This window comes from Gobio gobio (genome assembly GCF_949357685.1).
Source record: "Gobio gobio genome assembly, chromosome: 25".
In the NCBI taxonomy this organism is placed as follows: domain Eukaryota; kingdom Metazoa; phylum Chordata; class Actinopteri; order Cypriniformes; family Gobionidae; genus Gobio; species Gobio gobio.
The window spans coordinates 28,366,378-28,488,273 of record NC_137121.1 but is presented as its reverse complement, the minus strand read 5'-3'; the positions used below and the strand labels follow the sequence as shown (position 1 = coordinate 28,488,273).

Below are 121,896 nucleotides of genomic sequence, written 5' to 3'. Positions count from 1 at the left end.
ATCAGCGTTCACAAAAACATGCCTGTTATATTGAAGCAATGGTTCATTTAGGTGTGTATTTGAAATAGAAATCAAAAGCAACTATATTTTAAATATTAATTCAGGAGCTAAAATGAAACTGATTTTTCTTTTTTCAAGGTGAGAAATGTGGGTGGCTTGCTATTTTTTATTATACTTTATTATAAGGTGACTCAGTTACCGTGTAGCCTATATGCACTTACATAGGCCTACTGAGTAATATTAACTAAAAACATGTACTTACTAAAGGGTTAGGAATAGGGTTTAGTTTAGGGTTAGTTGGATGTAATACTTTATTTTAAGGTGACATTGCTCCAGCACCAGCCCCAGTGGACAAGCAGACTGCCTTTGTTATCTTCAAGCAATAACGTTTGTTTGTTTCTGTACCTGCCTTTGCGCTTGGGTCCTTTGTTTCTCCTGACAGATACATCAGATTCCTATTTTCCAGTGGGTAGGTACATTAAGTTGTCTGTGCCAAGTATTAATCTATATAACCTATATAATATTTTTTCGAAGGTAAAATAACTTTAATCTGAGTCACAAAAAAAAAGATGGTTGAAGTGTATTATAATTAATATTTATTGCATTTTAAATTACCTTCTTTACATGTAAATAATGAATTAATTCACCTTCAGTGCTATCAAATTTAGAAAGTAAATCTTTGAAGGAAATACATTTTTGTAAGTATATAAATTTGAAGAAAAATCTATCACAGAAGCAGGAACTTATAAAATAATAATAAAACTGTACCATATATAAGGTGTGGATCCCCTGACATACAGGAAAAAATTTAACTAATTAGTTCCCTTGATTTGCTAAATCGTGCACACAATTTATAAATCAAGGTAATGAATTAGTAAATCGTGCCCACGATTTAGCAAAACGAGGGGACAAAATAGTAAATTGTGCGCACAATTAACTTTTTTCCCCTTCTATGTCATGTTCGGGGCTCCGTAATAATGTATGTTCTTTTAAATAATCTAAAAGCAATACATTTAAAAAAAAAAAAAAACATCTTATCCCTATCAGCTTATACAATCATGCCAGTAGTAAAATGATCAAAATTGTCAACATATGTCAAATTATACAAATATAACCATTGGAAAAGTAATTAATATATACCGGTATATAACATTTGACATTATAACATAACATTTAAAATATAATTATGTAAATGTAAAAATTACTCAACAAATGTTCTGAATATTGTGCAAGAAATAAATGACTTCCAACTATATGTAAAGAGTTAATTTCAATATTTTGAAATCAAGTTTAAAATACGCTTTATATAATCATACATTTCTTTGATAGTTTGAGGTATGACAGTTGAGGGCCATTTTGAGACCATCTATGGTTACTGTTTAAGATTTTCATTCTCATAGATCGGGGATGCTGCTGTGTTCTGGTCCACTTTGGTTCCAGTTCTTGATCGAATGATGTCATACGCACACTGGTGAAGGTAAACATACTGCTCCTATTGCAGAAAACAGAAAGAAAAAAGAAAACATAAAATTGTGTGATCATGTGCATCTTGAAAATTCTTACATGTTTGGAACAACTTGAAGGTGAGTAAATGATGACAGAAACTTAAAATTACTATAAAAATGAATATTTAACTGATTTTTAACTAAATTAAATTTGTACAAAATAGGCTTCACAATCCTGCTTTCAAATCCTTTAAAAATGCCCATTTACTTCCATTGTAATTGTCTCACCATAACCTCCATTAATTCCCATTTTTGTTTTTAAATGAGGAGCAAGTCAAAAGAATCTTTTAATTTGATCAACTTTATGCACAAATGTGGTCAATTGAGCTCCTCTTTAGTCCCTTACCTCAGTCTGCACCATGAGAGGCCTGTGCATATGCATATCAATAACGATTCCAGAGACGTCCACCATACTGTCTCTTTCAATCTGAAAGATCAGGTGGTCAATGGCAATGAAGGTCCCTGTTCTTCCCACGCCAGCACTGAAAAAAATCCACATTTGATGCATGTATTTTTGCAATGTAATTTTCATGTGGAATCTGTTCAAAGAACTCATATTTTGAAGTAATCCCAGAATATTTTCATTTCATGTGTCAGTTTGAATGTTAATTTCTTGTGTTCATTTCTGTCAATCAATCAATCAATCAATCAATCAATCAATCAATCAATCAATCAATCAATCAATCAATCAATCAATCAATCAATCAATCAATCAATCAATCAATCAATCAATCAATCAATCAATCAATCAATCAATCAATCAATCAGTTAATTTAGGACTCTGTGTTTACTGGTTAAAGGGTTAGTTCACCCAAAAAATTCTGTCATTAATTACTCACCCTCATGTCGTTCGACACCCGTCAGACCTCCGTTCATATTCGGAACACAAATGAAGATATTTTTGTCGAAAGCTGATGGCTGAGAAAGGCTTCAGATAGGCCTCCATTGGCATTCAGTACATTTATACTCCCAAGACCCATAAAAGGCACTTAAAATGTTGTTACAAAGTCCATCTCACCATAGTGGCTCTACAATAATCTTACGATGCAGCGACAATAGTTTTTGTGCGCAAAAAAAAATCAAAATAACACCTTTATCCAACTTGTTATTGTCTTCCGTGTGTGCCTCCACGACGCATGCGCGAGAATATGACGCGCCAGCGTTCGGGAATCCATGAAATGCACACTTAAGCCCCATTTTGAGAACTACGCCGAGACCTAAAGCACGATCAATGTAGAATCCAACAGCTTAGACACGCGCGTCTTCCTCTGCTTGTAAACAAATCGCTTCTGGGTCATGTGTCCGAACGCCGGATCTGCGTCATATTCTTGCGCATGCGTCGTGGAGGCACACACGGAAGACAAGAACAAGTTGGATAAAGGTGTTATTTTGATTTTTTTTGGCGCACAAAAACTATTGTCGTCACATCGTAAAATTATTGTAGAGTCACTGTGGTGAGATGGACTTTGTAACGGCATTTTAAGTGCCTTTTAAGCGTCTTGGGAGTGTAAATGTACTGAATGCCAATGGAGGCCTATCTGAAGCCTTTCTCAGCCATCAGCTTTCAACAAAAATATCTTCATTTGTGTTCCGAATATGAACGGAGGTCTTACGGGTGTCGAGCGACATGAGGGTGAGTAATTAATAACAGAATTTTCATTTTTGGTTGAACTAACCCTTTAATTCTCTGTGTATCAGATCTTATTTAAATGTAGTCTGTGTTTACCACCAGCCTGTTAAACTTATACATTTGCATTATCTTCTTCTTGTTGTTGTTCCACTTCACTGTGTTACCTACTCACCTTACTAATAAAAGCTGCACTAAGATCCTAACCACATCTTCTGACCCCCCAAAAAGTGGATCTAGCAGTTGTAAAACTCATCTGCCTCACCCAGGTTGATCGTTCCCATGAAGACCACAAGAGTTTTTACATCTGGGAAACTCAGTGCACTTTGATGATAATTCCCTTCTTCCATTTTTCAAGCAAGCTTAAACTAGCCTCTCAAGTCACATCTGCTCATGGATGGTCCTCAAGAGAATGGATTCTCCTTCACGGTGGGAAAGGTGGAAGAGGACCTCAATCCCACCAATCTAGTTTCCCTAGAATATGGGTGCCAAATCCTGGTCCTGGAGATCTACCTTGCTGCAAAGTTCAGCTCAACCCTGATCAAACACAACTAAACCAGCTAATTAACATCTTTAGGAGCACTTGATTCTTACAGACAGGTGTGTTGGATCAGGGTTTGAATCTGAACTCTGCAGGGTAGGTAGATCTCTGAACAGGATTGGGCACCCCTGCCTTAGAAACTTCAGAGTTTTTCTAGTCCTTCTGGAACCCATTCCAAGATTTTCTGGACCTCGTTCCAGAACCCTCTTCAGCTCCAGGCCCACTCCAGAGTCTGCTCCAGTCCTTCTGCAGTGTCGCTCCAGTTTCCCAGAGCACCCTCCAGAATCTGTTCTAATTCCCTTGAGCCCACTACAGAGTCCGCTTAAGTTTCCTGGATCCCACTCTAGGGTCAGTCCATGGCCATAATTCCTCATCCTATGGATCCAACCAGGTATTCAAACTGGGTATTCTGGCTCCATCTTGACGCTCCGATCCCCCTGGCTTCACCATGGCTCTCCAATCTTCTGGCTCCACCTTGGGTCTCCGATCCTCTAGCTCTGCTTAGTGTTTCTGATCCTCAGGCTTCATCTTATGGTGCGTTCACACCAGACGCGAATGAAGCGTTTTGCGCGAGTGATTTACATGTTAAGTCAATGCAAAGACGCAAATAGACATTCTGCGGTGCGATTCACGTGAATGAGGCGGCGCAAATGACACAGCACGAATTGAGTGTTTGACACGTAATTCGTGCGAGTTGAAAAATCTGAACTTTGGCGGATATTCGCGCCGTGTTAACCAGGAGCTTGCTCTAGTAGTGACAACAATGAGGACAAAATCCTATGTGGATACCCGGAGCTGTATGATACATCTTCATACTTTATAGAAATAGGAATAAAAAGGATTTTGCTTGGAAGAAAGTGAGTGAGAAAGGGTGATTTCAGGGTGATTGGGACACGTTTTGCCATTGAGATGACTTGGAAAAAATGTCCCAACCAACCTGAATTCACCCTATTGAGATTACTAGCTAGTTAAAGCCGGCCAATTGATCTTATTCGCCGTACTTTAAAACAATCCATGTCAGACATTTCATAACGAGACGAGCCGGCTGGAAGAAGCCCCTCTCATGAAGCAAATTTGCGTCTTTTGTGAAATGCGAAAGAAGCGAATTTCACGCGCGTGAATAGCACGATTTATTTGCTTCATTCGCATCTGGTGTGAACGCACCATTAGTCTCCGTCACTCTGCTCTGGCCTTTTCTTTTTCCCACTGGCTCCACTTGGTCCTCCATCCGACTGGTTCCACCTTGGTCCTCTGGTCCTCCGGCTCCACATTGGTTCTCCGACCTGCAGCGCAATTTCCAGTTCCTCCATCTCCCCCTTTGTCTTAACTGCCCTGAAGACAGGATCTGTTTTCTACCCATGGACCTGGCCCTCCCCACCTTCCTTGACACCACTGCCCTCTACAGGCAACAGACATCTGAACTCTTGATTTCCTGTGACACCATTTAAAGCAGGGGTTCTCAACCCTGGTCCTCGAGGGCCACTGTCCTGCAGAGTTTAGGTCCAACCTTGATCAAACTCACCTGCCTGTAGCTTTTCAGTAATCCTGAAAGGCTTAATTAGCTGGTTCAGGTGTTTTTGTTTAGGGTTAGAGCTAAACTCTGCAGGACAGTGGCCCTCGAGGACCAGGGTTGAGAATGCCTGATTTAAAGGGTAGTAAACACAAACAGTTTTTGCCAATCTCATGTTAATCTTGAGTACCCATAGAGTAGTATTGCATGCTTTTGTATCTCAGAAGAGTCTTTAGTTCTATCAGATTTATAAAAGACAGATGTACCGCTTCTTTCCGAAAACAGTCGAGCTCCTGGAGGCGTGCCGTGGGCGGAGCTAAAGATTCACTATACGTTTGTGTTGTTTATATTGTTTGAACTTGCGTGCCCGAATGGCAACAAAAAACAGACATTTGATGCAGTTTTACTTACCACCTGCGGTTCTGACTCATGACTGGGATATTTTATCGCTGGGACCGCTCCATTTTTTCGTTTCAAATACTGAATGACACATTTTTTTTTCGAGCAAGTCCTGTGCACCACTGCCGACAAATTCCATAACCCGAACGAAGCATGTTGATGGGCGTGCTCTCGCTCTGGTTGACGTGTGCGCATGCTCTTCTGGGAAAAGTGCCCATACAAGCAATTCTGCCCTTTATGACGTCATACAGGGCCAAAAAAAAAAAACCTTTCCAAAACATATACAAACCCTGAAAGAGTGTATTTGGCACAGAAATATGCAGTTATACATCCAAATGTCCAATTTTTTTAAATTTTTACTTTGGCCATGTTTAGCATGAGAATCCTAACTGTAAATAAGTCAGAATGCATGAAATAGCATGAGGCATCCCCTTTTAGCATTTGCCTTGGGTTGTATTCTTGTTGTTCTTCTTATTGATTCCTGTGTTACCTACTCTTTTTACGGAAAAAAAAGCTGCACTTAAATCTTTTCCACGTCTCCTACTCCTGCAACCATGACAGTAATATAAATTCATGAACGCTATTTAAAAAAAAAAAACGTTTACCTGCAATGCACCACAGTTGGAGAGTGCCGTGAATACTGGTCCATGTGTTCTCTCACCAGGTGTCTGAAATCAATGAGGACTTCAGTGGTCTTTGGAACTCCATGATCCAGCCACGCTGTGAAGTGGAACTGACGTACGTTACGAGTGTCTTCTGTCTTCCCCTACAATATTGCCAATCATATTATTGTATATTGATTTAAAAACACCACCACCAACAACAACAAAAATACTCCTTGGGGCTACAGAAAGAACAAAAGGAGACATAAGATGCAGGAACTATTACTTTACATTTTTGATTCTGAAGTCTCTTATGGTCCAGTTCTCCTGTGACATCTCTGAGGTGGTCGTCACTGAGATGTTATGATAATGATTAGTCCCAGATGGCCAGTACACCTGGAGAAAATGACATGAGTGCTGGTTAGCTTTACTTTGTGTTTACATTTTCACTTTTCACCACTTTTCAATTTGACTATTACTATTTCAGTACTAGTTTGTACTCACTTCTCCCTTCTCTTTGTATTTGGTCAGCATTACTATGGTGTAGACGTTCTTCTCCCAGATCATTCTCCAGAATTCATTTACTGTGACTGGCAAAGGACCCTGAGCAGCTATAAACTCTTCTCTTGACTTGTAGCCCTGACCACAAATGTTTTAAGTGAAAAACATGCATGTAAGCATCATACTTAATTTCCTCTCTGTATAAGTACTCACTGGGATATAGCTGGCATTGATGTAGTCATCAAAGAGATTGCCACACATTGTTAACTTCACTCTTGAAGCGTCATCTGAAGAAGGCAAACAGAATGCAATTAGTATCAGACAGTACAGTTCTTATTCAGTAAAAAATAAACATCTGATTTGGTATAAAGGCACGTTGTAGCTTATTCTGGGCAAACAATTCCCAATTATACTGTTTAAGCAATACCTGTTCACTTCTTAATAAGACTTTTAGGGATGGGGAAATATGAAATACATGATATTACAATAAGTCTAAATTCACACTGGAGTTGAATATGGCCATGATCAGATTTTTTTTCCACATGTGCCAAAAAGCTTTGTTGGATGAAAGTCCAACCACCACATTAAGTGGAAATTAACTGGAAATGTATTTATTTTGCAATGGGACTACAGTGTAAATATTCTTGGTACAATTCATGTAATTTGATATTCTTGTCTTTTTTATGTCAACCCAAATTCCCTTATAATTCTGCAAATATACATTAAAAATAAAATGTAATATTGTAACATTTAAATGTTACAAATTGTGTCATTCTACTACCCACCGTTAGGGGTCACTATTGTTCCTTTGTGTTAAGTTTAAATGCAGGCAAGGTTGTGAAAGATGATGGAGCCCTTACATTTAATAATAACTAATGTGTAACATTTATATAGCGCTCTTCTGGGTGCTTTACATGTGGAAGGGGGAATCTCCTCAGCCACCACCAATTTATAGTGTGCGAATTGTATTTAATGATGTCCTGATTGAGAAACATATTGTTTTATGCTCATTCAAAGTAAGGTCTTTTAGTGTGGTTGTATAAATTGTATTTCTTTGTTTTTGAAGTTGAATAATATTGTGTTTGTAGAAGGACTCGTTTTACCTACTCTCTTACGTGTACCACATGGTGCATTTACTATCGCGTGGTACATGTTGGAAGTAGAAAGGACTTATTACCTGCATTATACACTATATTGCAAAAAAGGATTGAGACACCTCTCCAAATCATTGAATTTGGGTGTTCCAATCACTTCATCAAGCACATAGGCATGCTTCTACAAACATTTGTGAAAGAATGAATCGCTCTCAGGTGCTCAGTGAATTCAAGCGTGGTACCGTGATAGGTTGACACCTGTGCAAAGTCCATTCGTGAAATTTCCCTCAAGGATTATGGGTGTAAGTAGTCTATGATAGAATGACTGTCCGGGTTGGAGTGCCCTCTGGTGGTGATCAGGGGCACTCACACTGGTGAATCATTACATCTACATTGTCTACAAGGTTTCTTCCCCGATGGATTGTGTCATAACAAAGCATCACCAAATTCATTGTATTAACCTTTCAGGCCCATACCATAACTATTTATTTTGTATTGGGTATATAAGATTTTGTTGTAGGTCAATTGTACAATTGGTTTACAGTATGTTACTTAGAGTTGGATTTAGGCCTACTATTGTGCATTTAACTGTTGTTGTCCCCCCGAGAAACTGCAACACGCAATATGGCGGAATATGGCTCGCCTTCTAAGTAAATAGCCAATTGCTAATTGGTAAAGCAATCCCGTTATTGCAGCTGTGGTTAAGCTCTGGTTCCAATAGAAACCTGAGACTCACACTTAAATGCGCAAATGTGCATTTGCTAACCTAGCCTGAAAAATACGCTATTTGAGCATAAGAAACAATATGGGACAGTTCACGTCAGATTTTGTTGCTGATTTAAAATATGTTATTTAATTGTGAGTTTGGCAAGCAGATTTCAGGATTCCCCCATTCAAATAGATAGGACTTTGTCTTTGATGCCCAAAATGCCCGGAGGCATTGCAAATATGGCCACAGAGTGAACAGACTTTGCTTTAAAGTGACTTTGATTACAGCCAACATATCAGATTAAAGCTTGCAATTTTTTAAAAGTTCATGCCACATTTATGTGCAATATGCATCAGTTGGTCTGCTTACATGGTAACACATTGGTGTAACGGTTCTTTGTCTTGTTTTCAAAAGCCAGGGCGTCTTTCTTTGACTGTTCTGTTCCAACAGATTTCAACTCCTGCAATAACACAGCACTTATTTAGACCTAGACATTAATAACACTATTATGTAAGCACAGTTTAAAAATATTTTCAGTCTCATCATTTTCCAATAGCTATATATATAGTTATGTTTTTAGTTAGGTATTTAATAGGTATTAAGAGGTATATATAGTTTCCAATCTGTACCTCATACTCTTTAACAAAACAACCACAGTTGGAATCCACATGATTCATCTTAAAGTGATCTTCATAATTTTCTGTTCTAAAAGCCATCTTCCTGTGTGCCATGAAATGAATCCATTATGTAAAAACATGTAAAACATAGAAAAAAGAATCATGAACAACATTATATGATGAAAATGTTATTAGCATTTATCTCTGGAATCAGGAAAAAAGGTAATTACCAAATAAGTATTTAACTAGTCATAAAAATGTACCTAATAATGTGTAAAGGGAACTCAGGACATTGTTCCTTTATTTGTCTGGAACAGAGAGTAATAAAGAAATATTAATGGAATTAATTTGGATAAATTCTGAATCTAGAGCTCTATCTTATAATCATATTGGCAACTCACCTTCTGGAATAGATGAAAATAAGAGAGATGATGATGATGATGAAGAGAAAACCAATCACCGCCACAACTATGCCAACAATCAGCCAAAAATTAGGCCCACTGTTGTTCCAAGATGATTCTACATGAGAATATTGTCAAATTATTAAATGTATAGTTAATTATTAAACATATGTCTGTATGTGTGTGCATTTTTGTTTGTTTCTTTCGGTCATGACAACTCTCAGAGTGTTGACAATGACAATGTTGATACGTGGTCTTGGAGGAATAGATCTGCTACGCTGCTGCTGCTGCTTTTATTGCTGCTGCTGCTGCTGAAGAGCAAGTACGAGACTTGCTACTGCCAATACATACACAACACGCTGATGTGAGCAAGTAAGACATGCTGCTGCTGTACAATAGAGTGTACATGAATTACAGAGCAGGTGACATGAAATTTGAACAATACAAGCCAAGTGTACTGTACGTCAGAAAACCCCCTCCATCACGCAGGAGGCAAGAAGACGATTCAACCCCCCACCCCGAAGCAGATCTTCCGCCAAAATATATATACCGCTCCTGATCCGAAGAACCATAGGAAGCATACCGTGTGTATGTTATGTGTGCCTGGCCCTTTGGTTTTGAGTAGGGATGGAACGATTACCAGTTTCACGATAAACCACGATAAAATGTAGGCTACTGACGGTTTGTAATATCGTTTAAAATGTAATTATCATTAAAACCGCATTTGATTATCATGATTTTGAAAACTCGTGCTAAATCCTGTGACAGCACAGGGAGATTTTTCAGCCTTCTAAAAGGACCAAAATCTGAGGTGTGGTCGTCTTTTGGCTTTTACAAAAGTCCTGAGGGAAACTTAATCGAAGATGGTCACCCTGTCTGCAGAACATACAAGAAGAAAGTCACTGTAATAGGGGAAACACTTCAAGTCTGCAAACGCAAGGCAAGTGGACTTTGACCTCAATACTTAAAATATGTCTGGGAAATAATAACGTGAAGCTTAAACCAAAGATGAACGAACAAGTTCAGACAAGACTAGGGTGACATTTAAGGAATAATAATGTAAATTCGTTGTACACTTAATACAGATTTTCTTTACCACATAAATTAATTAACATATCCAATTAAAACGGGCATTATTTGTGGGTTTTAACAAATGATAGTATGATGATTTAGCATCATTTGATAATCGTCATTGTCAAAAGCCTCTTGTATTTTACTCCTACATCGAATGCAAGACTGTAAACACCATTTTAAAACTAATAAGGTATTGTTTGATATTTCCTAGATTAAAAGAAAAGGTTTATGTTTAGATGTGAATGCCCAGCCGGTTCCGGAATCTGGAAATTTCCCAGAATTTGGTAAGGGTGCTTTAATGCAGATGCTGTGTAAGTAACATCTCCACCATATGAATAGCAATGTACTATGAAACCTTTAGATTTACGAGTCATTAATTTAACGATATTTGGAATAGAACTCTATTTAGAGTGAAATTCTAGATGGTGCAGGCTGATGGGTCCTTTACATGCAATCTTCTAGCAATCACATAACTTACTACATGGCTTCTGCTGATTCTCCAGTCATGAGATTGCTTGCTTAACATATAAATGGTTTGGTTCAGAGTTCACTGAATGCTGTTGCAACTCGCTATTAGAGTTCCTCTGAACTCCTCCACCTCCACTTGTCTAGATCTGCTAGAGGATTTTTGTATGCCTATTTATGCAGCAGCAGCAAATCCTACATTCTCACAACTGCGTGTCTGCTATTGACAGTAGAAGCATGTGTGTGTAACAAAACTAGTCCGCCAAGACCAATTACATTAACATTCTCATACCCATTAACATTTTAAAACTTTTCAGAGAGTAGTCATGATTGAAACAAGTGTTATGAAGATTTGAGGAACTTTTAAGCAAGAGTTCAGTGAGTCTGTGAGCATAAAATGTAGGCTATGTGAAAAAATTCTATCCAAACAGAGGACTTACTGGTATACAGTGAAATCTGATTGGATCTCCCCTTGGTCACATGATCAGCCGCAACTGCAAGCACTTTGAATGTGTACTGTGCTCCAGAAATCAGATCACTTATGTTGATGGAGGTGTTCTCAGTAGTCACAGTCTTATCTTGATATTCCACACGGTAACAGGAGCTTTGACCGTTTGGTTTAGTCCAGTTGAGTAAAACAGAGGATGTTGTAATATCATCAGCTGTGAGGTTCATTATGACGTCAGGCTCTGTGAGTGTAAAATGAAAAACATTTTGTTAGCCTCATAGCATAATTGCCTAAGTCGCCTGATCTGGGCAGTTATGCTATGAGGCTAACGATTTGGATATTAACATTTGAATTTTTTTGAAGCATTATACATAGAAAATGCATTATCAGTGATAAGAATATTAGGGTGTGTTTACTTTAGATCAACCGTCCTTTACAAAACAAATAATGTACAAATATGTCTTTCACAATATAATAATAAAACAATTCACATAAAAAAACAATGGTTTAAATTGCAATGCTATACGATTTGAGGGCACACCAGACACAAATGAATCTTCCAGAGGATTTGTTTAAACATAATTCCACAGAAAAATCAAACAAATTTAACAATTTATGGCCTTAATTGAAGTGGCCGCCAGTCAGTCTGCACCATGCTAACAAAACCACCACTTAATGGCCTGACAAACGTTGAACCACACCAAGATAACAGCAGAGGTTTTTTGATCACAAAGACAAAGAGTCAAAGCAGATCCTTGTGTCTCAATGACCTTTAAATTAAAAATCCACAGAGACTGTTGATACATATAACTGCTATATAACTAAAACTACATATTAAACCACATATAAAACTTACATTCAAACAGCCTTCTACTGAATAATACTGTAGTAAAACGTTGTTTGTACGGGAAGAAGGAGGCGGGAACCGGCGAACAATCAAAGTATTTAATAAAACATAAACACAAAATAAAATGGCGGCGACAGCCCCTCACGGTCGACTGCCGCCTACACACACACACAAACACAAAATGAAAACAAAAAGGCTGCAGCCCCTCGCGGACGACTGCAGCGTGCACATAACAAAAACGTCCAGGCCTGGTCCTCTCTCTTCCCTCACTGTCGTCGCTCCTCCTTTATAGTCCCTCACTCCTCCGCGAGGGCCGAGATCGCTGCGGCGCGCAGCTGGCGCTCATCCTCCCTGATGAGCGCCGCCTCGTCCCGCCCTCACGGTCCCTCGGCCTCGCTGTTCGCCACAAATACTATATCATGTCTATAACCAATACACGTGACCATTATGCATACATATCACTCACAATTTGTGTAGGCCTAATTGTATAACTATTGAATGATTGATTGAAAGCTTGCTTGGTATCATTATGATTTTATGCTCATAATTCAGATAATGGCTTGATTGAAATCTGTATAGAATGTATCGTGTTCGTATAATAAGAAATCATGTCTAGCTGTACTATGCTTAAGAGCGGGAAGTTAGGAGACCAGAGATTTATGGTGAGGGGTGGGGAAGCAGTCACTTCTGAACCAGAGATGATACCTAATTGGTCAGAACCCATCCAGGAGGATGGGCAGACATTTGAGTTTAAAATCACAGAACACGAACAAAGAACAAAGTTCAGACAAAAGACAGAGACAACATGACGAAAAGATGATCGGACGAAGACGATCAAGGCAGACCAAGATCAGAGAACATGGGTCAACAATTTCTATCAAGCCATCTAAATACTCTCATCTCACTCTCCTTTCTTTTACTTAGTTCTTATTAGTTTTAGAGTAATCAATAAAGTTTTGTTTATATTTAAAGATAAGTGTTCTTGTGTTATGTGCTTAAGAATATAATGTCTTAAACTGCTGATCTATGTTATCTGGCTATTGCAGTGTTTCACTATTGTGTAATATCAGCTAAAGAGTTGATAGTTACGGCCCGTTCAAATGAACGCTGGATGAGTTATTTGTTCGGCTGTAAAATAAGTGACTCTTTCAAAATTCCCTATGAATTAATTAATATTATCCCTTAATATAATACAATTTCCCTTGTACAGAGTCCCTACAAAGCAAAAAGGTTCCCTTTCGAGGGAACTCGCACTGCATCGGGACGACGCTTTGGGGATGCTCCCTTAGCATCAGCGAATCTGAAACCAGAATGCCAACTAGGCCAATCCGATTGGCGTGCGTGATGACGTCATTGTGACGGCATACCCGGAAGTATAAAAGGGGAGCTGGAACGTAATGGCGGTAGTTATTGCTCTTCAGCAAGCGCTATCTGTCAAACTGTCTGTCTATTTACTGTTGTATGTCAGTGAAAGTGTGTGATTGAAATGAAGTGTGAAAAAGTGAGAGAGTTCAAGCAGTGTGTGCATCCTTGCCCTCGCTACATGTCGGGCTCGGATACACACCTGCTGTGTGTGCACTGCCTGGGCGTTCAGCATGCTCGAGCGGCTCTCGAGGGAGCCGCTTGTGAGCATTATGAAAGCTGACGCTCAGAGTGCTCCGCTCTCGGCGTGAGCCCCGTGGATCGGTCCCGCATCCGCCGAGGCGGTGCGGCGAGGCTGGTCATGGGGCTCACGGATGGACTGTCAGCGGGACTGGGACTGCTGAGGCATTTTCCCAGTCTTTATCTGACAGTTCAGATGTTCTCCTTCCCCGTGTGGAAGCCCGCGCTGCGGCTTCTTCCCCCGGGGCGGAGGACGCGATGTGTGAGAGGTCTGATTCTGAGGAATTAGACGTACTCAGCATCGAGGCAGTCAAAGTCATAAGCACTTCTTAAATATGCAAGATTCCATCCACGCGATTGCTGGAAAAAAGAAAAAAAAGGCAGCGCGCAGGTTATGGGTCTGCAATTAATGTGAACACACGCGATCGGTGTGCATGAGATACTGGTTGGCTTAACGGACGAGTCCGTATAGTAAAATAAATCAGTATTTGTCTGATATGGCTGCATTTAAGTCTGAGGATTTAAATGAGATATTATCTGACTCTGAGGAGTTAGATATTCAGTCATTTCAGACCATGTTTCACTGTATTGTGTGACACTGTTTGGCTTTTTTTCTCGAGGGATGAAAGCCAATTGTATTATGACGGCTTGAACCACGTTGCTGAGGCAACGCGGGGTCTATGAGTCCGTATAAATACAAATAAAACAGTGTCGTCTGATTAATTACGGCTACATTTATTTTAAGGAATTAAAATTAAATATAATCTAACTTTGAGGAGTTAGATATTCAGCCTATCATTCAGACTATGTTTCACCTTATTGTGGCTGCATTTAATTCTGAGGAATTAAATTAAAATATTATCTGACTTTGAGGAGTTAGATATATTTTTTATTCAGCCTGTTATTCAGATCAGGTTGCACGGGTTTGGTGATTATGATGGCATTTAATTCCGAGGAATTGAGTGTCATGTTATCCGACTTTGATAAGTTGGATACTTTAAATTCTGTCACCCAAGCGTGTTTAACTTGTGAACTGGATATTCATCTAAGATGGAGCCCTCCTGAAGTTGATGTCGTTCTCGCCGCCTTGTGGCCTGCGGGACACATCAGTTTCAGGCAATTGCTAATCGCAGTGTCCGCTCTAGGGTTGTGGCCCTGTTGAGCTGCTCCCTTAGATGAGGCCCCCTGCTGGCCAGCCCCCTCTCCCGGGTAGGAGCGATCGAGGTCGCCTCCCCTGTGGAGTTTTCGGGAATCGACGCTGTGTTCCCGCCGTCTAGTACGCTTCGGGCCACATCGTTTCCCCGTGCACGCGTGCTGCACCAGCCGCCTCTAGCAAGACTTGCGGTGGTCCAGCAAACGCGTACGCACACCGAAAATCTTCCTCGATTTCGCCCTGCCGGTAAGCCGCTTCAGGGGGTCGGGGAGGAGGCTCGGTTGACACCCAAGACCGGCCTCGAGACGCTGGTTCCCTTAGCAGATTATCTCGGCGCATGGTTATGCCTCCGAATATATCAGCTTGGGGCCTGCGACTGTAGGAAGGGGCATACAGACTGCAGTCCGGTTACCTTCCCCTGAAGTTCAGTGGGGTGGTCTGGACGGCAGTGGTCCCTGGGCAGGTTCGGGTAATGGAACAGGAAGTTCACTCCCTGTTGGTAAGGAGGCCACAGAATGTGCTCCTCCGCCAGACAGGGAGTCCGGGTTCTACAGCCAGTACTTCATAGTTCCTAAGAGGGATGGCGAGTTGCATCCAACTTTAGACCGGAGGTACTTGAATCGTTCTCTGAGGAGATTCAGATTCAAGATGCTTAGCATTTCCTCCATTGTGATTCAGATCCAGTCTGAGGACTGGTCTGTCACGATGGGTCTGAAGAGGACGCATACTTCCCTGTATCCATCCTTCTGTGTCACAGGAAGTTCCTGAGGTTCGCTTTTTGGGGCAAAGCGTACCAATATCGGGTTCTTCCAGGCGGCCTGGTCTCTAAAATGAAGCTAGGCCACAGCATCACTGTGAAGCAGTTTAAGGTCTGCTGGGGCTCATTGCGGCTGCGTCCAACAGAATATCTCTTGGCCTGCTGCATGAGACCCTTACAGTGGTAGCTGGGAATCAAGGGGTTTTCCTTGAGGGGAAATCCATTCTGTATGATCAGGGTAACGCGCAGTGGCCTTCGTTCCCTAGTCATATGGAAGAAACCTTGGTTTCTGTCCCAAGGGCCAGTGTTGGGAGCGTCCTGTTGCCGGAAATCCGTTTCAACAGACGCCTCCCTCACTGGCTGGGGCGCGGTCATGGACGGCCGCTTTGCGAGGGGCCCATGGGAGGGCCGTCATTCCTCCTGGCACATAAATTGCCTGGAGATGATGGCGGTCTACAAAGCTCTCAGGAGCTTTCTCCCGCACCTCCGCGGCCAGCATGTCCTGGTACGGACAGACAATACGTCTGTCGTAGCGTACATCAACCGCCAGGGGGGACTGAGGTCGCGCTTTCTGTACAGGATAGCACGCCGAGTCCTCCTGTGGACCCAAGGGAAACTGTTGTCCATCAGGGCAATGTATGTCCCGGGGGTCCAAAATCAGGGAGCAGACATCCTGTCGAGGCAGGGGCTGAGGCCCGGGGAGTGGCGACTCCACCCAGAGGTGGTGGAGGCCATATGCAAGAGGTTCGGCCCAGTGGAAGTGGATCTGTTTGCGTCTCGAGAGACGTCCCACTGTCCACTGTGGTTTTCCCTCACGCATCCAGCTCCGCTGGGGCTGGATGCCATGGTGCAGACGTGGCCGAGGCTGCGTCTGTACGCATTTCCCCCGATTGCTCTGCTCCCGGGAGTCCTGGAAAGGGTCCGTCGACAGGGGGTCAGTCTACTTCTGGTAGCACCCCGTTGGCCGACTCGAGTTTGGTTCTCGGATATCATAGCTCTGCTAGCAGGTCAGCCGTGGGAGATTCCTCTGAGGAGGGATCTCCTATCTCAGGCGGCGGGTACGATATTTTACCCCCGCCCGGAGATTTGGAACCTGTGGGTCTGGCCCCTGAGGGGACCAGGTTCATAGAGGCTGGCCTATCGGCAGACGTGATAGAGACCTTACTCAGCTCCAGGGCTCCGTCTACGAGGAGACTGTACAGCTTCAAGTGGAATGTATTTTCCACTTGGTGCAGAGAACGTGAGGTGGACCCAGTTAACTGCCCAGTGGCTTCAGTGCTGGAGTTCCTCCAAGATCGTTTCTCTGCAGGGCTTACCCCGTCCACACTCAAGGTGTACGTGGCTGCCATTGCGGCTTTCCACACTCCTTTGGGTGATGGGCCTCTGGGTAGGCACCAGCTGGTTGTACAATTCCTCCGTGGGGCTCGGAGGATGAGGCCTGCGGCTCGGTCCAGAGTTCCAACCTGGGACCTGGCAGTGGTTCTCGAAGGATTGGCTGAGGCCCCCTTCGAACCATTGGAGTCGGCTGGACCAAAGGATCTGACCCTTAAGGTGGCTTTTCTCCTTGCCATTACCTCTCTCAGGAGAGTGGGAGATCTCCAGGCCTTGGCGGTAACGCCGACCTGCCTGGAGTTTGCCCCGGGAGGAGTAAAAGCCATCTTACACCCTAGGCCGGGCTACGTGCCTAAGGTGCCATCAAGGGTGGTCAGGTCATTGGTCCTGCAGGCATTTCATCCTCCGCCTCATGTGACGGCGGAAGAGGGGAGACTTCACCTACTCTGCCCGGTTAGGGCGCTCAGAGTTTATTTGGCGAAGTCTGCACAGTGGAGGAGATCACAACAACTGTTGGTGTGTTTTGGCTCACCTAAGAAGGGATTGCCTGCGTCTACTCAGACAATCAGTAATTGGATTGTCCAGGCGATTACCATGGCCTATCAGGTGCGCAGTTTGCCTTCACCTGTGGCCGTGAGGGCTCATTCCACCAGAGGCATGGCCTCTTCGGTGGCCCTTCTTTCTGGGGTCCCCTTGCAGGATATCTGCGAGGCGGCCGGGTGGGCTACCCCACACACTTTTATCAGGTTTTATAGCCTGGATCTCCCTACGACGCCTGGTGCTAGGGTGCTCCAGTCCTAGCTGTGCCCGGTTTCCGGCTTCACACTAGGGCAGGCGCTACCCTTCGGTGTGGCCTAGTGGGTACTCGTTCCCCAAAGCGTCGTCCCGATGCAGTGCGAGTTCCCTCGAAAGGGAACTGCTCGGGTTATGTATATAACCCTTGTTCCCTGAGAAGGGGAACGAGCACTGCATCCCGACGCCACACCTCGGCGCGCCTGGAGCGCATGCTTCAGAGCAATTACTACCGCCATTACGTTCCAGCTCCCCTTTTATACTTCCGGGTATGCCGTCACAATGACGTCATCACGCACGCCAATCGGATTGGCCTAGTTGGCATTCTGGTTTCAGATTCGCTGATGCTAAGGGAGCATCCCCAAAGCGTCGTCCCGATGCAGTGCTCGTTCCCCTTCTCAGGGAACAAGGGTTATATACATAACCCGAGCAGTTTTATGGTCATAAAATAGACTTTTACATTTTTTAATTGATTAATGATATATTTTTAATTAAGTTTGCTTTGTAACATTTAAAAAAAGAATCAAAGACAATCAAAGACAGTCTCTATTATAAAATATATGACATGCAAATAGGTTCACCTTAAAATCAGTTTTGGTTGTGTTTTTGATTCTGTCACATGTTCCTTTGTCTTAGTTTCCCGCCACTTGTCTGTTTCCTTGGTTACCCTCATTAATCTAGTTCTGTTCAGCTGTGTCTTGTTAATTATCTTGCTACACTGTGTGATATTTCCCCCCATCTAGCGGTGAAAAGGTATCCTCTCAATTCCGATTTCGTTTTAACTCCTACGGTGGCCGATTTAGTACAAGATTAACATGGCTTCCAGTTTGACCTCGTCCACATTCGACACGGTGCCATCGAGTGTTAAAACGCGAAAGGCGAAGCTTGAATTTACGGGTATGTCCCTCTTTGGCTAATGTACTTTCAAGATGGAGGGGCAACATGGCGACCCGCCATTCAAACCCCTCACCCGTATGTATTTCCAATGGCATATTATAAACTTACGAGAATACTTTATTACTTGAAAGAAGTAAATATACATTAATGAGCACATATATTTTTTAAATAACTAAGTGTTTTTAGCTAAGAATAAACGAAAAAGTTACACAGTGTAGCTTTAAGTTCCTCCCTGTTCATTCACTCCTTGTCTGGTCACAGTTATGCAAAGCATGTATGTGTTTATTACTTGTATTGTGAATACTTCCCCAGTAAAGTTCCTTTCAGTACATATTTACCTGTCCTTGCCTTCCTGCCTGACCAACCTGTGACACACATCATCTATTTTATGGAAGTTATATTAATATTCACAGTTATTCTAATATTTACTCTAATATCTAATATTTAATCAAATATTTACTTTACAAAAAGAAGGGAGTAAATGAATGGTACTGGACATAGGAAAAGTTTATACTTTAAACTACTAAAAAAAACATTGCTGTGTCAGAAATCAGTTAATTTAAACATGTACTATGTAGGAAAAACAACAGATATTTTATAATTCTACATACTGGTATATTGTGAGATGCAGAAAGTGTCTCCTTCTGTTGATCTATCCGCTGCCACAGCACTGATGCAGAATGTGTAATTGACTCCAGCAGTCAGATCAGTGATATTATAGGATGTGTCACTAGATTTTGTGTCATTTCTGTTTGTTTTATCATCAGTCCATTGAAGTTTAAAGAAAGATCTATTTCCAATTGGTTCATTCCATGTCAGACACACAGATGATGATGTGAGGTTGGTTACTGTGAGATTCCTGATCATATTTGGCACTGTGTGTGGGAGAGAAAAGTAAATGATAAATAACTTCTGTACAGCATTTTCAGATACACCAGCGCTCAGTGAGTCTGTGAGCATAAGATGTTGCTGTACAGTGTTTTGCTCAAAGCAAAGGGGTGAGACTTGATCCCCTTTGAAGGACATTAAGAAAACATGTAGAGGAAGTCGTAGAAGACCCTCAGTCAAAGGCCCTTTCTGTCCAAGAAAAAGAACTCTGGGCTTTTATCTCCACCCAAAAGCCCTGCTTGGCACAAACACCACTATCATTATCCCAGCTAAAGAAGACATTTCTCCTGATCCTCTGCTGGTTCTGTCCAGCATGATAGACTCCATGGTTCCACCCAGATTCATAACTCCTCATCGTCCTCTGGTTCCATCTTGTATTCAACCTCTCATGAGTCTTTATTCTTCTCTGGCAGTGCACGCCGGTCCTTCTGCTTTGCCAGCTCACCAAGAAACTTCCCATCTCACTGGCTTGCTCACAGTCTCTCGGCCTACCAGTCACTATGGTTCTGTTGTGTTGCCTCAGCCAAAGAGTTCTGATTCTCTGGCTCTGCTCCTGTCCCCTAATCCCAAGGCTCAACACTTTCTCTCCAATTCCTTGGCTCTACTGTTGTCCTCCATTCTTACAGCTTCACCCATCCTTTTTTTTTTTTTTACATACGTTCACAGACTCTCGGTTGTATTTCTGCTTCCTGTTGTACATTTTCTGTTTATCATGGTTATTTTTGTTACTAATCATTCGCACTTATTTCTAGCTTAGCTTCTATCTGTTTTGTATTCATAACCTTCGCCCTTCTCAGTTCTCAACTCTGTATGATTTAGTTTTTGAAATTGGAGGTTTTTCTGCTCTTCATGGATTCTATTTCCTATATTCCTGAGTTTTGGATTTCATTATTGAAGCCAGCAATTAGATCCACACCTCGACTACTCCCCTTCTGCTTCAATACCCCATTACAGATGGAGGTCACATTAATTGTCAAATCATTATTTAAATATTTACTTCACAACAGGAACTTTAGATGGTGATTTGTACGAAAAAAGAACGGAAAATGTGTACAGGGTGGACATGAGAACAGGGAACAGTTCGATATAATTTATGAATTAGTAGAATAATTGTTCTTATGTCATAAATCAATTCGTTTGAGCAAGTATGATGCAGCAAAAAATTATAATATTTTAAAATTCTACCTACCGGTATATCTTGAGATGCAAAAAGGTTCACTTCCTGTTAAGGTTTTTGCAGTAACAGCAGTGACACAAAATGTGTAACTGACTCCAGCAGTCAGATCAGTGATGAGATGGGAAGTGTTACTAGTTTGCATTGCATTTCCATTTCTTTTATCATCAGTCCATTTTACTTTAAAGAACAATCTACTTCCAATTGGTTCATTCCATGTCAGAAACACAGATGATGTTGTGATGTTAGACACTGTGAGATTTCTGATCACATCTGGCTCTGTGTGAGGGAGAGAGAGATCGTAAATGTTGATTTAAAAAAACATCACAGGACACAAGTAGAAATACATAAAGGACAAAATGTGAATTGGTTGGCTAAATTAAGACAAGGGGAAAGGCATTTTTCTGATATGTACTCTATAATGGGAGCTTTGGATGGAGATTTGTACTAAAATGAATGAAGACAGCAAATGAGTGGTGTTGATGGTGTTACTTCTAATGGATTTACAAACTACTAGAAGTCTATTGGTGGGTTAGAAGTAAATAATTTAAACAAAAATATATTCTATAAATCTACATACTGGTATATTGTGAGAAGCAGAAACCGTCTCCTTCTGTTGATCTATCCGCTGCCACAGCACTGATGCAGAATGTGTAATTGACTCCAGCAGTCAGATCAGTGATATTATAGGAAGTGTCACTAGTTTTTGTGTAATTTCTGTTTGTTTTATCATCAGTCCATTGAAGTTTAAAGAAAGATCTATTTCCAATTGGTTCATGCCATGTCAGAAACACAGATGATGTTGTGATGTTAGACACTGTGAGATTTCTGATCACATTTGGCTCTGCGTGAGGAGAAAAGAGCAATTCACAAATGTTGATTAAAAAAAACAGCAACAGACAAGCATAATATTAATTCATATAGGAGGAAATGTGAACTGGTCGGCAAAATTATTGAATAATTGACTGACAAGGGAGAAGGCATTATTCTGATATTTATTCTTTAACGGAATATTTAGAGATTTGCAAAAAAAAAAAAAAGGGAGCAAAAGAGTCTTGGTGAACATGGGAAGAGTTCTAGTGCTTTTACAATTTACTAGAAAAAAATATTGATGGTCAGTATGTACTATGTAGCAAGCAACAGATATTTTAAATTGTACACACTGGTATATTGTGAGATGCAGAAAGCGTTGCCTTCTGTTGATCTATCCGCTGCCACAGCACTGATGCAGAATTTGTAATTGACTCCAGCAGTCAGATCAGTGATGAGATGGGAAGTGTTACTAGTTTGCATTGCATTTCCATTTCTTTTATCATCAGTCCATTTTACTTTAAAGAATGATCTATTTCCAGTTGGTTCATTCCATGTCAGAAACACAGATGATGTTGTGATGTTAGATACTACGAGATTTCTGATCACATCTGGCTCTGTGTGAGGGAGAGAGAGATCGTAAATGTTGATTTAAAAAAAAGATCACACAGGACACGAGTAGAAATACATAAAGGACAAAACGTGAATTGGTTGGCCAAATTAAGACAAGGGGAAAAGCATTTTTCTGATATGTACTCTATAATGGGAGCTTTGGATGGAGATTTGTACTAAAAAGAATGAAGACAGCACATGAGTGGTGTTGATGGTGTTACTTCTAATGGATTTACAAATTACTAGAAGTGTATTGGTGGGTTAAAAGTAAATAATTTAAACAAACTGTGCAGGAAACAAAACAGATATTTTAAATTCTACATACTGGTATATTGTAAGATGCAGAAAGTTTCGCCTTCTGTTGATCTATCCGCTGCCACAGCACTGATGCAGAATGTGTAATTGACTCCAGCAGTCAGATCAGTGATATTATAGGAAATGTTAGGAATTACTGTTACATTTCCAATTGTTTTATCATCAGTCCAATGAAGTTTGAAGAAATATCTATATCCAACTGGTTTACTCCATGTCAGAAACACAGATGATGTTGTGATGTTAGACACTGTGAGATTTCTGATCACATCTGGCTCTGTGTGAGGAAGAGAGAGATTGTAAATGTTGATATAAAAAAACATCACACAGGACACAAGTAGAAATACATAAAGGACAAAATGTGAATTGGTTGGCCAAATTAAGACAAGGGGAAAGGCATTTTTCTGATATGTACTCTATAATGGGAGCTTTGGATGTAGATTTGTACTAAAAGAATGAAGACAGCAAATGAGTGGTGTTGATGGTGTTACTTCTAATGGATTTACAAATTACTAGAAGTCTATTGGTGGGTTAGAAGTAAATAATTTAAACAAAAATATATTCTATAAATCTACATACTGGTATATTGTGAGAAGCAGAAACCGTCTCCTTCTGTTGATCTATCCGCTGCCACAGCACTGATGCAGAATGTGTAATTGACTCCAGCAGTCAGATCAGTAATATTATAGGAAGTGTCACTACTTTTTGTGTAATTTCTGTTTGTTTTATCATCAGTCCATTGAAGTTTAAAGAAAGATCTATATCCAATTGGTTCATTCCATGTCAGAAACACAGATGATGTTGTGACGTTAGAAACTTTGAGATTTCTGATCACATTTGGCTCTGTGTGAGGGAGAGAGAGACACATCATAAATGGTGATATTAAAAAACATCACACAGGACACAAGGCATTTTTTCTGATATGTACTCTATAATGTGAGCTTTGGAATTATATTTGTACTAAAATGAATGAAGACAGCACATGAGTGGTACTGAACATGGGTATAGTTCCCTTTCGAGAGGTCTCTCATATTGCGCATGGGAAAAGCTCCTTTTCTCGAGAATATGAAGCAAAACTTTTATTCATATAAGTATCTATGCAAAACGCAGTGCCGCTGCACAGCAGAACAACAGAGCGAGCTACGCGCTGATTGGCTGTGCTGCGGCAACTGCAGGAACCTATGGCGAGGCGGCTGAGTGAGCGAGCCTATTAGGGTCGCCAGAAAAACCAGCCGAAAAGAGTCACTTGAATTAGCATACTGAGACTATAAAAGACAGCCGTAGGATTCAGATTTTATCTCCTTCAGCGATACCTTTGCTGACCTCTGGAATTAGCAACCGCTGTCGAAACGCAACCAGCGGAACTTCCCTGCAGCCCTGAGGACACCAGGACACATTCCCACCTGGTCTCCGCCTTTAGCCGCCTGCTGTTCCAGCTGCGCCATCCGGCGTTAAATATTTTTTATTCTGTTTGTCTATGTGTGTGTGTGTGTTGCTGCTGCAACGCCACTTCAAAAGAGCATACAAGGCTTTGTTCAAATGCCTTGTCCTTCTCAACCCCGAGGACTCGGCTCCAGTTTTGATGCGTGCTTTGCCCTCAGGAACTCTCTCTTCCTCTTCTCTCGCTCCCGCCGTGCTGAAGAAACGCCGCAGACAGACGGAGCTCTCCTCATTCTTCCTCTTCTCTCGTTCCCGCCACGCTGAAGAAGCGCCGTGGACAGAGAATGCTAAAGTAGACGAGTGAACTCAAGCCGGAGCTCTCCTCACTCTTCCTCTTCTCTCGTTCCCGCCGCGCTGAAGAAGTGCCGCGGACAGACGGAGCTCTCCTCACTCTGCCTCTTCTCTCGTTCCCGCCGTGCTGAAGAAGTGCCGCGGACAGACGGAGCTCTCCTCACTCTGCCTCTTCTCTCGTTCCCGCCGCGCTGAAGAAGTGCTGCGGACTGAGAATGCTAGAGTAGATGAGCGAACTCAAGCCGAAGCTCTCCTCTCTCTGTCTCTTCTATCGTTCCTGCCGCACTGAAGAAGTGAATGCTAGAGTAAGTTAGACGAGCGAACTCAGATGGATATGCCGAGAACGCGGCTTACGTCACAGCCTTTCTCACTGCAGCACGCTGCCAAGGGAGTTGTAAAATGGCTGCCTTGTTATGACAGTGTGTGCGTTCGCTGACTAGAGTGCGACTTACGTCATAGCACGTGTTCACTGTCTAGAGCATATCGGCATCGTAATATGGCTGCCAAGCCCTGCTCCTTTTTCACTATATCACTTCTCCCAGTCCCCTCTCTTCAGGTGGCTGGAGAGGTTCAACACTGTAGGCAATGTGTCCACTACACAGTGTGCACCCCTGCATAAGCACTGTTAATTCAGCGCCAAAAACTCATAAATCCCGCCGCGGCCGGATTACCACCATGGACTTCCTTATATTCTCCCAGTTCCCTTGGTTCAGGTGGCTGGAGATGTAAATATTGTAGTCAACTAGCCTGTGGTCAAACACGCTCGTCTGCACACTAACGCTGTTGCGCATTTACCCCTGTGTACTCAATCACTGGCTTGCGCCGTGAGTACTCTAAAAGCAAGTTTGCGCCCACTACACAGTGCGCGCCACTGCACATTATTTACAATGAATCACAAAGAGAGCTTTTTCTATGTAGGAAATGTGCCCACTTTACAGTCAGCACCCCTGCACCCAAGCACTTTTCACATAGTGCACTCGCCCCATGCGCGCCCACTGCAAAGCCTGCGCCGCCAAACATAAATACTATCCCCACAGTGTTACAAGCTCAGTGTTACAGCACAAAGCAACCGGGTTACCGGGTCCCTATTACGAAGTAGCCCACCCCTGAATCGAATTCAACCCCTGGCTTCACGAGCCCAGGCCTGCCAGGCCAGTCTTGGTATTTAAAATTGGGTGTTGAACATAATAAAACGAGGTTACTCGCTACAGTTCGCTTGCAAACCCCCCGCGTTTTCGTGCCGTGGTCGAGACCTCAGTGAGAAGCAGAGTGAGTCACGTGCTGCTAGCTCACTGTTAGAGAAGGGAGCGGTGGAATCCGTGCACCCGACTCTAAGCGAGTTAGGCTTTTACAGTCGCTACTTCCTCGTCCCGAAAAAGGATTGTGGCCTCAGGCCCATACCTTAGACATATGAACAAAGTGCTTATGATGCACTCATTCAAGATACTGACGGTGAAAAAACTGGCAAGCCAGTCTCTGGCCTGATGGGCAGAATCAGAGAAAAGGCTGCAGACGAGAGCGGTTATTCTATCGCTTGGAGCTTTCCTTCCGTACATAAAGGGTCACCACGTCTTGGTCCGAACGGACAACATGTCAGTGGTATCCTATACAAATCGCCAGGGCTGTCAGAAATCAGACGCTCTACACATGATGAAACATCTCCTTTTATGGGCAGAGCGCAACCTGAGTGCCAGGTATCCTGAATCAGGGTCCGGATATGTTATCCAGACGTGACATTCCCCCAGGGGAATGGTCCTTTCACCCGCAAACAATTCAGTTGACTTGGAGAACCTTCGGCAAAGCGAAAGTAGATATTTTTGCCTCGGAAGACAATGGTCACTGCCCAATATTTTTCTCCAAACGCAAGGATGCGCTGGCCCATGTCTGGCCCAGACACCCTCTGTATGTTTTTCATCCGATCGTGATGTTGCCACAGGCCATCAGAAAGATCAGGGAAACCGAATCCACAGTGCTATTAATAGCTCCGCTGTGGAAAAAACGAATATGGGTCTCCGAACTGACTCAGATGTCAGACACAGCCCCATGGCCGATTCCGCCGAGGAGGTCTCTAACTGGTGTACAGCACGAAACCTCGATGCACACTCGTGCGAGGTGGCAGAAGTGCTCGCCTTCCTTCAAGAGCTAATGGACGCGGGTCAATTTCTCCTCCATGGTCAAAGTATACGTTGCCGCCATAGCAGCTTATCATGCTCATGTCGCGGGACAATCACTGGGGAAGAGCGAGCTTATTGTACACTTTCTTAAAGGGGCAGGAGGCCGTCCACTTTTATCAGATTCTTTAAATTGGAGGCTCCTGCTTTACAGGCTGGGATTTTCTCCATTTGATAAGCTCTATCAACCATTCTATGGGCCTGAATTACTTCCTATCGTGTCCCATTCTTCATTACAAATTGTTTTCACAAACATGTGTTACATTATACCATAAGCCCCGACTAATTTATTAATTAATTTAGTTCTTGTATTTTGTGATTTAATTTGAAGCCTATACAATTGTTTTCCTTTGTATTGTTTATTTTCTTCCCTTTTTTGGTTGTTATAATTTTCCTCTTGCCACTCCATGGGCGGTATCGGTTCATATGCTCGTCGTGAACCTAACTAAATCTCTGCCTGATTCCTGTGGCCAGTGGGCCTTTTGTTGCAAGAATTTATTTTCATATAATTTGTCTTTGTTTAATGTGTTTAAGTGTGTTCTTATATTTTGTTTCTTTTTGTTTATTCAGGAGCTGAAGGCCCCCAGTGAGGGAAGCTAGCTGCTTTTGCCCTGTGGTGGTGGTGTTTCTCACAGAGTGTTTGCCATTTTGACCCCTGCGTCTTCCTCACTTAGTGTGTGTGCAGTGTGAGTGGTTGTGTGGAGCATGAGTGAGTGGTGTGTCGTAAGATGCTCACTGTCCAGCTAGCTGCCCACTGGTAAGCCTCTGCCTGAAGGTTCTTTTTGTTTTTCTTTTATTATTATTTTCTTTTTTTTTGGTCAACAGTTTTCTACATTTTATGTGAAATAAAATCATTTTTGTATTTATATTTACGTCTCTTGTCGTTCGTGGTGACGAACCTGTGTGCCCTATATTGGGTTTGAATTTCCCCGGTTATAGAATCAGGGTGGCGTAGTCGTGCATTAGTGTAAACGTTTTTTTTTGCTTCCTTCGCCATACTCTGGCGTAGTCATACTTCTGTTAAATTTGTGTCTGCCCATCGCAGCCCCGCCACACAAATTATTAGAAAATATCTATTTATGGGTCAGAAGTGAATTAGTTTAACTTGTTCTATTTACAGTAGCAAGAAACATATATTTTAAATTCTACATACTGGTATATTGTGAGATGCAGAAAGTTTCGCCTTCTGTTGATCTATCCGCTGCCACAGCACTGATGCAGAATGTGTAATTGACTCCAGCAGTCAGATCAGTGATATTATAGGAAGTGTCTCTAGTTTGTGTGTCATTTCTGTTTGTTTTATCATCAGTCCATTGAAGTTTAAAGAAAGATCTATTTCCAATTGGTTCATGCCATGTCAGAAACACAGATGATGTTGTGATGTTAGACACTGTGATATTTCTGATCACATTTGGCTCTGTGTGAGGAGAAAAGAGCAATTCACAAATGTTGATTAAAAAAAACAGCAACAGACAAGCATACTATTAATTAATATAGGAGGAAATGTGAACTGGTCTGCAAAATTATTGAATAATTGACTGACAAGGGAGAAGGCATTATTCTGATATTTATTCTTTAACGGAATATTTAGAGATTTGCACAAAAAAAAAGGGAGCAAAAGAGTCTTGGTGAACATGGGAATAGTTCTAGTACTTTTACAATTTACTAGAAAAAAATATTTATGGTCAGTATGTACTATGTAGCAAGCAACAGATATTTTAAATTGTACACACTGGTATATTGTGAGATGCAGAAAGCGTTGCCTTCTGTTGATCTATCCGCTGCCACAGCAGTGATGCAGAATTTGTAATTGACTCCAGCAGTCAGATCAGTGATGAGATGGGAAGTGTTACTAGTTTGCATTGCATTTCCATTTCTTTTATCATCAGTCCATTTTACTTCAAAGAATGATCTATTTCCAGTTGGTTCATTCCATGTCAGAAACACAGATGATGTTGTGATGTTAGACACTGTGAGATTTCTGATCACATCTGGCTCTGTGTGAGGGAGAGAGAGATCATAAATGTTGATATAAAAAAACATCACACAGGACACAAGTAGAAATACATAAAGGACAAAATGTGAATTGGTTGGCCAAATTAAGACAAGGGGAAAGGCATTTTTCTGATATGTACTCTATAATGGGAGCTTTGGATGGAGATTTGTACTAAAAAGAATGAAGACAGCAAATGAGTGGTGTTGATGGTGTTACTTCTAATGGATTTACAAATTACTAGAAGTCTATTGGTGGGTTAGAAGTAAATAATTTAAACAAAAATATATTCTATAAATCTACATACTGGTATATTGTGAGAAGCAGAAACCGTCTCCTTCTGTTGATCTATCCGCTGCCACAGCACTGATGCAGAATGTGTAATTGACTCCAGCAGTCAGATCAGTGATATTATAGGAAGTGTCACTAGTTTTTGTGTAATTTCTGTTTGTTTTATCATCAGTCCATTGAAGTTTAAAGAAAGATCTATATCCAATTGGTTCATTCCATGTCAGAAACACAGATGATGTTGTGACGTTAGAAACTTTGAGATTTGTGATCACATCTGGCTCTGTGTGAGGGAGAGAGAGACACATCATAAATGGTGATATTAAAAAACATCACACAGGACACAAGGCATTTTTTCTGATATGTACTCTATAATGTGAGCTTTGGAATTATATTTGTACTAAAATGAATGAAGACAGCACATGAGTGGTACTGAACATGGGTATAGTTCCCTTTCGAGAGGTCTCTCATATTGCGTATGGCAAAAGCTCCTTTTCTCGAGAATATGAAGCAAAACTTTTATTCATATAAGTATCTATGCAAAACGCAGTGCCGCTGCACAGCAGAACAACAGAGCGAGCTACGCGCTGATTGGCTGTGCTGCGGCAACTGCAGGAACCTATGGCGAGGCGGCTGAGTGAGCGAGCCTATTAGGGTCGCCAGAAAAACCAGCCGAAAAGAGTCACTTGAATTAGCATACTGAGACTATAAAAGACAGTGTTTCGCCGTAGGATTCAGATTTTATCTCCTTCAGCGATACCTTTTCTGACCTCCGGAATTAGCAACCGCTGTCGAAACGCAACCAGCGGAACTTCCCTGCAGCCCTGAGGACACCAGGACACATTCCCACCTGGTCTCCGCCTTTAGCCGCCTGCTGTTCCAGCTGCGCCATCCGGCGTTAAATATTTTTTATTCTGTTTGTCTATGTGTGTGTGTGTGTTGCTGCTGCAACGCCACTTCAAAAGAGCATACAAGGCTTTGTTCAAATGCCTTGTCCTTCTCAACCCTGAGGACTCGGCTCCAATTTTGATGCGTGCTTTGCCCTCAGGAACTCTCTCTTCCTCTTCTCTCGCTCCCGCCGTGCTGAAGAAACGCCGCAGACAGACGGAGCTCTCCTCATTCTTCCTCTTCTCTCGTTCCCGCCACGCTGAAGAAGCGCCGTGGACAGAGAATGCTAAAGTAGACGAGTGAACTCAAGCCGAAGCTCTCCTCACTCTTCCTCTTCTCTCGTTCCCGCCGCGCTGAAGAAGTGCCGCGGACAGACGGAGCTCTCCTCACTCTGCCTCTTCTCTCGTTCCCGCAGCGCTGAAGAATTGCCGCGGACAGACGGAGCTCTCCTCACTCTGCCTCTTCTCTCGTTCCCGCCGCGCTGAAGAAGTGCCGCGGACTGAGAATGCTAGAGTAGATGAGCGAACTCAAGCCGAAGCTCTCCTCACTCTGCCTCTTCTATCGTTCCTGCCGCACTGAAGAAGTGAATGCTAGAGTAAGTTAGACGAGCGAACTCAGATGGATATGCCGAGAACGCGGCTTACGTCACAGCCGTTCTCACTGCAGCACGCTGCCAAGGGAGTTGTAAAATGGCTGCCTTGTTATGACAGCGCGTGCGTTCGCTGACTAGAGTGCGACTTACGTCATAGCACGTGTTCACTGTCTAGAGCATATCGGCATCGTAATATGGCTGCCAAGCCCTGCGCCTTTTTCACTCTATCACTATGGACAGAAAGAGACCTGAAATCCTGCTCTTCGTTGTCTTTTGATCAGAAAGATTCAACAGTGCTGCAAAATGAATCTGCTGATACGTCTGAGGTTCTGTCCACTCCTGAGAAAACAAATGTTGATCTCTCTGCTGTTGATGACTGTTCTCTAACTTCTTTGTTACAGATCTCTCGAGAGGATTTAATTAGAGCTCAACAGAGCGATGACACTCTTGGACCTTTATTTTCTGCAGCTGGGTCTAAGAAGTGTTCTGGTCCTCTGTCCTCTTCGTACTTTCTTGATGATGGTCTGCTTTGTCGGACAGTGGTCCTGCATAAAGATGTTTCTCTGGAACCTAAAACTCAGATTGTGCTTCCTTTTACAGTGAGAGACTCTGTGTTGCATTTGGCTCATCAAGGACTTGCTGGTCATACCGGAGTTCGTAAAACGTATGATCGAGTTTTGCGACAGTTCTATTGGCCTAAGGTAAAACGAGATGTGGCAAAACATATTCGATCTTGTCATACATGCCAGATCACCGGTAAGCCAAATCAAAAAGTACCTGTTGCTCCATTGCAGCCTATTTCTGTCGTCTCCACACCTTTCGAGCATTTGATAGTTGACTGTGTTGGTCCTTTGCCCCGTTCTAAGACTGGTCACCAATACCTTTTAACCGTCATGTGCCAGACTACTCGTTATCCTTCTGCTTATCCGCTAAGGTCCATCACTACTAAATCTGTCTTGAAGGCCCTCACTAATTTCATGTCGACCTTTGGGATTCCCAAAGTTATTCAGTCCGATCAGGGTTCGAACTTCATGTCAAAACAGTTCTCAAAAGCCCTGCGTCAACTTCGAGTAAACCACAATATTTCCAGTGCCTATCATCCGCAGAGTCAAGGAGTTCTTGAGAGGTTTCACCAAACTCTGAAGTCCCTTTTGAGGTCATATTGTGTGGAACTCGATGCGGATTGGGAAGAAGGTCTGCCATGGATGTTATTAGCGATACGTGAGGTAATCCAAGAAAGTCTTGGGTTTAGCCCAAATGAATTAGTGTTCGGACATGTAGTGCGAGGACCTACGGCTGTGTTAGCTGATGAGTGGCGAACGTCTAAACCTTCTGAAAATATTTCAGATTATGTGAGTGGATTCCGGCGTAGATTGTATGAGGCACGAGCTCTCGCTAAAAAGAAGTTGAGTAAATCTCAAATAAAAATGCAACAACATTTTGACAGAAAAGCTAAGCTGAGGGAGTTTCAGGTGGGTGATCAAGTATTGGCTTTGCTGCCTCTACCTGCCAACCCATTTCAGGCTAAATTTACAGGCCCCTACAGTGTAGCTAAACGTCTTTCCGATAATAACTATCTGTTGAATACTCCTGACCGGAGAAAAAAAGTACAAGTTTGTCACAGTAACCTGTTGAAATTGTATATAGCTCCTGTTCGTTCCGTTACTGTTAATGTGGTAAACTCTTGTGACTCTTTTTCAGAATCGTCTCCTCTCTTTCACAGCACGAGTGGGGATTCTTTAGAGAATGCTGATGAGGATGAGAGTTTCCTTTCTCGAGAAAAGGTCGACGGGCGACTTAAAAACTCTGAGATTCTTCTTAACCTGTCCTCTCATCTTTCTTATTTGACTGAGAAAGAGAGAAGTGATGTCACTGAGTTGGTGATGTCATTTCCCTCTCTTTTCCTTGACGTTCCCGGTCGCACTTCTGTCATCGAACATGATATCGATGTAGGAACCTCATGTCCATTTAAACAGAACGCCTATCGAGTCAATCCTTTCAAAAGAAATTTGCTGAAACAAGAGGTGAACTATCTGCTTGCTCATAATCTGGCTGAATCTAGTTTCAGTTCATGGAGTTCCCCTTGTGTTTTAGTAAATAAACCTGATGGCTCATATCGATTCTGCACAGATTATCGAAAACTTAACTCCGTGACAAAGCCGGACTGTTTCCCTTTACCTCGAATTGATGACTGCGTCGATCATGTTGGCTCTGCCCGATACGTCAGCAAATTCGACCTCTTAAAGGGGTATTGGCAGGTGCCTTTGACCAGTCTCAGGAAAAGATAACGTTATCGCTGACACACTTTCTAGAGCGTAACATTTCTGCGTTGCCTGTTCCTTTTTCTTTGCATCTCTAGGGCCCAGAGGTGTTGAAGATTGAAAAGACGACGTTTCTCTGGATCCCCAGAACTTTTCTTTGTATTTGTTCTTGGAAGTGTTTTAACTGTCTTTTCTTTGTTGTTTAGATTCGTGGTCGAATCTTTTTTGAGGAGGGAGGTGTTACGACCCTGCGTTCCACTTGTTCGCCTGCTGGGGGCGCTATGTTAATGAGAGCGCAGGAGAGTGTACACACCTGTTCCCTATTTTCCACCTAATGAAGGAGAGGATAAAGCCTTGGCCTTCACCATTCTACTTTGCTTCGTCCAGGGGATTGACACCCTCTGGAGAAGTCATTTTTGGAGATACCTTTTGTTTACAACCCATACCCACCTTTTCTCTTCCCCATTTGGATTATGATTTTTCCCCTTTGATTTTGAACCCTAGACTTTGTTATATTAATTTATCTGAATATTGAAGAGTAATAAAAACTTGCAAGTCATTCAGTGTACTTGTATCCTTTATGTACGGTCGAAAACGAGCTGGCCATAACATAAATTGGGTTTTTAAATTTGGGTTCCAATTTATGTCACGGCCAGCTCGTTCTCGACCGTTACATAAAGAGGATCACACATGCAAAATGAATAGTTTGACTTACAAGATTATTTATTAAGCACAAATAGTGATCCATTACAGAAATATAACAAAGTCTAGGGATTTTAACAATACAGGGGAAAAATAATAATCCAATTGGTGAGGAATGTTGAGAAATGATAACTAAAACAGACAACAACAAAGTGGAGCAAAATGACTTCTCTGGAGATGTTCCCCCAGAGGAAGTAGTGATGAGCAGGTGGATACAGCTTTTATACCCTCCGCCCATAAATTAATCAATTAAGTATGATTGTCTGCAGCCAATCACACCCTCAGAACACAATAGGAGACAGGGTCGTAACACCTCCCTCCTCAAAAAGATTCTGCAAAGAATCCAAAAAGAAAAATTAATGTCAATCAACTCATGAGAACAAGGACAATCATCAAGGTAGTAATCGATCATGAAGCATCTACCACTCCACTCCATCTTCCAACACTTCTGGGCCCTAGAAATGCAAAAAGAGAGAGACGAGAGAAACATGCAACAGAAATCATGACGTTACACTCTAGAAAGTGACTCCATCGCATCAGACTTATTTACGTCAGTTTTAAAGCTGACTGAACTGAATGTCCCACGATGGGTTAACACAAATTCATCAGCCATGAGAGCAGCTTCAGAAAGTTTATTCACCTTGTGTTCAGTGAGATATGTAGCTACAGCATGAGGAACACAGTGCTTAAACTCCTCCAAAAGCATCAATTCTCTTAACTGCTCTTTAGTTGTGACTTTCATAGAATTACACCATCGATCAAACAAATTTTCCTTTTCTCTTGCAAATTCAATATAAGTACATTCGTCAGTTTTACTAAAATTTCTAAATTTTTGGCGATACGCCTCAGGCACGAGTTCATATGCGTGTAACACAGCAGATTTCACCACATCATAATCACCACTCTGTTCTAGGGTGAGAGCAGAATACACTTCCTGTGCTTTACCTGTGAAAACACACTGCAACAGCAAAGTCCAAAACTGTTTCGGCCATTTTAAGGATAGAGCAACACGTTCAAAGTGATAAAAATATTTCTCTATTTCCTTTTCATAAAATGGCGGAACTAATCTCACATTCCGGTGAACGTCAAACACAGGTGATTCAACCGGCCGCGGTACAACAAGAGGCACGTCAACTCGCGCAGCGTCTGCCTCTTTAACTGACAACTCTAACTCCAACTTCCTTAACTGAAACGCTCGATCATCCCGTTCTCTCTCCAACTCAAGTTCCAGTTTTCGCACAACGAATTCTCGCTCTACCGCTCTCTCTTTCATAGCGCGATCCTCACGCTCAGCGCGGATCTTCGCAGAGTCTAAATATAGCTGTTTCTCTTGCAGGGACAAATCGAGAAATTTTGATTCACTTTCAATGTCAACCTCACAAGGAGAAAACACAAAAGACTCACTAGGAGCAATAAACTCAGGGTTTACCTCCAAAACTCCCCTCTCTACGAGTGATCGCCTCAACGTAGACACAAGTGTTTCCTTCAGTCGCTTATCATGAGTAGTGAGATCGATACTGAAGCGTTCAGCAATTTGTAACAACTGCTCCTTTGTACACTTCTCAAATAAAGTTTCTGAGGGACAAGCAAAGAAATCCTCGAGCACCGAAGACATTTCGCTTGTACGTACACTTATACTACAAAAACAAAACAACCCGCTCACACACGTGAGATGGTCGTGTTAACGAGAACTACAACTCCCATAAGCCACTGCTTAGAAGCGGAACTACTTCCGTCTATTTCGTCACCTACTCATTCACAAAATGACTTACCACAAGTCACACACATTGTAGGTACGAAGGAAAGAGAATAACGCCCTATAAACACGTGCGAAATTACTCACAAATTTTGTAGAATAGGTTCACCTCTATAATCTGAGAAACTCCAGCTCCTATCTGCCAGAAAACACTAACTAATGCCTACCTAGTCTTCGAAGGTGTACCGGGCTCGGGGCGGCATTAAACGCTGAACTCAGTGACGATCAGTCAGACTGAAAGTCCGAAAGCGTACCCCCGACAGAGAGTTAGATCTCCACCCAGGATAACCCTCAAAAACAAGAAAGTAAAATAATAAACAAAACAACAAACAGTGTTCCGTCGGAAGGATTGCATACACAACCCAGCTGGAAACACTCTAACTAACCGGAGTTCTCATTATCCCAGCCCCCCCTCTCTTCAGGCGGCTGGAGAGGTTCAACACTGTAGGCAATGTGTCCACTACACAGTGTGCACCCCTGCATAAGCACTGTTAATTCAGCGCCAAAAAATCACTCAAAAATCCCGCCGCGGCCGGATTACCACCATGGACTTCCTTATATTCTCCCAGTTCCCTTGATTCAGGTGGCTGGAGATGTAAATATTGTAGTCAACTAGCCTGTGGTCAAACACGCTCGTCTGCACACTAACGCTGTTGCGCATTTACCCCTGTGGACTCGTTCACTGGCTTGCACCGGGAGTACTCTAAAAGCAAGTTTGCGCCCACTACACAGTGCGCGCCACTGCACATTACTTACAATGAATCACAAAAAGAGCTTTTTCTATGTAGGAAATGTGCCCACTTTACAGTCAGCACCCCTGCACCCAAGCACTTTTCACATAGTGCACTCGCCCCATGCGCGCCCACTGCAAAGCCTGCGCCGCCAAACATAAATACTATCCCCACAGTGTTACAAGCTCACAGTGTTACAGCACAAAGCAACCGGTTACCGGGTCCCTATTACTAAGCAGCCCACCCCTGAATCGAATTCAACCCCTGGCTTCACGAGCCCAGGCCTGCCAGGCCAGTCTTGGTATTTAAAATTGGGTTTTGAACATAATAAAACGAGGTTACTCGCTACAGTTCGCTTGCAAACCCCCCGCGCTTTCGTGCCGTGGTTGAGACCTCAGTGAGAAGCAGAGTGAGTCACGTGCTGCTAGCTCACTGTTAGAGAAGGGAGCGGTGGAATCCGTGCACCCGACTCTAAGCGAGTTAGGCTTTTACAGTCGCTACTTCCTCGTCCCGAAAAAGGATTGTGGCCTCAGGCCCATACCTTAGACATATGAACAAAGTGCTTATGATGCACTCATTCAAGATACTGACGGTGAAAAAACTGGCAAGCCAGTCTCTGGCCTGATGGGCAGAATCAGAGAAAAGGCTGCAGACGAGAGCGGTTATTCTATCGCTTGGAGCTTTCCTTCCGTACATAAAGGGTCACCACGTCTTGGTCCGAACGGACAACATGTCAGTGGTATCCTATACAAATCACCAGGGCTGTCAGAAATCAGACGCTCTACACATGATGAAACATCTCCTTTTATGGACAGAGTACAACCTGAGTGCCAGGTATCCTGAATCAGGGTCCGGATATGTTATCCAGACGTGACATTCCCTCAGGGGAATGGTCCTTTCACCCGCAAACAATTCAGTTGACTTGGAGAACCTTCGGCAAAGCGAAAGTAGATATTTTTGCCTCGGAAGACAATGGTCACTGCCCAATATTTTTCTCCAAACGCAAGGATGCGCTGGCCCATGTCTGGCTCAGACACCCTCTGTATGTTTTTCATCCGATCGTGATGTTGCCACAGGCCATCAGAAAGATCAGGGAAGCAATTTTAATGGACGCCAGCAGCCCGTAACTCCCAGCAACGAACACCGCGACGGACTATGCCGAGCCCGACACTGGTAAACTGCGATGCCGAGTCGGCTTTTGGACTCGAGTGATCGACTGTTGTGATGGCCACGTATCCAGACGAGGATGTTGTGCTGGCAGGCAGGAGAGTTCGTTCTATCTCTCTGCTTTCTGCCTTTCGATTCGTTTCTTGTTGTTGTTCATTTAAAGTTCCAGATGCCATGAACTATCCTTGTAAGCTCACCCATTTTGATTTTGTATTCAGTATGCATATTGAGACCGACTCATGGCTCTTAATATAGTTTCTTGGAATGTCAATGGTTTAAATGGCGCCATTAAGAGAACTAAATGTTTGGATTATCTAAGATCTAAACGTGCTTCCGTTGCATTAATACAAGAATCTCATCTAAAAGCTTGTGACACTCATCGGTTTCAGAATAAGTATTATAAATTAGTTTCTTTTTCTTCATCTGCTAAGAAAACTAAAGGGGTCCTGATCTTGATAGCGCGGCGTCTTCCCTTTTCCATACATTGTTCTAAGAGTGATTCAGATGGGCGTATCACTTGTGTACTTGGCACATGGTCCAATATTAAATGTGCATTTATCTCTGTATATGCCCCCAACGAATATGATTGCGAGTTTTATCAACAGCTTGTCCGTATGATTCTAAGTTTTAATGATTACCACCTTGTGATAGGTGGTGACTTCAATGCTGTGCATAATCCCCAACTTGATAGATCCCAGATATCTCGCTCTGATTTTGCCCCGTCGAAGCTATTCAATGATTTTATAAAACAGGTTAACGTGTGTGACATATGGCGGCTGAGGAATGATAGTGTCAAAGACTATACATTCTTTTCATCCCGCCACAAATCCTATTCGCGCATTGACTATCTGCTTATATCACCAGCTTATATCCCATTTATTGAGAATACGGATATATTACCTCTTCTTCTTTCAGACCACTCCCCAGTAACTTTAAGTCTTCTCCCATTTTCTATTTCCTCTGGGCGTAAACGCTGGAGGTTTAATACATCCCTACTTCATGATCAAGAATTTCTATTACAACTACGCACCTCCTTATTAGAGTTTATTGAGTTAAATAGGGGTTCTACGAATAACCCTCAATCCTTATGGGAGGTAACAAAATGCTTCATTAGAGGAAAATGCATTGGTTTCTCTTCTTTTCGTCAGAAATCTAGGAATAACCGTAAGAACGAATTGGAGAGACAAGTTCAGTCGTTGGAACAGGATCTCAAAAACTCCTATTGTCAAAAGAAGGCCAAAAAACTAAATGCACTTAAATCTGAGCTGAAAGGTTTTCTTTTATACAGAGCTGAATTTATTATGCATCGAACAAGGCAATGTTATTACTTCAACAGCGAGAGACCAAGTAAACTATTAGCATTACGGATCAAACAGATGGAATCTAGAGCAAACATAACCGCTATAAAGAGTGACGGTATTTTATGCACTCAACCTGAAGATGTAAACCAGACTTTTAAAAATTATTATGATCATCTATACACTTCTAATTCCTCTATAAGCTACGAACAATCAAAATCTTTTCTGCAACGGGTTAATCTTCCTAAAATTGATGAACTTCACGAGGAGATGCTTAACTGGCCCATGTCACTTGAAGAATTAAAACTGGCTCTGGACTCCATGCCAAAGAACAAAGCTCCAGGCAGTGACGGAATTCCCGCTGAATTAATTTCGGCTATTTGGGATATAGTATCACCACTTATACTAAATTCATTTAATTTCGCAATTGAACATGGAGCCCTCCATAGGGACCAAAACACAGCTCTCATAACCCTTTTACTTAAGTAGGGTAAGGATCCTTCAGATTGTGCTAGTTACCGACCTATTAGTTTAATTACCACTGATGCCAAACTTTTTGCTAAAACTCTAGCTCTTCGACTGAACAAATGTATAGATAAAGTCATTAACTACGATCAGTCTGGTTTTCTCAAAAAACGATTCGCATCCGATAACATCAGGCGACTATTACACATTATACATAGATCCAATTCTTATCCAGCCTCCTCCGCAGTCATTTCATTAGACGCGGAGAAGGCCTTCGATAGAATAGAATGGAGCTTTCTCTGGTCGGTCCTGGAACATGTAGGGGCTGGACAAGGATTTATTAAAATGATTAAAAAACTTTATAATAACTGCTCAGCCAGGGTTCTTACTGGCTCCTTAGTGTCTCAACCTTTCGCTCTCGGTCGGGGTACCTGCCAAGGATGTCCACTATCGCCCTTGCTTTTTACCCTATCAATTGAGCCGTTGGCTCAAGCTGTACGTCAGTCGCCAACTATACAACCCATTATCTGTGTAAATACTTTGCATAAAATCTCTCTTTATGCTGACGACATTTTGCTCTATATTTCCAATATTTCTGTGTCCGTTCCTGAATGCTTAAAGCTTTTTGAAAAATTTGGTTCTCTCTCTGGTTACAAAATTAATTGGAATAAATCTGCCTTAACACCTCTTAATGACTCAGCGAGACAGGAATCTAATAACCTACCTCCCATGATTCCTATAGTTAAACAGTTTACATATTTGGGTATCACCATATCTCCTTCATTTAATCTAATTTCTAAAGGTAATTATCAAACCCTTCTGAATAAGATCAAAGAAGATGTTTGATCGGTGGTCCCCCTTATGTTTAGCTCTTCATGGAAGAATATCCATTATTAAAATGAACATACTTCCTAGGGTCAATTTTCTGTTCTCTATGTTGCCTTTGGCACCGCCTGAATGTTTTTTCAAGGAGCTCAACACGACTATTTCTAGATTTATCTGGAATAAGAAAAAACCCAGAATTCGACTCAAGACAATGCAGCGTAAGAAACTTGATGGGGGTCTATCATTTCCTGACTTCAAATTATATAACATAGCATTTCAAATAAGACCAATTAAGACCTGGGTTAATCCTGATTCCTTGGTTCCATGGCGAGATTTAGAAGCCAACATTGCCCATCCTATTCGCCTACAAGATCTACCTTTTTCAGGTGTTTCTAAATGTTCTAAGAAAAATTTTGGACCAATTGTCGAATACACCCTTGATGTGTGGAAAAAGGTTGAGAAAATTATGGGAGGCCCCTTCTTATACACCAAGATAACTCCATTATGGAATAATACTTGTTTGCAGACTGGTAACAAACCCTTTGTTTTTAAAGCTTGGTCTGACTTAGGTGTTCACACCCTGAATGACATTTTCAGTGACGGGGGCATCAAATCGTTCCAGGACTTAAGTACAGAATTTTCTTTACCTGGATTCTCTTTCTTCTTATATTTAAGATTAAGGTCAGCCCTGAAAGCTTATGGGGTCCCCTGGGCTACTAGCATCCTGCCGCATCCCCTGTGGGTGTGGCTGGGCCCTGACACCCCCGTCAATGGCTTAGTTTCTGAGGTTTATAATTCTGCTCTTTTAATGCAGTACTCTTATATTCCAGCAGTCTACTCCTGGGAAAAGGAAGGTTTAGCTAAACCTGACTGGGGTGTGGTATGGGCCAGATTTTTCACTGCATCTAAGAACCTGGCACACCAGATGATTCACTACAAATGTATTAATAGAGCCTATATCACTCCTAGTGTGCTGTATAAGATGCATGTCAGAGCTAATCCATACTGTCATTTATATGATTCATCTATAGTAGGCTCTTATTTGCACATGTTTTGGGAATGCCCCACAGTGATTTCTTTGTGGACTTTTGTATGTACTGTGCTTTCGGACATTCTACATTTGGATATACCTCTGGACCCGGTGTTATTTCTACTTTTAGATGATTCCGCTCTCCAGCTTAATGCTCACCAAAGCAGGACCTTATTGGCAGCAAGCACTGCTGCAAAAAAGACTATTCTTAAGCTATGGATAGAACCAGCCACTCCTACAACTTTCCTCTGGTTATCTTATTTTAGAGACATTGTCTTACTAGAAGGTACCACTGCTAAGCTTAATGGCGCAAAAGAAAAAACTATTCAGAGTTGGTCAACTATTGCAAAGTTGCTGTTAGATAAATTGAAATGATGACATTCCATTTTTCCTTTTTCTCTGCATATGTATGCTCATGTATATTTTACTGTTTTTATTCATTAGTTATTGATTTATTATTATTTTAGTTATTGATTTATTGATTTATTTTTTTGCATTGCAGACACTTTTCATGGCATCTGTTTGTACATAGTTCATGGAGACATTGATAAGTTCCTGATTGAGAATAAATTCAAATAAAAATTTTGATAAAAAAAAAGAAAGATCAGGGAAACCGAATCCACAGTGCTATTAATAGCTCCGCTGTGGAAAAAACGAATATGGGTCTCCGAACTGACTCAGATGTCAGACACAGCCCCATGGCCGATTCCGCCGAGGAGGTCTCTAACTGGTGTACAGCACGAAACCTCGATGCACACTCGTGCGAGGTGGCAGAAGTGCTCGCCTTCCTTCAAGAGCTAATGGACGCGGGTCAATCCCTCCTCCATGGTCAAAGTATACATTGCCGCCATAGCAGCTTATCATGCTCATGTCGCGGGACAATCACTGGGGAAAAGCGAGCTTATTGTACACTTTCTTAAAGGGGCAGGAGGCCGTCCACTTTTATCAGATTCTTTAAATTGGAGGCTCCTGCTTTACAGGCTGGGATTTTCTCCATTTGATAAGCTCTATCAACCATTCTATGGGCCTGAATTACTTCCTATCGTGTCCCATTCTTCATTACAAATTGTTTTCACAAACATGTGTTACATTATACCATAAGCCCCGACTATGTCCGGTAAGGTGTTTCATACGGGCCGATCCTATTCTGCCTTTTTCATTCCCTTAAATGAGGCCTACTCTTGTCGGCCTCACCAGGGATTCACGGTTATCCATTTTTAGTGTCTCTGGTTCCTCAGACCTGGTTGGGTCAGTCAGCATGCACAACGTTTTAAATTGGGTTCCCATACGCAATATGAGAGACTTCTCGAAAGGGAAAGTACTCGGTTACTCATGTAACCTTGGTTCCCTGAGAGAGGGAACGAGTATTGCGTTCCGCGCCGTGCTTGTGCTTCTCAGGGTATCGTTTCAGTCGATTTTTAAACCTGAATCCTACGGTCAAACGCGGTCTTATATAGCCTCAGTATGCTAATTCAAAAGACCCTTTTCGGTGGGTTTTTCTGGTGTGCCTTATTGGCTCGCTCTCTCAGCCACCTCGTCATAGGTTCAAAGGCGCGTAGCTCGCTCTGTTGTTCTGCTATGCAGCGGCACTGCGTTTTGTATAGATACTTATATGAATAAAAGTTTTTTCATATTCTCGAGAAAAGGAGCTTTTCCCATACGCAATACTCGTTCCCTCTCTCAGGGAACCGAGGTTAGGTGAGTAACCGAGTACATTATAGTGCATTTACAAATTATTAGAAAATATCTATTTATGGGTCAGAAGTGAATTAGTTTAACTTGTTCTATTTACAGTAGCAAGAAACATATATTTTAAATTCTACATACTGGTATATTGTGAGATGCAGAAAGTTTCGCCTTCTGTTGATCTATCCGCTGCCACAGCAGTGATGCAGAATGTGTAATTGACTCCAGCAGTCAGATCAGTGATATTATAGGAAGTGTCTCTAGTTTTTGTGTCATTTCTGTTTGTTTTATCATCAGTCCATTGAAGTTTAAAGAAAGATCTATTTCCAACTGGTTCATGCCATGTCAGAAACACAGATGATGTTGTGATGTTAGACACTCTGATATTTCTGATCACATCTGGCTCTGTGTGAGGGAGAGAGAGATCGTAAATGGTGATATTAAAAAAAACATCACACAGGACACGAGTAGAAATGCATATAGGACGAGAAATTAACTGGTCACCAAATTAAGGAGTAATAGACTGACAAGGGGGAAGGCATTTTTTCTGATATGTACTCTATAATGTGAGCTTTGGAATGATATTTGTACTAAAATGAATGAAGACAGCGCATGAGTGGGACTGAACATGGGTATAGTTACAGTGCATTTACAAATTATTAGAAAATATCTATTGGTGGGTCAGAAGTCAATTAGTTTAACATGTACTACTTACAGTAGCAAGAAACATATTTTATAATTCTACATACTGGTATATTGTAAGATGCAGAAATGTTCTCCTTCTGTTAATCTATCCGCTGCCACAGCACTGATGCAGAATGTGTAATTGACTCCAGCAGTCAGATCAGTGATATTATAGGAAGTGTTAGAAATTTCTGTTACATTTCCAGTTGTTTTATCACCAGTCCATTGAAGTTTAAAGAAATATCTATTTCCAATTGGTTCATGCCATGTCAGAAACACAGATGATGTTGTGACGTTAGAGACTATGAGATTTCTGATCACATTTGGCTCTGCGTTGGAGAGAAAATAATTATTCACAAATATTGATTAAAAAAATTACAAAAGACAAGCAAAGTATTAATACATAACTTTTCGGCCAAATTAAAGAATAATTGACTGACAAGGGGTAAGGCATTCTTCTGATATTTAGTCTTTAACAGAAGCTTTCGTTAGAGAAGGGAGCAAATAAAACTTCTTGGACATGGAAATAGTTCTCATGCTTTTTACAATTTACAAGAAAAAAATATTTGTGGTCAGAAGTCAGTTTAAATATAGCAACAGATATTATATAATTCTACATACTGGTATATTGTGAGATGCAGAAAGTTTCTCCTTTTATTAAATTATCCGCTGCCACAGCAGTGATGCAGAATGTGTAATTGACTCCAGCAGTCAGATCAGTGATATTATAAGAAGTGTCACTAGTTTTTGTGTTTGTTTTATCATCAGTCCATTGAAGTTTAAAGAAAGATCTATATCCAATTGGTTCACTCCATGTCAGAAACACAGATGATGTTGTGATGTTAGACACTTTGAGATTTCTGATCACATCTGGCTCTGCGTGGGGAGAAAAGAGCAATTCACAAATGTTGATTTAAAAAAAAAACAACAACAACAGACAAGCAAAGTATTAATACATATAGGAGGAAATGTGAACTGGTCAGCCAAATGAGAGAATAATTGACTGACAAGGGAGAATGCATTATTCTGATATTTACTCTTTAACGGAATATTTAGATAGAGATTTGCACACAAAAAATAAGGGAGCAAAAGAGTCTTGGTGGACATGGAAATAGTTCTAGTGCTTTTACAATTTACTAGAAAAAAATATGGATGGTCAGAATGTACTATGTAGCAAGCAACAGATATTTTAAATTCTACATACTGGTATATTGTGAGATGCAGAAATGTTCTCCTTCTGTTGATCTATCCGCTGCCACAGCACTGATGCAGAATGTGTAATTGACTCCAGCAGTCAGATCAGTGATATTATAGGATGTGTTAGTAATTTCTTTTACATTTCCAATTGTTTTATTATCAGTCCGATGAAGTTTGAAGAAAGATCGATTTCCAGTTGGTTCATTCCATGTCAGAAACACAGATGATGTTGTGATGTTAGACACTGTGAGATTTCTGATCACATCTGGCTCTGCGTGAGGGAGAGAGAGACACATCGTAAATGGTGATATTAAAAAAAAACATCACACAGGAGACGAGTAGAAATACATATAGGACGAAACGTTAACTGGTCACCAAATTAAGGAGTAATAGACTGACAAGGGGGAAGGCATTTTTTCTGATATGTACTCTATAATGTGAGCTTTGGAATTATGTTTGTACTAAAATGAATGAAGACAGCACATGAGTGGGACTGAACATGGGTATAGTTATAGTGCATTTATAAATTATTAGAAAATATCTATTGGTGGGTCCGAAGTCAATTAGTTTAACATGTACTATTTACAGTAGCAAGAAACATATTTTATAATTCTACATACTGGTATATTGTGAGATGCAGAAATGTTCTCCTTCTGTTGATCTATCCGCTGCCACAGCACTGATGCAGAATGTGTAATTGACTCCAGCAGTCAGATCAGTGATATTATAGGAAGTATTAGAAATTTCTGTTACATTTCCAGTTGTTTTATCACCAGTCCAATGAAGTTTGAAGAAAGATCTATATCCAACTGGTTCATTCCATGTCAGAAACACAGATGATGTTGTGACGTTAGACACTGTGAGATTTCTGATCACATCTGGCTCTGTGTGGGGAGAAAAGAGCAATTCACAAATGTTGATTTTTAAAAAACTGCAACATATAAGCAAAATATTAATACATTAATACATAGGAGGAAATATGAACTGGTCGGCCAAATGAGTGAATAATTGACTGACACAGTAGAAGGCATTATTCAGATATTTACACTTTAACAGAATATTTAGATAGAGATTTGCACAAAAAATAAGGGAGAAAAAGAGTATTGGTGGACATGGGAATAGTTCTAGTGCTTTTACAATTTACTAGAAACAAATATGGATGGTCAGTATGTACTATGTAGCAAGCAACAGATATTTTACATTCTACATACGGGTATATTGTGAGATGCAGAATTTTTCTCCTTCTGTTGATCTATCCGCTGCCACAGCACTGATGCAGAATGTGTAATTTACTCCAGCAGTCAGATCAGTGATATTATAGGATGTTTTAGTAATTTCTGTTTCATTCTGATATACGTATGTTCTCCTCCCTTGGCTCTGGCCCTCCCTCCCATTACTATGTATCCCATTTATGTAGTGATTGGTACTCGCGTCACCGCTGACGTTGTTTTTTAGATCACACGTCAGTGAAAAACCAGGAGGTCCACCAATTGACCGTTCGCAAAGACCCGCCCCCTTTAGTTACTGTTGCTATGTCCGACAAGCCATGGCGCTCTCACACCACACACGTTCTCACGTAGAGAAAATACATCACGGAGCAAAGAGGACACTGACAACACTCAGACAGACAGGACAGAGCAAGTTACTTTTGATATGAAACAAAGTCTCAAATTTGAAATTGTCATATTTTTAAGAAATTTAAATACAGTTTTGTGGCTCTTTAATGTATCGTGATCGCTGTAGCGCCTCAGTTAAAGCTGCTCGTGAACTGATTATATCTTCCTTATAGTTCATTGATAAGCATGAAATAAACATGAATGAACACTAAAAGAAATGTTGTTTCAACCGCGGAAAGACTTCAGTACACACCGTTTTTCCAAGTTCAAGTCCACCAACGTTAATCTACTAACTCTCCTGACTGCTTTGTCGGACAAACAGCAGATTTGGCGATGTGATTGGTCAGATCGTCTGTCAATCAAACTTCAATACAGTTGAAAAAAAAGGCGAAGGGTGAATTGATCAATTGATCAGCACTAATAGCTGATTGGTGAAACAACCGGTAAGGGGCAAAAATCAATACTGATTAGTTTTTCTGGGTTGCGCCCATTGCTGGAGCGGCTGAGAATGGTCCGCTGTCATCATACAGTATGAGAGCGGCCTCTAGAGGCGAAATCACTGACGCCTTGTGCTGCTTGTTTTGACACATGATGCTGTGCACTGCGCAGAGAGCGCTGACACATCAGGTGCGCATTTAAAGCAAAAATGTGTATACAGCACACTACAGTACATGTTGCCATATCTTTATAAAGAAAAATTTTTGATGACTAGATGCAGCATTAGCAGAGAAAGAACAACAGTATGTTTGTTTGCCGTCGAGGCTGAGAGGACGCTAACATTAGAAGTACCTCAAGCATTTAAAACAATGTGACAAAAATACACAAAAGTCCGACCCAAATGTTTAATTTCACAGTTGTTACCATCTATTTGCATTAGTTTATGTCCAGATGGTCACTTTTATGCATTCATTAGCTGACGTGAGAAAGCAAATTGATATGTTCATGAAGCCGACAGAAACATATACACAAAACAGAAACACATTCGATTTCAGTTTTTTTTTTTTTTTTTATCATAATTTTAATTAGATAATCGTCAACTGTTTGAAATGCCTTTGCGTAGATACACTATATTGCCAAACGTTTTGGGATGTCTGCCTTTACATGCACATGAACTTTAATGATATCCCATTCTTAATCCGTAGGGTTTAATATGGAGTTGGCCCACCCTTTGCAGCTATAACAGCTTCAGCTCTTCTGGGAAGGCTTTCCACAAGGTTTAGGAATGTGTTCATGGGTATTTGTGAACTTTCTTCTAGATTTGTGAGTACAGGCATTTGTAGAATAAGGCCTGTTAAAATTATTTTCTGTAGAATTTGTTCTGTGTAACTTTTGATCCAGTATCCACTTAAAAAATATTGGTTGATAGGTTATCGGTAACTGATAGGTTGATAGGTTATCGGTGTCGGTAAAATTCACCGTCAACCTCTACTTATTATGCATCAAACAAATGAATGAAAGATTATTTATAAACTAGCATCACCTATATTACCTCCAATGAAAATTAGAAAATCATATACTGATAAAATACAACAATGCCAAGGTCTCCAGAAAGAGGTTTGGTTAAGTGATAGTGACTGTTTCCACTGGTTGTGCTGGGTAACAATGCAGCGGGGAAAGGGGCCAGAATCCATTTCAACAGCCTTGAAAATTAAGTTCTGTGGGATGCTGATCTCCAGGAGCATCAAAAGGGTCCTCAAATCTGGAACATGCAGATGAGGCCCTGAAGTGGGTGCAGAAGATCCTTAACAATCTGGAACACGCAGACAAAGGTACATTGAAGTGAAGGTTTGCTCTCCTGAGCTTGACCTTGTTGCAAATGTCTCTGTGTATCTTCTGCCTCTCTGGGCCAGAGACTTGGTGAATCCACTTTTGTCTCTCTTACATGGAGACTTGGAATCTGTTATTGCTTTGCTGGAAGAAGAATCTAAACATCGTCTTTGTAAAGGTCTCTTTCCTCACAGACTGGAGGCTCAAAACATAGTCATATCTGTTGCTGCCTCACAAGCTGTAGATTCAGAGCATGGAACCAGGACGGCATATCTGTTATGTCTCCCCCGATGGGAGACGCAGAACTTGGTTGATCTGTTTCCGTCTATCCCCTTACCGGACAGACACAGAATGGTATATCTGTTATGTCTCACCTGATGGGAGACTTTGAACTTGGTTGATCGGTTTGTGTCTCACCTTTGCAGGCCAGAGACTCAGAACTTGCATCTGTTGCTGCCTTCCTTGTAATGGGCCATAGGCTTACATCAAGGAGTGTCTTTTGAAAGAATACCTAAGATTGCAATTTGGCGCTTCTCCATTCCAGTGCTGCGATTGGCTGCTGGCAACAGTGTGGCCCACGCTTCTTTCTCCTGTTGAACTAATTTTCATAATGCACAAAGTAAGAAGTCTTCAAAATGTATTTTACGAAGTGCATGGATGCGGCTCTCTCCCCTCTGAAACAAATGGGAATCTCCATTCTGAATTATCTTGACGACTGGCTCATTCTAGCCCACTCAGAGACCGAGCTAGATGCACACAGATCCTTGCCTGGAGTGTCTGAGGCTCAGGGTCAATTTTTCACAGTCGCACCAGAGTGCACTCTGAAAATACAATAGCTGTCTGCTTCCTTCGAAACTGGAGCCTCATACCCAGTCAGAACATTTCAGAGGATGCTTGGCCTTATGGCCTCTGCCTCACCAGTACTTCAGCTGGGTCTAATGCGCATGCACCCCCTTCAGTACTGGCTAAAACCTCTAGTTCCAGCCCATGCCTGGCATCACGGACACCTTCGTATCAAGGTGAACCAGGCCTGTGTCATGGCCCTGGCCCCTTGGAGGAACCCTTGTTGGTTCCAGTCTGGCGTGGCCTTGGGAACGGTTTCCAGAAGGAAGGTAGACTTGACAGATGCCTTCAACACAGGTCGGGTAGCTCTGTGCGAAGGCAACCTGACCTTCAGCTTCTGGTCAGTCAAGGAAAGACAGCTGCACATAAACTGCCTTGAAATACGGGCAGTTTTTGTGCCCTGCAGACAATCCTGCCAGATCTAAGGGGACACTACGTCTTGGTCTCCTCAGACAACATGACAGTAGTGTCCTACATACAGTTAAAGGGGCTATATGCAACTTTTTCCCCATAATAAACGTAACAATAGCCTTTTTATTTTACCATTTATGACTCAAACATCTCCTGATGAGCATACTGACACCTTGTCCGCTCACAGTGGGTGCACCTATTAAGCCTGTATCCTATTTTTCCTATTTTCTGGCGGGTCGTCTTTTCCCGCGCTGTCTGCGGATGTGACGTCACCACCGCTGCGAGAGCGAGCAGAAAATGAGAGCAGTTCTGTTTTTTGGCCACAGGTGTCAGTTGCGAGTTTAAATTTCAGAAAAACGCATATAGCCCCTTTAAACCAAAATGTATTCAAATACCTTTAACATTTCTCACATTATCACAGTTTATTCGCTATAGTTTAGAAAATGGTAAAAAAAATAAAAATAAAAAAATTACAAGAACAGAGTTAAACTGTGTCCGAACAAATTAATCTTAGACAAACTTAGATCAAATTAATCAGATAACTTTGATAGAAAGGTATGTAATGGATTACAATCAACCAATCAGCTGTTAAATTTAAGCAAACAATTAGATAATACCAATTTAGGTCAACCAATTACCAAGCAATGCTTAATTTAGTTCCGTCTGTGGTGTAAATCAGGCGAATCAGGGAACACAAACACTCGGTCCTCCTAGTGGCCCCTCTCTGGAGGAACCAACCTTGGTTCCCGGAGTTGATTCAGCAGCCCCATAGCCCATTTCCTTGCGTCAGGACCTACTTTCGCAGGCAAACAGGGCGATTTGGCATCCCCAACCTGAGTTGTGGGCATTGCATCTCTGGCCTCTCAACAAGAGCCTTTGGACCTCCCCGTGAGAATGCTTAATACTATTACCTCATCCACGAGATACCTCTATGCCTTTTAATGGTCTGTCTTCTCCAGCTGGATAGTAGATGCAATTGCCTTAGCCTACTCCTTATTGGGCCTGGATTGCCCCATCAGAGTGAAGGCTCACTCCTCATGGCCTCATCTTGGACATGATCCAGTGGTGTGACCATTGGCAATATCTGTGCAGCGGTCGGCTGGTCCTCGCCGTCCACCTTCGCCAGATTTTACAGCATGGATGTCCCTGCCATGCAGGCACGAGTCCTGTCTGTATAACTACAACCTCACCTCTGTTGAGTTTGGTCCACTAGAACCCACTCTTCTGCCTAGCGCGGACACTTGAGCTGACCTTTAACAAGTTAATCTCACTATGTTTCCCTTGTGACTCTGGTGTATGTCGGAGCCAATGGTTTAGGCATCTGCCTCCCCTTGCCTAAATTGTCTAGGGCCCTCCCCAGTGTGCGCTAAACAATGTAGCCCATAAGAACGATTGTATGTGTGGCCGGGCCTTGACCTTAACCCACTGTGCCCTCGTAGTCTTTACGTTAGGTTACGTTAGCATTGATATGCCACTCGTACTGCGTCACTAGACGCTGGAGGGGAACCCAGTACATCATGCCGTGCTATGGCTGCGAACGACTGTCAATAACCGCCTTAGACTGAGGCACTGAGTTAAGGGCCGGCAGATACTAAGACAATGCGGCACGACTGTCTTAGTATCTGCACTGTCTGAGTACCTGCTGGCCCTTAACTCAGTGCCTCAGTCTAAGGCGGTTATTGACAGTCGTTCCCCACCAGTGTCTAGTGACGCAGTACGAGTGGCATATCAATACTAACGTAACCTCGCTTTCCTGAGACACGGGAACGAGTACTTTGTAGATGGCCATCCTATTATGCTGCACAGCTCAGTGTTCGTTGCTTCAGTCGAATTGATCTGAAATCCTATGGCAGAATGCCCGATTATATAGCCAGATGGCCCCAGCCACTTAGGCGGGCTCTGGCAGGCTTTATCGCCATAGACTCGTGCAGATCTGCTGCCTTGCCATTGGTTCAAACTGCTTTCACTGCACAAACCAAATCTCACAGTGTCTAACATTACACCGTCAGCCGTGTTTGGTCGTGCAATGGTCGTGCAACCAATGGTCTTGCAGTATCACTGCATGATTAAAAAAGGCTTCAGGAAATCAGAGAAATAGAGTTTTCCCCAACAGTACTCATTCCATCTCATGGAACCGAGGTTAAGTTAGTAACCGAGTACATTTTCAATTAAACGATACCTACCTTTTGACTCTCCTTGCTAAAGTTTTGGAGTTATGAGTTTTTACTTTTTTTCAGAAAAAAACAACTCAAAAAATGCCTTTAGGCCTAAAGGGTTAAGAGGCTGAGGGGGTAATGTCACAAATCATTTGTTATTTTAGATTCAAAAACAAATTTTGATATGTTCACAGGCTCTTGGATGTATTTCTGCTTCCGGTCAAATATTTCCTGTTTATCATGGTTACCTGTTTATCATAGTTACTAATCATTATAAGTTGTTTCTAGTTTAGTTTCTATCTGTTGTGTATTCATACCATTTGTCCTCATCAGTTCTTTGTCAAATCTTGTTTAACGCAATCCCTATTCATGTTGACATCTTTAACTCTAATGCTGTAAAGATTTAGACTTTGAAATTGTGTGTTTCCTGGATTCCAGAGTTTTGGATTTCATTATTAAAGCCTGCAATTAGATCCACATCTAGACTCCTTCCCTTCTGCTCCACTACCCCATTACAGATGGAGGTTACATTAAGAGTCAAATCATTATTTGACAACAACTTAGTAGAATAATGATTCAAATAGTTTGAGCATGTACATTGCAGAAAAAATCATATTGTACAAATTCTACCTACCAGTATATTTTGATATGCAAAAATGTTCACTTTCTGTTAGGTTATTTGCAGTAACAGCAGTGACACAAAATGTGTAATTGACTCCAGCAGTCAGATCAGTGATGAGATGGGAAGTGTTACTAGTTTCCATTGCCTTTCCATTTATTTTACCATCAGTCCATTTTACTTTAAAGAAAGATCTATTTCCAGTTGGTTCATTCCATGTCAGAAACACAGATGATGTTGTGATGTTAGACACTACAAGATTTCTGATCACATCTGGCTCTGTGAGAGGGAAAGAGAGACATAGTAAATTTAGATTTTTAAAAATTCATACAGGACACAAATATAAATACATATAGGACAAAACATGAACTGGACGGCCAAATTAAGGAATAATAGTCTTACAAGGAAAACCAGATATTTTATAATTCTACATACTGGTAAATTGTGAGATGCAGAAAATTTCGCCTTCTGTTGATCTATCCGCTGCCACAGCAGTGATGCAGAATGTGTAACTGACTCCAGGAGTCAGATCAGTGATATTATAGGAAGTGTCACTAGTTTTTGTGTCATTGCTGTTTGTTTTATCATCAATCCATTGAAGTTTAAAGAAAGATCTATTTCCCTTTGGTTCATGCCATGTGAGAAACACAGAGGATGTTCTGACATCAGAGACTATGAGATTTCTGATCACATCTGGCTCTGTGTGAGGGAGAGAGAGATCGTAAATGGTGGTATTAAAAAACATCACACAGGACACAAGTAGAAATACATATAGGACGAGACATGAACTGGACAGCCAAATTAAGGAATAATAGTCTGACAAGGAAAAGTCATTTTTCTGATATTTACTCTATAATAGGAGCTTTGGATGGATATTTGTACTAAAATGAATGAAGACAGCAAATCTGTGGTGATGGGCATGGGTATAGTTATAACGCATTTACAAATTACTAGAAAAAAAGTCTATTGGTGGGTCAGAAGTAAATTAATTTAAACAATTAATATGTACCGTAGCAAGAAACAGTTTTTTATCATTTTACATACTGGTATATTGTGAGATGCAGAAATGTTCTCCTTCTGTTGATCTATCCGCTGCCACAGCAGTGATGCAGAATGTGTATTTGACTCCAGCAGTTAGATCAGTGATATCATAGGATGTTTTAATAATTTCTTTTACATTTCTGTTTGTTTCATCACCAATCCATTGAAGTTTAAAGAAAGATCTATTTCCAATTGGTTCATGCCATGTCAGAAACACAGATGATGTTGTGACATTAGACACTGTGAGATTCCTGATCACATCTGGCTCTGTGTGAGGAGAAAAGAACAATTCACAAATGTTGATTTAAAAAAACACAATAACGCACAAGTAAAATATAAATACATATAGGAGGAAACGAGAACTGGTCAGCCAAATTAGTGAATAATTGACTGACAAGGGAGAAGCCGTTATTCTGATATTTAATCTGTAACCAAATCTTTAGATTGAGATTTGTACTAAACAAAAAGAAAGGAGCAAATGAGTGGTGGTGGACATGGGAATAGTTTACAATTTACTAGATACAAATATTGGTAGTCAGATGCCAATTAGTTGAAACATACTATGTAGCAGGCAACAGATATTTTATAATTGTACATACTGGTATATTGTGAGATGCAGAAAAGAGCAATTCACAAATGTTGATTTGTACAAGGGGGAAGGCATGCATTATTCTGATATTTAAAGGCAGGGTAGGTGATTGGTTCCAGAAACATTTTTTATGGTGGTTGAAAGTCTCTTCACATTGTGATAGCAATCACTAACTGGTCTAAATGTTCTTATACACTTGTAATCAAAATTATTCAACCCCCATTGCAAATCAGGTTTATTGGCAAAATGTCAGCTCTTTGCAAAGAAAAAATCTAATAAAAAGTAATTCAAATAGCTCAACACAACAAATGTTCAAGTGGTTTCCCCAAATTTATCTGAAAATGCAACTTGTAATGACTTCTGCAGTCTCAATTATGCAACCTCTTCATGTCAAGCATCTTTAGCACTTAATAGAACATCTTTTTGCTGTTATGTCCTGCTGTTCCTGAGGAATCGTAGCCCATTCCTCATGAGCCTCCAATATTCTTTTGTTTGCATGCTTCAACTGCCTTCTTCAAATCCCAACAGAGATTTTCAAGTCAGGTGAATTCAATTCAATTCAATTCGAATTTATTTGTATAGCGCTTTTCACAATACACATTGTTTCAAAGCAGCTTTACAGAAAGTGCATTTCATAAATGTACATTGAAAAATGTTAGAAAGAGAATGTTAAAGAAAAATGTTAGAATAAGTTAATCAATCATGTATTAATTTAGGCCATAACAACGCTGGTGTTGAGTCGTCTCTTCACAGGCGTCGAGTCGTCTCATCACAGGTGTTGGGGCATCTGAAGTCTCCATTACCCCTTTTCCACCAAAGCAGAGCCAGAGCTAGATCGGAGCCAGAGCCTAGTTTCAAATCGGTTCTTTGTGTTTCCACACCCAAAGCCCCAGCTCCGAGCCAGGAAAAGTGGTTCTTAAGTAGCACCAAAACATTGCTGGGCTAGGACAGGGCTAGAAGTAAGAACCGATTACGTCAGGCGGTGGGGGGCGGGGTCAACAAGACGAACACAAACTGGAGATCCGCCATTGTGAAATAGCAGCTAATGGAATTAACAGCTGCTGCTCGTTTGTAATCTCCGTCTATACAAATTACGGCGAACTGCATGAATGTGTTGGATTCGCTGTGTTTTCGCTGTGTTTTGATGCCGATGTAGGATCGTAAAGCCATGTGAATCAATAGTAACGCAACGTTTGCATTGTTGATGGAAGGCTTGTACACAGCTGTGCAGACCGATCGCAGTATGATAACGAGTCCAGCGAGAGCATATGACTCCTTATGCTTTTGATTCACTCATGCGTTTTTTATCATACGTGTATCGGTGTGCGCAGCGCCGATGCATCTTGAACAAGCCTGGTGTGTTTCCCGCTGCCCAGGGTTGCCAGGTTTTCACAACAAAACCCGCCCAATTGCTACTCAAAACAAGCCCAATCACGTTTCAGGGGGGCTTCCCCGGTAAAAATCACATTTGGGGGTAAAATATGTGTTTTTTTGGCATGGTTGCCTACTAAAATTCGCATTCCCGGGGCTAAATATTACATAATTGGGGTCGCTTCAAGCCGCGGTCATGAAAAAAAGCCTGCGGCATAACCGTAGACTTGGCAACACTGCCGCTGCCTGGCTCTGTTGTGGCTCTCAGCCCGTGGAAAAGCAAACGGTTCTTAGAAGGCTCCTCAGTCGAACCAACTATGAACTGGGACTAGCTCTGGCTCTGAATTAGCTCTAGCACTGCCTTGGTGGAAAAGGGGTACATGAGAGGCCGGATACAAACTGGAGCTGACAAACTAGTTACCTCGGGACTAGTGTCCCGAGATAACAACAGAAAAGCAGATGAGAAATAATTAGCATAGCCGTTGTTCAGAATATTAATGCTTTTGATCCGATTTAACTGTAGTATAAAACGTATTTATAATGTGAATGCTTGGCTAAAGAGATGCGTCTTTAATCTAGTTTTAAACTGGGACAGCGAGTCTGAACCTCGAACAATATCAGGAAGACTTTTCCAGAGTTTAGGAGCTAAATGTGAAAATGCCCTCCCTCCTTTAGTGGATTTAGATATCCTAGGAATGACCAGAAGCCTCGAGTTTAGTGATCTTAAAGAGCGCGATGGATTGTAGGGCGATCGAAGATCCGTTAAATACACTGGAGCTAAACCATTTAGGGCTTTATAGGTCAGCAGCAATACTTTGTAATTGATACGGAACTTAATAGGTAACCAGTGTAGAGATGATCAAATAAAATGTGATGGCCACTGTAGAATCACTGTAGAATCTCAACCAAGCCTTGGTGGAATTTGAGGTATGCTTGGGATCATTGTCCTGAGCGCAGTCCAGTGTCGGCTCCAGCCCCTGAGCGCAGTCCAGTGTCCTGTCCCAGAGCCTGCTTCAGAGGAAGCTGTCCCAGAGCCTGCTTCAGAGGAGGCTGTCCCAGAGCCCCGCTCTCGAGTCAGTCCTCGAGCACTCAAGTGCAGCCCAGGAGGGTGCTCCCGAGTCTGTCCCCGAGCACGCCAGTGCAGCCCAGGTGGTTACTCCCGAGTCTATCCCCGAGCACACCAGTGCAGCCCAGGAGGGCGTTTCCGTGTCTGTCCCTGAAGTCCTGGAGGGCCTTTTAGCAGCCCCCGAGTCAAGTCCTGTGTCTGTCCCTGATGTCTTGAAGAATGTTAAGTCACTTCCTGAGTCTGTTCCCCAAGGATCCACCTTCCCTGCCAATGCAGTCATGGCCCCTGAGTTCTTCCCTAAGTCTTTCCCCAATCAAGAACTTATCCTCAAGACTGTTTCTGACACCATAAGAGCAAACCCATGCTCCCAGTAAGACTCCTAATTTTGTCCCTACTCCTCCCATCTCACCCTCCCTGTTACCTGGTCCTTATGGGTTCCCGAAGTCGGCACCTCCCTGGTCAGCCCCTAACTACTCCCCTGGATTATTTTCCTCCCTTCCAGTTCTGCCCCCCCATGTTTCCTGGCTGCCCTAGAACTCCCAGTTTTGTTCCCCACCCACCCTCCCAATTGGTGCCACCTTTGTTTCCTTTGCCCAGTTTGGACCCCGGAGGCGTCCGTTGGGGGGAGGGTACTGTCAGGATCCTGCCCTAACAGTCTTGTCTGTTGTGTCCTTGTTTAGTGTTTCTTTGCTTGTTTTGTGTTGCGCACATGGCTGTGTCTTTGTTTGTGTGTGCCATTTGTTCTGATTGCTCCGCCTTCTTGTTTGCTGTTTCCATGTCCCCTTGTTTAGTCTGGTCTAGTCCTTGTTTCACTAATTGTGCTCACCTGATCCTCATGTGCTCTGGTCCCTTTATATTGTGCTTTTTTCCCACATGTCCTTGCTGGTTCGTTGCGTTTGTGTGTATTTGTTGTATGCCCCGTGTCTGGCTAAATCACGTCCTAGTGAGAGTATTTGATCTTGCCAAGTTATAGTTCTTTGCTTTATTTTCCCTAGCCTTATTTTTTGGATTTCTCTAGTTTTGATTTTGTTACTCTCTCGTTTAGTGGTCTTATTTTTCTCACTCTAGTTCCCCTTCGAGGGAACTCGCACTGCGTCGTCGAGTGACGACACTCTGGGAATGCCCACAGCGTTACGCATCTGAAGTATGAATGAAATCAAGCCAATCTGATTGGTGGTGCGTCGTGACGTAGTAGATGACGGCATACCCGAAAGATACAAAAAGGAAGCTGATGCAAACACACACTAGCTTTTTTGCTCTTCAGCGAAGCGCTATATGTGAAATTGTCTGTCTATTTGGTGTTGTTTGTCTATATATATATCCAAAAAGATGGCTAGTGAACAACAGTTCACGAGGTGTGTGCACCCGTGTCCGCGATTCCTTTCGGGCACGGACACACACCTTTTGTGTGTGCAATGTCTGGGCGTGCAGCACGCTTGGGCGGCTCTCGAGGCGGCTCAGCGCCGCCGTAGATCATGGGGCTCGCAGCGGGACCTCGTGACAGGAAATGGGACTGCTGAGGGACTTTCCCTATCCTCGTCCGAGGAGTCCGATGTTCTCCCGGCCCGTGTGGAAGCCCGCGACGCGGCTTCTTCCCGCGGGGCGGAGAACCCGAGGTTTCAGCTATCTGGCTCCGAGGAGTCGGATGTGCTGAGCGTCGAGGCGGGTGCGGTGGAGCCTGAGCCATCGCTTCACGCACCCGCTCCAGAGGAGCTAGTGGAGGTTTTGACCCGCGCCGTGGCCAAGTTAAACATCGATTGGCCACAGGAAGAACCGGAAATCCAGCCGCCCAGTAAGCTGGATGAACGGTTCTTCAGGCGCAGGCCTCAACCTCCACGCCGGGGTCTGCCTTTTTTCCCGGACCTACACAATGAGTTGTGTAAGTCCTGGGATAAACCCTATTCGGCCAGACTCACCAGCCCTCCAGTACTCGACTTCGGGAACGTACCGGGGGTCGGCCGAACAGGGTTATGGGACACTGCCGAGGGTAGAGGAAGCTCTCGCGAGCTACCTCTCTCCCGAGGCCGCTTCGTCCCTTGCCCACCAAACCAGCACGCGATACATCAGCGCTGGTAGGTAGGGCATATATGGCGGCTGGGCGGGCTGGTAGTTGCCTGCACACTATGGCGGTGTTGCAGGCCTACCAGGCCGACATCCTCAAGGAGCTCGACGAGGGCAGGGGCCCGTCTCCGGACGATGTCCTCGAGCTTAGGAAGGCCACCGATTTGTCTCTCCGCATCGCCAAGGAGACGGCCCGTTCCATCGGCCGCTCCATGGCGGGCATGGTGTGTGTGGAGAGACATTTGTGGTTAAACCTGTCGAGGATGAAGGAGAGAGAGAAACACTTTCTCCTAGATTCCCCGGTCTCGCCTTCTGGGCTTTTCGGCAGCGCGGTTAACACCGTCGTCGAGAGGTTCCAGGAGGTGAGAAAGCAGGCGGCGGCCTTCCAACAGTATCTCCCTCGTCGATCCAGCTCCTCGGGGAAGGCTGTTTCAAAGGGAAAGCCTCGGCCGTCTACTAGCTCCTCGCACCTGCAGGTGCAGAAAGAGAGCGTTGCTTCTCGCGCCCCTCCTGAGGGAGCTTGGCAAAAGAGGCGGCGCTCTTGTGGCAAGCCTTCCGAGCCTAAGGTCGATCTGAGGACCGTCCTTCAGGCGAAGAAGGCTACCACCAAGTGGTCCTAGCTGCGGCTGGATCGCTGAGAGCTGCCCCCCCCGGGACGGAACGACCGAGGTCGTTTTCCCCCGGGGGCGAAGCGTACCAATATCGGGTTCTTCCCTTCGGCCTGGCACTCTCCCCTCGCACCTTCACCAAGTGTATGGATGCAGCACTGGCTCCGCTGAGACTCCAGGGCATCCGTATACTAAATTACATCGACGACTGGCTCATTCTGGCCAGGTCGCGCGAGGTGGCGGTTCGGCATCGAGATGTCGTTCTGGCCCACATAAGGTGCTTGGGGCTGAGACTCAACACGAAGAAGAGCGTGTTGACGCCCTCCCAGAGGACCACGTTCCTGGGAGTCGTATGGGATTCCACGTCGATGCGGGCACGTATGTCTCCCGCGCGCGTGGAATCCATACTGGCGACGGTCTCCAGAGTGAAGCCAGGCCGCAGCCTCACTGTGAAGCAGTTCCAGAGACTGCTGGGGCTCATGGCAGCAGCGTCCAACGTGATACCTTTTGGCCTGCTGCACATGAGACCCCTACAGTGGTGGCTGAGACCCAGGGGGTTTTCCCCGCAGGGAAATCCATTTCGTATGATCAGGGTAACGCGCAGATGCCTTCGTTCCCTCGTCATATGGCGGAAACCTTGGTTCTTGTCCCAGGGGCCAGTGCTGGGAGCATCATGTTGCCGGAGAGCCGTTTCAACAGATGCCTCCCTCACTGGTTGGGGCGCGGTCATGAAGGCCGCTTTGCGAGAGGTCTGTGGGAGACGCGGCATTCTTCATGGCACATCAACTGCCTGGAGATGTTGGCGGTCTACAAAGCTCTGAGGAGCTTTTACCCGGACCTCCGCGGCCACCATGTCCTGATACGCTCAGACAACTCTTCGGTTGTCGCGTATCTCAATCACCAGGGGGGTTTGAGGTCGCGCCCTCTATGCAGACTGGCGCATCAAATCCTCCTGTGGTCCCAGGGGAAGTTATCGTCCCTCAGGGCGATGTACATTCCCGGGGACCAAAATCAGGGAGCAGACATCCTGTCGAGGCAGGGGCTGAGGCCCGGGGAGTGGCGACTCCACCCAGAGGTGGTGGAGGCCATGTGCGAGAGATTCGGCCCAGTGGAAGTGGACTTGTTCGCGTCTCGAGAGACGTCCCACTGTCCACTGTGGTTCTCTCTCAGGCATCCAGCTCCGTTGGGGCTGGACGTCATGATGCAGACGTGGCCGAGGCTGCGTCTGTATGCATTTCCCCCGATCGCTCTGCTCCCGGGAGTTCTGGAGCGGGTCCGCCGGGAGGGCATCAGCCTGCTCTTAGTAGCACCCCGGTGGCCCACTCGAGTATGGTTCTCGGACATCATAGCTCTCCGTGGCAGGTTCCTCTGAGGAGGGATCTGCTCTCTCAGGCAGGGGGCACAATATTTCACCCCCGGCCAGAGTTATGGAGCCTCTGGGTCTGGCCCCTGAGGGGGCTCGGTACCTAGAGGCGGGCCTGTCAGCAGAGGTGGTCGAGACCTTACTCAGCTCCAGGGCTCCTTCTACCAGGAGACTGTACAGCCTCAAGTGGAATGTATTTTCCACTTGGTGTAGAGAGCGTGAGGTGGATCCAGTTAACTGCCCAGTGGCTTCAGTGCTGGAGTTCCTCCAAGATCGCTTCTCCGCTGGTCTTACCCCGTCCACCCTGAAGGTGTACGTGGCTGCCCTTGGGGCTTTCCACGCACCTCTAGGTGATGGACCTTTGGGGAAGCACCACCTGGTTGTACAGTTCCTCCGTGGGGCACGGAGGATGAGGCCGGTAGCTCGCTCCAGAGTCCCAACCTGGGACCTGGCGGTGGTTCTGGAAGGGCTGGCTGAGGCCCCCTTTGAGCCACTGGAGCTGGCTGAGCCTAAGAACCTGACCCTGAAGGTGGCCTTTCTCCTCGCCATTACCTCTCTGAGGAGAGTGGGAGATCTCCAGGCCTTGGCGGTCACGCCAACCTGCCTGGAGTTTGCCCCCGGCAGAGTAAGGGCTATCCTTCACCCTAGACTGGGTTACATTCCCAAGGTTCCATCTCGGGGAGCCCGGTCTCTGGTTCTTCAGGCTTTCCATCCCCCTCCCCACCTGACGGCGGAAGAGGGGAGACTTCATCTGCTCTGCCCGGTCAGAGCTCTGAGTATTTATCTAGAGAAGTCTTCCCATTGGAGAAGGTCAGACCAATTGTTGGTGTGCTTTGGCTCACCCAAGAAGGGGCTGCCTGCGTCAACTCAGACGATCAGTAACTGGATCGTCCAGGCTATAGCCACGGCTTATAGGGTGCGCAATTTGCCTTCACCCATGGCCGTGAGGGCCCATTCCATCAGGAGCATGGCTTCCTCAGTGGCCCTCCTTTCTGGCGTCTCGCTTCAAGAGGTATGCGAGGCGGCCGGGTGGGCCACCCCGCACACCTTCATACGTTTTTACAGTCTGCACCTCCCGGTTTTTACAGTCTGAACGTTCCCAGAGTGTCGTCACTCGACGACGCAGTGCGAGTTCCCTCGAAGGGGAACGTCTCGTGTTATGACTATCACCCTTGTTCCCCGAGAAGGGAACGAGACACTGCGTCTCGTCGCCACACCTATCACGGCTAGAGCGCTTGCTTCATCGCAAAAGAGCTAGTGTGTGTTTGCATCAGCTTCCTTTTTGTATCTTCTGGGTATGCCGTCATCTACTACGTCACGACGCACCACCAATCAGATTGGCTTGATTTCATTCATACTTCAGATGCGTAACGCTGTTGGCTTTCCCAGAGTGTCGTCACTCGACGCAGCAGTGTCTCGTTCCCTTCTCGGGGAACAAGGGTTATAGTCATAACCCGAGACGTTTCCTTCAAGGTTGCCGTTTTGACCTCCAATTTTTGCTCTTGTCTGTTTATCTCTTGTTGTCTTGTATGGTGTATTCTAGAGGTCGCCCGATAGTGGATTTTATCGATACAGATAACTAGGTTGGACCGCACTTGCCGATAACCGATTAATCAACCGATAGTTTTTAAAATGAATACTGGATAAAAAAATACATAAAACCATAACACTCTAAATAAAACAGTGCTGAAACCATGAAAAAGGGCTAAATGAAATACATATGTAAATATGAATATATTAAAATGAGAAGTTCTAACAGAACAAATTCTAATAATTCTAATAAATGATTTAAACATTAAAATTATATTATAAATAAATGTTTTTTTAGCTATAACCTAGAAACATGTACATTTTATAGGTAACACTTTGCAAGTCCCATTTTCTAACATGGATATATTAGCTAGCTTACATGAACAATATGCATTATGCAATATACATTTTACAGCATGTATTAATATTTTAGCAATACAATTGTACCTTGATCATCCATGTTAGTTCATAGTGCATCAACTAAGTTTAACAGATCAAATTAAAATGTAAACTCAATTTAAAAATGTATACAATACTTTTACAGCCTTTATTAACCTTTGTTAATGTTACTAATGGAATATTATTGTAAAGTGTTATTTCAAATAAATCCAAAGATAAGTCCATAAGTCCAAACAGTCTGCTTTTTTAGAACACTAGGTGATTATCTAATCAAAATAACAAAATATGTATTGAAATTGAATGCATTTCTGATTTGTTTATATTTTTGTCAGCTGCATGACGATACAGTTTGCTTTCTCGAGTTGTTACATTGTTTTAACTGCTTGAGGTAGCCTACTGCTGATATTAGCATCCTCTCATCATCTAGACCAAGTACATACATACTTCTGTTCTTTATCTGATAATGCAGCTTCTAGTCAAGAAATTATTACTTATGATTTGGCAACATGTACTGAAGTGTTCTGTATTCATACCGTTTCACTGTCTGTGTTTTAAACGCGCATCTAATGTGTCAGCGCTCTCTGTGCAGTACTCTCTAGGCAGCGTTTGCTTTCCGTGCAGCTACACGTGTCAATGTAATCAACTTCAGTGCAGTTTCATTTCGCCTCTAGAGGCCGCTCTTGTGCTATATAATACCAGCAGACCCTTCTCAGAGCTCTCGTACTGTGTAATGACAGTGCACCCTTTTCAGCCGCTCCAGCAACAGACGCAACCCGGAAAAACTATCGGTATGGATTTTTGCAGATAACCGATTGTTCCACCAATCAGCTATCGTGCCAATTAATCGGCAAAACCTCTATTGTCTTCTGTCTTGTGTGTTTTTTTGTGGTGGTTCCTGTCCTGCGTCCTGTTCCATCCTGGTCATTGATTCTCCTGGCCTGGCAACTAGTCTGGTTCTACGGCTAGTCTCATCCCCTGCGGTCAAGCCTGGTTCCCTTGTCTCCATCATTGGCCATCACATCTTTGCTATCTCAACCATGACCAGCAAGTTCTCCCATTGTGTTCTGCCCCTATTGTTTGGACTTTGTTCCCGCCTCACTATTTCTTGTGCTGTCTGTTATTGTTAACCCCCTCGAGTCAGCGGTTGCGCCGGCGCGATCGACTCGCTTTTTTTCTTATCAGTGCCAAAGAGACTCAAATAACTCGTTTTTTATCATTCAGGCAAGTGTTATACATCATTATAATCTGTTAAGTTTCTATTTTTTGTGTACAGTCAAAATAAAAACAAAATGTGTTTTTGCAAAATAAAGAAAACAAACATGATGCGCGATCTGCAGCCTCTCTGACAAAGACGTTCGTTCAGATAGTCTTCAGAAAAGGAACTCTAGCTTAGTGAATACTTGTCTCACAAACATGAGACATATGTCTAAAGAAACGTTGAAATGTCAGGTTTTAACACTAGAAGTCCCGGAGATTTTTACCCCTCCTTTAGCCAAGTGGAAGCTAACTGGCTAGTCTTTTGGCTATCATTAGCATCAATTCATGTGTAAATGTGGTCATTACCTGAGCAATCTGCAGGGGGGTTGGGGGTGTGTGTGTGAATGGTTGCTGGTGGCTTGTTTGTATGTGTGGGGGAGGGAGGGCTGCTAACAAGACTCACCACTCGGCAGGCCTTGGAAATTATCCTGAGTGAAGGAAACCCTTGTGACTCAGATGGAGAAGACATAGAACTTCAGCCGGATTCGGACTCAGAGCTGTCTGATCTGTCTTCAGGTTAAGTTTCATTTCATATTATTTCCTATTTCATTTCAAACCAGACAATACAAAAAAGTAAATATTTATGTCACTCCACTCTGCTTTTTTTGTGTTTTTCTCTTAGTCCACTTTTTTGTTTGTACTACTTAGCAGACATTCACTGCCATCTGAAGTGCAAAACATTATTAGTTGTATCTTTTTATTTAGGAAGATATTTCAGACATTATTCCGATACAGAGAAGGAGATACTGGAATTATTATTAGTATCTATGCATGCATTTGTGATATCATTTGACTTTTCCATTGCTCACAATTTGAATTTGTTCACACTGCAGATGAGGAGACTGCTCCTCAACCAAAAAAAGAGAGCCCGTTTGGGGACTAACCTGACAGAGACAGCGAAAGATGGCACAGTGTGGCGTGAAGAACAGGTGGGGACGCGTCTCCCTTTCACCCCAATCAAAGCGTACGCTGCAGATGGAGAGCCAACAGCTAAGGCCAGGAAAAGTATCTTGAGTCGCCTTCAGAGCTTCCTGTGTTTCATCACTCTTGACATGCTTCATAGCACTCAAGAATGGACTATTCAACATGCACAGGAAAGGCAGCATGTTCATTGGTTCATGGCCCTCCCTGAACTAATGGCATTTATTGCAATTGTCATCTTCCGGGGGCTTACCAAGGTTCCATCACTACGTGACTGCTGGTCAGCAAACCTGAGAAACCCACATATCATTGGAACAATGCCGCGAAACCGCTTCCAAGACATCATGCGACACCTACGCTTTGATGACAGGTCCACCCGGAGTGATCGAGCAAAGACTGATAAGTTTGCTGCAATTTCCAGTGTGTGGGGATCATTTGTCACCAATTGCATCACGTCCTACAACCCTGGTCTACATATCACCGTTGATGAACAGCTTTTCCCGTCAAAGACTCGCTGCTGTTTCCTGCAGTATATTGCAACTAAACCTGACAAGTTTGGGATCAAGTTTTGGGTGGCTTGCGACCTAAAATCCAAGTACATTTGTAATGTCCTCCCATATCTTGGCAAGGACCCTAGTCGTCCCAGTGGAGAGAGACTGTCTGAAAATGTAGTGATGAGGCTGATGGAACCATTCCTAGACAAGGGCAGAAATGTTACCACGGACAATTTCTTCACATCGCTGTCACTTGCGCATAAACTTCTTAGCCGGAACACCAAACACCAATGCAAGGACAATCATGCCACTGTGCGATGTGTTCACTGCTACAGATACACATGTGGTAAATGCAGACGGGAGATACCATGGCAGTGCCAGGATTGTGAGTGATTGCTGGAATGTACTCACTCACTTTTTAATATTATTTGTAAATATGTGTACAAATGGTTGGTTTCTTTTTTATTTTATTTTGTACTGTTTTTATCAATAAATCTCAGCAACAAAGGAAAAAAAAACATGTGTGTTGATTTCTCCCTAAGATGGCAAAGTGAAACACAAGTTTCCTTGAAGTGGCTCAGCATGGCCCCACCTTGTTTACATAACAAAAGCAACTGTTCACAGCTGATTAAGGATATTAGCTTAAAGCCTTCCAGCCCATCGGCTGTCCTGCGGGTTTTATAGGTAGAAAAGCCAAATGGCTGCTCCCTGGGACTTCTAGTGTTAAATAATGTAAACCAAAGCGAAATCAAATATCCTGCATTTATGTAATCTGTTTGAAAACAGAGAGATGTCAGTCATTCGTGAGCTTCTTCATTATCCGCTAATGCGACCACACCCACAGAGCGCACGTTCTTTAGAGATTCAAATACTGACGATCCATGCGTCAACGCCCACATCAACTCAAATTAACACATCAAGTACTGCTATAGCCTACTTCAACTACATCGTTTTGAGGCGCATTGAATAATCCTGGAATAACCTCATGAAAAGCTGTTAATTTCTGAAAGCAACGGATTCCGCCGCTGAGTGTAAGGTAGGCTAAGTTTATTCTGTTAGCATCTGTGAATATTAAACGCAAAAACCTGCGTGATTACGAGGACGCACTGAAGCTTTCTTTGTTTAAATTAGCTCAAAATTACTGTCAGATGTAAGTAATTACCTTGACAAACTAAACATCATTAAAAATATCTAAGACTCAAGCTTCTATTTTTTACCTCTGTTTTTTTCTCAAAGTCTTATAGTGACCGTAATTTGTTAATATGTGTCAGGAGTTATGAATATGAAAACTGGCGTCGGTTCCTTTTTGATTGTAATATTTGCGTCAGCTGCTCTCATTCATAAAAAACTCCTCTATGCTCGTCATGAAGACTTGCAACAAAGCAACATCCCTCAGGGCTTTTAGTTCAAAAGTGTGCAGATGAGGAGAAATATTGATAGATTCTCATTTGTCTGTGTAAAATTTCAATATATAGAAGTATTATTTATTCAATCTTAACCCAAAATGCGCAGATTTAATCATTATGAGCGCTGGATACTCTGATGCACTGTGTTTTCAGTACATACTAAAAGCCGGAGGGCGCTCCGTGCACATGTAGTCCATATATGGTACAGATGAAGAAGATATATTCCATGTGACATTACAGGAACTCCCTGACATAAACAAAGCTTCCTGAGATCACTATAACATGCAAATAGACACGTTTGATGACAATAAACACACAATCGCAACAATATATGGCTTATCTGTGTTATGTATACCATGTTGGGTGTATTCATAATAGATTACATTTATAATGCAATGCTATTCGACATAGCTTTTATAATTATGCAGAATATTGTAAAATTATATATTTTCTGTCAGATTTTTGGATCCGAAGCCAAATGAAATCACAGAAGGTTATTTAAAACATTTGACTTGTGATATAAAGTAAGTTTGGAGTAAAAACATGGTTTTAATCTCATAAATTGTTGTGGTTTAATAAATTGGTTTAATAAATCATAAATTATGGTTTAATAAATCATAAATTGTTGTGGCAGATCATTTAGCTTGTTTTAAGCAAAAGCTCACTTCATTTAGATTTTTTCCCTCAGAAAATGTTTACTTATCTAGTAAATTAATCTTGATTTAAGAATTTTAAATATTTGGACTGGAAACAAGAAAAAATACTAAATAAGAAGAGCATTTTTTGCAGTGTAGTCAAATATTTTGATCATTTAAAATATAATAGGCCTTTGTTGACAACATTCTAAATAAACTACAAAAAAATATATTTCCTTTGTCCTGTTGCTTAGCTCCCTCTCAGTCACATACCTGAAGCTCATTCATTATGCAGGTCATTATGCGGCCCATTATGCATTCTTTTGTTCTCTTAGGTGTGATAACCATTATTATTTATGATCTTACACGCCTCCTCGCATACTGGCTTTGTAAAGTAACATTTTTTTAATCAGTGTATTGTTTTATGTGAATGTGTAGGCTCAATGATTAACATCTGAATCCACTCATACAGTTATCACTCTCATCTGAGACAACGTCACACTGAGTGAATCATTTGAGAATGGCTTTAATCCACATCCCTTTCCTTTCACCTGAAACTTCCCCCAAACTCCTACTCCCTCTCCTGCTAAGATCACCTGAAATACACCCAAAATCTATTTGATTTAAATGTCAATTCTTCCTATACAGTATTATAAGTGTTGATATCGTTTGAAATGTCTCAGTGCGACTGGTACAAAGATCTCATCACCACAGAAGTAAACAAGAAGATAATAAGAGTTTTTAGAGTTTAGAGATATTTTGCTTATTACGGTGGGTGTGGCTTTTGGAGCCATTTGGTCTCGTCAATACAGGTCATATGGGTCAGTGATTAAATGTAAATTACCATTGTTAACATGTGTTTCCATTTGAAAGAGATTTCTGTCTTGGTCTGAGCAATATAAGGAAGTGTGACAAAAGGTTCAGGGCTGGATACTGTGATGAGTTCGGCCCGTAACGCGGAATGTCTATTAGACGCTCTGCGTTATGTAATATTCAGAAGTCAGGTATGAATCTTCCACTCTTTAGGCTACTTCAGAGTATTAGATGTTATGTATGGATTATCTTTGAATTGATTATGAAATTGGCATTATACATTTACCTGACTGTTAATAAATTGTTACATCTTGATCAATTCTGACTTACTCTGTAATTATGAATTATCTCTAGTAGATTATGAAATGAGTATAATTTCAACAAAGGGTTAAACATAATGATTAAATGTGTGACTAACTATAGATATAAATGACCAAACAACCAATTGGCATTCTAACCTAAATTCGAGATTATGATAAATGGAGTCAGATAAAAGTTGAATTGGAATTAAATCCCAGCTGAAAAGACCAAAACGCGCAGCGACCTTCAACCGCGATCATTACCTTCATTCAACAAATTTCAGCGGCCTTACAGTTTTTGCAGATTTTAATAAAATTATATTTAATAACAGTAGTCATATAAGCATAATTAAAGTAGCATACGTAACCTATGTGCCTCAGACTTGCGTCGCCAACTCAATCATCAGAATCCTTGGTAATCCTCTACAAACTTCGACAGCTGTTTGAACCAGCTTTTTCGGTTCTTTTTTAGTCAGACGTGCTACTTCGGCTTTTGCGTCTTGCGACATCAACCCGGAACTAAAGTTTGATTCAGTCCGATTAATGAACCGACTCAACTGGTTACTTGCTGAGAACCGGCTCAAAAGAACGATAAGTTCAAGAACCGAACATCACTTGTGTCAAGCCAAGCCAAGCCAAGCCAACTCCAAGTTTTATTTTGTATCTGTTCACATTGGTATTCAATAAACTGCTGTGTTCATCACTTCAACTTGCCTCCAGTGGATTCCGTTACAATACCACATTAAAAATAAACCTTTTAAGTAATATTTTTGTTGCCATTGATTACAAGGACCTTTTTTGCAAACAATCAAATTATATTCTGCAAAATGTTATCAAAATACAAGATTTAGCTGTAAACTGTATGAATACAATTAGTGACCTGAAAAAAAGTACAATTATTATTGCAATATACCACATTAATACTAAAATGAGTAAAATCCAGGAATAATTTCCTAGTAAACATGTTTACTCAATTGTCCATTAATATAAATACTCACTTGTAGAAGCTGAGGTTTCAAAAAAGCGTGTAGTGGCAGCGAGTGCTGAAATATTTAGATGAATGAAGAAATGGAAACATAATTTAATTAATATTTGTTGCTTAAAAAGACATTTTGCATGCAATAAAATATTAATCGAAGAAGATATGACATTGACAGTAAACTGTATTAATGCAGTTTTTCATATTCAAATGTCATACTTGTCAGTCTACTCACCTGTATCAGTGCTCTGTGCATTCAACCCCTGAGGAAAAAGGTGATGTTAGTAAGTAAGAGATTTTAAAGAGATGTAAAATTGAGGTCAGAAAAAATGACTTGCATCTTGCCTTTGGCTCATTAACACTCAACTTCAGACTTTATTTGGACTTAAATCCAGACCTCAGTGAACAACAACAGTCAGTAGCCATATATACCCGAAAAGAATTTCTTCAAAAACCCCCATTTTGTCATGTGCTCCAAGTGCAACACAATGTTAATAAATAATTTTCACAGTATAAAGCCATTAACGACTGGTACAGCACATCAAAAGCAAAAGACCTGTTTTAAACACCTCAATCTGTAATTGTGCTTGTAGCCGCTTGTGCTTTTAGGGGGAACATTTTAACATTTATCTTACAGGTGTAGTTCAACTAAAAATTTAATTTCTGTCATCATTTACCCTCAAAGAGGATATTTTAATTTTGTTCGTATTGTATTCTTTGTTTTTGTTGTTTTATTTTTTCATCCACACAATTGAAGTCAAAGGGCACCAAAACGATTTGGTTCTTCAAAATAACTTATTTTATGTTCAACAGAAAAAGAAAGAAACTGTGATTGAAACTGTTAAAGAAAGAGAGTAAATTATTACAGAATTTTGATGATGACACTTGACGCATACATTTTAACTCTGATCAAATATACAAAATTACTTTATTATTTTACTTTGCTGAACGAAATTCAAAGTCGTCAAATTAAGTCAGTAAAATTGTCTGATGTATCACTGCTGCATATATAAAGTTCCCATTCAGTCGGTCACCGACGAATAGGAATCTCGCTAAAATGGCCAATCTACTTCGAGTGTAACTGAAACAAGCCAATGCACATTTGCATGCAATGATTGCACCAGCTGCTCTGCCTCACAGCGCAGGTATATAATGAGAAGCAGGTGGATTTCAAGATTGGTTTGTATCGATAGACCTCAAGGACGCGTACTTTCGATTCTCCCTTGACAGAGGCCTTTTCTGCGCATTATGTTTGAGGGTTGAGCATATCAGTACAAAGACCTGCCCTCCGGGCTGTCCCTGTCTCTCCACGTCTTCACAAAGTCGGCTTTAGTCAAACACTCTCAAACTGTTAATACAGCTGCCACAACACATTATTCAGTGCGTGGACATTTTACCTTTATTTTTCAATAAGATAAACATGTCTCAAAGTATCTCTGAGGTAAAGAAGTGGATGTCTGAGAACTTTCTTTGCCTAAATAGTGATAAGACCGAAGTCATGCTGATTGGTTCACCACATCAGTTACGTAGAATGGAGCTGCCATCCTTACAGGTGGATGACTCCATTGTACAGTTTAAAGACAAATTAAAAAATCTGGGGGTGATACTTGATCCCAACCTAACGTTCGACTTACAGGTTAGAAACACTATTAAAGTATCTTTCTTTCACCTCAGAAATATCGCCAGATTGCGCCCAATGTTAACTTTTACTGTGGCAGAAAAGCTAATTAACACATTTGTCTTTTCGCGCATTGATTATTGTAACTCCTTGCTGGCTGGAATTTCAAAGACAAATCTCAACAAATTACAGTTGGTACAAAATTCCGCTGCACGCATCTTAACTGGAGCTAGTGTAAGAGAGCATATTACACCTATTCTTAAATCACTGCACTGGCTGCCAGTTAAATTCCGTATTGATTTTAAAGTATTACTTCTGACCTACAAAGCACTAAACAATTTGGCACCAAAATATTTGACTGACCTTTTGACACCATATACCCCAGTTCGAAATCTTAGATCCATCAATGCAGGTCTTTTATCGGTCCCTGTAACTCGCCTAAAATCTATGGGAGATAGGGCTTTTTCGAATCTTGCGCCTAAACTCTGGAATTCCTTGCCTGTAGATTTACGAAATGCAAATTCCTTGCACATTTTTAAATCCAGCTTAAAAACATTCTTGTTTAGGGAAGCGTTTGTGTAATTTTATTTTAAGTTGTTTTTAGTTGTATTATATTTTCTTTTTGTACTATTTATTTTTCATATATATGTGTGTGTTTAGGTATGTATGTGTATGTACATGTATGTGTATGTGTGCATATATATATATATATATATATATATATATATATATATATATATCCACATATTGTTATATTCTGTTGTGATTTTATGTTCTTATGTACAGCGCTTTGAGAAGTTGCCTTTAAAGGCGCTATATAAAATAAATTTATTATTATTATTATTATTATTATTATTATGTGCCATTTTACTATTACTGGACATGAAGAAACTTTTAAAAAGGTATTTCGCCATAACTGATACAGTTTATCCTAACCAGCCTTGTTCATGACAACAGGATCTGAAACTAAAGGGGGCTTGGATCAAAAATAACACCAAAATGAACAAAATGCTTCCACAAAATTAAACTAAATCCATGGCGGGTGTCATGATTAAAGTGAACTTGCATGAAACTGCGATTAGATCCTGATATCCTCTTCCTTTGCCTGACCCGAAACAGTAGACAGATTACAGGAGTTTTGTGAAAGTGCATAATTCATACTCGAATGAAGTCATAGAGTGCTTCAGTGATGGGAAACATTCTTTGATTGTTTTCTGTATAATTTATTCCCAGTTTTAATATATAATGTGTTTTTTTTCATGCAACTAAAATAATCAATGTGAAGTCTTGATTTAATGCGTAAAAAGCAAACAAATTCATAAACATTTCTTAGCTTGTTTTGTCTGTTTAGCCAGAATATGACATGCCATTTCCCCAAACACAAAAGTATTGCATTCTATTCATCTTTAAATATGTAATAATATTTAGTAATAATTATTATTACAATATCAAGAGCAAAAATCTATATTTGTAAAAAATAAATTATGAGTTACTGATTTAAAAAAAAATGTATGAGCCTATTAAATTATACATGACATTGATGCAAGCTTTGAGCAGCATTAATCAGTCTGTGTAAATAATGCCATGTCAGATGCATCTTCTGTTCCACCTTTGTAAAGTAAAGACAGCTTTTGTTGATGTGACTGGTAACAGTCTAAAGTATTCTTATTGATTAAAGCAGTTGCTTAAAATTAAGTATTTGACATAACAGATAACACAGATACATTTTAAGGTCATTATAAAAATACCCCTTACACAAATGCTCTTGGAAATCAATTACAGGAGGGAAATATTGCCTGTTAATGGAAAATGTACATCTGACCATGCAGGAGAAGTTTAATGTACAATGAGCTTCTGAGAGTATTAAATAATTAACATTAAATAAGCAAATATAAAGGAACCAAACACTGATATGATTTGCTCCAAAAATCCCTGGGGAAACTTTAAATGAGTGACTTCAACAATTTCCTAGTCAAAACAAAGAGCCTATTAAATTACTGAAACTCACAGGGGGAAACAAACATTCCAAAAACAAACTTTTCCTGCTATATCCATCAACTATTTACTATACTGTTAAACATGATAATCTATTGCCAGATTTTCTAAAAGCTGCAGACGAGGACATCCTTGACGTTAATGAGATTAACTTGATATAGTTACATTAACATTACAATCAATCAGTTCATCCTGTGAACACTCAATATTGATTATTAATTAATTCTAAGATCTGTTGAAGAGTGTCTCTCTTTAAAGGTCTGGGACAGGTCACACCCCTCAGGATTGACTTGACCAAAAAGGAAGGCCAAATCTTTCAAGCGGGAAGATTCCTCTGTTGGAAATTGTATGGCTCTTTGTTTCAAGCATGTCCCTTTACACGTGCAGCTGAATTGCTTGCAGATGAAGAAACTATTGAAGATTATTGTAATAATGTGCTATCGACACATCATATGCATGTTCTTTTCAATCTTCAAAGAGCAAATTTATAGACACCAACCATACACATGATTTTAGTTAACCATATTATGCAATTCTGAAACATAAATCTAACAGAGATTGAAATAATACATAGACCAAACCCTATAAAATAAAAATCATGAGATGGATATATGTTTATATATTTCTCAAGTGGTTATATATAGCAGTGGTTATCAACCTGTGGGCCGCGGCCTTAGTGATCCTCCAGGCGGCCGCGAGATAACTTAAAATTAATCTTAATATATTAATATTTATACATTAAATAAAAATAGATAAATTATATAAATAAATAAAAAATTACAAAAAAAGAACCACATCTCCTTATACTTATTCTGTGATTGTTTTGGACTCGGAACAGCCCAAGGCATTTTTAATCGCACTGAACGGCTCAAAACACCCAACCGCTTCATGAACACAGGATACGCAAACTACACATTTCAGTTGGATAAAGAAAACCAGTGTTGCTAAAATGTTTTGATGGATAAAGGTAATGAAAGGTAATTTTGTAATGAAGGTAAAGACGATTGCAGTGACATGCAGGAGTCATACAAATAGGCACGCGCGAGTATGTTATTATTGATGGCCAAACTGCTGAAGGAGGGTGCTCCTGTTTTATGGGCGGAGATCACAGTCCTACTGCCGAAGGACGCGAAAGATCCGGTCCCTCCAGCCAATATGAAGACAGGCTTCTACAACCCGTACTTCATTGTAGTCAAGAAAGGTGGTGGGTTACGGCCAATCTTGGACCTGCGGTTCTTGAATCGGTCCCTGCACAGGCTGCCATTCAAGATGCTAATGCAGAAACGCATCTTCGGGTGCATCCATCCCCAAGATTGGTTTGCAGCAATCGACCTGAAGGACGTGTACTTTCATGTCCAATTCTCCCTTGACACTGACCATTCCTGCACTTTGCGTTCGAAGGGCGGGCATATCAGTACAGAGTTCTACCCTTCGGCCAGTTCCTGTCGCCCTGTGTCTTTATGAAGGTCGCAGAGGCGGCCATTGCTCCCATGAGAGAGCGTGGTGTTCATATTCTCAACTACCTCGATGACTGGCTGATTCTGTCCCAGTTGAGAGAGCAGTTGTGCAAACACAGGGACATGGTGCTTAGTCACCTCAGCCAGTTTGGACTTCGGATCAACTGGGAAAAGAGCAAACTCTCCCCCTTGCAGAGGATCTCTTTTCTCGGTATGAAGCTGGATTCTCAATCTGACAGCACGCCTCACAGAAGAGCGTGTCCAGGTGGTGTTGAACTGCTGAACAGTAGTCCCACTAAAACATTTTCAGAGGCTCCTGGGGCATATGGCATCCGCAGTAGCGCCGCTCGGATTGCTTCATATGAGGCCACTTCAACACTGGCTCCACGACTGGGTCCCGAGATGGGCATGGAAGAGCGGTTCATTCCGTGTGTCAGTCACACCGAATTGCCGCCAAACCTTCAACGCGTGGTCGGACCCTTCGTTTCTAAGGGCAGGTGTCCCCTTAGAACTAGTGTCCAGGCATGCTCTGGTCCAGGCATGCTGAGGCCTCTGCCACCGGCTGGGGGGCCACGTACAATGGGCATGCAGTTTTGGGTCTGTGGACAGGACCTCGACTGCATTGGCACAACAACTGCCTCGAGTTGTTAGCAGTATGTCTTGCGCTGGGCCGCCTCTAAAGGCCGTTACAAGGCAAGCACAGCGACTGATGCGTAGATCAAAAAACAGGGTGGTCTACGCTCACAACTCGCCCGCCATCTCCTCCTTTGGAGTCAGAAGCATCTGAGTTTGCTTCGTGCCACTCACATTCCGGGCCTGTTCAATCGTGCAGCCGACAAGCTCTCATGACAGCAAGTGCTGTGGTCCAGCTGATCTGGAGACTCTTCGGGGCCGCACAGGTAGACATGTTTTCTGCCCCGGACACGTCACACTGCCAGTTCTTTGACTCCCTGACTGAGGGGACCCTCGGCACGGATGCACTGGCACACAGCTGGCAAGTAGTAATAATAATACATTTATTTTGTATAGCGCCTTTTAAAAGTTGCTTTCTCAAAGAGCTTTACAACACAAGCAGGCACAACAATATAAAAAAAACACTGAGTAAATAAACAACAAATACATATAAATTAAAAGCAATCCTGAAATAAATTTATTTTTTGAATTCCACAACTTTGGGGCATAAGATGAGAAAGCCCTACCACCCCTAGAGCGGAGGCGAGTTTTAGGAACAACTAAGAGCCCACTCTGAGATGAACGCAGGTATGTTATCATAAGATATGTTATCATAAGAACTTTAAAATCAACACAAAATTTTACTGGTAGCCAATACAATAATGCCATGGTTATATGACCAACTGCCCTAGCCCCGGATAAAATTTTAGCTGCCGAGTTTTGTAATTATTGAAGTTTGATGATACAGGATTTGGAAACTCTGACAAGAAGGGCATTACAATAGTCTATCAACCATTCGACCTAATCAACCTTTTGGCAACAGAAAACAAAGCATAGGACGTAGATGTGCAATATTTCTGAGATGAAAGAATGACAGTCCTTTGCTGCTGCAGCTCTTCTGTTTTCCCAGGTTTTCCCAGGTCTGCAGTGGTCTGTATGGTAAATTCAAATGGTCTATCAAAAGTGGTCCAAGGAAGGAACAGTAGTGAATGGGCGACAGGGTCTTAGGTGGCCAAGGCTCATTAATGCACATGGGGAGCGAAGGTGTGGTCTGATCAAACAGACGAGCTACTGTAGCTCATATTGCTCAAAAAGTTAATGCTGGTTCTGATAGAAAGGTGTCAGAATACCCAGTGCACCGCAGTTTGTTGCATATGGGGCTGCATAGCCGCAGACCGTCAGGATGCCCATGTTGACCCCTGACCACCGTCAAAAGTGCCAACAGTGGGCACTTGAGCATCAGAACTGGACCACGGAGCAATTGAATAAGGTGGCCTGGTCTGGTGAATCATTCTTTTACATCACGTGGATGGCCGGGTGTGTGTGCGTCGCTTACCTGGGGAACACAAGGCACCAGTATGCACTATGGGAAAAAGGCAAGCCGACAGAGGCAGTGTGATGCTTTGGGAAATGTTCTACCGGGAAACCTTGGGTCCTGCATGTGGATGTGCTTTGACACGTACCACCTACCTAAGCTTTGTAGGAGACCATTGTACACCCTTTCATTCCCTGGTGGCTGTAGCCTCTTTCACAGGATAATGAGCCCTGCCACAAAGCAAAAATGGTTCAGGAATGGTTTGAGGAGCACAACAACGAGTTTGAGGTGTTGACTTGGCCTCCAAATTCCCAAGATCTCAATCCAATCGGGCATCTGTGGGATGTGCTGAACAAACAAGTCCGCTCCGTGGAGCCCCACCTCACAACTTACAGGACTTAAAGGATCTGCTGCTAACTTGCCAGAAACCACAGCACACCTTCAGGGGTCTCGTGGAGTCCATGCCTTGACGGGTCAGGGCAGTTTGGCAGCAAAAGTGGGACCAACACAAAATTAAGGAGGTGGTCATAATGTTATGCCTAATCAATGTATATGTAATGAGGAAAGTTGCTTTACAAAATCAAATGTCTCATGATATACTGTTAGACTCCCTGAGTGAAAAACGTAGTGTGATTGCAACTGAGTGTAGTTCATACATTCCAGAAAACAATGGTAGAGGAGTCCAAAATCTAGCTAAAGTTCTGCATGAACAGGTAGCTAAATCTTTAATAAATGTATGTAATCAAATGTTTTCATATTTGATTAGGACGGGGGAATGAATGATCTAAGGATTCTCAGTAGCAACCTATGCGTGTAACTTCAAGATTTGATGTATGATTGTGTGGTTTAAAGGGATGTTTGTCTTCATGAGTAAGTGATAAATGAATGTTTCAATGTTTCAAGATTTTTAACATCACAGGATGCTTTGGGAAACAAAAAAAACACTGGACCCGCTTTATATTAGGTGGCCTTAACTACTATACTAACATTTAAATTAATCATTTGATACATTGCACTTATTGTGTTCATACAGTACATGTTTTTACATTGTACTTACATTTTTAAAAATACCTTCATGTAATTACATCTGTAATTAATTTCTGTAGTTACATTTGTATTTACACTTTTGACACTTTCCTTACACCTAACCCTACCCTTAAACTTACCCATACCACCACACCCATCCCTAACCCTACCCGTATCCCACCTCAATATCAGCAAAAGTGTTTTGCAATACAATATGAACACATTGCACTTATTTTTTGTGTGTAAGTAAATAGTAGTTAAGGCCACCTAATATAAAGTGGGACCAAAACACTTGTTGCATTTGTACTGTTCAGACGAAGTCTGAGCATTGAAACATCTCAACTAAGATTATTCAATAAACTCTGCTTGTTTTACTATCATCACTTTGTCTCCTGCTTCTGCTCTTCCCTGGTTTCCCAGTTAAAGTCTCAGGCTGATAGAAGACTGTTAATAGAGTTTTGAGTACCAGACAAGACTTGCTGTTGACAGGTTTTACTACTTTTGGACACCAGACAAAACATATGTATAACTTTTGAGAGGATCCGGCTATGATTTACATTTACACGACAAACATTTTGTTCATTAAAACAAATACTACTTTTTTATGATTACCTTTTAAATCTACCTTTTAAAGTGTCTAAATACATTTTGGGGTCACTGTATAAAACAGGTAATAACAGGTAAATTAAATATATTTTAACTACAACAATGGAGATTTGGGGAAAAACACGCAAAATATTGACCTGCTAAATATTTAAATAAACCACCATAGACCACAAAAGACTGCAAAGCATATCTTTTTGATCATTGATAAGCATTTTTTTAATCTAAACCATCAACCATCATACAAATACCAATTCATGCTAAATAAAGACATACTCTTACCTGAAGAATGAAGAAGAATATAATTCCTGTGCTTTTGTATTCAGAAAGGCATGCCATCTTGTTGCAATTTTTTTTCAAAGTTGGACTACTCTACATCCTCTTTAGTCACTTTAGTCACTAGTCTTTGTCAAACCACACCGAGTGCTGATGTGAGAGATGTGAGGTGGAGCTGCTGTGACCAAAGTTAAAATTTACTCTTAATGTGAAAATGAGCGCTAATCCATCCCCTGAACCCAAACAGGAAGTTATAATGTTGACTATTTTAAACAGGCAACTTTAGATCCCAATTTTCTTTCTTTTTTTTTTCTTTTTTACTTGCGGTAATATCTAGTAAGACCCTGCGAAATATAAAATATATATTTATATATTTTACATAAATTCTTTTTGAATTCTTGAATTCTTGAATTCTTTCAAACGCAGAACAGTAGTCCCACTAAAACATTTGCAAAAATGGTTCAGGAATGGTTTGAGGAGCACAACAACGAGTTTGAGGTGTTGACTTGCCTCCAAATTCCCAAGATCTCAATCCAATCGGGCATCTGTGGGATGTGCTGAACAAACAAGTCCGCTCCGTGGAGCCCCACGTCACAACTTACAGGACTTAAAGGATCTGCTGCTAACTTGCCAGAAACCACAGCACACCTTCAGGGGTCTCGTGGAGTCCATGCGTCGACGGGTCAGGGCAGTTTGGCAGCAAAAGTGGGACCAACACAATATAAGGGATATAAGGGTGGTCATAATGTTATGCCTAATCAGTGTATATGTAATGAGGAAAGTTGCTTTACAAAATCAAATGTCTCTTGATATACTGTTAGACTCCCTGAGTGTAACACGTAGAGTGATTGCAACTGAGTGTTGTTCATACATTCCAGAAAACAATGGAAGGGGAGTCCAAAATCTAGCTAAAGTTCTGCATGAACAGGTAGCTAGATCTTTAATAAATGTATGTAATCAAATGTTTTCATGATTAGGACGGGGGAATGAATGATCTAAGGATTCTCAGTAGCAACCTATGCATGTAACTTCAAGATTACTGAACTTGAAGTATGATTGTGTGGTTTAAAGGGATGTTTGTCGAGTAAGTGATAAATGAATATTTCAATTTCAAGATTTTTAACATCACAGGATGCTTTGGGGAAAAAACACTGGACCCGCTTTATATTAGGTGGCCTTAACCACTATACTAACATTTAAATGAATAATTTGATACAATGCACTTATTGTGTACATACATGTTTTACATTGTACTTACATTTTTAAAAATACCTTCATGTACCACATTTGTAATTAATTTCTGTAGTTACATTTGTATTTACACTTTTGACCCTTCCCTAACACCTAACCCTACCCTTACACTTACCCATACCACCACACCCATCCCTAACTCTAGCCGTATCCCGCCTCAATATCAGCAAAAGTGTTTTGCAATACAATATGAACACATTGCGCTTATTTTTTGTGTGTAAGTAAATAGTAGTTAAGGCCACCTAATATAAAGTGGGACCAAAACATTTGTTGCATTTGTACTGTTCAGACGAAGTCTGAGCATTGAAACATCTCAACTAAGATTATTCAATAAACTCTGCTTGTTTTACTATCTTCACTTTGTCTCCTGCTTCTGCTCTTCCCTGGTTTCCCAGTTAAAGTCTCAGGCTGATAGAAGACTGTTAATAGAGTTTTGAGTACCAGACAAGACTTGCTGTTGACAGGTTTTACTACTTTTGGACACCAGACAAAACATATGTATAACTTTTGAGAGGATCCGGCTATGATTTACATTTACACGACAAACATTTTGTTCATTAAAACAAATACTACTTTTTTATGAATACCTTTTAAATCTACCTTTTAAAGTGTCTAAAAACATTTTGGGGTCACTGTATAAAACAGGTAATTACAGGTAAATTAAATATATTTTAACTACAACAATGGAGATTTGGGAAAAAACACGCAAAATATTGACCTGCTAAATATTTAAATAAACCACCATAGACCACAAAAGACTGCAAAGCATATCTTTTTGATCATTGATGAGCATTTTTTTAATCTAAACCATCAATCATCATACAAATACCAATTCATGCTAAATAAAGACATACTCTTACCTGAAGAATGAAGAAGAATAGAATTCCTGTGCTTTTGTATTCAGAAAGGCATGCCATCTTGTTGCAATTTTTTTTCAAAGTTGGACTACTCTACATCCTCTTTAGTCACTCTGGTCTTTGTCAAACCACACGAGCACTGATGTGAGAGATGTGAGGTGGAGCTGCTGTGACCTAAGTAAAATTTTACTCTAAATGTGATAATGAGCGCTAATCCATCCCCTCAACCCAAACAGGAAGTTATAATGTTGACTATTTTAAACAGGCAACTTTAGATTCCAATTTTCTTTCTTTTTTTCTTTTTAACTTGTGGTAATATCTAGTGAGACCCTGTGAAATATAAAATATATATTTATATATTTTACATTGTAATATTGAGGAAATATTATGTAGGAAATAATATTTAGTTATTTCCACCTACAGATAGACAGATGAATGGATTTATGACATGTCTGATAAATGTGGGCAAAACTGTTCTCTAAAACTCATCAAATGGTTTTAATCAGATCTCTGTCTTGTAGTAATAATAATTAATTCCTTATTGTCCAGTTGTTATGAAACCATATTTTGTAATGATTCACTGAACAGGGTACTTGTGCAAATATGATGTTGATCTGATTAAATCTCTAGGAGAAGTTTGTTGAAGTACAACTGGAAATGGCAAAGACTGCAAATATTTTGCAGAGAAAATTCCAAATATCTCACTTCCTGTAGGGTTTTCAGATTTTGCAAGACCCAAGGTCTGTTTTGTAAGTATTGGGCTTTTACATGTGTCTACCGAATTTCATACTCCTATGTGAACCGTAGCTCGACCGGCGCTTAGTTGAAATTTTGTAGTATATATATATATATATATATATATATATATATATTAGGGGTGCAACAATACAGTTCCCTTTCGTTCAGTCACTACGACGTAACGTTAGTGACTAACGAATGGGGGTTTCGCTTAGAAGCCTATCAACTTCGAGTTTAGAGAAAACGCCCAATGGCGTGCCAATGCCATGGGCATGCGGAATTTGCATACGTAACTCCGCCTCACTGCGTGAGTATATAAGGAAGTACGAAGCAATATCGCATTATGTTCTGCTTTCGGAGCCAAGAGAACCTTCACTCCTACAGCCTTCTGAGACTCTGTCAGCTTCTTCGAGACGAGCAGCTTTCCGGTCGGTGTTGGTGTGACGGCGCGTTCCAGTGATCGCATACTTCCTGCCTGCTGATCTGCGCAGTGGTCCGTTTGACAGCTGGTGTGTGCTTCCCTGGGCGCTTCGGCATCGACTGCGAGGCTTTCCTCTCACAAAAAGAGCTTGCGCGTGGCACGTCTTTTTCAAGACGGCTCGCCCGTGCACTTCCGGGTGCGATCGATTTTCCGCTGCTGTCTATGGACGCATTCACTGCTCGAGCGTGTTTGGGCTTCAGCACGTTCGGGCAGTGTTTGCGGATGTGTCACATTTCCATTGCGGGGGCGTGACCATCGCGATGTCGCGGTCGAGACTCAATGATCTCCGTGAGGAGAGAGAGTCCCCTCTGCCACACCCCAATCTACCGTCCCCGAGTGAGATGGTACTTGGGATGATGGGGTACTTGGGAGATGGCTGGTGGCCAGGGTGACCTGAGGGCGGTGCTGTGGTATTAAGAACCCCGACGTTCATTCCTCGGGCCACGCCCCCCTCTTATACATCGCTCCCGCGAGTGTTGGATTGAATCTACGGCCCGTCTCTGACGCCCCGTTCGTTCAGTTCACGCTCCGGATAGCAGTGAGATCCCAAGGTGGGCTGGAGTCCTTTGGGGATGACGATTTAGGCTGTGCTCCGCCTCCGGGTGTGTCAGCACTGCCTGATCTGACCTAAAGTTGACAGTCATGTTATCTCGGGCAGCCGCGAGTCTCGCGCTGGTGTGGAACTCCGCCCAGTCGCGGGTGCTCGTGGTTGCGTGATTGGTTTTTGGGGGCGGCACCCGACAGCTGTTGGGCCCCGCCCCCAATGCCTTTTGCTCCCGGGGTGCATGAGGAGATCACGCGGTCCCGGAAGTCCCCGTGCTTCCCGCGACCGTTTGGTGGCCTCCTCCGCCTTCTCTGCCCTTGATGGGGCCGCGGCCTAGGGTACACTGGGGCCCCCTCCCCCCCACTGTTGAACTCTCTGTTGCGCACTACGGTGTCCACAGAGGGCTTTGACGTGGCGTGGTGTGGCTGTCCTAAGCACCCTCCCAAAGCCTGTGGGCTGGTCTACTTCGGTGGCGTGGTCCCGCAGAGCTACGGGCAGGCCGCCGCCCCTTTGCACATGCACAAGGGTGGAGCCGACCCAGGGCTCTTCATTGAGCTGCGTGCCGCAACTGACCCCGCCCCCGGGCGGTGAAGGTGGCCACACGCTCCCTGGGTTGGGCGATGTCCACAGCTGTGGTCCGGGAGAACACCTGGCCTTACCTGGTGATGTGGAGGACGTTGAGCGGGCCCGCCTCCTCAACTCACCCATATCCCAGGCTGGCCTCTTCGGCGGCGCGGCTGAGAACTGCGCCCAACAGTTCTCGGCCGCCCCAGAGCAGACTGAGGCTGCAACACGTACTGCCCCGGCGGCCAGCTGCTGCACCAGCCGCCGGCTCAGTCGCCTCAGTCTGCTCGCCGCCGAGGGCGCCCTCCCTCTTCCCGCCCGGCCCCAGCAGCAGCCTTCACCTGGGCCGCGCCGTGGAGGTGGTTGAGGATGTCGCCCAGTCCGCTCCCCAGACTGGTTAAACGCCAGGCTGGAGGTGGACAACTCAGAGATGGGTTCCAGTTCTTCCCAGGGGATGGTAGCAGGGCCTCTCCTTCCCCCGGTGGAGGGCCGGGGGAAAATCCTTCCGCTGATGGCCCCCGGGCTAGCAGCGCTTGGGAAGAACTCATGTTCCTGTCTCTGAGGACCCAGAGACCGGTGATGACAGTGCGCGCCACCCTCGGGTCTCGCCACTCTCGTCCCTCTCTGTCGCCAGCCCCCTGGCAGAGCAGACCCCAGTGGAACGCGAGTCCTTCCCTGGTCTCCTCTGTCAGGGCGCAGCCGTTAACCGTGCCCCGACCCCGGGACGCCCAACAGCCTCCCCTGTCCGTGCCGGTAACGCTGCCTCGCTGCCCCACCCAGGGTACGTCTGCCGTCCGTATGACCCCGTTGGTGCAGTCTCTGGAAGCCTGGCTTCAGCTTCCGGGGCTGTCCCGCTGGGTTGCCCGGACCGTCAGGCTCGGCTACGCGATTCAGTTTGCGCAGGCTCCTCCCCGTTACAGGGGAGTCCGCTATACCGTGACCGGGGCCCATGCCCCCGTCATGCGTGCGGAGATTGCCACTCTACTGGCGAAGGGTGCGATCGAGCCTGTCCCTCCAGCCGAAATGAGGTCGGGGTTCTACAGCCCCTACTTCATTGTACCCAAGAAAACCGGTGGGTTACGGCCAATCCTGGACCTTCGCATCTTGAACCGATCCCTTCACCGGCTTCCGTTCAAGATGTTGACTGCGAAACGCCTTTTCGAATGCGTTCGTCCTCACGATTGGTTTGCAGCGATCGACCTGAAGGACGCCTACTTCCATGTCTCCATCCTTCCTCGACACAGACCGTTCCTACGGTTTGCTTTCGAGGGGCATGCATACCAGTACGCGGTTCTCCCTTTCGGGCTATCTCTGTTCCCTCGCGTCTTCACGAAGATCGCCGAGGCAGCCCTTGTGCCCCTTCGGCAGCACGGGGTTCGCATCCTGAACTACCTCGACGACTGGCTCATACTGGGCCACTCTCGAGAGCAGGTTTGCGGACACAGAGATCTGGTTCTCCACCGTCAACTGGGAAAAGAGCAAACTTTGCCCCGTGCAGAGGATCTCTTTTCTCGGTATGGAGATCGACTCGGTCGCCATGTACGCGCAGCTTTCGAGCGAGCGCGCGCAGTCTCTGCTGACTTGCCTCCGTCAAATCGAGAGCAAGAGTGCGGTTCCACTGAAACTATTTCAGAGGCTCCTGGGGCATATGGCATCTGCAGCCGCGGTAACGCCGCTCGGATTGCTTCATATGAGACCGCTTCAGCACTGGCTTCACGATCGAGTCCAGAGATGGGCATGGCGGTCTGGCACGCTCCGGGTCCAAGTGACTCGGGCCTGCTTACAGACGCTCACCCCGTGGTCGAACCTCAGTTTTCTCCGGGCCGGTGTGCCCTTAGAACGAGTTTCCAGGCATGTTGTCGTATCGACGGATGCCTCTGCCACGGGCTGGGGTGCCATGTGCAATGGACAAGCAGCCGCGGGCTCCTGGACAGGACCCCAGCGCCTCCTGCATGTCAATTGCCTCGAGTTGCTGGCAGTACGTTTCGCCCTGCACCGCTTCCGAGCGCTGCTGAAGGGCCAACATGTACTTGTCCGGACAGACAACACGGCCGTAGTAGCGTACATCAACCACCAGGGTGGTCTACGCTCCCGCCGTATGTCTCAACTCGCCCACCATCTCGAACTCGAACAGCCTATATTCCACCCGATGCTGATGCCAAGCTTGCTATGAAAGAACTTCACGCAGCCATCAGTAAACAACAGACTGATCACCCGGAAGCTGCGTTTATTGTTGCAGGTGACTTTAATCACTCAAACTTAAAGTCAGTGCTACCCAAGTTTCACCAGCATGTTTCCTGCCACACCAGAGGAAACAAAACCTTAGACCATGTTTACACAAACATGGCCGGAGCTTACGTTGCGACACCCCTCCCCCACCTGGGACAGTCAGATCACCTCTCTTTGTTTCTCAGACCCAAATATTCACCCCTCATCAACCGCGTGAAGCCATCAATGAAAACCATCAAGGTGTGGCCTGCGGGGGCAGACTCCACACTCCAGGAAAGGTTTCTAAACACAGACTGGAGTGTGTTTGCTTCTCAAGCCACCAGTGGCGCTCACACGGACATTGACTCCTACACCTCCTCAGTATTGGATCATATCAATACCACCATCGACAGTGTTACAACCCAGAAACAGATCACCACATACCCAAATCAGAAGCCTTGGATGAACAGGGAAGTACGACTCCTGCTGAAGTCACGCAATACTGCCTTCAGATCAGGAGATGCACAAGCCTACAGCGCATCCAGGGCAAACCTGAAGAGGGGCATCAAAAAGGCCAAGCACTGCTACAAGCTTAAGATTGAGGGTCACTTTTCCAACTCTGACCCTCGACGCATGTGGCAGGGCATCCAGGCCATCAGTGACTACAAACCCCCCCACTCCACCCCCGCAGCCACTGATGTCAACTTCCTGAATGAGCTAAATTACTTTTATGCTCGTTTTGAAAGAGACAACAGAGAAACTGCCACCAAGCTCAAACCCTCAGCTGACCACCCACCAATCACACTCTCCTCCACAGATGTCTGCAAGGCACTGAGCCGGATCAGCGCGCACAAGGCTGCTGGACCAGACAACATCCCTGGACGTGTGCTCAGGGCATGTGCGGAGCAGCTCGCTGGGGTTTTTACAGACATTTTCAACCTGTCTCTCGCCCAAGCAGCTGTACCATCATGCTTTAAACGCACTTCCATTGTGCCAGTGCCGAAACACTCCAGCCCGAGGTGCCCTAATGACTACCGCCCTGTAGCACTCACACCCATGGTTATGAAGTGCTTTGAGCGGCTGGTCCTGGAACACCTAAAAGACTCTATACCATCCACATTGGACTCACACCAGTTTGCCTACCGCAGCAATAGGAGCACAGAGGATGCCGTTTCCATGGCACTGCACTCTGTGCTCACCCATCTGGACAGTAAAAACACTTATGCACGCATGCTGTTTGTTGACTTCAGCTCAGCATTCAACACTGTCATCCCATCCAAGTTAATTGCCAAACTTGGAGACCTGGGCATCAACACTTCAATGTGCAACTGGATTTTGGACTTCCTAACTGACAGACCCCAGAATGTTCGATCAGGATCCACCTGCTCCACATCCATCACTCTTAACACTGGTGTACCACAGGGCTGTGTGCTAAGTCCGTTTCTCTACTCCCTCTTCACCGCCGACTGCAAGCCTGTGTATGGATCTAATTCTATCGTCAAGTTTGCGGACGACACTACGGTGATTGGTCTCATCAGCAACAACGATGAGACTGCCTACAGGGAGGAGATCCAGCACCTGGCCACATGGTGCGCTGATAATAACCTGCTCCTCAACACCACCAAAACGAAGGAGCTCATTGTGGACTTCAGGAAGGAGTCAAGAGGCACACACGACACCATCCACATAAATGGAATGGCTGTTGAACGTGTCTCCAGTTTCAAGTTCCTGGGGACCCACATCTCGGCGGACATGTCGTGGACGACCAACACCTCCAGCCTGGTCAAGAAGGCTCACCAGCGCCTCTTCTTCCTGAGGACACTGAGGAAGAATCAGCTCTCCTCGGCTATCCTGGTGAACTTCTACCGCTGCGCAATAGAAAGCATCCTGACCAACTGTGTGGCAGTATGGTATGGGAGCTGCTCTGTTGCGGAGCGCAAGGCACTGCAGCGGGTGGTGAAAACTGCCCAGCGCATCACAGGGACTCCACTGCCTGCCATCGAACACATCCAGAGGAAACGCTGCCTGCATCGAGCTCGCAGCATCCTCAAGGACTCCTCTCACCCAGCCCACAGACTGTTTTCTCTCCTGCCCTCCGGCAGGCGTTTCAGGATCCACCGGACCAGGACCAGCAGACTAAAGAACAGTTTTTTCCCCAGAGCTGTCTCTTTATTGAACTCAAACCCCCGTTGATCCACTTCCCTCATAAACTGATAACTCTCCTACCTCACATCTGCCTTCACTTTGTTATTTGCACTACCGACTGTTTATTACAGTAACAACTGTTTACTTATGCATTCTGCACCACCATACCGTAACTGGATTATGCTCATCTGCACTGCCGACTGTATTTACAGTAACAATGTTTACATTTGCATTTTGCACCGTACTTCTAACTGGAATATGCAACCACTTTCCACTGCACTTTTACACTTTCTTTCGGATAGCTCTGTCCATAATTTATTGTACTAACTTAATCCACTGCTATATTCCTCATATTAGCCTAACATATTATTGTATACCTCTAATTGTAAAATTCTGTTCAAGTAATAACCGTCTGTATATTTATTCATAGTACATAGTCACCTGTAAATTCTGTTTATAGTAATAGCCATCTGTATATTTATTCATAGTACATATTCACCTGTAAATTCTGTTTATAGTAATAGCCATCTGTATATTTATTCACTGTATATATTCATCTGTAAATTCAGTTCTACTTATAGTAATAACCATCTCTCTACTTATACATATTTATATATATTCAGAACATTTTTATGTCCTGCACTTACGCAACCATTGTATATATCCTGCACTTGCTGCTATTGCACTTCTGGTTAGACCTAAACTGCATTTCGTTGCCTTGTACTTGTACTTGTGTAATGACAATAAAGTTGAATCTAATCTAATCTAATCTAATCTCATTTTATGGAGTCAGAAGCGCCTGAGGTCCCTTCGTGCTGTCCATATTCCGGGAGTCCTGAACCACGCAGCCAACGAGCTCTCGCGGTTTCAGCCCCTCCCGGGAGAATGGAGACTCCATCCCCGGATGCTCGGCACGGATGCACTGGCGCACAGCTGGCCGCGGGGCCTACGCAAATATGCGTTCCCCCCAGTGAGCCTACTCGCACAGCTCCTGTGCAAGATCAGGGAGGACAAGGAGCAGGTCCTTTTGGTCGCCCCGCACTGGCACGGCCGGACCTGGTTCCCCGAACTCGTACTCCTTGCGACAGCCCCTCCCTGGCCTATTCCTCTGAGACCGGACCTCCTTACTCAGAGACGGGGCACCCTTTGGCACCCACGTCCCGACCTCTGGAGCCTCCACGTGTGGCTCCTAGACAGGACGCGGCAGGTTTGAGTGGCCTACCACCTACGGTGGTCGCCACCATCACTTCCGCTAGGGCAGAGTCCACTCGGCATGCCTATGCGTTGAAGTGGAACCTCTTCGTCACCTGGTGCTCTTCCCGCCAAGAAGACCCCTGGAAATGCCCGATCGGGTCCGTGCTTGAGTTTCTCCAAGAGGGGCTGGAGCGAAGGCTGTCTCCCTCCACCCTCAAAGTATATGTGGCTGCAATATCTGCCCACCACGATCTCTTGGAGAACAAAAAGGTAAGTCAGCACGACCTGGTCATCAGGTTCCTGAGGGGAGCCAGGAGACTGAATCCTCCTCGCTCTCCTCTCGTACCCTCTTGGGACCTCGCAGTAGTGTTAACTGCTCTGCAGAGACCTCCCTTTGAGCCTTTGCGGTCGGTTGATATTAAGTTCCTGTCTATGAAGACGGCTCTGCTGACCGCATTGGCCTCAGTTAAGAGGGTCGGGGACCTGCAGGCATTTTCGGTTGACGAAGCGTGCCTGGAATTCGGGCCGGCTAACTCTCACGTGATCCTGAGACCCCGGCCTGGATATGTGCCCAAGGTTCCCACCACTCCGTTTAAGGACCAGGTGGTGAACCTGCAAGCGCTGCCTTTGGAGGAGGCAGACCCAGCCTTGGCATTGCTCTGTCCAGTACGCGCCCTCCGCGCCTACGTAGACATGACGCAGTGTTTCAGGACCTCAGACCAGCTCTTTGTCTGTTATGGTGGAGAGCGGAAGGGAAGTGCTCTCTCAAAGCAAAGGCTGTCTCACTGGATAGTGGACACCATTGCTTTGGCTTACCAGCAGCAAGGCCGACCGTGTCCCCTTGGTGTGAAGGCACACTCCACCCGGAGTGTGGCCTCCTCTTGGGATCTAGCGCATGGCGCCTCGCTAGCAGACATCTGCAGAGCTGCAGGCTGGGCGACACCCAACACATTCGCCAGATTCTACAATCTCCGAGTGGAGCCAGTGTCCGACTATGTACTCGCCCCCCCGAGGGGCCGGTGATGGGCCAGGTTCAGGTGTCTTCGCTTGCTCGCCACTCCACTCCACGGACTGGATACGTGCGATATTTCCTCAGGTGAGCTCCCCGAGAGCCCTGAGCTCCTCCAGCACTGTCGACGCCGACATCAGTTCAGTCTGCCCTTTCGAGCCCAGACCCTCATGTCCGGCCAGGTGCCCCATGTGCATGGTTCCCTCCGGCGACCCCCACATGTGTATTTCACCGTAAGTCGCCGCAGTGAGCGGGTTTCTTCCCTTGGCGTGTCCCCGCCACCCCTAGGGTTAAAAATCCACCTTCGGCTGGTACCCTAGAGATCTTCCATATGCAGCCCCTACCGGCTCATATGTGTCTCTTAAGTCCTCCCCACGGGCAGGCATTTTTGGCATTCCCTCACTGGGATATGCTTCCCAGTGTACCTTGGTATTCCTGTGTTAAGTGGGAGTCCTTCGTCCGTACTAGTCTTACGACAGGGTACTCACACTTACGCAGGGCGCTGGAAGACAGCTGAGTGGCGGGATTATATTGGGACCCCCATTCGTTAGTCACTAACGTTACGTCGTAGTGACTGAACGAAAGGGAACGTCTCGGTTACGGATGTAACCCTCGTTCCCTGAGGAGGGAACGGAGACGTAACGTCCCCTTGCCACATCAGCTGTGCTACCTGGAACGCAGGAGATCAGTCTTGGCTCCTCAAGCAGGTAAAATAATGCGATATTGCTTCGTACTTCCTTATATACTCACGCAGTGAGGCGGAGTTACGTATGCAAATTCCGCATGCCCATGGCATTGGCACGCCATTGGGCGTTTTCTCTAAACTCGAAGTTGATAGGCTTCTAAGCGAAACCCCCATTCGTTAGTCACTAACGTTACGTCTCCGTTCCCTCCTCAGGGAACGAGGGTTACATCCGTAACCGAGACGTTAGTCCACGGTTCAATACATAACTCGGTTTTTAACCACAGTTTTCCGTTCGGTTCGGTTCTGATGGCTTATTTTTTTCTATTCAATTCTTAGGCGATAGGAACAGAAAGAGGTTAAGGAGAATTTATTTTTATTTTTATTGCAATACCCTTTCTTTATTTTACTTAAAAAACCCTTGTACACATTCCTAGTGTGTTGTATAATATAAAATAAATGTATATAAAGATTTATACTGGCAGCTCAGAGCTGTACATTAGCATTTAAGTATGAGATTGAATGAATAAATGTAAAATTAAAACTAGGGCTGTCAAAAGATTAATCGCGATTAATCGCATCCAAAATAAAAGTTTGTGTTTACATAATATATGTGTGTGTACTCTGTTAATTATTAAATGTATACATTCATGTATATATTTAAGAAATATTTGCATGTATATACTGTATATACATTTATATAATCTATAATATATATAAAAATAAATGTTTTATATATAAAAAATAATATTTTTCTTAAATATATACATGCTTGTGTGTGTATTTATATATAAATAATAATTAACAGAGTACACACACATATATTATGTAAACACAAACTTTTATTTTGGATGCGATTAATCGCGATTAATCTTTTGACAGCCCTAATTAAAACACTACATAGACTTCACTATAAAATATTCATTGATTCTCATTAAAGCTACTGTATTCAAGTTTTTCAGTCAAGAGCAGTGAGTGATTTTCTCTTTGTCTTTTGTTGTTTTATTAACATTAAAGGGATAGTTAGTAAAAGCAGTAAAATTATGTCATCTATTATTCGCACTCAAGTTGTTTTAAACATGAATACAGTTCTTTCTTCTGTTGGACATAAAATATATTTTGAAGAATGTTGGAAACCAAACAGTTGCTGGTCCCCATTGTAGGAAATCGTTTCAGGTTACGTATGTAACCTCTGTTCCCTGAGAACAGGGAACGAAACGCTGCGTCAGCTGACGCTACGGGGAATGGCTCCAGCGTGACAGGTGTCTGAAGCTACCATCGAATCACGCCAATCCTATTGACCGGCGACAGCCCATGACGCCATCAATATGCGACCCGGAAGTATATAAGGGCGCCGTGCCAACACATACACATCTTTCTCGTCTGAAGGGACTGTATGGCAGATAGGCCCTGAAGCATGGAAACGAGACGCAGCGTTTCGTTCCCTGTTCTCAGGGAACAGAGGTTACATACGTAACCTGAAACGTTCCCTTTCGAAAGGGAACTCTCGCTGCGTCAGCTGACGCTACGGGGAACGAAATACCAACGCCGCCATGCTGAGGGGAGTGTCTGCCTATTGGCAGTGACAACTGTCAGCACAAGTAATTCACTGAAAAACCTGAGCGACTCCCCCTCAGGTCACACTGGGCTGTCAGCGACAGCACTCCCTACGGTCATAGCCCAAGCTATGCACCTAATTGGAACCCTAACGCAACTGCGTGGGGTTCCATCTAGACAGCTCAAAGGCTGAACCTGCCTGGCGGGTAACCCCCAGCTGTAGGCTAAGCTACCATAGGTTCTACTCATAGAGAACTGGTAACTGAGAAGTGCCTGGACTTGGGAACTTCGCATTCAAGGAGGCCCCGAGGGGCCTACTACCTAATAGCAGTTGAAGCCGACAGTCAGAGCAGTTGGAAAACGGAAACTCGTTTTCTCAGGGAGGCCTACAGAAGGCCTACTACCTGACAGTCAAGCTACATCAGCTAGCCGAGCATCCTGACTCGGGAACTACCCTCAGGGAGGCCTAGTGAGGCCTACTACCTGATAGTAAGTCTTTAGGGAGGCCCGGAAACGGCCTACTACCTGATAGCGAACTATGCTGGCTACCCGAGTATCCTAACTCAGGAACTCGCCCTCGCGGGAGGCCTAGTGAGGCCTACTACCTGATAGTGGGCCTGCAGGGAGGCCCAGTGCGGCCTGCTACCTGCTAGCGTCTCGTGCTAGCTGTTTCTCAAGTGACTGGAGCCCAGGAACATGCCCTTAGGGAGGCCTGGTGAGGCCTACTACCTGTCAGCGATGCATGCTAATCCCGCAGCAGCTGAGGTCACCTCTAGGGACGCCCAGTGCGGGCCTACTGTCAGATAGCAATCCATGCTAACTGTTCACGTGACCACACCTGGGAGCTCACCCTCAGGGAGGCCTATTAAAGCCTTCCACCTGATAACCTGCTAGGCCGCATACCCGGACGCCGTACATCGGTGCTTGCCTTCGGAGAGGCCTGGTTAAGGCCTTCCAACTAACAGCAGGCCTTCAGGGAGGCCTGATGAGGCCTACAACCCGATAGCCGGCAGGCTAGCTGTCCCGATGTGCCGAACATCGGTACTTACCGCCAGTGAGGCCTGGCGAGGCCTTCCAACTGATAACGTGCCTTATCTAGGAGGCCTGGTGAGGCCTTCCACTTGACAGCCGACCCTCAGGGAAGCGAAATGGCCTATAACCTGATAGCCGGCCAGGCTAGCTTTACCTCGATGCCAAACATGGGTACCTGCCTTCAGGGAGGCCTAATGAGGCCTACCACCTGATAGCCTGGCAAGCTAAAATACACCCGATGCCACACATCGGTACTCACCTCCAGGGAGGCCTGACTGAGGCCTTCCACCTGACAGCCGACCCTCAGGGAGGCTTACTGTGGCCTATAACCTGATAGCCAGCCGGGTTAGTTGTTCCGATGCCCTGCATCGATACTTGCCCCCCAGGAGGCCTGGTGAGGCCTACCCCAATAGCAAGTCATGCTAGCTGCCCGAGTATCCTACCCCGGGAGCTCACCTTCAAAAAGAAGCCTGACGAGGCTTTCTATCTGATAGCAAGCCTACTAGGGAGGCCTAATGAGGCTCTTCTCTTTCTCCCCGATGTCCGCCAAGCTCAGCCACAGGTGCCTCTACGTGGCCACCATCGATTGCCCGATCGCGGCAGTGGTTTGTTTAGTGGCCCGGAGAGCCAGGTCTGTGGTGCAGCGCAACTCAGCCACCGCCTCAGGGGACAGCCCCGCCCCCTGGTCGAGGTCTCTCAGCAGATTCGCCTGGTACGCCTGCAACACAGCCATCGTGTGCAGGGTCGCACCAGCCTGACCCGCTGCCGCGTACGCTCTGCCATTCAACCTTGAAGTCGCCTTCAGCGGTCTGGATGGCAGAGTCGGAGCTCTCAGTGTCGATGTACGCCCTGAGACGAGATAGTTCGCGAACGTCTCGTCCATGGGGGGCATCGACACATACCCGTGCTCACCCATCCCCTCAACATCAGCAAAACTAGCTCGCTGATGTCGGTGGATGCGGGCGGAGTACAGGTTCTTCCATGCCGCACGAACCTCATCATGAAGGTCCGGGAGGAATGGAAGGCTCGTCTGAGGTGCTGGCCTGTGACCGGGGAGAAATCGATCGTCGAGCCTGCTGCGCGCGACCTCTCCCCTAGCGCGCCGCCAAGGCAGCCTCAGCCTGCCTGCGACGCGCTCCACAGCATCCAGCAGCTCAGCGTACGCGGGACAGGGTGGCTGAGAGGGTCCAGGCTGATCCTGGTCACTGTAACCACCCTCCTCAGCCATCTCCTGCCCGTCCAGAAGAGCACTCGCTGCAGAGCTACGTGGGGAACTCCCATTCTCCACGTCGACCTGCAGCTCAATCTCGTCAGCCGCTAGATCGTCTGAGAGAACAACGCCTCTCTCCAGACGATCGGCGAGCTCCATCTGGGAGCCCCACGATGTGCGTAGCCGCTCCGCCTCAGCGCGAGCGGGACTCACATCGGTGGCGCCAGACGAAGCGCCCCTTCCCTCGAGAAGAGGGCCAAACTAGAGCGGAGAGTTCTCAGCGGAAACCTCTCACAGTTTGCACAAGCAGAACCCTCAAGAACTGCTTGTGCATGCTCTTCTCCCTGGCAGAAAACGCACAGAGTGTGTGTGTCTTCCGGTGTCAGAAACCTCTGACACGGGTCGGCACACTTTCTGAAGCTCTGCCTCTTCTCTGTGCAAGGCAAGGCAAGGCAAGTTTATTTGTATAGCACATTTCATACACAGTGGCAATTCAAAGTGCTTTACACAGAAATGAAGTTAAAATAGTTATAAGTGAATAAAATAAAAATATATATAGTATAATAGTTATAATAGGAATTAAAAGGAAATTAAAAGGAAATAAAAATAAAGATGAAATCCCCTATCTGGGGTGGAAGAAAATAGAGAGTCAGGTTTACTTTAAAAATATTTGTCAGGTAACTGTGTTTTCAGACAGTACCCTTACAGACAAATCTTCTTGGCCTAACTTGAGGGCATTCTCTAGATGTTTTACCCGTCAGAGCAGATCTAAACGGGTCTTCCTCGCACCAGAGGGAGTACTCAAAAAATATTTGTCAGGTAACTGTGCATTTAAACATTACCCTTACAGACAAATCTTCCTGGACAGGAACACCAGGGCTATCTCTACTTTGTTCGACCGTCAGAGTGCGTTTCATCTCAAGTTTAAAGTCTATTACCAGTATCTGTAGAATTACGCTTCAACAGACAGTCCCTGAAGACGAAAAAGATGTGTATGTGTTGGCACGGCGCCCTTATATACTTCCAGGTCGCATATTGATGGCGTCATGGGCTGTCGCCGGTCAATAGGATTGACGTGATTCGATAGTAGCTTCAGACACCTGTCACGCTGGAGGCGTTCCCCGTAGCGTCAGCTGACGCAGCGAGAGTTCCCTTTCGAAAGGGAAGGTAATATGGATGTCAATGGCTACCATCAACTGTCTGGTATTCAACTATCTGTGTTCAACAGGAGAAATGAATACAGGTTTGGAACAACATTAGAGTGAGTAAATAATGACATTATTTTAGAGGTGAACTGTCCATTTAAGGACAAGCGGCAGCGTTTTCACTACTGCGCTGCTGTCAATTTAAGACATGCAAGCATCTAATATACAGACACACGCCGATTTTACTTTCACTTCAGACATAACCGACTGTGTTTATGTTAACCCTGTGTGTATTTGACAATATTAGCGCAGTAAGACGACTTAGTCCCGTAATCACGTGTTTGACAGGCTTTTAGTGCTCGTGCTCAGCGCATGTTAAAACGAATGAAACGTTTAAACGTTTTGTTGCCTGTGGCTTGGAGTGCTCAGTTGGGGACACTAAATTTTTCAACTAAACATCGAAATAAATCTAATTAATAAACTAAATTAACCATATAAACTAAATTACTGATCTAATTATTGATCTAAAGCCCACACTGTCACTGTATGATAATTGAAATTAACTGATGACATCAGCGTTTTCTCCAGAATGGCTATACAGCTGAATAAAATTATGCTGCATTATTTTCCTGTTTAACACTATAAAGCGCGTATTGAACCGGGAATGCCGTACCGAAAGGTTCAATATTATATTGAGAACTGTGGCATCCCTAATATATATATATATATACACACATACACACATTTTTTTATTAGGGCCCGAGCACCGATGCTGTGAGGAGGAACCTATTGGAATTGCTCAGCCTATTATTATTCTTCTCTTAAATTAATCAAATTTTTGATGGCCTAAGCTTGCTCGAAAACTCATGAAACTTTGCACACGCGTCAGAAGTGCTGAAAATGTATGTCTAATATAGGTTTCAGAATTAGGCATGGCAAAATGGCTCGATAGAGGCACCTACAAAATTTCAATTAAGCGCCAGTCGAGCTACGTTTCACGTTTCACAGCCAAATACCTACAAAAAAAAGTCTCCTGGTCCGAAATCTGAAAACCAACAGGAAGTGAGATATTTAGAATTTTCTTTGCAAAATTGTTTTGCCATTTCCAGATGTTGTACTTTAACAAACTCCTCCTAGAGATTTAATCAGATCAACATCATATTTGGTCAGTCTAATCTAAAGGCCTCAAATTGCAAAGATCTTGATCTTTCGCCATGACACAGGAAGCTGTTGTAAGTCAGACATTCAATGTCCCAAACATGTTTGATAAGAGTCCTGGCCTGAAGACATCTACATGGCTATATTCAGTTATAGTCAAAGCGCCACCTGCTGGCAGAAGGATGTGTGGCACATCAAAATGACTTTGCTGTATATATACCCGCTTTAAATGTATCTTGCTGCTGTTTTCCTGAGGTGGCGGTGGCCCCGGGTGCCCTTTTATCGCTGCTTGTTCATTTTTGTGTTTTGTTAGGTTTTGAACTTAAGTTTAAAAGTTTTGAAAAGAGTATGTAAACGTGCAAATTGACCAGTATATTACATAAAGTTTTGGTGGTGTTTGTGTCTGAGAAAATAATTCATGTAATTTGAAAGATGTCGTCATTGAATGTATTTTGTGCCAAAGCAATAAAAAATTATCCACAATTTAGCTCACATAGACTGATTTGATCACTGTGGGAAGTTTCCAAAAAGTTACCTAATTATTGAATAGGTATTGAAAAAGTGACCTAGGTATCGAAAAAAGTGACCTAAGTATTGAAGAGGTATAGAATAGCTAAGTGCTAGTCTTAGCTGTATGACTAACACTTACCTATTCTATTCTTTTTTTCTTTAAAAAAACAACAACAAAAAAACAGATGTACTTTCCTAGACTAAATGAGACTTGTTACAGCACTTGCATACTGTTGCCCCTTGTTGGTCTGATTGCTTCATTTGCTCTCCTCATTTGTAAGTTGTTTTGGATAAAAGCGTCTGCTAAATGATTAAATGTAAATGTAAATGTATTGAGAAATGGGTCCTAGCGATTGTAAAAAACTGTAAAGGCTATATAGTAAAGCAACGCTATGCTGGTTCTTTTGATTGGTTCTCTTGTTTGAATTTGCAGTGCATCATGTCTGCCAATTGCATAAATACATAGCGTTGAAAGCATAAGGCTACATTCTGTCTGAGAGATGCGACCATGGCAAGTCAAATGCTTTATAATACTGTAAATTAGGAAAGTCATCAAAGTGATCAAATGTAAGCAGTTACATTACTTTAAGTAATTGAAATAATTACTGTACGTATTACATTGTAAATAGGGTAACTTGTACTCTGTAATAGATTACATTTCCAAAGTAACCTTCCCAACACTGGTATTCCCAATTCAACCCATGTAAGGGTTCCACCAATAGTGGACAATCAACCAATGTAAGCAATGATGTAATGTACATCTGAGTCAACGACATGAAAAAGTGAATTGAAACAGCCATTGATTTATGTCCACATGCCCTCAGCTTCTTATTCTTTAACATCAGCAGTTTATGCAACAGGCCACAGACCTATGTTTTCTCAATTTCCCCCCCCAAAATGTCTCTAGGAAAAATTAGTGATACAGAGAGCAACAAGAGTTAACATGACTAAGTCTTAAGTTAATGATGGGACACTAAAATGAACAAAGATCGTAGACCCCATTTTGAAACATTTCACAAACCTAATAAATACACCAACATTTTCAACATTTAGCTCTCCAAACCAGTTAAATATAATTAAAACGGGATGCATTTCCTTGATAGCATGGACACTGGTCAAGTTGCTTTCCAGACTTGAGTTTTATTGTTTTATTAGTCATAGCGCCACCTGCTGGCAACAGGAAATGGCATGCTTTATACTATAATTCACTCCCAGAAACACATTTAAATATGCCATGAAATCCCAAACATGATATAAACACATTAAATCATGCAACACTTGGCTAAGTGCTTATGTATGTGATTTACGCCACGAAACAGGAAGTTGTTGTATACAATGTCCGATCTGCCCCAAATTTCACGTGTTTGATTATAGTCCTGACCTGAAGACATCTACATGCCAATATTCAGTTATACTCAAAGCACCACCTTCTGGCAGCAGGAAATGTGGCACACTGAAGGGACTTTGCCATATTTCTCCTATATTTACCCGCTTAAATGCATGTAGCCCACTATTTGCTGTTTTCCTGAGGCCACCGGGTGGCTATGGTCCCGGGTGCGAGGGCCCTTTCATCACTGCTTGCAGCTTTAATTCCTTTTGTGTTCACTCTTTTCAGCATGTATCAAAATCATCCCAAAGAATGGATCACAATTTTATTAAAATCAAAAAGAGGTAAAGACCCTATATGCAAGTAGCTTCATATATACAGTACATAATACACACACACAAATAATATTTTTTGAATATAAAATATTCATTGATTCTTATTAAAGCTACTGTATTCAAGTTTTTCAGTCAAGAGCAGTGAGTGATTTTCTCTTTGTCTTTTGTTGTTTTATTAACATTAAAGGGATAGTTAGTAAAAGCAGTAAAATTATGTCATCTATTATTCGCACTCAAGTTGTTTTAAACATGAATACAGTTCTTTCTTCTGTTGGACATAAAATATATTTTGAAGAATGTTGGAAACCAAACAGTTGCTGGTCCCCATTGTAGGAAATCGTTTCAGGTTACGTATGTAACCTCTGTTCCCTGAGAACAGGGAACGAAACGCTGCGTCAGCTGACGCTACGGGGAATGGCTCCAGCGTGACAGGTGTCTGAAGCTACCATCGAATCACGCCAATCCTATTGACCGGCGACAGCCCATGACGCCATCAATATGCGACCCGGAAGTATATAAGGGCGCCGTGCCAACACATACACATCTTTCTCGTCTGAAGGGACTGTATGGCAGATAGGCCCTGAAGCATGGAAACGAGACGCAGCGTTTCGTTCCCTGTTCTCAGGGAACAGAGGTTACATACGTAACCTGAAACGTTCCCTTTCGAAAGGGAACTCTCGCTGCGTCAGCTGACGCTACGGGGAACGAAATACCAACGCCGCCATGCTGAGGGGAGTGTCTGCCTATTGGCAGTGACAACTGTCAGCACAAGTAATTCACTGAAAAACCTGAGCGACTCCCCCTCAGGTCACACTGGGCTGTCAGCGACAGCACTCCCTACGGTCATAGCCCAAGCTATGCACCTAATTGGAACCCTAACGCAACTGCGTGGGGTTCCATCTAGACAGCTCAAAGGCTGAACCTGCCTGGCGGGTAACCCCCAGCTGTAGGCTAAGCTACCATAGGTTCTACTCATAGAGAACTGGTAACTGAGAAGTGCCTGGACTTGGGAACTTCGCATTCAAGGAGGCCCCGAGGGGCCTACTACCTAATAGCAGTTGAAGCCGACAGTCAGAGCAGTTGGAAAACGGAAACTCGTTTTCTCAGGGAGGCCTACAGAAGGCCTACTACCTGACAGTCAAGCTACATCAGCTAGCCGAGCATCCTGACTCGGGAACTACCCTCAGGGAGGCCTAGTGAGGCCTACTACCTGATAGTAAGTCTTTAGGGAGGCCCGGAAACGGCCTACTACCTGATAGCGAACTATGCTGGCTACCCGAGTATCCTAACTCAGGAACTCGCCCTCGCGGGAGGCCTAGTGAGGCCTACTACCTGATAGTGGGCCTGCAGGGAGGCCCAGTGCGGCCTGCTACCTGCTAGCGTCTCGTGCTAGCTGTTTCTCAAGTGACTGGAGCCCAGGAACATGCCCTTAGGGAGGCCTGGTGAGGCCTACTACCTGTCAGCGATGCATGCTAATCCCGCAGCAGCTGAGGTCACCTCTAGGGACGCCCAGTGCGGGCCTACTGTCAGATAGCAATCCATGCTAACTGTTCACGTGACCACACCTGGGAGCTCACCCTCAGGGAGGCCTATTAAAGCCTTCCACCTGATAACCTGCTAGGCCGCATACCCGGACGCCGTACATCGGTGCTTGCCTTCGGAGAGGCCTGGTTAAGGCCTTCCAACTAACAGCAGGCCTTCAGGGAGGCCTGATGAGGCCTACAACCCGATAGCCGGCAGGCTAGCTGTCCCGATGTGCCGAACATCGGTACTTACCGCCAGTGAGGCCTGGCGAGGCCTTCCAACTGATAACGTGCCTTATCTAGGAGGCCTGGTGAGGCCTTCCACTTGACAGCCGACCCTCAGGGAAGCGAAATGGCCTATAACCTGATAGCCGGCCAGGCTAGCTTTACCTCGATGCCAAACATGGGTACCTGCCTTCAGGGAGGCCTAATGAGGCCTACCACCTGATAGCCTGGCAAGCTAAAATACACCCGATGCCACACATCGGTACTCACCTCCAGGGAGGCCTGACTGAGGCCTTCCACCTGACAGCCGACCCTCAGGGAGGCTTACTGTGGCCTATAACCTGATAGCCAGCCGGGTTAGTTGTTCCGATGCCCTGCATCGATACTTGCCCCCCAGGAGGCCTGGTGAGGCCTACCCCAATAGCAAGTCATGCTAGCTGCCCGAGTATCCTACCCCGGGAGCTCACCTTCAAAAAGAAGCCTGACGAGGCTTTCTATCTGATAGCAAGCCTACTAGGGAGGCCTAATGAGGCTCTTCTCTTTCTCCCCGATGTCCGCCAAGCTCAGCCACAGGTGCCTCTACGTGGCCACCATCGATTGCCCGATCGCGGCAGTGGTTTGTTTAGTGGCCCGGAGAGCCAGGTCTGTGGTGCAGCGCAACTCAGCCACCGCCTCAGGGGACAGCCCCGCCCCCTGGTCGAGGTCTCTCAGCAGATTCGCCTGGTACGCCTGCAACACAGCCATCGTGTGCAGGGTCGCACCAGCCTGACCCGCTGCCGCGTACGCTCTGCCATTCAACCTTGAAGTCGCCTTCAGCGGTCTGGATGGCAGAGTCGGAGCTCTCAGTGTCGATGTACGCCCTGAGACGAGATAGTTCGCGAACGTCTCGTCCATGGGGGGCATCGACACATACCCGTGCTCACCCATCCCCTCAACATCAGCAAAACTAGCTCGCTGATGTCGGTGGATGCGGGCGGAGTACAGGTTCTTCCATGCCGCACGAACCTCATCATGAAGGTCCGGGAGGAATGGAAGGCTCGTCTGAGGTGCTGGCCTGTGACCGGGGAGAAATCGATCGTCGAGCCTGCTGCGCGCGACCTCTCCCCTAGCGCGCCGCCAAGGCAGCCTCAGCCTGCCTGCGACGCGCTCCACAGCATCCAGCAGCTCAGCGTACGCGGGACAGGGTGGCTGAGAGGGTCCAGGCTGATCCTGGTCACTGTAACCACCCTCCTCAGCCATCTCCTGCCCGTCCAGAAGAGCACTCGCTGCAGAGCTACGTGGGGAACTCCCATTCTCCACGTCGACCTGCAGCTCAATCTCGTCAGCCGCTAGATCGTCTGAGAGAACAACGCCTCTCTCCAGACGATCGGCGAGCTCCATCTGGGAGCCCCACGATGTGCGTAGCCGCTCCGCCTCAGCGCGAGCGGGACTCACATCGGTGGCGCCAGACGAAGCGCCCCTTCCCTCGAGAAGAGGGCCAAACGAGAGCGGAGAGTTCTCAGCGGAAACCTCTCACAGTTTGCACAAGCAGAACCCTCAAGAACTGCTTGTGCATGCTCTTCTCCCTGGCAGAAAACGCACAGAGTGTGTGTGTCTTCCGGTGTCAGAAACCTCTGACACGGGTCGGCACACTTTCTGAAGCTCTGCCTCTTCTCTGTGCAAGGCAAGGCAAGGCAAGTTTATTTGTATAGCACATTTCATACACAGTGGCAATTCAAAGTGCTTTACACAGAAATGAAGTTAAAATAGTTATAAGTGAATAAAATAAAAATATATATAGTATAATAGTTATAATAGGAATTAAAAGGAAATTAAAAGGAAATAAAAATAAAGATGAAATCCCCTATCTGGGGTGGAAGAAAATAGAGAGTCAGGTTTACTTTAAAAATATTTGTCAGGTAACTGTGTTTTCAGACAGTACCCTTACAGACAAATCTTCTTGGCCTAACTTGAGGGCATTCTCTAGATGTTTTACCCGTCAGAGCAGATCTAAACGGGTCTTCCTCGCACCAGAGGGAGTACTCAAAAAATATTTGTCAGGTAACTGTGCATTTAAACATTACCCTTACAGACAAATCTTCCTGGACAGGAACACCAGGGCTATCTCTACTTTGTTCGACCGTCAGAGTGCGTTTCATCTCAAGTTTAAAGTCTATTACCAGTATCTGTAGAATTACGCTTCAACAGACAGTCCCTGAAGACGAAAAAGATGTGTATGTGTTGGCACGGCGCCCTTATATACTTCCAGGTCGCATATTGATGGCGTCATGGGCTGTCGCCGGTCAATAGGATTGACGTGATTCGATAGTAGCTTCAGACACCTGTCACGCTGGAGGCGTTCCCCGTAGCGTCAGCTGACGCAGCGAGAGTTCCCTTTCGAAAGGGAAGGTAATATGGATGTCAATGGCTACCATCAACTGTCTGGTATTCAACTATCTGTGTTCAACAGGAGAAATGAATACAGGTTTGGAACAACATTAGAGTGAGTAAATAATGACATTATTTTAGAGGTGAACTGTCCATTTAAGGACAAGCGGCAGCGTTTTCACTACTGCGCTGCTGTCAATTTAAGACATGCAAGCATCTAATATACAGACACACGCCGATTTTACTTTCACTTCAGACATAACCGACTGTGTTTATGTTAACCATGTGTGTATTTGACAATATTAGCGCAGTAAGACGACTTAGTCCCGTAATCACGTGTTTGACAGGCTTTTAGTGCTCGTGCTCAGCGCATGTTAAAACGAATGAAACGTTTAAACGTTTTGTTGCCTGTGGCTTGGAGTGCTCAGTTGGGGACACTACATTTTTCAACTAAACATCGAAATAAATCTAATTAATAAACTAAATTAACCATATAAACTAAATTACTGATCTAATTATTGATCTAAAGCCCACACTGTCACTGTATGATAATTGAAATGAACTGATGACATCAGCGTTTTCTCCAGAATGGCTATACAGCTGAATAAAATTATGCTGCATTATTTTCCTGTTTAACACTATAAAGCTGCTTTGAAACAATCTACATTGTTAAAAGCGCTATATAAATAAACTTGACTTGACTTGACTTGACTTTAACCAGCAAGGCTTCAAAACGCATGCAAATAATGAACTTTCGTGATTGTGAATAATAGTGTTCCGTGAGTATAACTCTCTGACATAACACCCCCTAACTTTAGTGCATAGTGATTGGATATTTGCTCATATCAGCACGTAGACTCACAGGCACACTCAAACAGAGCCGAAATAAACGTAGAAATAAAAAATAATTAATTAAATGCAAAAAAAAAAAAAAACGCAATTCACAAGCGCGTATTGAACCGGGAATGCCGTACCGAAAGGTTCAATATTATATTGAGAACTGTGGCATCCCTAATATATATATATATATATACACACATACACACATTTTTTTATTAGGGCCCGAGCACCGATGCTGTGAGGAGGAACCTATTGGAATTGCTCAGCCTATTATTATTCTTCTCTTAAATTAATCAAATTTTTGATGGCCTAAGCTTGCTCGAAAACTCATGAAACTTTGCACACGCGTCAGAAGTGCTGAAAATGTATGTCTAATATAGGTTTCAGAATTAGGCATGGCAAAATGGCTCGATAGAGGCACCTACAAAATTTCAATTAAGCGCCAGTCGAGCTACGTTTCACGTTTCACAGCCAAATACCTACAAAAAAAAGTCTCCTGGTCCGAAATCTGAAAACCAACAGGAAGTGAGATATTTAGAATTTTCTTTGCAAAATTGTTTTGCCATTTCCAGATGTTGTACTTTAACAAACTCCTCCTAGAGATTTAATCAGATCAACATCATATTTGGTCAGTCTAATCTAAAGGCCTCAAATTGCAAAGATCTTGATCTTTCGCCATGACACAGGAAGCTGTTGTAAGTCAGACATTCAATGTCCCAAACATGTTTGATAAGAGTCCTGGCCTGAAGACATCTACATGGCTATATTCAGTTATAGTCAAAGCGCCACCTGCTGGCAGAAGGATGTGTGGCACATCAAAATGACTTTGCTGTATATATACCCGCTTTAAATGTATCTTGCTGCTGTTTTCCTGAGGTGGCGGTGGCCCCGGGTGCCCTTTTATCGCTGCTTGTTCATTTTTGTGTTTTGTTAGGTTTTGAACTTAAGTTTAAAAGTTTTGAAAAGAGTATGTAAACGTGCAAATTGACCAGTATATTACATAAAGTTTTGGTGGTGTTTGTGTCTGAGAAAATAATTCATGTAATTTGAAAGATGTCGTCATTGAATGTATTTTGTGCCAAAGCAATAAAAAATTATCCACAATTTAGCTCACATAGACTGATTTGATCACTGTGGGAAGTTTCCAAAAAGTTACCTAATTATTGAATAGGTATTGAAAAAGTGACCTAGGTATCGAAAAAAGTGACCTAAGTATTGAAGAGGTATAGAATAGCTAAGTGCTAGTCTTAGCTGTATGACTAACACTTACCTATTCTATTCTTTTTTTCTTTAAAAAAACAACAACAAAAAAACAGATGTACTTTCCTAGACTAAATGAGACTTGTTACAGCACTTGCATACTGTTGCCCCTTGTTGGTCTGATTGCTTCATTTGCTCTCCTCATTTGTAAGTTGTTTTGGATAAAAGCGTCTGCTAAATGATTAAATGTAAATGTAAATGTATTGAGAAATGGGTCCTAGCGATTGTAAAAAACTGTAAAGGCTATATAGTAAAGCAACGCTATGCTGGTTCTTTTGATTGGTTCTCTTGTTTGAATTTGCAGTGCATCATGTCTGCCAATTGCATAAATCCATAGCGTTGAAAGCATAAGGCTACATTCTGTCTGAGAGATGCGACCATGGCAAGTCAAATGCTTTATAATACTGTAAATTAGGAAAGTCATCAAAGTGATCAAATGTAAGCAGTTACATTACTTTAAGTAATTGAAATAATTACTGTACGTATTACATTGTAAAAAGGGTAACTTGTACTCTGTAATAGATTACATTTCCAAAGTAACCTTCCCAACACTGGTATTCCCAATTCAACCCATGTAAGGGTTCCACCAATAGTGGACAATCAACCAATGTAAGCAATGATGTAATGTACATCTGAGTCAACGACATGAAAAAGTGAATTGAAACAGCCATTGATTTATGTCCACATGCCCTCAGCTTCTTATTCTTTAACATCAGCAGTTTATGCAACAGGCCACAGACCTATGTTTTCTCAATTTCCCCCCCAAAATGTCTCTAGGAAAAATTAGTGATACAGAGAGCAACAAGAGTTAACATGACTAAGTCTTAAGTTAATGATGGGACACTAAAATGAACAAAGATCGTAGACCCCATTTTGAAACATTTCACAAACCTAATAAATACACCAACATTTTCAACATTTAGCTCTCCAAACCAGTTAAATATAATTAAAACGGGATGCATTTCCTTGATAGCATGGACACTGGTCAAGTTGCTTTCCAGACTTGAGTTTTATTGTTTTATTAGTCATAGCGCCACCTGCTGGCAACAGGAAATGGCATGCTTTATACTATAATTCACTCCCAGAAACACATTTAAATATGCCATGAAATCCCAAACATGATATAAACACATTAAATCATGCAACACTTGGCTAAGTGCTTATGTATGTGATTTACGCCACGAAACAGGAAGTTGTTGTATACAATGTCCGATCTGCCCCAAATTTCACGTGTTTGATTATAGTCCTGACCTGAAGACATCTACATGCCAATATTCAGTTATACTCAAAGCACCACCTTCTGGCAGCAGGAAATGTGGCACACTGAAGGGACTTTGCCATATTTCTCCTATATTTACCCGCTTAAATGCATGTAGCCCACTATTTGCTGTTTTCCTGAGGCCACCGGGTGGCTATGGTCCCGGGTGCGAGGGCCCTTTCATCACTGCTTGCAGCTTTAATTCCTTTTGTGTTCACTCTTTTCAGCATGTATCAAAATCATCCCAAAGAATGGATCACAATTTTATTAAAATCAAAAAGAGGTAAAGACCCTATATGCAAGTAGCTTCATATATACAGTACATAATACACACACACAAATATGTTCAATTTTTTTTCTCCATTCTGTCAATTGACCAGTGTGAAATGTAAGTGGGAAAATATTCTAGTGCACTATTATTCAAATAAAAAATAAAAAAATGTTAAATAAAATTATTGTAAATGTTGACCATAAAAAGGTATAAATAGTAAAAATGCCTTAAACAGTGCTTTATAAAAGACATTTAAGAAATATAACACAAGAGTGCAGGTAATCCCAGCTGCTAAGTATAATAACAATACAGTTGCAGGTCTGATTGCTGAACAAAAGTGCAGTAAACAAAACATCAATATAAAATGACCTATATTTCAGGCACAATTTGGATAGTTTGTATAGCTGTGTTTGTTAGCACTGTTGGAATGTTACTATCAAATCGGATGGCTGAAACTAACAGTATAAAAATAAAATGCAATATAAATTACAAATCCCAAGCGAATGCTCATATCCAGCACAGCAGGTTGAACTTTGTGCACACAGCTAAACTCTTAAACAACAACAACAACAACAACATAATAATAATAAAACTGTACCATAACTGTCATATTTTCTTTCTAAATATCACTATAACAGCACAAACATGTTCACAGTTTTATCATGGGCATGGGCAGGTTGAGAGTGCCTTCTAGTGGGGAAAAAAGAAAAATAATTTTGTTTTGCTCTAAATGGTTAAATAATATAAGACATACCCCTCTAAATAACATTAAAGATATAAACATTTAATAAAACATGGGATCTCATAAAGGCCTCTATGAGCAAATACAACCATGGCAGTATTAAAATGTACAGGGGTTTGATATTGCAGTAAATATATTGTGTAAAATTATACAAATATTAATTTTGGACATGCCATTAGAAAAAATAAAGATATCTTGAATTAAATATTATAGATACAATTACTTACACATAATTAGAAAATGTTGCATTCTTTCCAGTTCCAGTGTAATCTTTTACATGTATTATTGTATTGTATTACATTATATGTACATGTATTACATGTATGTTTTTTCAGAATCGTGCAAGAAAATAAATTAGATTAAACTCTATGTAAAGTGTGCATTTTTTAATTATTATGAAAGCAAACTTAAAATTTTCATTTAAATATGCTCTGACTGTTTGATGAGGGCCATCTTGAGGCTATCTTATGATTTCATACATTTTACATTCTGATAGATTGCGTCTGTGTTCTGGTAAATTAAATCCACGTTGGTTCCGGTTCTTGATCGAATGATGTCATACGCACACTGGTGGAGGTAAACATACTGCTCCTGTTGTAGAAAACGAAGAGAAAACATAAAATAGTGTAAAAATATGAGTCTGCTATAATCGGCAGTTTCTTTGTGGAAATACAATATTACAACAAATGTCAGCTCCAATTTCTATGCTAATATGTCATTTTAAAAGAATAATCTGGGTTCAGTTCAACAACATTAGTTGCATAATGCCCATTACCACAAACATCAACTTGTCCCTTCTTTTCATTAAAAAAACATCTGGGTTACAGTGAGGCACTTACAATTGAAGTGTATGGGGCCAAAATACTCGCGCAAGAATAAATATTTTCAAAACTGGGTACAGGTTATTCTCTTCACCCCTCAACCATCGAACTTTAAAGTAAATCTAAAGCGCAGTAATACCTTCAGCATTCAGATGGACCCTGAAAAGGTGCTAAAAGGTGACATTCACAATCATCCCGATCATTCAGCTCCTCAGTGACATGGTCAAACATTTGTAGTGGGGTCCGAAACCACAGTGGACATTATCAAGTGCACTCATTCAATCCGACAAAGCACCGCAATATCACTTGGTGTATCACCCAAGATGGCGGCGCGAGTAGATCGCGAGGCTCTGGGTCTCTCCAGATTCTGCAATTTTGCGGTATTTTTCTTGCTCATCTCGGGTCTGTTCGTGCAGAACAGTTGTGCCTTAACATCGTACACCCGTGGTGAGATTTTGGATATTGGTTTGCGAATTTTCGACAGTTTTATGGACAATCTTCGACTCCTTCCTGAGATCGCTAGGACACCCGAGGCTATGCACTCTACCCGGCCGGGCGGAAGTGCGCGCAGGCGGCGTCGAGACCGTAAACAAAGGCGGGGGAAGCGCGGAGGACTGAGAGCTAAGCTAAGGCTAACACCACACCGGCTCTCTTTACCCAGCATTTTCCTTGCCAATGTACGGTCGCTAGTGAACAAAATGGAGGAGATTCGACTCAGCATCACACACAGCAAGAAACCTAATCTTCACGGGAAACCTGGTTAAACAGCGGAATACTGGACACCGCTATTGAGCTAGCGGGATGCCACACGCTCCGGGCGGATAGAACATTAGATGACTCCGGTAAGACCAGAGGTGGTGGATTGTGCATTTACATTAACAAAGCTTGGTGCACAAACTCTGCTATTGTTGGGAGTCATTGTTCAGCTAACCTTGAGTTTCTCATGGTTGAATGTAGACCGATTTATCACACCAGAGGAAACAAAACCTTAGACCATGTTTACACAAACATGGCTGGAGCTTACATTACGACACCCCTCCCCCACCTGGGACAGTCAGATCACCTCTCTTTGTTCCTCACCCCCAGATATGCACCCCTCATCAACTGTGTGAAGCCATCGGTGAAGACCATCAAAGTGTGGCCTGCAGGGGCAGATTCCACACTCCAGGAAAGGTTTCTACACACAGACTGGAGTGTGTTTGCTTCTCAAGCCACCAGTGGCGCTCACACGGACATTGACTCCTACACCTCCTCTGTATTGGATCATATCAATACCACCATTGACAGTGTTACAACCCAGAAACAGATCACCACATACCCAAATCAGAAGCCATGGATGAACAGGGAAGTGCGACTCCTGCTGAAGTCACGCATTACTGCCTTCAGATCAGGAGATGCACAAGCCTACAGCACATCCAGAGCAAACCTGAAGAGGGGTATCAAAAAGGCCAAGCACTGCTACAAGCTAAAGATAGAGGGACACTTTTCCAACTCTAACCCTCGACGCATGTGGCAGGGCATTCAGGCCATCAGTGACTACAAACCCACCCACTCCACCCCCGCAGCCACTGATGTCAACTTCCTGAACGAGCTAAATTACTTTAATGCTCGCTTTGAAAGAGACAACAAAGAAACTGCCACCAAGCTCAAACCCTCAGATGACCACCCACCAATCACACTCTCCTCCACAGATGTCTGCAAGGCACTGAGCCGGATCAGCGCGCACAAGGCTGCTGGACCAGACAACATCCCTGGTCGTGTTTTCAGGGCATGTGCGGAGCAGCTCACTGGGTTTTTTACAGACATTTTCAACCTGTCTCTTGCCCAAGCAGCTGTACCATCATGCTTTAAACGCACTTCCATTGTGCCAGTGCCAAAACACTCTAGCCCGAGGTGCCCTAATGACTACCGCCCTGTAGAACTCACACCCATGGTTATGAAGTGCTTTGAGCGGCTGGTCCTGGAACACCTAAAAGTCTCTCTACCATACACATTGGACTCACACCAGTATGCCTACCGCAGCAATAGGAGCACAGATGATGCCGTTTCCATGGCACTGCACTCTGTGCTCACTCACCTGGACAATAAGAACACTTACGCACACATGCTGTTTGTTGACTTCAGCTCAGCATTCAACACTGTCATCCCAACGATGTTAATAGCCAAACTTGGAGATCTGGGCATCAACACCTCAATGTGTAACTGGATTTTGGACTTCTTAACTGACAGACCCCAGAATGTTCGATCAGGACTCACCTGCTCCACATCCATCACTCTTAACACTGGTGTACCACAGGGCTGTGTGCTAAGCCCGTTTCTCTACTCCCTCTTCACCTGCAACTGCAAGCCTGTGTATGGATCTAATTCCATCGTCAAGTTTGCGGACGACACTACGGTGATTGGTCTCATCAGCAACAACGATGAGACTGCCTATAGGGAGGAGATCCAGCACCTGGCCACATGGTGCACTAAAAATAACCTGCTCCTCAACACCACCAAAACGAAGGAGTTCATCGTGGACTTCAGGAAGGAGTCAAGAGGCACACACGACACCATCCACATAAAGGAACGGCTGTTGAGCGTGTCTCCAGTTTCAAGTTCCTGGGGATCCACATCTCGGCGGACATGTCGTGGACGACCAACACCTCCAGCCTGGGAGAAGGCTCACCAGCGCCTCTTCTTCCTGAGGACACTGAGGAAGAATCAGCTCTCCTCGGCTATCCTGGTGAACTTCTATCGCTGCGCAATAGAAAGCATCCTGACCAACTGTGTGGCAGTATGGTATGGGAAGTGCTCTGTTGCGGAGCGCAAGGCACTGCAGCGGGTGGTGAAAACTGCCCAGCGCATCACAGGGACTCCACTACCTGCCATCGAGCACATCCAAAGGAAACGCTGTCTGCATCAAGCTCGCAGCATCCTCAAGGACTCCTCTCACCCAGCCCACACACTGTTTTCTCTCCTGCCCTCCGGCAGGCGTTTCAGGTGCCACCGGACCAGGACCAGCAGACTAAAGAACAGTTTTTTCCCCAGAGCTGTCTCTTTACTGAACTCAAACCCTCGTTGATCCACTATCATATACTGATAACTCTCCTCTCCCCCCTCACATCTGCCTTCACTTTGTTATTTGCACTACCGACTGTTTATTACAGTAACAACTGTTTACTTATGCATTTTGCACTACCATACCTTAATTGGATTATGCTCACTTGCACTGCCGACTGTTATTTACAGTACCTACTGTTTACATTTGCATTTTGCACCGTACTTGTAACTGTAATATGCAATCACTTTCCACTGCACTTTTACACTTTTTTCGGATAGCTTCTGTCCATAATTTATTGCACTACCTTAATCCAATGCTATATTCCTCATCTTAGTCTAACATATCATTGTATACCTCTATCTGTAAAATTCTGTTCATAGTAATAGCCATCTGGATATTATATTATATTCATAGTACATATTCACCTGTAAATTCTGTTTATAGTAATAGCCATCTGTATATTTATTCACTGTACATATTCACCTGTAAATTCTGTTTATAGTAATTTCCATCTCTCTATTTATATATATATATATATATTCAGTACATATCCATGTCCTGCACTTATGCAACCGTTGTATATCCTCCACTTGCTGCTATTGTACTTCTGGTTTGACCTAAACTGCATTTTGTTGCCTTGTACTAGTACTTGTGTAATGACAATAAAGTAAAATCTAATCTAATCTAATCTAATCGAATATGAGTGTACAACTGAAGTACGGTCAATAGCTAGAGAATACCCAAAAGTGCTACCGTCAGACCCGGAGATCGGCTGAAGGGATTCGAAAACGGTAAAACTCAACTGTTTAACTCTAGGGGAGTTGGAAAATTAGCCTATTTTCAAAAAAAGTGGCGTGTTCCTTTAAACAGCAAGCACAAACAATGCAAAAGCAGCATCCTTCCCAGCGACTCAGGGTCCGAATTCACTCACTCCTTCAAGTGGACTATTAGTGGAGTAATGTAGGGAATAGCGAAAAAGGGTATAGAGGGGAATTTCAAACACAGCCCTACTCTCCGCTCTCTTTCCCTTGACTTTGGATCACGTACACCTTTCCACAATTAACCAGCTCATCAAGATCTACATATACACTCACCTAAAGGATTATTAGGAACACCATACTAATACTGTGTTTGACCCCCTTTCGCCTTCACAACTGCCTTAATTCTATGTGGCATTGATTCAACAAGATGCTGAAAGCATCCTTTAGAAATGTTGGCCCATATTGATAGGATAGCATCGTGCAGTTGATGGAGATTTGTGGGAAACGAAGCTCCCATTCCACCACATCCCAAAGATGCTCTATTGGGTTGAAATCTGGTGACTGTGGGGGCCATTTTAGTAAAGTGAACTCATTGTCATGTTCAAGAAACCAATTTGAATGATTCGAGCTTTGTGACATGATGCATTATCCTGCTGGAAGTAGCCATCAGAGGATGGGTACATTGTGGTCATAAAGGGATGGACATGGTCAAAAACAATGCTCAGATAGGCTGTGGCATTTAAACGCTGCCCAATTGGCACTAAGGGGCCTAAAGTGTGCCAAGAAAACATCCCCCACACCATTACACCACCACCACCAGCCTGCACAGTGGTAACAAGGCATGATGGATCCATGTTCTCATTCTGTTTACGCCAAATTCTGACTCTACCATCTGAATGTCTCAACAGAAATCGAGACTCATCAGACCAGGCAACATTTTTCCAGTCTTCAACTGTCCAATTTTGGTGAGCTCGTGCAAATTGTAGCCTTTCCTATTTGTAGTGGAGATGAGTGGTACCCGGTGGGGTCTTCTGCTGTTGTAGCCCATCCGCCTCAAGGTTGTGCGTGTTGTGGCTTCACAAATGCTTTGCTGCATACCTTGGTTGTAACGAGTGGTTATTTCAGTCAAAGTTGCTCTTCTATCAGCTTGAATCAGTCGGCCCATTCTCCTCTGACCGCTAGCATTTTTTCCCACAGGACTGCCGCATACTGGATGTTTTTCCCTTTTCACACCATTCTTTGTAAACCTTAGAAATGGTTGTGCGTCAAAATCCCAGTAACTGAGCAGATTGTGAAATACTCAGACCCCGTCTGGCACCAACAACCATGCCACGCTCAAAATTGCTTAAATCACCTTTCTTTCCCATTCTGACATTCAGTTTGGAGTTCAGGAGATTGTCTTGACCAGGACCAAACCCCTAAATGCATTGAAGCAACTGCCATGTTATTGGTTGATTAGATAATTGCATTAATGAGAAATTGAACAGGTGTTCCTAATAATCCTTTAGGTGAGTGTATACCGACCACATACTCAATTGTCTGGTCCAGGGATGGGTGACTTTGGTACTGGAGAGCCACTGTCCTTCAAAGTTTAGTTCCCTAATCAAACACATCTGCCTGTGATTTTCAAGCAATCCTAAAGACATAGGTAAGGTTTTTCATGCATGTTTGATTATAGATAAAACTAAACTGTCAGGACATTGGCCCTCCAGGACGAGAGCTGCCCATCTTTTAAGTGGTCTTACACACAAGACTCTCTGTTCGCACAGTTTTTCTGTAGAGTTCTCTTCACGATTCACTTGTGAATCCACTGTGAGATATATCCTTACCACTGTACCATCGATTTACCTGCAGTAACATTGAATCATCTTCTACATCTATTTCAGTTTTATACCACCATTAATGCTCCATCTGTTCTGTTTTCAGTGTGTTCAATAACCAATCCAAGCACTTCACAATCCAAGCGGTTCACACAGTCATCCGGCTCATTTTGGCTCAGTTGTGCTTTGAAAAAATTATAAGCTTCATATTTCTGCTTTAAAAATCCTCTAAAAACTGGCCACATTTACTTTCATTGTAAGGCCACATCCACATGAAGCCTGAGCTTTCCCTATCTAATCTTTTTTTATCCTCGTCTCAAGAAATATCAGCACACATGAAACCACTGAAAACGACTCAAAGCGATGTACTATACATGCCAGATCAGTGTGTGGTGCTGCAATTCTGACACAGAGATACACTGAAAATGGAGAAGAAGACTTGGAGCATGCACATGTGGTGTCTGACTAGGGTTGAGATGTGGGGTGATGACATCCTCGTTTCACAAAATATACGAATTGGCTGTACACTCGAAACGCAAGGGTGTCGTTTTCAGATTTATCCACTCTGGGTTTCAAAAAAGAGCGGTTTCAGGCTCCCAAAACGCCGGATCCATCTGGACGAAATGCCGATACGATACTAAATTTTTAACAGGAAGGAGGTGTAAATTGAAATTATTTTAGTGGTTATTAACATTATGCCACAAATGATGCTGACTGAGCTTAACTTGTACTTGAACTGGGAACGTTCTTCTACAGTCCCTTACCTCAGTCTGCACCATAAGAGGCCTGTGCATGCGCATATCATTAACAATTCCGTAGACGTCCACAATGCTTTCTCGTTCAATCTGGAAAATCAGGTGGTCAATGGCAATGAAGGTCCCTGTTCTTCCCACACCAGCACTGAAAAAGTCAGAGGGTCAAATTATGACATGAAAGTTTAATCAAACGAATGGCAAATGTAATATTTGATGTTTGCATTGTAATATAAATTCATGAATGCTTGTTTATAGAAATCTTATTTACCTGCAATGCACCAAAGTTGGAGAGTGGCGTGAGTACTGGTCCATGTGTTCTCTCACCAGGTGTCTGAAATCAATGAGGACTTCAGTGGTCTGTGGAACTCCATGTTCCGGCCACGCTGTGAAGTGGAACTGGCGTATGTTGCGAGTTTCTGCTGTTTTCACCTACAGCATTATCAATCATATTATTGTAAAATATTACTGATTTTAAAACAACAACAACAAAATTCCCTGCTGTATGCTACTGAATGTACAAATGGAGATATCATGTGCAGGTTGCTTTACATTTTTGATTCTGAAGTCTCTTATGGTCCAGTTCTCCAGTGATATCTCTGAGGTGGTCGTCACTGAGATGTTATGATAATGATTTGTCTCAGATGGCCAGTACTTCTCACATTCCACCTGGAGAAAACACAGAGTGCTGGTTTGCTTTACCCTTGCATATATATGTGCACATTTCACTACTTTTCAATGTGACCAATAACATTTCAATATTAGATTTTAAACTCACCCGTCCCATCTCGTTGCATTTGGTCAGCATCACTATGGTGTAGATGTTCTTCTCCCAGTTCATTCTCCAGAATTCATTCACTGTAACGGGCAATGGACCCTGAGCAGCTATAAACTCTTTTCTTGAATTGTAGCCCTTAACAAAACAGAAAAAAAAAACATTTATAGATACAACATACAAAAGTCATGTGACATGCTGAAATGTCCCTTCTGTATATGTACTCACTGGAACGTAGTTGGCATTGATGTAGTCATCAAAGGGGTTGCCACACATTGATAATTTCACTCGTGAAGCATCATCTTAACAAGACAAATGAATGCAATTAGTATCATACAGTAGTTCTTTATTAAGAACAATTTGGTATAAAGTCACACTGTATCTATAAGCTTTGTATTTTTGGTTTGTGTGTTTCCACATTGAATTGACTGTTATTTTGTTATATTTTCACTTGCTTTGAAGTCTTCTTTATGTTTAGTTTTTGGCTATTTCCTTAATTCTTCTTCTTCAAAAAAAATAACTGTTTGGAATTAGATCCACGCGTCTTCTTCATCTAGTAACGTGTTTTTTAACACTCGTCCCTCCCTCACACTTTGTAACAAATCCTTCCCTCGTGGGTCAAAATGACCCGAAGCCCTAAAATTATACTTATCCAGAAAGCTAATTTCATTTTGATAATATTTTTCTATTTTTAATGCAATTTTTTTGTGTATTCGTGGTATAAGTGCACCAAAAGTCCTAAGGTTTTGAACCACTCCGATGAACACTCAATTTCTTTTAAAAACACTCAAGTTTTGGGTCAAAATGACCCACGGGAAGGATGACCTGTCCTGGAGTACCCCCAGCACTGCACATTGTTATGATCACCAGCTGGAGTGCCCTTGAAAGCCACCAGGTGGTCACTCCCTCAAGGACTTCATCTCCTATCATCTTTTGTCTGAGGTCATCATCACTGATTGCATCCTTAGTTTTCAGCCTGTTTTTGTATTTCCCTGTTTGCCTTTTCCCCTGTTTGGACTGTCTTAGCTGTATTTGACCTTTACTGGTTTTTGGACCTTGTTTGTGGATTATTCTTTCATCAAACAATGCTTTTGGATCCTCAGTCAGTGCGTTTAGTTTGTCTACATAAAGGTAATCAGTCCCTCGAGGACCACATTCAAGACTTTCTGGACATTGCATACCTGCCAGACTATGCTCTAATCGATTTCTTCTGTTATGGACTCAATGAACATTATCAATGCTACTCCTGTGCTTTCTGCGCTTTTCTGTCTAGTTTCGCTAGTCATGGGTGTTATGCTAGATTCTCTAGTTGCCGCCATGCCTGTGTCTATGGAAAAGATGGCCGCTACAGCTGTGTCTTCGAACAAGATGCCCGCTACACCTGTGTCTTCGGACAAGATGGCCGCTACGCCTGTGTCTTCGGACAAGATGGCCGCTACACTTGTGTATTTGGACAAGATGGCAACTACGCCCGTATCTTCGGACAATATGGCCCCTACGCCTGTGTCTTCAGACAAGATGGCTGCTACACCTGTGTCTTCGGACAAGATGGCTGTCACGTCTGTGTCTACAGACAAGATGGCCGCCACGCCAGAGTCTCCATCCAAGATGGCCAACACAGCAGAGTCTTCAGCCAAGATGGCTGCCACGCCCAAGTTTCCAGTCAAGATGACCGCCACACCTGTGTCTTTGGACAAGATGGCTGCTTTGGACAAGATTTGACAAGAACCCGCTCCAGAGTCCACTGCAGCCCTTGAGTTAACTCCAGAGTCCACCCCAGCACTTGAATTCACTCCAGAACTGGCTTCAACCCAAAAGTCCTGGCCACCTGCTCTGCCTGACCACCCTGGCCACCTCCACTCCGCCTCCCTCTGTGAATTCTCTGACCAGTTTAGGAGCGTCTGGAAGCCGCCCAGGCTCCAGCCCATGAACCCACTCCAGAGTCCACTGCAGTCCTTGAGTTAACTCCAGAGTCCATCCCAGCACTTGAATTCACTCCAGAACCGGCTTCAACCGATATTTTGAGAAGCTTAGGAGCGCCTGGAAGCCATAGGAGGGGGGCTATGTAACGATCAACAGCTGGAGTGCCCTTGAAAGCCACCAGGGGACACTCCATCACAGACTGTGGTCACTCCCTCAAGGACTTCATCCCCCAACATCCTTTGTCTGGCTTCATCATTACTGATTGCATTCAGTTGTGGCTCATTATCTAATTTCCTCTGTCTATAAAAGCCAGGTTCACTCACTCACACTTCGCTAAGTCTTGCCAATGTCAACTGCATTTCTAAGAGTTTGTTCTCCAGTTCACCTGGGTCTTAGTTCTTAGTTTTTTAGCCTGTTTTTGTATTTTCCTGTTTGCATTTGGACTGTTTTTATGGTATTTGACCTTTACCTATTTTTGACCTTGTTTGTGGATTTTTCTGTCATTAAATACTGTTTTGGATCCTCAGCCTTTGCATCTCTGAGCAGTATGTAACAGACATTTTGTCTCCCTCATCTAAAACATCTGATTCAACTCATCAGCTCATTAGTAGAGACTGTAAGACCTGAAGTGGGTGTGTAAGGCTACATTCAGACTGTCAGCCCAAATCTTATTTTTTTCTTATTTTTTTTTAATTCGACCACCCACATCCCGCCCCCTCCCCTTCACTAGAAAAAAAATCGCATTCAACGTGCTGGCATGTGACGCTCTAATCCAAGCGATGATAGTTAGTAGACGTAAATAGACATTTTCACAAACAATGAATGGAAACATGTCTTTTTCTCCTTTTCCATCTCCAAACCTATTCTGCTCACAGGTGATCTTCATCTCTTGCTTTGTTGCAATTTTAAGATTTTTATCAAATAATATTTATTTTTACTTTACGAACTTCGAGTAGTTTCAGATTAATATGTTTCAGGCTCATAGTTTTGGGTTGGTTTTTGAAGCTGCGGTTGCTTGTTTGTCTTGCTCAGGACTTCTTTTTAGTGGAAATTGTGGATATTCCGCCTGGGCTGGGGGAAGATCCATAATTTCTTCATCATCCTTGATACCCATGAGGTTGAGCAACAGGTGCCAACAGGTTGAGCAACAGATCAGTGAGACAATTTCCAGGAAATTTCACACTATTCAGATTCAAGCTTGTGATTTTGGAAAGCTCTTGCCACCTTTTAATATAATATGTGACAGTCAGGCAGTCAGTCTACTCACAAGGTAAAACATTGGTGTAACGGTTCTTGGCCTTGTTTTCAATATCCAGGGCAGCGTTCTTCGGTTGTGCCGTTCCAACAGATTTTAATTCCTGCAACAACACAGTACTTCTTTAGATCTAGACATTTTAAAATCTATTATATTTTATATATTAATCTATTTGACAAGTCATAAGCAAAACTGTTTGATAATATTATAATAGAAAGCAGGAAATTACTTTAAAACACATATATTTGTGTTTCCCATGTGTACCTCATACTCTTCTGCAAAACCACAGTTGGAATCTGCATGTTTCCGCTTAAAGTACTCTTCATAATCTTCTATTCTTAAAGCACAATTACTGTTTATGATAAAAGCAAATGAAAGAATATTGTTACAACTTTAAAAAATGATTAAAACAGTGTGTGGAATAATAATAAAAAAGTTACTTACATTTTAGCTCTGGAAATAGAAAGTAAAACAGAAAATTTCAGAAGAATTCAGTAACAATATTAAGTTTTGTCAAATAAATGTTCATCTATATCAAACAAACTTACCCAATGCTGTGTACGGGGATGTCAGTACACTGTTTTTTGGTTTGTCTGGAATAGAGAGTAATACATAAATGTTGATAAAAAAAAAATCTGGATAACTTCTGTATATCTTGAGCTCTATCCAATCTTCATTTATATGATGAGACTGGCAACCCACCTTCTTGAATAGAAGAAGAGAATCAGAGTGATAATGAAGAGAGGACAGATTACTCCCACAACTATGCCAGCAATCCAAGCAGCGTCGTTCCTATGTTCTTCTTCTTTTAATTATAAAATAAACACATACATATGTTACCAATGAAGTAACTGCAGTTGAGGTGCCACTAATAGTATTGTAACTGATTCCATATTGTGTTGTTCTTTCTTCTGGAATAGGAGGGAGTTCACTTTGTAATGTGTTTTAAAATGTAAAAGAAGAAAGCCATAACTGATTATATTGACCATATCAGATCTTTTAATGGATGATATGCTAGTGTACTGAGATGCAAATAGGTTAGCCTTAAAAAACACTATCTATTTTATTTATTTTGATTGAGGTTACATTAATAGTCAAACCATTTTTCTAATATTTTCTCTATAAAGGAGCTGTGGATAATGATCAGGGCTGGATTTCCCGAAACCTTCTTAACACTACGTCGTTCTTAAGTTATATCTTAAGGTGTATCTTATCGTTAATACGTGTTTCCCGAAGGGATCTTAGTTAAGAATACCTTCTGTAAGACATTTGTTCGTAAGGTTGGTCTGGAGCACTCTTAGCTATACCTTATCACTATTGACAGTTAATTCCGATAGTGGCCACCACTATTTCTTTACATCTCAGTCTTTAGAAATTTAATTCTGCTAATTGAAGTGTTTTCATGCAAATAATACTATTGTCATTACACTGATGGCTGTTTGCTTTTTAATTAGCTTATATTATCCAAAGGTATATCAGCTGGCAAACCTTTATGGAGTCTATTTAAAAGGAATGATTGTAGAGGGGAGTTTGGTCAAACTATGGCAGTGATACAGCAAATAGCTGTAAATCAAAGACGGCGCCGTGCGCGGAGCCATTTCAATGTGCACTATTTCATCCGTGAAAACTTTAGTCCCCTGGCTAACATATCAAAAGCAGCAAATTCAGCAGCTTTTAGATCTTGTTGGTCCGACTTTGTCAAGACAAACCTGACGGAGCTCAGCCCCAATATTCAGCTGTTGGCGCTCTTCTCTTTCTTTCTTTTTTCTCCGCTGTAGCTGTTGATTATCTTTCGCGTGTTGCGCCTTTATTGAGTAGGTCATCCAATAACAGAAATTAGTGATTTGCCAATAATGTGATGTGGGCAATCAACTCTGCTTGTGGAGTAAATGAAGACTATGGCAAAATATATTATGATAATATAAATGGCATACTGCCAGTGTAGTGGGTTGATACGTTTGGGCATGAGAGGTTACGGGTTCGCACAATCATTTCAAAATTATTTACAATATCCACGGTTGGATTTAGTTTGCAATTTGGATTATATTTATACGATCTCACGAGTCCTGATAAATGCAATTTCAACAATTTCTGAAGTGCTTCTATTATAAAGAACACTGCTTTCTCACATAATGCAGTTAAACAGCCCCTGCATAGAGTGAATAATCGATTTTTGAGCCATTGATAAACTAATTCAGCACCGCCGCCTCGGACAGCGCCTGCTAACGTCGCACTTAAGAAGGTATACCTTAATGTGGCGTTCACACCGGACGCGATTCGCGCGAAAAATTCGCGCTAATCGCGCGAAGGTGGACGCGTGTACATTTTGAGTTTACTCGCGCGAATCGCGCGTGAAATTCGCGCGAATCGCGTGTGACATTCACTGCACAACAGATGCGAATTCGCGTCATGGGCGGGGCTTCCGCCAGCAGCTCGTCTCGTTGAGAAATGGCTGACATGGGCTGTGTTTACATGTCTTTTTTTTTGTTCATATCTACTGTTAATGTGTGACAAAACGTAGTTTTAAGACTTTTTCAGTCGATAATGTAGTTGTTTAAAGCTCAAATCTGTGGTTTATTTACATAAACAGTGCCTATTTGAACATTTTATCTGCCGTTGTCGGAGCTGTGAGCTCCAGCGGACAGCGCGCTCAGCGCACGTGAAAGCCGGCGAGGGCAACCTTTCCTCGGCCAGTCCTTCTGCCGTCTCCCGCTGGCTCTGATGTCTCTGTGGTGTGTCTCGAGCTATAATTCGTCTTGTAACGGCCGATCTTTGGTCTCATGGATCTATAATTTGTTCCCTGGCAAATCGTTTAGGCTGAGGGCAAAGATAAGTTTAATTACTTTATATTTTTAGGCTATAACTGTACGTTGCAGTTGTAACGTTAGCCTACTAGCACTGACTTTGAATGTTTGACTGCATTGTTGCTTTGTTTCATGTATAGCTTGTTATACATTACTGATACTTTTGTATTATTGATCATACATAAACTTGCATTTAACAAAAAGAGACTGGGTTGTGTTTCATGTAATTTAATGTTATCACAGTGATAATCATATTGTCTGAACCAGATATCAATATACAGATTTTCTCTTCATTGTTGTCACTACTAGAGCAAGCTCCTGATTGGTTAACGCGGCGCGAAATATCCGCCAAAGTTCAGATTTTTCAACTTGAGCGTTTCGCGCGATTCACGCCGCCTCAATCGCGCGAATCGCGCCGCAGAATGCCATTTCGCGTCTCTGCATTGACTTAACATGTAAATCACTCGCGCGAATCGCGTCCGGTGTGAACGCACCATAAGGCCCGGGTATACTTCACTTACCGCGCCCGGACGCGTCACGCGCGCAGCCCTGTCCGCGCGTCTTTTAAAGTATACTACACAACGGATGCGCGCGGAGGATCGCGTTCGACACATGCGCAGTAAAAAAGTATCTATGCTCTACCAGACATCGGAGGGCAGCACTGAGTCCTGTCATCAAAGGGACATTTGCTGGGCATGATCGGAGAAGAACTGTAGTGGATCCACCATTGCAACATAGTTTGGAAGAAACACTGAAGAATCAAAAATTCTCTCTTTTTTTTCAAGCGTGTTGTTTTTAAACCGGTCTTTGCACACTCTTCTTCGACGGCTGAACACTGTGCTCAATACTGTGTGTATTGCCACCTAGTGGACTCTTCTGTACTGCTGGCGCATGCGCTGTTGCACGCGGACCGTCCGCGCGGTCTCAAAATTTGGGCTGCGCGCGGACGGGGTGTGCGGCCGGCCGCGAGCCCTCCGAATGACGAAAATTACGTCATGCGGGCGGTGCACGAACGCGGACGGCCGAAATATACCCGGGCCTTAAGCAACCTCCTAAGGTTTAGTTTGGGGAACACGCCTAGAAGTGGTATACCTTTAGTTAAGTTATACCTTTAGAGTCTTCGTAGCGTGATAAGAGACAACGTTATCGGGAAAAGCAGCCCAGATTGTATAAAGAGGAAGAGGACAGATATTTTGTAATTTTCTGTGAAATTTCTTGCCCTTGTGCACAAAACTCAACTAAGAACATGTATGTGACAAAATTCTCACATATAATCAAGAAAACTAAACGAAAAAGATAGTTAGTTAGTGTAAAAGATAGTTAAAAAAAAATGAATTGATCAATATCAGAACACTTAAAGGATTATTTAACTCCAGAATTAAAATTTCCTGATAATTTACTCACCCTCATGTCATCCAAGATCATGTCTTTCTTTCTTCAGTCAAAAGGAAATCGGAAAACTTTTTTTGAGGAAAACATTGCAGAATTTTTCTCCATATAGTGGATTTCAACAGGACCAACGGGTTTCTACACAATCCCAGCCGAGGAATAAGGGTCTTGTCTAGCGAAACAATCTGCCATTTTCACAAAAAAATTATATATATATATATATATATATATATATATATATATATATATATATATATATATATATATATATATATATATATACTTTTTAAACACAAAATGCTGTTGGATCACATGACATAGGCGGAAGGGCAAAAAAAACTTTCACTTATGTCACACGTGACTTTCCAACGTGGCTACGTAATGCGTTAAGTCGTGGACGCACATCGCAGAACTAGTGTAAGACGAGCATTTTTGGTAAAAAAAATATATAACTTTTTATTCATTTAGAAAATGACTGATCATTTTGCTAGACAAGACTCTTATTACTCAGCTGGGATCGTGTAGAGCTCTTTCAAGCTGCATTAAAACTCCCTTTCCTTTTGCCGTTGGTCCCCATTGAAGTCCATTATATGGAGAAAAATCCTGGAATGTTTTCCTCAAAATCCTTAATTTCTTTTCGACTGAAGAAAGAAAGACATGAACATCTTGGATGACATGGGGGTGAGTAAATTATCAGGACATTTTTATTCTGGAGTGAACTAATCCTTTAATGAAAGATGGTGTGCTTGTTTGCTAAGATGCAAATCAGCTAGCCTTAAA

The 121,896-nt window shown here is 43.1% G+C and overlaps 2 protein-coding genes across 2 annotated transcripts; both read right to left on the bottom strand.

Moving 5' to 3' along the window:
* Positions 1-579: 579 nt before the first annotated feature.
* Positions 580-79,603, bottom strand: LOC307122055 (receptor-type tyrosine-protein phosphatase eta-like). The gene is made up of 25 exons (XM_079809866.1): positions 79,452-79,603; positions 68,614-68,641; positions 68,398-68,442; positions 52,591-52,854; positions 51,982-52,245; positions 51,562-51,825; positions 44,755-45,018; positions 44,142-44,405; positions 43,559-43,813; positions 43,003-43,266; positions 42,395-42,658; positions 28,305-28,568; positions 27,725-27,988; positions 23,249-23,512; positions 22,683-22,946; positions 9,507-9,624; positions 9,369-9,413; positions 9,118-9,208; positions 8,858-8,948; positions 6,899-6,972; positions 6,689-6,823; positions 6,476-6,580; positions 6,188-6,348; positions 1,852-1,987; positions 580-1,492 (listed from the first exon to the last, which is right to left on the bottom strand). Exons 1-25 carry the CDS (start codon positions 79,506-79,508, stop codon positions 1,373-1,375), a joined length of 4,365 nt encoding a protein of 1,454 aa, XP_079665992.1. The 5' UTR covers positions 79,509-79,603; the 3' UTR covers positions 580-1,372.
* A 26,635-nt stretch (positions 79,604-106,238) lies between these two features.
* Positions 106,239-117,274, bottom strand: LOC307121268 (receptor-type tyrosine-protein phosphatase eta-like; the record flags this gene model as incomplete). Its single annotated transcript, XM_079808800.1, has 8 exons — positions 106,239-106,364; positions 112,983-113,118; positions 113,242-113,402; positions 113,523-113,639; positions 113,749-113,883; positions 113,974-114,047; positions 116,936-117,026; positions 117,188-117,274. Coding segments are annotated over 8 exons (927 nt in total), but the record flags the coding sequence as incomplete, so codon positions are not given.
* Between the last annotated feature and the right edge of the window lie 4,622 nt (positions 117,275-121,896).

Coding starts and splice junctions, on each gene's coding strand:
- LOC307122055 (XM_079809866.1), bottom strand. CDS start 79,508: ATGGCATGCCTTTCTGAATACAAAAGCACAGGAATTCTATTCTTCTTC. Junction 42,659..43,002: donor CTGCATCTTACAATATACCA/GTATGTAGAATT, acceptor TCCCTCACACAG/AGCCAGATGTGATCAGAAAT. Junction 8,949..9,117: donor GTTTTGTTAAAGAGTATGAG/GTACAGATTGGA, acceptor GTGTTATTGCAG/GAGTTGAAATCTGTTGGAAC.